At 38.0% G+C, this 144,179-nt stretch overlaps 4 protein-coding genes across 6 annotated transcripts; 3 read left to right on the top strand and 1 right to left on the bottom strand.

Annotated features, from left to right (window-relative positions):
* The first annotated feature begins 25,587 nt into the window (after window positions 1–25,587).
* gucy1a1 (guanylate cyclase 1 soluble subunit alpha 1) lies at window positions 25,588–41,037 on the top strand. Its single transcript, XM_066658692.1, has 8 exons — window positions 25,588–26,087; window positions 26,264–26,322; window positions 27,490–27,578; window positions 28,486–29,207; window positions 32,954–33,439; window positions 37,904–38,047; window positions 39,266–39,420; window positions 40,158–41,037. Exons 1-8 carry the CDS (start codon window positions 25,854–25,856, stop codon window positions 40,312–40,314), a joined length of 2,046 nt encoding a protein of 681 aa, XP_066514789.1. The 5' UTR covers window positions 25,588–25,853; the 3' UTR covers window positions 40,315–41,037.
* A 3,012-nt stretch (window positions 41,038–44,049) lies between these two features.
* gucy1b1 (guanylate cyclase 1 soluble subunit beta 1) lies at window positions 44,050–79,376 on the top strand. Its single transcript, XM_066658698.1, has 13 exons — window positions 44,050–44,151; window positions 45,576–45,649; window positions 51,551–51,651; window positions 52,857–52,975; window positions 53,357–53,554; window positions 56,012–56,242; window positions 56,721–56,837; window positions 57,417–57,550; window positions 59,012–59,209; window positions 68,309–68,546; window positions 70,299–70,439; window positions 76,581–76,735; window positions 77,142–79,376. Exons 1-13 carry the CDS (start codon window positions 44,149–44,151, stop codon window positions 77,260–77,262), a joined length of 1,830 nt encoding a protein of 609 aa, XP_066514795.1. The 5' UTR covers window positions 44,050–44,148; the 3' UTR covers window positions 77,263–79,376.
* A 10,475-nt stretch (window positions 79,377–89,851) lies between these two features.
* Window positions 89,852–93,877, top strand: fabp2 (fatty acid binding protein 2, intestinal). Its single transcript, XM_066658963.1, has 4 exons — window positions 89,852–90,155; window positions 91,186–91,358; window positions 93,325–93,432; window positions 93,600–93,877. Exons 1-4 carry the CDS (start codon window positions 90,089–90,091, stop codon window positions 93,648–93,650), a joined length of 399 nt encoding a protein of 132 aa, XP_066515060.1. The 5' UTR covers window positions 89,852–90,088; the 3' UTR covers window positions 93,651–93,877.
* A 1,512-nt stretch (window positions 93,878–95,389) lies between these two features.
* Window positions 95,390–140,967, bottom strand: usp53b (ubiquitin specific peptidase 53b). 3 transcript variants are annotated; one of them, XM_066661515.1, is made up of 19 exons: window positions 140,603–140,967; window positions 128,798–129,508; window positions 127,525–127,617; window positions 126,740–126,874; window positions 125,205–125,318; window positions 124,324–124,406; window positions 122,722–122,827; window positions 118,701–118,847; window positions 116,426–116,575; window positions 115,791–115,959; window positions 106,527–106,640; window positions 105,885–106,001; window positions 103,307–103,634; window positions 102,715–103,038; window positions 101,847–101,911; window positions 99,466–99,532; window positions 98,126–98,874; window positions 96,712–96,791; window positions 95,390–95,902 (listed from the first exon to the last, which is right to left on the bottom strand). In XM_066661515.1, the coding sequence occupies exons 2-18, from the start codon at window positions 128,972–128,974 to the stop codon at window positions 96,715–96,717; spliced, it is 3,015 nt and encodes a 1,004-aa protein (XP_066517612.1). In that variant the 5' UTR covers window positions 128,975–129,508; window positions 140,603–140,967; the 3' UTR covers window positions 95,390–95,902; window positions 96,712–96,714. The 3 variants fall into 3 exon arrangements, with proteins under 3 accessions (XP_066517612.1, XP_066517611.1, XP_066517613.1); XM_066661514.1 differs by lacking the exon at window positions 140,603–140,967 and adding an exon at window positions 137,853–138,217; XM_066661516.1 differs by lacking the exon at window positions 140,603–140,967 and adding an exon at window positions 137,853–138,217 and having other exon boundaries at window positions 106,527–106,637.
* Between the last annotated feature and the right edge of the window lie 3,212 nt (window positions 140,968–144,179).

Raw genomic sequence — 144,179 nt, 5'->3', positions numbered from 1 at the left:
ACCATAGGGACAAAAGAGATCAGAGCAGTGTGTGTAAAAGATTTTGTTTTAACTGAAACCTGATGTGATATTGCAGCTCAAATAAAAAGTATGAACATCAGTTTATCTGTTTTAAACATTGTCTCACATTACATTGGGTGGTAGGAGCCTTTGGATGGATATTTACCAGTTTAAAGACATTCTGAAGATGTAGCGTGAAGGTAGGAGGAAATGAATTATATTACTGGGAACTGTATGGTATAAATACATGTATAATTATTACAGAGAATCTGTATAAGGTTAAATTAAAATTTAGTTTGAATTCCCTTTTAAAACCAGTACAGTCCACTTATAATGCACTATGTTGATGTGATCAGAATATGAAAAATTAAGGGTCTCATAATCATTCTATAAATGTAAATGTGATTAAGGGTACAGGAGAAATTACGCTGGACCACCCACCCTAACTAATGCGTGACCCAAATGCAGTGGTTGATATTATAGTAGTAAGCATTGTATGGCAACAAATCAACCACCCACTGATGCTTAAGCTGAGAAGCTCCAGCAGCAACATTATTCAGTGCATGAGGTGGAAACTCAATCAAATTTAAAACTGCATCAAAAAAATAAAAAAAAGCTTGGTATTTTCTGATCTCTTATATGGTCTTTCCTGGAATCCAGTGTCAAAATTAGGCACTTGTATGCATTAAAAATAAAATGTATGACATTTTGGCAAATGCTTTATCCAGAGGGTTTTAGCGTATTTTAATCATGTTACAGAAGCAAGCTTATGCTCTTGAGCAGTGGAGCTGACTAAAGCATTGTCCCTATCACCAGGAGACTGGTACCAGATAATATCTTAGCCATCAGAGTCTGGGAGTCGTAGAGAGCACAATTAACCTTGCTCTCTGGGTGGGTGGGCTGGATTTCCAGTTATTTCAGCTTATTTTTGGGTAACATAGGCTCCTACCCTCTTCCTGCCTGCTTTGCAAACAGCAGAGTGGCTTGTAGAAGATGTGATAACATATTATCACTTAGAAATCAACAAATCAAAAAATACATAAAACTAACAGTAGGTTTAAGCAGTTATCTTGTGTAGCCTTATAAATTCTACCATTCAGTAATGTGTTACTAACAGTTACAGGAACACTTATTAATAATTTTACACCAGTCCTAGAGTTAGTAATAGCTGATATCCCTCAAGAAATAACAACATCCATTGCTGCCTTTATGTAAAGTACAGTCTAGACTAGCAGCCATTTTACATGGAGGGAACAGCATTTATCTGGGCAAACAGTGAGAAATTTCAAAGGCTTTTTAGTCTGAATTGGATTCATGTCTGAAGGAGGTGAAGGCCTGTCGGCGGCTCTAAAAGAAGCACGCCTGTGAGTGTGACTGAAAAGTTTTACAGAGTCTGTACATAGCTGATAACTTTGAGAGCATGAGTGTTCCAACTGCACCTTTAAGTAACATGCACGCACTCACCATCACGGCAGGAAGAGGCTTTTTAATGCTTGAGCTTTCCTTTGAGTTATGAGTTGTAAGGTTGACTCCTTAGGTCACTGGTTTGTATCAAGCAGGGATTGTGAGGAGGGGTAGGAAAGAATGGGGAGCGGGGATTGTTGGCAGTTGCTTTCTGACAGCAGCAATGCCTGAATGGTCTTTGTCAGTGAAACATAATACTACTAATAATTATTGTCCTGTAAAAAGAAGTGACCGGACAAGAATAGCAGGTTAATACAGACTAATAGAGCAGGTGGTAGCAATTTCAGGGGACCAGGCATATTCCATAAAACTACATAGACCAAAAAAGAGCATCTTACTTCTGTACAGCAAAGATATATTAAGGGTTTATTTGCTTTAAAGAATTACCAATATTATTTGAGGCTATCGTCTAAGGCCTAGTTTAACTTCGGTTAGTAAATACTTCATTATGTTAAATCAGGTGTGCTATTGACTGTCTGTGAGGAGTTTGCTGTGTTTTCCCTGTGTCTGTGTGTGTTTCCTTCAGGTGCTCTGGTTTCCCCCACAGTGCAAAAACACATGTTGGTAGGTGGATTGGCGACTCAAAAGTGTCCATAGGTGTGAGTGTGTGAGTGAATGTGTATGTGTTTCCCTGATTTATCAAATCTATAAGATCAAGAATGTCTGGAAACAAACTTTGTTCTTCACATCGACTCACAGCACACCTAATTTTCAGGGGGAAAATCATTTTACTGCATTTATGTTTTTGAATTTATTGTAATTATAATTTTATACAAGCACCACACTTTTTCAGAGGCACACTTCAAACAAAGGGCTATGAATGCCCTGTGAAATCAGTGGCGAGATGGCTACACAAGGAGACCACACATATCACTATTAGTTTCATCAGTATTCGTTTCAAGAAAAAAAAAACATTACTAATAATTAGCTGATTTCCAGTTCCACCAAAATAGAAACAATTACATTCTAGTAACTGTGGCTACTGCAAATTTAAGGTGGAACTGGGAGTTTTGAACTAAAAGACACAGAATAAACAGCCAAATTCAGCTTAATAATATATTATTGTGGAACGCTTTTGATGTTGAATCTCTGAAATCATTGCAGACCAACAGCAAAGCAACACTGAAATGCTGCTTTATTTGTGTTCTGATGATGTATCAGGCCCTTGAAGGGTTGTCCCATTATGTCCCTACATAAATTTAAAAAAACTTTAAACACAACATCTTATAAGTCAGATTCAAGGGGCAAGATAACACTCAAAAACATATGGTAAAATTTAGAAATGGTATTCACACTTAGACTACAAATATAAACAGCAGCCACAGCAGATTTCAGGTGAATTTTAGAAATATGTGGAGAAAACAATCCCAAGGATTTTTACCAAAGGAGTCACTGTAAAAATGAAGCATGTAACATGGTCAAATATATCATTACATCTTCACACTGTGTGAAAATTTTATGATGAAGGGACCAAAAAAAGCGCCACAATTCCTTGGAATAAAATCTTTTTACCTTGACTTCCACGGAAAGTTAGGAAGGTTTTCCTTCTCCTGTAAAATTGCTATTTTGTAAATACATGTTTTTCATGGGCGGCACGGTGGCGCAGCAGGTAGTGGTAACATCCTGGAGGAACGTTGTTTTGTTTCACTGTGTAATGGTATATAGCTGAAATCAAAACAAAGCCTCATAAACTTGAACAGTGATATAGTTTGTGGGTGGCATAGTAGTGTCGCAGTAACACAGCTCCAGGGACCTGGAGGTTATGGGTTCAAGTCCCACTCTGGGTGACTGTTTGTGAGGAGTTTGGTGTGTTGTGAGTGAGTGTGTGTCACCCTGTAAAGGACTGGTGCCCCCTCCAGGGTGTGTTCCTGCCCTGTGCACAAGTGGTTGCAGACAATGAATGAATGAATGTATTATATGACATGTTAGTTGCTATAACATACCTTGACCATGAGTCTTTCTGTTAGCCACATATTCTGCAAAAATTCATAGGTATGTGCCAAATGTGTTTGGTATAGAAATATAGAAGTATGAAAAGCAATCCAAAAACTCTAGTACTCTGTTTATTTAGCATACTAACTTGCATAATTATTAGAGATGCCATGCACTTCCTGCTCCAGATTTAGTAATGGAAAAAACCATAAATGGGCTAACGGGTCCACAACAGCACAGAACCGCAAAGAACAGTACGGAACCGCCTTAAGAACCAATTGGCCCTAAAGTGAAAAAGAGGCCTATGGCTCTTATATAGTCTGTGTGCTGATAAATGATATAAGCAATCTTCATAGTAAAGGGACACAAATTGCACAAGGAAAATAGAGCATATGGGCCCTTGAACCTCATTCCTTCTCTAGAACTGTGTATTAGTAACAGTGGAACACTGTTTACATGTATAGACCCCGCATTCATCACAAGCCCGTCTCGCCACATTAAAGCTGCCCTGCACGTGTTTATGCTACAGAGGAACAGCCTGGCGTCTGAAAGGTAAACCAGAAACAACTTTCCCATGGTGTTCAGCCTTTTAAAGTCTCAAGCAATGAAGCTGTGTTTACATGGACATTTAGGCTGGCACATTCAGGATGGATGCTCTAAACCCAAATAGCAACCTGAGACTGCAACAGAGGCCAAGAGCGGGAAGATTTGATGCGTCAGAGTGTAGATACAGCAGTCCAGAGATGAGCAAACATTTGCTGATCCCTTCAGGAGATCCATACAGTCATGAGTGACACCTGGGAGAAGAAAGGTGGACCTTTTTTGTTAGCCCCTTTGTTTAATTTATGGCACAAACCTGACTTTACTGGGTGCTGAAAGTAAAAGAATTTAAGTCTAAACAGTCAAAGGCTTTTATCGTTACTGTTAGCTTTTCCTGGGAAAGGCTGGCTGCCAAGTTCATGGCATTGTCTCTGCCCATCACTACAAGTGAAATTCATCTAGAAAGCAGACTATTAATCAAAGGGTTGCTACATTTTTGCTTTCACAGTCCACTTGAGTCCAAGGATGAATTCCATTTCTTATTTATACCACTACCACAGTTGTCTTGCGCCTAAGAAATAAGTTACAAGATGTAGTGGTTAAAATCTTCTTGCAGTGGCTTAAAATCCACTATGACACGGGATTGACCTACAGTGCTTTATTTCTAGACTATTACTGCTACGTTATAGGCAGCTCTGCCATTCTGCAGTGATATCAGAGTGATGCAGGACTAGTTAAATTTAGGGAATTGTTAGGAAAGTGTTCCAAAATCATATATTATCACTCATTCCTAGCTTTTCTGTGATATGAAGCTGAATTAAGTTTTCTTTCCATCCTTCCATTTCCACATTAATTATTGCAGTAGTATCAGGCACCAGAATTTAGTTGCATGTAAAGGCAACCTCAAAGAACTTGTGTGGCACTGCTGTTGTCGTTGGTTGGTTTACTTTCAGAAGCTCATTCATTATCTGTAACCGCTTATCCAATCCAGGGTCACGGGGGTCCAGAGCCTACCTGGAATCATTGGGCGCAAGGCAAGAATACACCCTGGAGGGGACGCCAGTCCTTCACAGGGCAACACAGACCCACACACATTCACTCACACCTATGGACACTTTTGAGTTGCCAATCCACCTACCAACGCGTGTTTTTGGACTGTGGGAGGAAACCGGAGCACCCGGAGGAAACCCACACGGACATGGGGAGAACACACCAACTCCTCACAGACAGTCACCCGGAGCGGGAACCGAACCCACAACCTCCAGGTCCCTGGAGCTATGGCCGCCAGGTTTACTTTCAGAAGCTCAGCATTTTTTAATGTTGAATGTTATGTCTGGGGACAGACGGAGGGATTGTTGTTTATACATGGCAAAATTTTACTTGCCTGTAGGTTTTACTCACTGTCTGAATTACCACAGAATCTCAAGTTATTTAGTTTTATAGCACTTTCAGTATGTGTTTACCTTCACCTACCTTAGTGTCTCCTGAATTTAGAGCAAAAATAAGTCAATATTACCCACCTATGGGGCAGGAATAGAGCAGCATCCTCAACTCTTTAATGATTTTTACATTTTGGAGGTCTCTCTGCCATCTAAAGTACTCCAGATGCCATTTCTCTGCCGTAAGCTTATAGGACAGAGACCCAATTTTTTACTCATTTACTCACACTAGGGCATGCTTCCAGTGTGCAAACAGACTGGAGAACTTATAACTTATTTATAAAAAGATGTTTTTCTTTTATAAATTTTATTAAATATATATTATTTTTTGATAAAAAATTGTGAACATTGCCTTTAAGGTGAATCTTAAAGCTAACTACTTAGACATCAGCATACTACTAGTGATGTGTTATGCTTATTATGATATAAAGGGTCACAATACATTAAAACTACATTGGTACACTAGTATAATACATTATCAATAATACATACACCTAGTGTGTAAAGAATAAAATACTATTGATTATTAAATGTTTGTGGGAGTTTTTGTTGCTTGTGCTGCCATCTTGTGCTTGTGGAATATGCCTCTGAAAAATCTCAGTTTCAAGGCTATAAAACTCTAACCCTTGGCCCCACACATCTTTTCCAAGAAGAACTGAGACATCCAAAATCCCCTAGGTGAAACGGAGGGATAGGGCTAAGTGGTAAGGGGCGAAATTGGATTCATTTTAACTGAATAGCAAATAAGTCTAAGTTCACAATGCCAAGTGCCAAGCGTCAGCTAGAGAGGTATAAAACATAATAACACTGGGCTGTGGAGCAGTATAACTCTTTTATCTGGAGTAATGGTGCCATTCAAAATATCTGAGACAAACCAGAGGAGATTTTGTGATCTAGAACCAATCATCTGACATCAGTACTTGTCCCCACTAATGTTTTTGTGGCTATAGCCTCCCTACAATAAGGAGAATAACTTAGATGAAATGCCAAGACAGCTAATGAAATGGTTAAGCTCATCTTCATTGAGGGCGTAAACATTTGAACGGTTCCTCATATCCCACAGCTGTATGTTCATAACCATCTCTCAGGAAAACAGCCTGGGGGCATTTATGGCATCTGGCTCTGGGAGAGATGAGATATGTCAGCTTCAGTGGCCATTGGGTATCCAGCTCTCAATCCATGCACCTGTGAAGAGAGAGAGACCCTCAGTTAAAGGACTGGAGCAGTGATGGGCCAATCAATAGGGATTGTTTTGCAGCGGCAGGCCACATTGTCACTGACATCTGCACAGCATTAAGTGGGATATTGGTATTCTAGCCAGTGCTTTGCTATCTGGCTCCCATCTGCTTGGCTTGGAGCACTGCCCTGACCATCTCTCCACCTCTGTATTTCTCCCTCTCTCTCTCTCTCTCGCGCGCGCTCTCTCTCTCTGTCTGTCCCTCTCTAAATTATCCTGTGTAAATAGCAGCACTAATGAAAGCAGGCTTCAGCTGATGCATTTAGTCGTCTTTGAGAAGAAAGGCTGAGTGGGTATTTGCCTTTTATGCTCATTTTGAATCCATTCACTGGGATAACATGAATACTGTATGTTTGTTACTGTACATGTCAAGATATGTTGTGAACCATCTGAAATAAATTACATTTTTTAAGCGCATACACAAATGATAAATAAATTTGGATAGTTACAACTGTTGTTATGAGAGTTGAGTTATAAATACAGGCAAGAGTAAGGTGTGCTATCATGGGCTTTCCTACAGTGTGTTAGTGATAAACTAGCAATGCTGCACATGAACAGTGAAGCTTTTAAAATACATTAACATATCGTCGCTGTCCAATGAAAAACATTCAATCATTATCTGTAAACCCTTATCCAGTTCAGGCTCGCGGTGGGTACGGAGCCTACCTGGAATCAGAAACACACCCTGGACCGGGTGCCAGTCCTTCACAAGGGGCTCACATAATACACATTTTAAAAAATATATAGACAGATTTTACTTTATACTTAACTGGAAAAACATTGCCTTCCAGAATAACAATGTATGAGCAGCAAATGTATTAAAGAGCCAATAGGAAGATCACTATGTCGTTTAAACCCTCCTAAAGAAATGTTCTGAGGCCCTCAGTATGATTAGCTAACCATGCTGAGAAAACCGGGATCAGCAAGTGTTTTGTGGTGAACTGTGTACGTGTAGAAATGCCACAGGAACAGTTCCCATCTGTGGTCAGAAACATTTGGCCCTGCAGTAGAAAAGAAGCCATGGTAAAGCAATGGGACACACTGGAAAAGGCCAATGCCAAGCACTGGAAAGATTAGTATAAAGTCCCTAGGAATTCTTCCTGGATGCCACAGTGGTGTTGCAGTTGACATTGTTAAAGAGGATCCTGGGGTCCTGGGTTCAGATATTTCGGTGTTCTCGACATTCTTTCCATGTCCTTCCATATTCCAAAACCCCATGTTGGTAGAAGATCTGGCTTTGCAAAATGGTTGCATGTGAGTGAGTGATTGGTACACTATAATATAGTTCTGCCAGTTTGTATTGTCCTAAAACATAGCAGACAATTTATAGTGCACTCAAACAATCCCACGATGCACCAGAAAAGATAGTGTACAAGCCATGTACACTAACTGACACTAGTGGATAGCAGATACTCATAATGTACTGTGTTGTTAGATAAATACCTGAATAAAGTAGTGTCTGAAATCATTCACTACCCTCCTGAATTCAATTCCCAATGATAATGCACAGTGTTATGAGTAATATAGGGATCAGTGAATAGGGTTAGGCAGGTGAGTGTGTGATGCCCTGTGATAGACTGGTGCCTTCTGCAGGGCATGAACTCCTTTCACCCAATGATACTGTGTAGGCTCCCGACCGAACTGGATGTAACCCTGAACTGGATGATTATTGAATTGATTATCTCTCAAGGTTTCCTCAAGGTTTTCCGATTTCCTCCCTCAATCCAAAAAGATTTCTATTAAAATGTGTCCATAAGTGAAGTGTTTATGTCAGTGTGTGATGCCCGGTAGTGTACTGCCCAATGATTTTGGATAGGCTACAGAGCCACAGCAACCCTGATGCATTTATAGAAAATGATCGAATGAATTGATGAATGTATGAATGAAATAATATATTTTTGCCTATACAGCTTACAGCTTAAAGCAGATCTACATCTCCTCCCTCACCTATCATCATGAGCATTGGATAATGACTAAAAGATAGAGACAGTGGATGCAAGCAGCTGAACTGCTGCTCTCTGGGGTCCTGCTGGGCACACTCTCCATGATCAGGTGAGGAGAAGTTCAATCCAATAGGAGCTCTGAGTAGAACCTCTGCTCCTTTGCACTGAGGAGTCAGTTGAGGTGCTTTGGGCATGGTAAGAAATGTCCCCTGGACGAATCCAACAAGGCCAACTGAGAGGAGGCCTTGTGGTAGACTCAGGGTTCACTGGAGTAAATATATCACCTGTTTCTGCCCTGGGAATGCTTTGTGATCCCCCAGGAGAAACTAGGGTTATTTTTGAGTATTTCTATTGGCATCATGTAATTTTCACACTTTTTTAAGTGGTTCAAATGTTGCATGGATATGTGGCTGATAAAATATTCCAGTGAGAGCCGGATGGAGCAACAAGGAATGAGTAAACACTACTGATCTCTTTGAACTAATGCACAGAACTGTGCTCTGCCTCAAAAAACAACATCAACTGGCAAATACACAATGAGTAAAAAATGTGTTCATGTTACTGATGTTGTTGTTGTGGTTCCGAAACCTGCAGTTTCTGTTAGAAGTTTTGTGACCTCACTGGCTTCATTTCATGGTGGGGGGCTTTTAATGTAGAGAAACAACAAGGTACCAAGTGAGTAGAGCTGAGCAGAGCCATGCAGATTTGAGAAGAGTACATTCTCAGAAAGAAAAAGGTATTTTATTGGTCATTAAAGTTACAGACAGTGTAAATGCACCTTTAATTATCTTACTAATCTACAATTTTTATAGATATAGATATGCACTAATTGTTGTTTACCAATGTATGGTACACTCTTAAAAATAAAGGTGTTACAAACGGTTCTTTGAGCGATGCCATAGAATAACCACATTTGGTTTCTATAAAGAACGTTTACATCAAGTGAAGTTTCTTTAAACCTTTAAAGGGTTCTTCACACTCACACATCTCTTTAACAAACATGGTTCTTTATGGAACCAAAAAAGGTTCTTATATGGCATTGCTCATAGAACTTTTGTAGCTCCTTTATTTTTAAGAGTGTACCATACATTGGTAAACAACCATTAGTGCATATCTTTAAAATAATTACAATCAGGATGATGAAATAGAAGGTTGTTTGTCCAGCATTTGCCTCCAAGTTCTTGGCTGACCTTCAAATAATACATCATGAAAAAATGCCTGCGATATGATTAAGGCCAGAAAGAGATTTGGACAAATGCTTGACAGAGTATCAGTGTGACCCCTTGGAAAAATTTGTTCCCTGTTTTTTCTCTTCTCAGATTAATGTGGGATGGCCTTCTATTTGGCACTAAAACAAATGATAATGCTGTAATGTGAATACAATATGTCTAAAAATACCTATATCATTTTTCTAAAGCTTCAGCCATGGACGGCCATGTGAAAACAAGTGAATAGGGCAGATTCCTTGAACTTTGGGTAATGGCTTTGTGGTGGTCATTTTTTGGACGCTAACAGAAGACTGAAGAGGCAAGAGAAGAGCAGCTCTGATTGGTTTTGTGGCTGGGGCTTGGGCTTTAGCTGCATCTGTTGGCAGTACACTGTGTGGAATGTTGTATTATAGTGAAGGAGGGGAGAAAAAGAGAACTCTCACCCACTTTCTGCCTTCTGCTCTATTATTTAAGCTTTCAAATGTGTTTGTTGTGTTGGAAGGAGATGATGCTCTACAGGAAGGTCTCCTGGCCTTAGCATTGCAGAGGACCCTCTCCCTAAGCCAATTAGCCTGCCATGGTGTAGAAGAGTGTTGTGTTTAGTGTTTCTCGCTTTCAGAGGCTCTGCTCATGGCCAAATTAAACCCAGTGCTATCAGGCAGCTAATTTCATTCCATCTTGTGGATGCATTCCATGAATTCCATCTTTCTGGACCCAAACTGAAGCATGAGAGCATTTTAAAGTGTTTAAATATCAGATTGAGATTAGGCCATATAAAAAATGTTATGATTTATAACTATTGTAATTCACTCTCTCAAGGAAAACATGTATTTCCAAAACAGTCATTTTACATACACACATACATCCGCAGGCTCTAGTTCATCCCAGAAATATTCTATCAGGTTAGGACTCTTTGCAGGCCAGTCAAGTGCTCATCCATGTCTTTATTAACCTTGCTTTGTGCACTGGTGCACAGTCATGTTGGGACAGGAAGGGGCCATCCCCAAACTGTTCCCACAAAGTTGGGAGCATGAAATTGTCCAAAATCTCTTGGTTGGCTAAAGAATTCATAGTTAATTTCACTGGAACTAAGGGGTCAAGCCCAACTCCTGAAAAACGACCCCGTACCATTATCCTTCTCCACCAAATTTCATACTTGGCACAAGTCAGACAAGTACCATTCTCCTGGCACATGCCAAACCAAATTTCATGGATTTCATCCATCAGATTGCCAGACGAGGAGTGTGATTTGTCACTTCAGGAAACATATATATATATATATATATATATATTCTCTCTTATATATAGTTTCCTGGAGTGATGAATCACATTTTCCATCTGGCAATCTGATGGATGATATATATACACAAACACACACACACACACACACAAACACACACACACACACACAAACACACACACACGCACTTGCGTGCACACAAAACTCATTACCAAAAATGTTTGGATGTTTTGTAAAGTTCAATAGAAAAACAGATGCTATGATGTGTCAAATCTCTTGTACAAATGAATTTTCAGCACTAATGACAAAAGTGACCATCTAAGCTATTAACGTTTGATATACTGAGGCTCCAATTTTTTGTTTTACTCCTGCACCATTGCGTTACAGGTATTGTTGTTGACACTTCAGGCCCAGGGGTTCTATTCTCACCTCAGGTCACTGTCTGGGGGATTATGGTATGTTTAATCTGTGTCTAAGTGGGATTTCTAAGTGGGATCTGATAATCTAGTTTCCTCTCACAGTCCACAATGTGTATGTGTGACACGGTGAGAGTGTGATACCCTGTGATGGACTATACATTCATGGCACCCACTGATTCTGGTTAGGCTCTGAACCCACCACAACACTGATCAGGATGAAGTGCTTATGGAAGATGAACTTCACACTTGGGTTTGACCTACAGCCTGAGTTAAAATGAGAGGGAATTGAGATCTAAATCCCCTACACAAGTATTATTAAAATGGAAAAGGCTTAAAAAGTGTTTTGGATAACACCACTGCCCTCTACCTAGGAGGCTAGCGTTTGATTCCCATCTTGGGAATACTAATCATTGGACTTCTAACACTGGATTTGTAATATGATTAAAATTGTAAGTAGTTCTGGATATGAACATTGGCCAAAATCCATAAATATAAATGAAGTATGTAGCATGTACTGCTGATGAAGCGAGGTACAAACAAAGGCCTTAAATGGGTTTGAGGCTATTACTGGAGTCTTCACAATGGCTTTTGTATGACATTAAAGTACGTCACAGCAGAATGCGCGTGAATTTTGGACCCTAAGCCTTAATATATCTGTCCCCGTAGTGGTAATCACAAAAGGATTGGACGAGACAATATTTGGGAGAGTGCCTGGATTCCGGAGCAGGAGGAGAAATTGGACTCTACAGAGCGCTGGTCCCTGTGGATGGTGTGTTGCTATGGCATTCAGCTATGACAGATTCAAGTCACACACACACACATACACGCACGCACACACACAGTGTGCTGCATGAAACCATCACTGTGTTCATAAGTGCGTGACAATATTACATAATCATAAAGGCCTTGTCCCTGGGCGCTTGAGAGACTGAGAAAGCGCTGGAGCTGGAAGTCACTTTATGAACTGTTTGGCAAATACTTCTCACTCTCTATATCTCATCCCGCAGGAGGCTTCGTGGTGCTCCAGAAAATGCCACCATAACAATAATGTAAATATTTGGTAGACATCCCTTAAAATCTGTGAAATTTAGTTTGCATAATAGTCATAGAAAATGCATGAAATTAAATCTAAATCTCTAAAAGCCCTAAAAATCACCATATACAATACCAAGTGTCAGCTGGAAGGGTAAAAAAAAAGTACTAATATACCTATGGCTTTAAATTGGTAATTGGTAAAACTTTATTATAAACGGCAGAAAATGCAAAAATATGTTACAGCAGTTTTAGGGCCATGACACTTTAAACAAAAAATATATTCAGAGAATAAAGTCAGAATAATTCTGAGATTAAGGTAGAAAATTTCAGAAAATAAAGTCAGAATATTAAGAGAAAAAATGTTTGGATTATGAGATACAGTGGAACCTCTACTTACGAACGCCTCTACTAACGAACTTTCCAAGATACGAACCGGGCCTTTGAATATTTTTTGCCTCCACCAACGAAACATGACTCTATGAACGAACCCGAGCCTCTGCCGAGCCGGCGGCTGGAAATGGCCACTGACCCCAATAGGCGAGTCTCCCAGCGCGCCCAGACTTGAGTGAGCTTTTAAGATTAGCAAATTGTAGTTTTAGCAATTTAGCATTAGTGTAAATAACAGACTTCGAAATTCATGCTAAGTTAAGCCGTATCTACGTTTCGTCTCCCCATGTTCACCCGCCTACTCTCCGTTATTCCACCCATCCCCACCTCCCGTCATACAGCCAGTGCCTGTGTTACTCCTCCAGCCAGTCGTTTTTTACTGTTACCACTGTATTTCTTTTTTATTGTTAGTAATGCTACATGTATTTTGTTTTAAAATATTTATAAATTTTTTTATATTTATATTTATAAAATAATATTACAAAACGTGTAGTTTTGTAAACATATATCAGTGCAAAAAGGGTGACTTTTGGGGTGGGCTGGAACACATTAATTGCTTTTCCATTATTTTAAATGGGGAAAATTGACTTGAGAAATTAACTTTTTTACTTACGAACCCGTTCAAGGAACGGATCAAGTAGAGGTTCCACTGTATATCTAAACATTTAGTCAGACACTAGAGTCCCAGGATGTGCCATAAATTGAGTTGTGAAAGAAACAGTCAAGTAAAGTGAGTAAAGGATTATTTATTATATGCTTCCTTCCACATGACATGTCAGTGCAGCCACTGACTGCGATGCATATGGCTTTAGTTTACTGTACAAGTCCATAAGCCATAATGTGATGCAGGCACCGCATCCCACCCCCTCTGGAAAGAAAATTTTCAGGATCAGTCTAACTGTATCCTGTGAAACTATATGCCCTTTTCTGAATAAATGGGTTCAACACTACACAACATTTCTCATTTTCACTCCAAATGGTTGTGTCTGCCCAATTCATTCATTATCTGTAACTGCTTATCCAATTCAGGGTCGCGGTGGGTCCAGAGCCTACCTGGAATCATTGGGTGCAAGGCGGGAATGCACCCTGGAGGGGGCTCGACCCAATTCATTCATTCATTATCTGTAATCGCTTATCCAGTTCAGGGTCACGGTGTGTACAGAGCCTACCTGGAACCATTGGGCGCAAGGCATCTGCCCAATTATATTCTGTCATTTTTCTGCCAACTGATGTGTAATAGATAATCTGTATTATAAAAGCAGAAAATTCAAGCAAATTACCAAGTAAGAAACTAATTAATAAAAAGGACTGAAACACAACCAGAGAGGATCTCTGTTTCATCACAGCCTGTATCTTTACAAAGGGGAAGTCATTGTAGGGGTCAGGGATTTTTCCACTCGAGTGGCCTGCTTTCTACAATACAGAGACAAAATGATTGCTTTCAGACAAAGGAGCATTGAAAATAAACAAGCATTGGTCTCTGATAGCATTACTGAGGGCAGCAAAGGTGAACATGCAAACTTCCAAGCATCAAAATCAAAACATTTCTCTATTTTAGTTATGCTGTTTAACTGTTCCAACTTTTCTGTTTTGCTGTGTGTGAATGAGTGTGTATGAGAGAGAGAGAGAGAGAGAGAGAGAGAGAGAGAGAGAGAGAGAGCGAGCCTGGAATGGCTCAAATCAGATTTCTTTGGCTTAATCTGTCACAGATCTGTTTTTTTCACACATCTGAGTGGACACATCAAGACCCAGCTTTACAAATCAGATTCAATCCAAATCAGAGTCAAGTTCATATGTACTTCTAGACTGGGTATGTATCCGATTTGTGGGCATGTGAAATGTGAATCATCTAATTGGTTTTCATGTGTCTCCTTGCCTGTATGCATGCACTTAGTGCTTTCGTCAGCTAGCACTGTCAGCGACAAGCAGGCTGTGTCTCAAATAGCTCAATGCTTCATATACACTGTACTGTGCAGGTGATGAAACTATGGCTTCTGCACCAAATGTTCAAAAAGGAGTCATGCAGGAGAAAGATGAATATAAATTGGTTTGTGTTTGACACGTTTGCAGTACTTGGGTGTAGAAGCTGTTATTTAAGGATATACATCATGCAATACACAAGGCTTAGCAACCCAAATAGAGGTCTGAAAAATCAGATCTGAGCCAACAGAATAGATTATTGAGTCACACGGCTCCAGGATCCTGGGGTTGTGGGTCTAAGTCCCACTAGGGTGACTATCTATGAGGTGTGTTCTCCCCGTGACCATGTGTGTTTCCTTCGGGGGCTCCAATTTACTCACACGGTCCAAAAATACACATTGGTAGGTGGATTGGCAACTTAAAAAGTGTCCATAGGTGTGAGTGAATGTGTGAGTGTGTGTCACCCTGTGAAGAACTGGTACCCCCCTCCAGGGTGTTTTCCTGTCTTGCACCCAGGGATTCCGTGTAGGCTCTGTACCCACTGCGACCCTGAACTGGATAAGAGGTTACAGACAATACAACATCACAATTGTGTATGAAATAAGGGGCAGGCCAGAGCAAAAGCCCACATGCTTACAATGTAGACCCTACATCAATAAGACCCCAGTATGTTGACACCAACCAATAGCATTCCAGAGACATATAGATGAGAGAGACACTGAGGTCAATGGAGTCAACAGTGGTCCCAAATGCTTGGTGGTCACGCGACTCGAGTAGGCTTCAAATAGTTCCAGAAAGCTTTAGGCGGCAAGTTTAAATGCATAGATTCAAATGCATAGGGAGAGAAACTGCACATTTGTGGTCAGTAGTCTTCAATAAATGCATTGATTTACAATATTTCTACAGCACTACAACCTGTTTATGTGGTTACATGTATGCTTTAAAAAGAAAAAAGTCATGCATTGACTTGTAGTCTGTTTCTGATGACATTGCTGACAAAATTGTTCCATTTACAGCAGATAAATAACACTGTATTAACCATGATTAATGACTATAAATAATAAATGGCATTTAATGTGCCTGAAAGCAAAATTATTTCGATATTTTAGATTTTCTTTCATCTGCAATTGTTTATAATATGTTTATGTGTAATTAGCATATGTAAACTGTTATGGAATATATGTATCGATGTAGTATTACAAAACTATAAATGAATTTATTGTACTAAATGAGTGAGGTCTACAGCTTTTAATATGAAGTAAAGTAACTGTTTCTACAGTACATTGTTACACATGAACATGTGCAACATGCAGACGAGATTTGTTTTAAGGTCAGAAGGGAAAAGTGTTTGGGCTCATGGCTGAGACACATACACAGTGTTCCTAGACAGAGGTGGTGGCGGAGGTGGTCAGCAATGGTTCATGGAGTTGTGCATCCTCTGGGCATGTGTTGGCCACATGGAAAGGTCACCAAGCAGCTACAGCCGATGGGTGCAGTGGTCATTTACACCACACACAAACACACATGCACACACACACACGCACATACACGCACATACAAGCACACACACACACACACACACACACTTTCTCTCTCTGCACTACAACACAATGAGGAAAATCTGAGCAGGTGCTGAGGAGGACTGTTTGATAAAGATGAAAAGGAGATGAAAGGAAGTGAGAAAGTACAAAGTAACAACCCAATCCAAAATAATAAAATTAATACAACCTCAGTTGGGACGTTGTGTAAAACATAAATAAAAACAGAATACAAAGATTTGCAAGTCTTTTCCAATCAATATTCAATTGAAAACACTATAAAGACAAGCTATTTAATGTCCAAAGGGATATATTTAATTGTTTTTTTAACTTCACTCAATAAGCGTTTGGGAACTGAGGACACTAATTGTTGAAGCTTTGTTGGTGGAATTCTTTTACACTTTTGCTTGATGTACAACTTAAGTTTTCAACAGTCCAGGGTCTCTGTTGTCGTAGTTTGCACTTCATCTTGCGCCACACATTTTCAATGGGAGACAGGTCTGGACTGCAGGCAGGCCAGTCTAGTACCTGCACTCTTTTACTACGAAGCCGTGCTGTAGTAACATTGTCTTGCTAAAATAAGCAGGGATGTCCCTGAAAAAGACGTTGCTTGGCAGCATATGTTGCTCCAAAACCTGTATGTACTTTTCAGCATTAATGGTGCCTTCACCATCTTCAAAAGATTTGCTTTGGTAGGTTTAGTTTTCAGTTTGCACTGGAGCTAAGGAGCTAACCTCACTAGTTATCAGCACAAGCGTTTAACACTAAATAGCATTTTGCTAACTAATGCCAAATAGACATGTGTATGAAGGATATGTTAATAGCTAGATCCTTTAGCTAGATAAATATTTAGATAGATAACATTAAGTCATATATTTGTATACCTAACATACATATGTCAGAATCTACTGAAATCACTAAATAACAGTGTATGAAATAATGCAATTTAGCAAAACTCTCTATATATTTACATGACTTTTGAATGATTGCACCCTTCATTTTAGGAAAAAAAATATGAAAATGAAACTATGATGTTTAAGACATATAGTAAAAGGAAGTGAAATATCAATAGAGAACTGCACCTCAAATTAGCCGTTATCCACCCACTTTGTATAAGGCTTTCCTACGTTCTAGTTTTTTGAAGCTGTGCAAAATCAATCCAGTCAAGTCTACTAAAGCCATGGCAGCTTTACTCTACTTGTGAAGGCAATTCCAGATTGTTGCCCTATTTTGTCGTTTCCCGTGCCTCTCCGCCTCAATGCAGTGAATCATTCACTTTGACATACAAGAGCTTTAAACCTGGCTACGTTATCCAGTCCTTGTGGCTTTGATACTCATCGACTGAAAACTGTTTCCAAAGTCTTTTTAAATTATACACAAATCAAGCAGGAGACCCCTGAGGACTTAGCAGAGATGCGGATTTTATCAATTATGCATGATCAGTGCTAGCAGGGAAATCATAATTTTATGTTCAGCATGACATGTTGATGTTACTATAATGAATTGGTTGCCCTAAGGTTCCGCCGAACAATGGACAATGGCTTGGGATAGATGCGGTTGCGGATACCTAAACATTTGAATTTAACCCCTAAAAATAGGCTTTTATTATAGTTATTAGAATATTAATATAATTTTTTCATCTAAATTATTTTAAATCTACTACTACTAAAAGTAGTATGTAATTAGTTTGTAATAATTCATTTTTATATTTTCTGTATGTAAAAAAATTCTTATTTAATGTAAATGTAATTTTTACAAATTTAAAGTAAATTCAGTTTTCACAAAGTCAACAAAAATTCATCAATTGAATATGTAAGGTTATTTTTTACCATTCATTTTCTAGCCCATAACTTATATTTAAATACAGCTGTCAAAAATACATTAACAGATATCAACCTTTTCTGGTTTCATAATTTTAGCTTCGCCAACTCATACAAAAGTTATAAAAAGGAATGGAGTGGATTTACCTAAACAACATTTTCACTTGTACTTCTAAGATATAAAGGGAGTTTGGAAAATGACACTGTAAAAATAAAACTTAAATAAATATCACACAAGATTTACTGTAGGCCCCTAAATTTCTGACTGGTGGGAAATGGTAATGTACTCATTTAGTTTGGCTGCAGCTGTGGCCACATTAGGAAATATTTGTATCCTGTGTGGTGTGGATTTCATACAACATGGCAGTTAAAATAGCATTTGATCATTCTCAATGAAACCGTGCTAAGCTACTAAATTTCCCAAATGTGAAAATTGCATTGCTAAGGAGAGGAATCCAGCCAGTTCTGCTTCATTATTGGGGCTTTTGACATAAGGCTGAATGAGACAACTGTCAAAGCTACTTGAGAAAATTTTCCTCATCAGAGCTTTACTCACTTTGAAGCTGCTATTGGCTGCGTATGGGGCATTGATCTTGCTTCCAGCTTTTATCAACCTGTACTTCGGGCCGATCAAGTGCACACCCACAGCCTGTTCGTTAGGCACATGTGCAAAAACACTTCTTAAAAATGTGACTGGTTAAAATGGATTGGGCGGAGATTTTCAAAATGACTCTGGAAGAAATAAATGTGCAATATACTGTACACTTAGATCTGTTTCATAATTTTTTGGAAGTGCTGGAAAAACCTCAGTATTTTGTTTTACTTGAATGAAGGATAATATAACTTGTAGTCTCTGAGGAGGTTGCAGAATGTTTTAATGCCCTGTTGCCCCTGAGACAAATTCTGTAGAAGTACTTCCCTGCACATTTAAGTTATGACTGCTCCCTCCGAAGGAGCTACAGAATGATTTAAAATAATTTCTTGCTGCCTCTGAGGAAGTAGTCATAAATCAAGTGTGCAAAATGTACCACTTTAGAATCTGTTTCATAGGCAGATTAATTGAACTGTATAACATTCTGCAGCTTCCTCTGAGGCAGCAGTCATAACTCAAATGTGCAGGAAAGTGCATCTTCAGAATCTGCCTCGGAAACAGCGGAGAATTAACATTTTGCAACTTCCTCAAAGGCAATTATATTACCCTCTTTTCAAGCAAAACAAAATATTGAGATATTTGCAACACTTGCAGCAAATTATGAAACAGAACTAAGGTATATGAGGAGCTCCACCAATCACATACATCTCCGCCTGCTGGCGGTTAACCAACTACATTCCTTCTGCCTTCAAGGCAGCGCTGCCTCCAGAACCTTTTTGAGTAGTACTTGTGCACACATGTGTCTGTTAGCTGAAACAGCACATCTGTTAACTGCAATTGCCACATTGAAAATAGTGATGACTGGGGGAAGCATGTATTGCTTTTGCCCTCCCACCTTGGTTGAATCATGTGCATGTAAAATAACACAAGTGAAAATAATAAATATGTCTATTCATAAATTAATAAACATAAAATAAAACCTGTAATTTATGCCTGCAATTTTGCATAAAACTGAACATTAACAGCAGGATTCAGTGACACAGAGAAGCCACATGAGAGAGCTAACTGCTCAATTAGGTAATGCCCACTAACCCATGACTGACCCATATAATCTTCAGCAGAAAATGTTTTGCTTTCACTGACTGACCAGATGTACCCGTCTCTCTGACTAAAAGCATGCTGCTGCAACACATTATTAACAACATCTCTATAGAATAAATTGATGGGTTTGTTGTCAATCTCCCAGCAACAGGATTTGAGCATGCCACTCAGTCTCAGCCTCCTGAGAGGAATCTAGCTTACAGCGCCAGCTTTCAGTGTAAAAACACTGTCTTCTCAGCTGTAACAAATCCCAGTTGTACGTAAAGACCTCATCCACCCCGCAAACAATTCAGCTCTGCGCCATTTTTTTCAGACCATTAAATAAAAAAAAAACATGCTAATCTCGGCAAGCAAAAGGACCCTACACCCACTTGCCCATTGCTCTTTCAGAAATGAAGGTTATTAATGAGTAGTTTTGCCCCTCTGTTATACAGAACAGGCCTTTACTATTCTAGGAAGACTTTTTACTGCATGCTGGAACACTGCTGACTGCTGGGAAAACTGGATTACATTCTGCCACAGAAAACATCAGTGAGATCAGGTAGTTATGTTGTCTAATTAGTTCTGAATCACATAATCCTCTCCAAATCATCCTGGACATATTGCGTAGTGCTGTCACTTCAGAGCATGCAGAATCACAGCCTAAAGCTGGTTAGCTTTATAGTGCTCTAGCTAAAGCTTAGAATTAGTCATTGTAAACATAGACTCATGTGCAACTACTCCAAAAATTAGAAATATTAGATATATACCCCCCCCCCTGTTAATTCTGTTCTGCTTTCACAATTTGGTAATGTCACTTGCAGATAGGAAAAGAAGAAAAAAAATAAATGGTTGAGCAAATTATGCTAGTGGACTTCAAACAATAGAATGTATATGTATATGTATGTGTGTGTGTGTGTGTGTGTGTGTTTATGTCCAAATGGTGACATAGGCCCTAACAGAAACTAGACAAATCTAAATGGTTGAGCAAATTTTGCTAGTGGACTTCAAACAATAGAACCTGATCCTTGAGCGACCACAGGAAGATTAAACCCTGCTCCATTCACTCCACAAGCAAACACGGGACAATGAAACCTTTATTAAAATCTTGCTTGTATTACCATACTGTGAGAATGCTTTGAAACGGTATGATTGTATGATAAAATGTGATAGTGCCCTATTCTACAATGCTTTTGCTTGCTTTTTTTTGCTCATTTGAAGAGATGATAATAGTGAGTAAATTGATATATATATATATATATATGTGTGTGTGTGTGTTTTGTTTAAGTACTTTCTATGTAATGTCCAAATGGTGACACAGGCCCTAACAGAAACTCTGTGAAAATGTCCAGAAGACAACCAAGGATGTTGTGTTCCGGTCATGAGGCCAGATTCCATCATGAGAAGAGTGAGAGAGAGATAATGACTGCCACTGCATAAAGAACACAACTCCTTCGCTACCAGAGTTGGATGGATTTAAAAGGCCTGAAATTTTAATGAAATTGCATTTTCTGTACCCTATGGTTGGTCTGGGGGATCATGGTGAAAGATTCATATGTGTGTGAATGTCAGTGTGTGTGGGTGTTTATGTGTGTCTGCAGGAGAAAGATGGACACACAATGACACTCATTAGCTAGGAAAGAATAGCACCGGTCTTAGACTGTGTAGGCAAAGCGAAGAATGACTGTCGACATGAAAGACATCAGAGGGCACAAGGACCAAATGAGGGGTTAGCACTGAGTCAAATCGGAAGAAAACAAGGCTGTGCATGTGTGTGTGTGTGTGTGTGTGTGTGAAACTGAAGGACGGTAACAATTCTGTGCTCTCTCTCTACACCAAGAAAAGGCTTGAGAATTTTCTTAATTTTTAATAAAAATCGCACAATACCACCATTCGTTTTTTTAACAAAGAGATCATTGCAAAACCCTAAAACTTTGACAAATTATTATTTTTCTGTCATTTTAATAGAAAGCAATAAAATGAGATATTTAATTTAGGATGCCCATCTAAATTGGCACTTTTTAAATTGTCATTCAAGTTTAGCATTGTTTTAACTTTAAAATTTAGCATTTTAGAGATATTCCTGTGCAAAACTAAAAAAGTTACACTGTGTTAGCAGACTACTTCTGAGGTAATAAAAATAGTATAATTTTCTCAACTCACCGAAACAAGAAGACTTGAGTCAAACGTTCTATGTGAGAAGACAAATAAATACATTTTCACCCCTTAAAGCTGTAGCTTTCCAGAGGCTGGATTTGTGTCCCTGTTGTAGACAATACTAGCTGAATAAATATAAGATGTCCTTTTTATAGAAAGCAACACTTGTCTGGCATCAGTTTATGTCTTATCACTTTATTTTTAAGCTGTATTCCTTAGCTGTTTCCACAGCAACATATTCCCAGACACTTTCAGAGTCACTTGGGTAGAAGTCATCAGCTTTGTCCGACAAAATGCAAGACAGTTGCATGGAACAAATTTAACATAATAAACAATAAACTGGGATTCTTGGTTTTCAAAAATGAGGCACAACTGTTAAAACCAAAGATATCCCAATTATTTTACCCCAAATGTAGTTGATTAGCAAAGACATCTTGACATTTACACTTATGGCTACTATTAACTTAAATCTACTTGATACATTGGTCAGTGCTAAGACACAATACAAAGCCACAACCCGTGCTAATACCTGGGAAAGAAAAAACACAATTCAGTACATTAAGAGAATTCAAGATATTTCACTGCCTTGGAAAGAGAAGCAATTCAAAAAGTTGAAAAAGCTCAAAAAACGCAAGACTAATCATCGATAAATTCTGCACAAATAGATGAGCCTTCAATATGCATTTGAAGACAATGTGGGACTCTGCAGTTTGGACCATCAGTGGAAGTTAATTCCACCATTTGTGATCCCAGACAGAGAAGAGTCTTGATGCTTGTCTCTCATGCCTTCTTAAGTGTCCGAAATTGGCTTTGCACTAGAGCTATGAGGCTAATGTAGCTAACTGGGAACAGAAATTTGTTTGATAAATTATTTAAGTTAATTTGGTCCTGGTGTTTCAGTATGCCAACTGTCCAATTAATTATATAAAAGTGTTACCTAAGAAGCAAGTGGTGAAGACTTCAATGCATGTAATGAAGTTTATGCTACCATTACTTGTTAGCTTTAGCTTCAATGTTATATATAAAAACCTTCATACTTCAAACTTGGCAAAGCAACAGCATTTTGAGTAAGGGCTAGGCTGTAAACTTTTTCTATTAAAATTGGTCCAATTCCCTCCACCAGCGAGGAAGTACTATGAGCAGCACATAACTGACCACAGTGAGTAGTTGGGTTTTAGCAGCTTAACTGAGAACAGGCAGCAAAATGAAATAATTTACTGGTGAGCTCCCTCTGCTTTCTCATCGACCTGTATATAAGCCTTTGATCTGTTTTCACCCACCCACATGGAGTAGTGTCTGCTGGGAGCCCCCACCACATCCAGTCTTTTCATAAACTGAGAGTGAGCAGCGAGACATCCCTTTCCCTTGCTGCAAATCACTATCGGGCAATAGACCTTACAAAAATCACTCACACTCTGCGGCTTCCTTTGTGCTTTCACTCCAAGCTACAAATTGACCCGCTTAGCCAACAGTGCAGATTTATAAAAAGGAATAGAGGTCACTGGAACAATAGAAGAATTATCTCAAACACACTCAAGTATACACATGACTAATTAATAAACTGTCTAATGCATATGAGCCTGGGGCACCAGCAGTGTCTTATTCCTCCTGTGAGAGATTGCCATGCTAATGTTGTGCTGACACTTTAGCGAAGTGCTAATCAAGCTGTTGATGTTATTAGGGCAACACTCTCAAAGCAAATTTCCCAAAGGAGGACTTAGAACATGCTGCCATGTTCTGGCCAATGTGTGTGTGTTCGTTTGTTTTATGAAATAAAATACAGTGCACTAGCAAAAGTTTGTACTAAATGTATTCCCAGTGTTTCTCCTGAAATCAATTATATTAACAGGGAGTTCATTTTGCTGCAGTAAGTACCTCTACTTTTCTGGAAAAGCTTAAAGCATTGCAATCAGCCGCATAAACATAAGAAAGGCAGGTGCTGGTTTTGTATAATTAGTTCTGACCATTTGGCATGGGGATGGTATTATCCTTCTCTAGAAAACCATTCTAATGTCAATGTTTTTCTATAGATATTATACAATAAGTTTGTTCTGAGTTGAGCACCTGCGTCAGCAATGGATTCCAAATATTTCTAAAACTAACGCTTTCATAATTTCTATTGACTATCATAACTGCTTTGAGAGCCAACTGCATGAATTACATTTACAATTGTGGGAGTCTGTCCAAACCAGCCTGTTAACAAACAGTACACGATGAACTGAGGTTTTGGAATGGAATAGATGTTGAAAAAGGATCTGAAGAGCAGATATCTGCCAAATTATGTACACACTGACCTTTTCACCTTGGTCAAAATTATAAAAGTTTTGTTGAAGGATTTCTAAACCAAAAGTTTAGTAAAATGATTTTACTGATACATGACTTATATATTTATAGTTCATTTTACATAATAAGAGAGTCTTCAGAGATTATTTCAACACTTAAATATTTTCTGATGGAACAAGCTTCCGGACCATCATCCAGGGAGTTTGTTTTTGAACTTGTCAGCAGTTTCCCCTCTGTTTTTGCCATAACTAACTTACTAAAAGCTCTTATTACACATCAACAAGAAACAAAAATAAAAATGTATGGGATTTATTTATATATATTTATTTTTCTAATTTTATGTAGGATTGTTTATAAGCTAGAAGACCTACCTTGCATGAAATAAACAGGCAAAACCATGGCTGGTCATTTTTGCTTTAAAACTGCAGTGCAGTGCAGTGCTCCAAGACAACCTTATGTTGTAAACCTGATAAACAAATCCAATCTACTTGCAAAATATGGCTAGGTGGAGCTTTTGAACTGCAGATTATCAATGAAGTGGTGTGTAGAAGTACCTGAGTGTACTGAGAATTCAAAAGCTCACAGTATTTGAGCCAATATAAAAAGTCTTATGGGATTTTTCTAAGTTTTCTAACTTTTAGATATGTCATTTCAATTAAAAATATTTTTAAGGGCTTAATCGATGACCAGACGGCGGACTTGAATTGTGTACACATATCTCAATGCCAAGTTTTGTCTAAAGATAAAGCAACCCAGCATTTCACCATGGGCCAGTAGAACGTTGCTCTCTGTACAGACTAAACACTTTTCCTGTCTTTACAATGATTTTAAGTCAAGTTTGTGATTCAGAAACACCTATGCCTGACCTCACTGATGTTTATGTGGCTTAATGGCATCAAGGCAATGTTCAGATATCTAGTGTAAAATCCACCCAGAAGACTATGGCTATTACTGTGCTGTGCAGACGGGGAACACTTTATTTCGGAATAAATTGTGTGAGCATGTCCCCAAACATTTGGCCTTACCACACATCCCTACCTTGACGTCCTCCTACTGGAGAATAAAAAGAGGTTCCATTTGTAAACTGAGTTTAAAGCCATAAAATAACAAATTTAATTGAGACACACTCTCAAAATAATCAGTTGCTAACTGGCAGCATGCTAATCCAGCGTTTTGCTTTTAACGGTTCAACGCGCGCTCGTGGAATTCGCCGTGACGAGCCCCGCCCAGCTGCGCTATGATTGGCCCGTGTGAGAGCTGCTCTGATTATCTGCGCTGTGATTGGTCGGTGGATTGCGCTTGCTCCCCCAACCGTTTCTTAATGTGAATTTACGATGAAGAGTGACCGTGTACATGAGAGACCGAGAGACTGGGAGAGACGGTGAGACAGGGAGACTCGGTCAGTCTGAGTGTGTGTGTGTGTGTGTGAGAGAAAAAGCGAGGACTAAGTGCCGCCGTTCAAGACTGAAATAACTGAATTACCCGAAACCCAGCCTTCCTCTCTGTATTAATTTTAATTCAGAAATGCCCTCGAACCGAAGCGGACCCGGGACCGAGTGTAGCCGGGCCGACAGTTTGAAGCGCCAAAATTAAGAAGCTCGTTGGAGGAAACCGGGAGGATGTTCTGCGCCAAGCTGAAGGACCTGAAGATTTCGGGAGAATGTCCGTTCTCTGTGCTGGTCCGGAGCGAAGAGGCGGGAGATTTCGGGGGAGAGCGCGCCGTGCACACGCTGCCAGTGTCCGCGGAGGTGCAGGGTCTCGCGGACAGCTCCGTGCCCAAACGCAAAACAAGCCGCGGCAAAGTTAACCTGCATTCCCTTGGAGAGAGCGTCAGAAAACTGCTCTGTCCTGAGGTAATGCTCCGCTCACAGGCTTAAGGGCTTTTTATATGAGCCTTTCATTGGCTTAACGCGTCAAAGCGCTTTTATTCACGGTGCGAAACTGCGCTGTGTTTCCAACTGTCTGCGTTCGTCTTCAGAGTAAGCACTGAAAACATAACCCCGGTCTGTCTGTTTTCTTACATTTTTAGTTTGAAAAACTGCGCAGTGCCATGGTAAGAGTGATGGAGCAAAACCTAGACTCCACCTGGTAAGATTTCTATGTCATGTAAAGAATTAACTCCAGACTTTATCTTGTGGGGGGAAATCACACGTGTTTTAGCCACATTTACCCACCTTTTTAATCATTTTAATCATTTATTATTCCTGAATCCTTCATTTACAACTTGCACATGTGTAATTCCATGGTAAAACCTGCTAAATGTCAGCTATGTGTTCAGACTTTTGTTCACATTACATCATGTGTAATCACATGCAAATCATATATTATCTCACAGGGGATCATATCAAATCACATGCCATCACACACTGTTCACAACATATCACGAGATTGAATATGTTGTAATATATATTGATCATATATTGTTCACATTGGATAACGTGATCACATGTCGTTTCACATTGTTCACATATATCACATGATCACATGTATGTTTTGATATAATTTAAATTGGATAACATATAATTGCCATCACGTTATCACATGATAACACATCAGTTTTGACATTTTACCACATATAATCACATACTTTATGCCACATACTCAGGTATTATTCACATTGTATCACATGATCAAATATTAATATCACAGTTCATTTACCACATTTAATATGAAAAATATGATCACGTGAACTGTCACGTCCTGAAATGTTACATGTGATCACATGTTTGGCGGATGATCACATGACATAGTATTTATCACATATAATAAGGACCACATGTGATTTAATGTGTTTATCATCACTCTTCCCTACATTACATTGCATCCCTACATTGGGAATATTATATAGTGAATAGGGCACAGTTTCGACACAGATGTCATACGTTTCTTTCCACTCTGGATCACATGATGTCTGTTGTCATACCTTTACACTATTACATGTCATCACAAATGGTTACACTGTATCCTTACATACACACACACACACATACCGAAGTCAATGTATATCGAAGTTTACCTGAGTCTAACAATAAGTAGGATGCATTTTTAACTTTACACTGCCTAGATGTCAGTATAAGGCTGTCAGTTTAGCTATATCTCTGTTTGCAGTCTGACTGAAGTCAAAGCTGGAATGCAGACCTCTCTGTATACATGTGCTATTCAGTGGTTTATTCTCACCCAACTCCCTTGTTGTGCTTGTGTGTCCTTATTTCATCCCATTTTTAGCTCTTGCCTAACTGTACTCTGTGTCTACAGCCCTGCAGGACACAATACTGATCTCTGTCAGATGTTGGAAAAACCTGAACACCTACTAGATGTCATAAAGATTTATTCACAGAGAACAGGTACACCAAGGACAATCTGCTCCCAAGTGTTTGGAATTGTACCAGAGTGACTTTATGTGGATGCACATACTATTAGAGCACCCTAGATGATGAGGTGCAAATCAGGCCATTTTGAATTCTTAACTTGAATGAAAAAATGTATTTACACATTTCTAACCTTTTCCATCTACAAACTCTATGTATGTGCCCTGAAGGTATGAGGAGAGTTTCAGCCTGGGTTGCTTTTATGAACAAGGCAAATAGCAGTGCAGCCAATCAGAACATGTCAATGACATATACAGTGTCAGTTTTAATGTACAGTAACAAACGCCCTGTTTAATTCAGGAGAAAAGAAGAAAGAGAGATAGAAAATGGACATTAACAGTAATTTTGACTGTTTTTATTATATAAAAGCATATACATATACATAATTACAGTTAGAGGTAGGTTACAGAAAGTGTAAACTTCTGTAAATCATACAGTTCATCCAAATAGCACAATAGTTTGTATTGTTAAATATAGTAACCTACAGTGGTCGAACACTCTTATTAGGCGCCCCTACCTTGTAACAACATTCATTGTCCATCATACAGGAGCTCTTTGTAGTTCTACAATTACTGACTGTAGTTCACCTGTTTCTCTGCATACTTTCATATACCCATTTCACCTTGGTCTTCAATGGTCAGGACCACCACAGAGCAGGTTTGATGTGGGTGGTGGATCATCCTCAGCACTGCAGTGACACTGATGTGGTTGTGATGTGTTATTGTGTGTTGTGTATTGTGTGTATGAGTGGATCAGCAGTGCTGTGTTTGTAGATACAATGAGTGTAGATACAAGGTAGGTACCTAATCCAGTAATCATTCAGTGTTTTGTTAAACTGTATGCATTTTCAGCCTGCTTTCTTACATTTAACTACGCACTCCAGGCCTTCCCATGGACGTGCTAAAGATCTCTTTAGGCCTGGAAGTGTTCAGAGACTGCTATGAGGAGGACAGCCACATTCTGGGCGTGGTTGGAGGTGCCCTCCACGACTTCCTCAACAGCTTCAATGTTCTTTTAAAGCAGAGCACGCCCCCCACTCCTGAAGCTCGCCAGTATGTGAGCCAAGCCTCTGTCTTGTGCCTGGACAAAGACCCTGGACTGCTCACAGTCTATTATTTCAACCCTCACCCCACAGCAGAGCTTTTCTTCCCTGGGATCATCCAGGCGGCAGCTAGGTTCCTGTACGAGATACAGGTGGAGGTCAGGATGGACTTTGCTGGAGCCAAGGATAGCGGCGCTCTCCAGGCCAACCACCAGCCTCATCTGCTGTATTCTGTGGCGGTCAGGGATGCCAAGAGCCTGACACCAAGCCCCATGAGGACACACTCCTCTGGGGACATCCCTCTTTCTCTGCTCTATACCACCTTCCCCTTCCATATTCTCCTGGACCAGGACATGGGGCTACTGCAGATAGGAGACGGACTGAGGAAGCGTCTGGGACGCAGTAGAGATGGCCAGAGGAGGCCAATGTTTGAAGAGCATTTTGCCATCGTCCTGCCTGAGATACGAGCTAGCTTCCAGGGCATCCTAACCATGCTGAACACCCAGTTTATCCTCAGAGTGAGGCAGCAGCAGTCGTCAAGCTCGGCGGCCAGCTCCGGAAAGGTAATCATTAATATTTCACTTTCTCCGATGGTGCTTTCTCAGTGGTGAGTTTCATTCTGAGTGTCCAGGCACCCTGAGTCTAACGCAGCTTGTGAAATAGCTTACATGGATTTTTTTTACCCCTTGCAACAATAAAATGGGAAAATTGCTCAGCTTATTTGATTAAAAAAATAACACCACACTGCACTGCTGGCATGTTTTGCTCGTCATGCTCAATGTTAAACGTGGGTCAACTGTAGCATGTAAAACCACTTACCTGGATTATTTATCTCACCACTGTATTAGGCTGACTGCATTAGATTGAGATTGACTGCTTTGCCTGGTTTAGCTGTGTTGTGTAAACAGTGCAGCTTTGATACCTTTAAAGCACTGCATACGGATATTTTTTGACTGATGTTTAAATATAGTTTCAATGGCCTGTTTATATATATATATATATATATATATATATATATATATATATGTATATATATCGAGATCAGATCAAAGAGGCTGAAAAAAAAATCAAAGGATGTCCTGGATTTAGGCACAGAAAGACCTTCTGAGCAAACCACCGGGAGTCAGGACTAATCAGTGCAGAGTAATTAGAGAGAAGCCGTTCTCCTATGTGCTTTTCCACTGACCTGAGAGCCCTTTTTCTGTCATCAGAATGGCTGCGAATAGGGATTGACGTATGTGAACTGGTACCAGATCAGTACAAAGAGGTAACCTCTACCCAGGGTAATTTCTGTACTGAGGAGGAAACCCACTCCTACGCAGACGATGAGACTAACACAGAGCCAAATGTCAAGTCATGTAGAAACATCCACCTCTCAAAGCACCAAATAATGAGATTTAACCTATTTATAGCTGCTGGTTAAGAATTATGTAGGAGGCTTATTACATCAGATCTAGATACATATAAAGGTAAACAATATAATTTTCTCATGAAATACTCATGAAAATGAGAGTATTGAACGTGATCTGATTTCACATCCAGTTAACAGTAAAGGCATTTGCGCTCGCTACTGTGCAAATGTTAGGGACCAGTATTTTTGCATGCCATTGCCAGTCAAAACAGCCATTTAGTCTGAGCTGTTTTTCAGTGGGTATGAAACCAGACATATGACATAATCCACTTATAATAAAGAGGAAAGCCAAAAGCATTTAAGTAAAACCTGGGGGAAATGGAACTTCTGACAACTGTGTGAGACTTAGTAGACCACCTAATTCCACAAGTGTTTATGGATGTCCTTCCACTGTGAAGACACAACAAAATACCCTGGGTCTGAAAAGATCTGTAGGTGTCGGGATGCTGTTACTAAGAAAATTAAATAGACACTTGTAAATCAAACAAAAATTATGCTGATCTTCGCCAAATTATTGAATGACCACCACAAAGCCCAGACCATTTGGGAATATTTGGATACTTGAAAGAAGCAGAAAATGGCATCAGCTCCTAGTACTGAACCTTGTGTGAAAATAGTCCTCTGAAAACTGAAGAAAGTCTTGTGAAATTAATGGGATGGTTGTAATAAAATCTAAATGTGCCATCATAATTAGTTGTTGATGCTTAGGTGTAATTTTCTGTTTAATATATACATGTTACTTTTAATCTAATGCTCAGAAAGGAATAGTATGTAATGAATGGACATTCTGTTTGGAAATAAAGTAAATTAAGTGACACTCACAGCACTCTATATGTATATCACTTATGACATCTCATTCAGGTCACTGTAATCTCTGTATGGTTACATGTAGGAATGACATTCAAGTCCTCACCATCCGGCTATTTATCTTTCCCCTCTTGGCAATATACTTGGTTTATAGTGAGGGAGGAAGAGGAATAGAACAATGAAATCTCCCCAAAGTACACTGCTGTCTCTCAGGATTGCTGAAGCCCAATGCACTCAATAGGAGTGTGCATTAATCTTTGGAACACTTGTTAAATGTCACCTAAGTTTGCACAGTGGACCCCTTATAAGGGCGCTAATCCCTATGGCCTGTATCCATAGGGGCTTCACTATTAACAAGAAGAGTTTTAGGCTAATATAGTTAATTAGGTTGATATAATTTGGATCTTGGAGCAATAAATGTAATAAATATATATGTCTGAGCCCTGCAGCTGAATTAATCTCCACAACTATTAAGTGCTTCTAGCCTGGCCTTATACCTTATGTGCCACAGTACTTCAGGTGTTGCTCTAAAACAAAATTCAACATGATTAAAACAAAGCTGAATTTGAGGCTGCTTTGAAAACTCCCACAGGCTGTGATTGTGACAGTAATTAAGAGTCAGACACCTGGTATTCACTCTGTGAGACTCATTTCCATTCTGCTTTTTAAGAGCTGTTAAATTTTAGATGATATTAAGCATCCGTCAGTGGGGCAGAGTATGGAAAAAATATGGTTTTGTTGTAGGTATATACATATTTTGCATTTGTGATGTTCTTTGCAATATATATTTAAACACGAGTGTGAACTCTTGATTTGACATAAAAATAAAATCAGTCAACATTATTTGAACCTAAGGTCGTTATACCCTGTGCCCAGCACTGGCTAGATATAAAGCCACTCTCTTGCTTGAAATGGGGTGCCGTGGAATTGCATTTTCTCAAGTGTTTGTGTGTTATTCATCTCTTTTGGGATAAGCTAGTGTTGATTATGGTCCAGGACAAATCATTCAACATCATTATAAAAAAAAACAAGTTGCTTCTCTTTAGTACCAAAGGTCATTTTTACATAGAGGGAAGAAAAAACAAAAACAAGTCAGAAGATGAGTGAGGAAGGACTGAGAGAAGGGATAGATATGTAGCTGAGTGTTAAAAGAAGAAAATAAAAAGCAGAGGCAAATAATTTTTATAGTTGCATAGCTTGCATTCCTATACGCCAGCAGTAACTAACCTAACCTTAGGCACATACACAAGGCCTTAATCAGAAGACATAGGAGATCATGCAGGATATTAGTTGTGTAGAAGTTAGACATAAACTGGCAGCAGATCATGTAGAGATTTGTACATCAGCAGTATCAATCCTCATGCAGGTTTTAGAGGTTGAATGCCAACAAATCTGTGCAGAAATGTTTTAATTTGTAGTCCCAGTAGACTAGAAGATGAAACTGCAGCAAATAATTGGGGAACAAAAACATCATTTTATGTTTTAGACTTAGTATGTGTTGTATATGCTTGTATTTTTTATTTATATAATATGTAATTTGGTACATAGAACAATATCATTGCCAAGCAAACATTATTTTTACTCCGTATTTACAATGAGTTAGGACTCGTCCACATGTACACTGTAATTTTTTAAAAATTGCCTTTTGTGTCACGTAAAACTGATGTTTTCAAAACCTCTGTCCAGGGTGAAGAAATTTAGAAACTCAATTTTCAGTGTCGGTGTGTAGACAGGAAAAAGTTTTGGGTTTGTAGCATCAAGAGTGTGCTCTGTTATCTCCTTTGTTTACATGAGGTGATTGTGTGCATGTTGGACAATATAGCCATATAAATAAAATACCTCTGGTTTTATAAGGCTTCTGATTGGCCATGGGGTGATGGTTAACTTCTATTGTCGCCTTCTGGTTAAGCCTTCACTTGACAGGACTTAACAGCATGTTGTAACGTTTTCATGTGAACAGGCCTATTTTAAAAACAATGCATGTGTCAATGGAATGATTTTATTAGGAAATAAAATCAACAATAAACAGTGTATGTGTAGAATGCATATCTCTAGCATTAGCTCATGCTAAAACCCACTTTGTCATTGCAGCACATGGACCTGAAGGGCCAAATGATCTTCATGTCTGAGATGAACGCCATCCTGTTCCTCGGCTCTCCGTGTGTGGACAAGCTGGAGGAGCTGACGGGTCGAGGCCTCTACTTGTCTGATATCCCCATCCACAATGCTCTAAGGGATGTTGTGCTGGTGGGAGAGCAAGCCAAGGCCCAGGATGGCCTGAAGAAACGTCTAGGTAAGGCCAAAGCTGCCCTGGAGCAGGCCCATCAGGCCCTGGAGGAAGAGAAGCGAAGAACAGTGGAGCTTCTCTTCACCATCTTCCCTGGGAATGTGGCCCAGCGCCTGTGGCAAGGTCTTCCCGTTCAGGCCAAGAAATTTGACAGAGTGACGGTGCTGTTTTCAGACATCGTGGGCTTCACAGCTATCTGCTCACGCTGTACTCCCATGCAGGTGGTCAACATGCTCAGCGAGCTGTACACCCGCTTCGATCGCCACTGCGGAGAGCTGGATGTGTACAAGGTAAGCTAATGTGAAATCCACGTTTAGAACCATGGACAAAGACTTTTGGTGCTTTTCCACTGCATGGTACCTACTCTACATCAATCTACTCGACTCTACTTGCTTTTTGGTGCCTGGCTTGTTTTTCTAATGCAATGGCTGAATTTTAAGGCAATATTGTAAAACTTACAAATATTTTATTAAAATATTGTTTTTTTTTTTAAATAAAATAATATATTAAGTCTAATATAGTTGGGCTTTGAATGCAACAAAAAACTGCTCTACAGCCCACCTTTCACAGAGGATTTGCCTATTATCATAATATATGTTCCCTGCTGTTGATTTGTTGAACTTGGAAAGGCGAAGGCCGCTTAGCATTGTTTTCTGCTTGATAGGTTTTGTTCATTAATTTAACCGGTCTCTAATTCATCGTAACTGCACCAGTGTCAAAGCAGCAGCAACTGAATTAATGTCTCACAAATAAATGACAAAGCCTTGTTGATATTTGTTGATAATTCCACATCATGTGGAAGTTAGTGTTGAAGCTGAAATGTGTCCATAAGATGAAAGTTTTTGGTAAACAGTGAAATCTGCCTTCCACTCAAGATTTCATTATAAGCAAAGAGGTGAAAGAACTTTTGGCAACTTCTGTCAAAGTTGAAAACCTAGTCGGTCCTTTCCCCCTTTATCTCAGCCAAAGTGCTTTAGCGAGGACAATCGTTCATCAGCCAATCTTTCAGCCAACTCCTTGTAATCTGCCGGGAGGTTGGCTAATGTAATCAGTGTCTGCAAAAGTAAAACATCTCAACCTTACTGGAGATGGATCTCTTGTAAAAGACGACAGAGGAAGAGTTTAGCTTGGGACGCTGCTTTGCTTACATTCTTACAGAACGGCTCTCTCCTAAAATAGATCGCTTTCTCCTTCTCTTAACCTGGCAGCTTCATCTGCCAACTGCTCTTCTTTGTGGGGAACCAAAAGCTGTGTAATTCTGAGCTGCAATTATGAGCCAAAACCTGTTGCTTGTGCTCTGAAGATAAGGAAAAGCTTAAATTAAGCTACACATGAATTACAGTTTCATTCTGAATGTTAATCTGTTCAAAATGAACTTGTAATACATGTGTAGTTTCCTCAGTTCTGTTCTGTAACAAAAAATCTGAGCTGCAAAGTCTGATATTCTGCCTTAGTAATGTAATTAGAGTAGGTGAAAAGGTTAGTGATAATCCACAGGTTGCGATATAATTCATTTTTTGGCTTAGGATTTAGGAAATCTTTAGTGCCAAATTAAAATCTTTGGGGTGGTTTCCCAGACAGGGATTAAGCTTAGTCCTGGACTTGGAAAAAATCACGATTCAAAATGTTGTGTAGTCCAGGACTACACTTAATCCCTGTCTGGGAAACCGCCCCAAAGAGATTAAATTCAAATGGGTTGTTTGTGCCAAGTTAATGAGGTATGAGCACACTGGCAATGACAGTAAAACTCTAGCTGATAAAAATACATGACATGGCCAAGCTTTTGGACCATCTTTGGGACTTGAATGTATTAATAGGTAGCTCATCACTCTTTGCTGCAGTAACTGTTTCTGCTCATCGATTAAGACTGTACACTTGATGGATTTGATTGCATTCAGCCTCAAGGACATTGTGATGTCAGGTACTGATGTTGGATAACTTTTTCTTTGCCACAAATATCGCTTCAGCTCAAAGACATTGAATGGCAGTTCCACTGCCCCACAGCCCAATGGCACCTAGTTGATGCTTGGTGTTGACCATAGACCATGCAGCTACTCTAGAGTATTTCATGCCATGTGTTCACAATTGGTGGCAACTCTACAATAGACTTTGAGCAGAATAAGTTTGACAATTAAAGTATAAAACACGGAACAGTAATATCACTGATTAATATCACTGTTAACCCTGTAAAATTTAAAAGACCCATATATTGGTCCACGTGTGCATTCCTCAATCTAATGATATAATAACATATGTAACTGTGAGCCAATAATACAATGTGAATAGTAACTGAATATCAAGCCTAGAGTTTAACCCCTTAAATGGCCAGTGTTCTTAGATTTTTATAGGTACACTATGTGGACAAATGTATAGGGATACCCACACATTACACCCATAGGAGCTATTATATCCCATTCTAAATCCACAAGAATTAATATGCAGTTAGTTCCATCTTTGCAGCTATAACAGTAAATTTGGGACTCTTGACAACCCCACTGTGCAGGAAAGATATTTCACAAACTGAATTGTTGAAATAGTGCCATCCTACTACAGCACCATGCTCGAATTCAGTGAACAACCAATTCTTTCATGATAAAGGGATGCCAAGTGCTTGATTTTATACCCTTGTGCCATTGAGACCGAATTAAACATATGTAATCAGTGAGTAGCTGGTCTGTCCCAATAGTTTTGCCCATATTGTGTATGTAAGCAGCAATACATGGTTCATTGTTCAAGGTAAGCAAGAAAATGTGTAAACAAGAAAAAGACAAGCAATAATATTGATTTCCTGAAAACCAAGTCCAAGATAATGTGTAGTATATGGCAGCCCCCAGCCATGTTGTTTTTGCAGGCTCTTTAAATTTGTAGCTGCACTTTAACTGGTGATGTCATGCTACCTGACTGGTCACTCAGGGAATAGCCACCAATGAGAGAGAAGCTGTAGCACAAACACACAGCAAAATAGCACACAAATGCACACATTTCTAAGCATAAGAATAATGGCCTGCTTGTATTATAGTCAATGTAGTTACTGAAAAATAGCCGTAGGATGTAATAAAAAATAGTCTATAGGCAACAAAATAATTTTTGATTAATAAATCAGCTGATTAATCAGGCTAATTATTAGCATTCTGAGATAATTGGCCTTGTCTGATGCTAACACTACTTGGCTGCTATGCAAAGGATGTTTTTGGCTTGGCAGAGTTGCTAAGCTTTTCAATGCAGTGCTAGGTAACTTTTTAGGAGTAGGTTTAAAGTATGGAGCAGAGGAAAGCAGTTGCTGTAACAAAACATGATTACTTGATTTAAGTATCTGTATTGAATGAGTGGTTAGTCCAGCAGCAGCAAAAAACTTTGCAAAGTTGTCATGTTTTTGCAGCACAAAGGCAAAGAAGAAATCCTAAAACTCTCAAATGCTCCTAAAGTTACTAACCTGTGCGCAAGGAAAGACATTTATCCCAGCTCAATTTCAGTTAATCATGAATTAATTGAATAGATGTGTTCAAGTGAATAGTTCTTGAGTGTTAAAAAAAATTTAGACCAAAGCTGAAGGGATGTGGCTGGGTGCACGTGCATTGTATATGTATTTATTATTTATTAATTTATGTAAGTTTACAAAAATTAATTCTCCCTCACAAATAATGACATTCTGCTATCTGCTGATAAATGCTGTTAAGGTATTATTTAGTTTTACAAAGTTTATTGTTTGATTAATAATTTAATGCACTGCAGCCAAAGAGCAGATCTACAAATAAAAAATGCAGAAAATAATAGATATATTTTTATTTTTAGTCTATGTTTTATTATAAATAAATTGATGTTATCTATGTCCGTTCTTTCACCTCCACTTACCATACAGGAACACTTTGTAGTTCTACAATTACAACTGTAGTTCATCTGTTGCTCTACATACTCTGCCTCCTTTCAACCTGTTCTTCAAATGGTCAGGACCCTCACAGGACAACTACAGGGTAGGTATTATTTGGCTGTTGGATCACTCTCAGCACTGCAGTGATACTGACGTAGTAGTGTGTTATTGCGTGTTGTGCTGGTGTGAGTGGATCAGACAGAACAGTCCTGTTGGAGTTTTCAAACCCCTCAGTGTCACTGCTGGACTGAGAATAGTCCACTAAACAAAAAATATCTGACTAACAGCATCCTGTGCCCTTTGATGAAAAACTAGAGGACAAGCAACACAAACTGTGCAACAGCAAATGAGCTACTCTCTCTGACTTTACATCTACAAGGTGGACCAACGAGGTAGGTGTGTATAACAGAGTGGACAGTGAATACCACTGCTGTGTCTGGTCAACTCGTACCAGCACAACACACTAACACACCACCATACCTGCTCCTGGGTGGTCCTGTGGGGGTCCTGACCATTGAAGAACAGGGTGAAAGGAGGCAGAGTATGTAGAGCAAAAGATAGACTACAATCTACAAAATGCTCCTATATGGTCATTGGAGCAGGTGGTCATAATGTTATGGTTAACCATGTGTATTGGCTGCCCTGCTCTCTAAATACTGCCGCTGACATCTGCATTTGCCAATGAATTATCCATAATTAGTCAAAAGTACAAAATGTTTTTCAGAAATGCATCTCGCTCTCACACTGATTTGGACACAATACGCAAACTCTAAAAATGACCTCACTGTGTACCTGAATGGGCAGCCATTTTAGGCAACATTGAGGTTTATACTTGTTTTCGTCTATTCCTTTAAGGGTTAAAATGTTCTTGTTTTCTCCGTTCTAGGTGGAAACCATTGGAGATGCTTATTGTGTCGCTGGAGGCTTGCACAAAGAGAGTCCATCCCACGCTGTACAAATCGCTCTCATGGCCCTAAAGATGATGGAACTGTCTGATGAGGTCACAACGCCCATGGGGGAGGTCATCAGGGTCAGTGTCACATCACATATACGAACCTGTGTCAGTTATCAGAGCAGTGCAGACTGAAAAAAAAAATTATGCATTTAATTTACCTGATCCAGTTGTGTCCATCATTTTCACATGAATATTATAAACTGAGTTTACAGTAGAATTCATATTTGTCTTTTGACCTATGTATGTCTTCCCACCTTTCACACATTTCCTGTTCTTCATACTTCGGTTTGTGTGATCGAGTAATGAGACAACCATTTGCCGAAGCTAATTTCAGGCATCTTAAATCCCATTGCAACAAGATTATTTTCTACAGGGCCTTTTCTCCCAAATGCCTTACTGTTCTCACAGTAGGCAACATCTAAATACAGCATGTTGGGTTTATTCGTAGCAATGTAACTGACATTTATTTATTTATTTATATGTGTATTTCTTCATAAGAAAGCAGGCTCTTTGGTTTTTGGCACTAAAAAGGAACTGTGAGAGGAACAGCCTGCCGAGGCTGATAACTGTCTTGGCCGTTTGACTACAGTGAAGAGAGCATTTTATGAGGGCGAGTTATGAGTTTCATCCTACTTAATGACATTCTTATGATTCATTTATTAAACACTATCAGATAAGTAAAATGTCCAGAAAGACTTACTGGGATACAATTTATCAGCGAAATGTAGATATTACATTATCCTGGACAGACTATTTAAACTCAGCATGACAAACGAGATATTGGACTAGCAGGTAAAACCAGCTTCATGATTTACGGAATTAACATGCGTTAACCGTCTCACTGCTTTTGAATTTTACACAGATTCTTTCATCATATATATATATATATAACCTTCACACTATGTTTTGGATCTTTTTGTGATTTGACTTTTTCGACTTTTGTTTTCGAGTAATTGTGAACAAAATACAAAAATACAATTCTGCTGCAACATATTGCAGTTGCTATTTGTCTTTAGCTACATTGAAATCCATCTTCTGAACCCTTCATATACATAAAAATTATTTTACTTTGTTATGGTCAACGCATTATATGTGTTATATTCAGTTGTCTTGTTCTAATCACTGCCACTGTGAACAGATCTGACTTTAGAAAAGAGGACTTCATATGAGACCACTCTAAATGATTTGGTTAACACCTTAATAATCTATTTATACAGAAATGTTGAAAAATACTGAAAAATGACTGAATTTCAGTGTTTCTGATGTATTCATTATTAAGCCTTTTTTTCTCAGATGCGAATTGGTATCCATTCTGGCTCGGTTCTGGCTGGAGTGGTTGGTGTTAAAATGCCTCGATACTGTCTGTTTGGCAACAACGTCACTTTAGCCAACAAGTTTGAGTCCTGTAGTCTACCAAGGAAGATTAACATCAGCCCCACCACCTACAGGTACAGGTGTCTTTTAAGAACAATATTTGTTTACATCACTGTTTGAGTAAAACCCAACTTCATTTTGTCACAGTAATTTGCTGTTAACAGTAATTTACAGTCATTTTACCCCTATTGTAAACAGTGTATTAAAGGCTATTGATTGCATTCCAATAAGTACTGCTTACAGGGACGTCACATTAACCAGGACCATTACTAATATAGTTATAACCACAAGCATGCTCACATCCACAACAACTCACTGATTCACTGACTCCTCCTATACACCATCAGAAACATAGTAGTCTAATAAATATTATTTTAATGAGGTCTTGCACATTTTTTGTTAATATTGTGGAACTTTATAACTCTATTTTCCCATTTTACTGCTGTAGAGAATGCAGTGTATTATTAAATACATATTACAGATAATTATTCTAAGTGATAAGTAACGTTAGCTTCCAGCTAAGGAGGAATATCCTTAATGTAGTAGGTAATTCCAATATAAAAAAACAAATGAGTAATTGTGGAAAGGGCTCTACTATTTATGAATACTGCTTTGTATTTTGCTTCACTCTTTCATACGTTAGTGTTCTTTACATGTGGTTTATATTTGTTTTGTTGAATTGGAACATTTCTTTAAAACAAAAAGATATGGTCGATCAACTTTACACTTATGAAAGGGGTGCCAACTAGTACATATCCTTCAGCACTCTCCTCCTCACTGCGCATTGCTTTTTCTGCCCTGTTGGTTCCAGGCTGTTAAAAGACCGTCCTGAGTTCACATTCATCCCGCGATCGAGGGAAGAACTTCCACCCAACTTCCCCTCCGACATCCCTGGCATTTGTTACTTCCTGGAGGAGTCTGATCGAGCGACAAACGATGCTCGCCGAGAGTCTGCGACAGCGACGTAAATAACTGCCCTCTTGAGAAGGAACACTCGGCACAGAGGGCTGATTACTGCCTGGTGCGGTGCACAGTATATATCTCTTGAGCAGAGCCAGAGGTAGCAAGTTACTCAGCAATAGAAAGTTGCCAAAAACTGTCCAAAAGTATAAAAACAGCTTATTTAAAAGGGTGGACTGAGCACTGTTTATGCTTTGTAGGATTCTTTCTTGGAGCCACGTCAGACTTTGGGTCACAGGTGTTATACAGAATGTCCGAAAGACTTTACGAATAGCCTCTTTCAATTGGATTTGTCCACGGAAACCATCCAAAGCCCTACATTGGAAAAAAAAACTAAAATAAGCTCAAGTACTTAAAAAAACCCTCTCTGTAATACCCTTAATGATCTTTTTTAGATTTGCACACACAGTGAAATCCCTAGTGTATCAAGAACTCATACAAAGTTAAACCCACAGGAGTTCATTGGACACTGGTCAATTTTACTTGTATTAAAGAGTGGAGGTATTTAAAGGCATCAAAATAAAGTTAATACAGCACATTCGACTTTATGTCTGAATCACATTAATGTAGTATTTCGCTCACAGTGGATAAAAACTCACCAACTCACAGTAGGCCTAACTATAATCACAGCATAGCTTGACCACGATGAATGTTCCGTTGTCCTGAAAATACCAACATTTATAATGTTTCATTGTGACTTTTTTGTATTGTGATATAGCTATAATAAACATTGTGACTACTCAAAATGTGTCTTTTGATATACACTTGGGGTTAATGATTTTCATTTTTCAGTATTTGTCCCCCAATTTGTCACGCAATTTTATGGATCTGGGAAGGTGAAGGATAAGGCACATGTTTCCTCAGAGGACTGCCACTAACAAACATCAATGGACATGAACACGCTTGGAGGAGAACACCAATTACCCATTTCTATTATTTTAGCCAAAAGACTAAAAGGGTTAGCATCCCATAGATTGATGGAAAGACAAATAGCCATTAATTAGATCGATGTGAAATGGTTCAATATAGAATATCATCATATTTTCAATGCAAAACTCATCAGAGAATCTACACATCTGAATTATAAATTATTATTATTATTATTATTATTATTATTATTATTATTATGGCACGGTGGCGCAGCAGGTAGTGTCGCAGTCACACAGCTCCTGGGACCTGGAGGTTGTGGGTTTGATTCCTGCTCCGGGTGGCTGTCTGTGAGAAGTTGGTGTGTTCTCCCCGTGTCCGCGTGGGTTTCCTCCGGGTGCTCCGGTTTCCTCCCACAGTCCAAAAACACACGTTGGTAGGTGGATTGGCGACTCAAAAGTGCCCGTAGGCATGAGTGTGTAAGTGAATGTGTGTGTGTCTGTGTTGCCTTGTGAAGGACTGGCGCCCCCTCCATGGTGTATTCCCGCCTTGCGCCCAATGATGCCAGGTAGGCTCTGGACCCACCGCGACCCTGAACTGGATAATCGGTTACAGATAATGAATGAATTATTATTATTATTAATACACTGTAAAAAGAAAATTGCTTCAATTGATAACAAGTAATTCAATTAAGTTTATCCAACTTAATATTTTAAGTTTTTTAAGGTTAAACTTAAAAAATTAAGTTGGATAAACTTAATTTAATTACTTTTTATCAATTGAAGCAATTCTTTTTAGAGTGTAAATCATTTATTATTTTATTGCCATTTGTTCAACAAACAATTAAACATTTACTCCACATTTAACCCATCCATGTCAGAAAAGACACATACACACCCTACTGCACTACAGGCAGTGAGCATCCTCAGCTGTTCTTCACTCCCCTGCCCACAATTTCTTGCCAGTTGTGAGGGTTGAACCCATAATTTTACAGTCCAAAGCCTGCTTCCAGCCTCCACAGTAGTATCTACATTTGTAAAAGCTTTTTTGAGGTCTAGAATGAGGCACTTTTGGTGCTTTAGAATGTACATTTTTTGCCTATATTGTGAAAAAGATAAACATTCATTATCTGTAACCACTTATCCAGTTCAGGGTCGCGGTGGGTCCAGAGCCTACCTGGAATCATTGGGCGCAAGGCGGGAATACACCCTGGAGGGGGCGCCGGTCCTTCACAGGGCAACACAGACACACACACACATTCACTCACACACTCACCTACGTACCATATCCATCCTACGTACCATACCATATAACTTATAATTTTTGCTCTTTGGCATTTGTTCAAGGCAGCACGACTTGATTTATTGTGTAAATAATTACCTATGAAATTCAGAGTACCCTAAGAATGACAAATTTGATGAAACAAAACTAATATTAAACTATTAAACTTTGGCTTTAATTATTATTATTATTTTATATATTTATTTACAGTTATTGCCCTCCAAGTGATAATTTTATGCCTGCTATTTCAGTTATTTCAATTGCATAAGTAAATTATTTTTTTTTTTGCTAATTCAGTATATATATATATATATATATATATATATATGTGTATGTGTGTGTGTGTGTGTGTGTGTGTGTGTGTGTATTTATTTCCCACAGTGATGGAAAATAACTTTTAAATGGACATTTCCTAATTATGTTATCTGAGGAGAGAACAGAACATTCCAGCATGAAACCTAGTATAACCTTTTGTTCCTGTCACAGCATTAAACACAGTAATCCAGTTGGAACTGCTGCAGTAGAAGGGAAGGAACCAGAGGAAATCCACAAAGCACTCTTAAAGACAATAGAAAAAGATATGCTTCTTAATATTTTGCTATTGAAAAAGCCGGGAGGTTATGGGTTTGAGTCCTGCTCTGGGTTGACTGTCTGTGAGGTTTTGATGTGTTCTCCCCGTGTCTGCGCGGGTTTCCTCTGGGTGCTCTGGTTTTCTCACAGTCCAAAAACACGTCGGTAGGTGGACTGGCAACTCAAAATTGTCCATAGGTGTGAGTGAATGTGTGTGTGTTGTCCTATGAAGGACTGGCACCCCCCTCAAGGGTGTGTTCCCACTTTGCGCCCAATGATTCCAGGTAGGCTCTGGAACCACCGTGACCCTGAACTGGATAAGTGGTTACATATAATAAATAAACTCTTGTCCACATTTTGAATAATGAACAGACCATTAGAAATGCTCTTGAAGTTTTCTTTTTACACTGACTTCCGTTTTATGTTAAGAATGTTTGTCTTTTTACCAGTTAGGAAGCAAAACAATTTGTCCAGGCCAAAATAAAGGTTAAGTGATTTATGGTCATATAACAAATTTCAGCCCATTAGATCCAAATATTTACATTGAAATTAAAAGAATAATTTTCGTCTGTACTCCCAAAAGTCACAAGAGAATATCACACAGGAGAATTTTCAGTGCATGCAAACAATCCCACAATGCACTGCAAAAAGTAGTGTACAACCCATATCAGACTGCGTTGTTTGGTGAAAACCCGCATGAGACAGTGTTCAGAATTATTCACTGCCCTCATAAATTCAGTTCACTATAATAATGCACTATATAGTGAATAATATAGGGAGTAGGGAATTGGGAGCCACAGGGTCTGCACGACTACATCTATGTGTAAAGTGCGCATGCTCAGCAGCATTCTAAAGCCTGCTCAGAATAAGTTAATTAAATAAATGAATAAAGCCGCCTCGATGAAGCGTGTGCACTTGAAGTTGAACGTGATTGGCTGTCTGCAGCAACGCACCCGCCTCCCGCCGACGTATCCTCGCACGCTCATTGGATGCAGCGTGCGTCAATCAAAGCCGGGACCAGCCAGTCTCAGGAATGGTGGGTTCCCACGTTAACGGCCGTCAGCGCTGCTCGAGCCGCCGTCCGGAGCCTTCATTTATTTGAACGAAAAATCACAGCAGTAAACATGGTAGGTGAAGCTACAGTATTCCCAGTATTGTATTTATTTGTCTTATAGTTGAATAAATGTGCCAAAGGCGGAGACGCCAGTGTTTTTTTTGCGCCACAGGAGACGGTAGCATTGCTCTTAGGTAGAAATACCAATAAAAAATAATAATTTTACAACAGGCTCGCCTGCTACATTAACACTGCCGTATTAACCCAATTTACCTCTGATTGATCACTTTATCTGGGTTTAAACAAAGTAAGTAAGCGTTTAGAATAACACATACTGGGACTGTGGTAACGTTACATGTCTCCCAGTGATGTTAAACATCACATATGGTCGAGAAAGGCTTTTTAAAGGTGGGGGTCCATTTCCGTCTCACAGATATCACATTGACATATGTGTACATTGATTAAAGAATTAAAGTAAAGAACATAACAAATGTGCAATCGTATGGAGAGCCCTGGTCCAATGCCACGTTTTGATTGTCCATGTATAAAATGTTAACCCACTTTCTAAAGAGGGAAAAGTTAATGTTTCCTACTGACTTTACCTACAGCACAGTGTCCACTAACACAGTGAAGGACGATAGAACTTCTCTCACTACTTTTGCATAGGCCACATTTTGTGTCCTATCATTTTTTTTTCCAGACCCACAATGTTAAATCCAGGAAATGAATAATAATTGTGTATTAAAATGTGCAAATGTCTGTAGAAGACGTGTGCTTACGCCATTTCACCAGGGGTGCCCACATTATTGAATATGACCATAACCACTTACTAAGGTTTGATAAGGCTGCTTTTATATTATTATTATTTAATCCCTGTACTACATATGCTATGTAAATAGTATAATATATGTGTAGTATAAACTCCACGGTGTTACTACGTACACTTAGTGTGATGTTCCTATATACACCAAGGGACACTTTTGAGCCACCAATCCACGTGTTTTTGGACAGTGGGAGGAAACCCACACGAACACAGGGAGAATGCACCAAACTCCTCACAGTCACCTGGAGCAGGACTTGAACCCACAACCTTCAGGTCCCTGGAGCTGTGTGACTGTGACACTACCTGCTGCACCACCATGCCATCCTTTATATAATAACTGCAATTTATCACAATTGCAGTACTGGTCCAAAAAATTGCAGTTAGATACACTCTCCGGATTGTTCAGCCCTGCAACAACTATATGTATGTTCCATATGAATAACATGAATAAAAGTGTGTGTCTCTCTGTCTCTCTCTCTCACCTTATAATATATATCAAAATCACAGTAGCATATAAATATATATATACTACTGTGATTTTGATAGGGATTGAACATATTCTTTGAACAGTTAAAAGCCTGTCCTCTCACACTGAGGACTTGTCATTGCTACAATTTAATGTTCTCCCATAATTCTGTGTCTTAATAGTAATGTGTGTTTTTCTGTTTTTGCAGTATGGTTTTGTCAACCACGCTCTGGAACTCCTGGTGTTAAGAAATTATGGTCCAGATGTGTGGGAAGATATCAAGTGAGTATATAAAAATAATCCATCTTTGAAAAAAAGAAAAATCCAAAACATTTTCAGGATATTGATATAAATGTGAATTCAGTTTATTTTAGTACTGCTTTCTATAGTGAATAATGTCGGTAGTAGTAAGCAGGGAGCCATTTCTGACACTGCTAAAGTGTAAAAGTTGTAATCATGTCAGATGTCAAAGAAATGAAGCATTAGTAATCATCCCTAAGGATATTCATTGGTATAATATGGTGTTCCTGCCCAAGCTGGGAATCAAATTGTAGTCTATTTTGGCAAGGACAGCAGTGTTACACTACTGTGACCATCCAAATTATTATATGACACAATATGAATGCCTCCAGTGTTCTGCTACTTGCACTTACTCTCAACACTAAAACCTTATCCAGATGGGATTAATTTTCCATTGGTTCCTGGATTAATTCTCTCTTTTAAGGGGGTCCTCTGTAGTTTGATTTCCGTCAGAATCAAACATGTCTGTGTATTTTACCCCAAAATCTTCAGAGAATATTACAGGCTAAATTACTTTCTGTTTTTCACTGAACGTAGAGGTCGCCTGATAATTTTAATCCTGTTCAGATGCAAATCTCTGTGTTTTAACAGACAGATCTCACCTCACATTGGATAGAATAGGAGTTAGGGCACTCCTGCACACCGTATTTAGCCTCTGAGTGCACGTTTCCATAGATACTCCCAGAAAATATTTTGAGAGCAATGAAACTTGTGAAAATGGAATTGTTACTGAGCCAGTTATTTGGTGTAGGTGTTGAAGCTTCTCCAGACTGGGAAAGGGTTATCAGAAGAAGGGAAAAAAAAACCAAAGTCCATAAACACATTCTAAGTGAGTTGACTGTGGAACTGTGTTCTCTGGTGTCATGGGGCACCAGTCAATACCACTGAGATGAGCTGGAGTGGCATTTCAGATTCAAACAAATCTTCCAACCTCACTAATGCTCTTGAATGCAACAAAATCGTCACTGCAATGTTCAAACATCTAGTGTAAAATCTTTCCAGAATAGTAGAAGCTGTTTATGCACCAAAGGGGGATAAACTGCCTGTTAATTGATTTACAGAAGAAGATACAAGTCTAGAAACATTTGGACATAGTGTTCCTATTTTACACAGTTTCAGACCAACTTGAGTCTCAGGTTTTACAGCAAACTAAAAGCACAGAAAATAAATATACCACTCTATATTCACAATTTGTAACTGGAGACATTAATCTTGTCTTTCAGTGAAAAGCATTTTCCCAGAAAAGTCAGACTCTTCGTGCAGTCGCCAGATGTTCAGTGTCATGAAGTGAGCACCTAAAATAGTCTTAAGATGCAGCATTATCCCAAGTTCATCCCCCCAACTGCTAACATACACATGCTTACATTTCTATCTTTGTGGGGTATTTCCATTGACATTGGTATGGCTTGTTTTCATGTTTGAAAACGTATGATTGGTTCTAAATGTTGCTATGCTTAACCGAACGCACCTCTAATTCTGATCTCTGAAGCCTTAAGCTAATGTTCGTTCCCTTAATGTTTTTCTACGATACACAGTTGAAATTCGACACATAACACTTTAGCTAATTCTAGCCAGCAAATTTTGAAAGGTAACAACTGAGCTCTTTTTTTAAGCTCAAACATTATGATAGAAGTAGCCATGCTAAGCTCAAACACCAAAAATAAATATTTGTGTACTTTGTCTATTCAACAGAAATCTGTAAAATCGTAAATGCAGCTCTAACCTCAGAAATTCAAAGCTAACTTTACTGTTACATCTTTCCACCAAATCATACCTATATGTCATATCTAAAGGTTGCTAAAACAAGCTAATTTCTAATGGCTGTGATTGTTGTCTGAATTAATTACAAGGATATATTGCGTTTGTTGTGTAACAGACCTCAGAATACAAAACTTCCAAATCAAACCTGCAATTCTTCTTGAGATTTTCCCTCACATTATCCTGTTATCCCGGGTCCCCATACAGATCTAAATACACACAGAGGTCATCAAAACAATGCACATACACAGCTGAAGTTTATTTGACTTCCTGGGGTTCCCCCTGTGTTAAAATGTCAGACTTATTCAGGTCCCATCTGTTCCACTGTAAACATTGCATGGCAGATATATATTGTTGCTGTCGAATCAAATCCTTGCAACTCCTGTTTTTTTTTTTTTTTTTTAATGCCAGCTGCCTTTTACATTGTTTGAATGTCCATGACAAGGGATTGACAAATATGAGCAATAAAATTACAGCAAACTGCTCATTAATACTTATAGTCCTATACAATAGAGACAATAAGAAAGTAAGGGTATTTGATTGGATGTTTTTGTGCAGTAACACTCTACTGTTTTCTGTGAGTATTTGATAGCGTTGAGCCCTAACAGTTTTAGTGAGGTCAGGTACTGATTCTGGATTACAAAAGGTACTGGATGGAGCTCCATCTCAGCAGTTATACCCCACTAATTGATGTCTGGCATTGAGCGTTTTGATCATAGGCTCATTTAATGTTTTTCTATGAGGATTATATTAGATGCGTGTACAGCTGGTTGTCTGTAACCTCAGAGGATGTGCATACGGTGAGATACAGTGTATCACTGCTAATTTCAGAAATGTAATATTCAGTTACAACATTGCTAATATATTTCTCTTGCTAGAGCTTATGTATTTTGTCAGCTCCACTGCAATCGTGTCTCTCAAAACTTGCAAGGCTTAACATCTAGCGCAGATTTGGCTTATCTTCGAGTACCGTCTGCTACGGACCTGATTAATGATATGATCTCCATTCTATTTTTGGCCTGTGTAAGACAGATTTTTTTTCTCATGCTGTTTTAACCTTGCTTTATGTGTTTAGCTAAGCTGCTCATTCATCATTTCTGTTCAGCGCCACAAATCAATGTTGTTTTTTTCTGCTTGGTTGTGGTAATAAGGTCAAAAACACCTCATTTAATACCTGAATTAAAAACATATTTGTTTGCAAAGCAGATATTTTTTGTTTTTCAGTTATGTACAGATTCTCATGGGAATGTACTTTTTTTTTTAAGTTCAAAGGCCTGGGGAGGTGCTTTTGAAATTGCTGCATGCAGCAGATGCACTTACGACTTATGCACAGTCTGGAAAGTCAGCATTTTACAAATAAAATGTAGGATATATGGCTGTAGTGTAGCGTTTAATAGTTTGGAATAATTTTCATATTTACTTCTTTTTTTACCCTGTTTACAATAATATACAGAACCTTGTAGAGTAGTGTATACATGGTGCATTTATGAATTACAGGCTATTCAGCAAGAGTTATTCTAGATGCTTTATTCAGTATTTCAAAACTTCGCAGTCACACAGCTCTAAGGACTTGGAGGTTGTGGGTTCAAGTGCTGCTCCGGGTGACTGTCTGTGAAGAGTTTGGTGTGTTCTCCCCGTGTCCGTGTGGGTTTCCTCCAGGTGCTCTGCCGTGGGGAAGGGGCCACGCTGACCCTTATATCTGTGAGCAAAAAGTTGAGTAAATTTAGTTTATTGCAGTGCGAATGTGCACACTGACACACGTGTAGATAAAAACCCATTTTTGAGAGACCAAATATCAGTGACTGGTGCTGGAGGAACGGAGAAGTTAGAAAATAAGCAAAATAAGATGGTGTGCACTGCTTAGAAGCATAGCTGGCGGGCATATGTGGTTTAGGACACCACAGCAAATTTTTCAGCGAACTGAGGCTCAAAACACACATATTTAGAGGATAAAGCCACATACCTGTGAGCACAAAGTCGGGTGAAGGATTTTCTGACTATTTTGTCTGTTTACAACCTTCTTCCTCTCTTTTAACCCAAACTCAGAGCTAAATTTACAACTGTAGTTCGCTACTGGGCTTGTGTACATCAACAGTCATTGAGCTCCCACAGCGCCCCCTCCCTGTGGCTCTCTTAAATGTACAAGAATATTTCAGTTGCGTTCTTAAAGACTTAGAACATAAATTTGACACACACACACACACACACACACACACACACACACACACCACCAAACCCTAATTTGAGTAAAGTTGGACCTTACGTGAGAGTAGCTCACCATTGTTGATAAAATGAAATTTCAGAATTTATTTTAAGAAATTCATGGTCATGCATTCATAATTATGTTATTCCTTGTTTCATCACTGAGGAAAAATTTAGTTTTTGTTTTTAAACCTATGAAATTGCACAGCACTGGTATTTTGGCATAATGTTTTTACATTTGTCAGCAAACTGCATCAATATTATTGAAAACCTTGATTACAAACAAGTTGGGGAATTTGGTAAAATGCAGTAAAAAAACAGAATCTGGGATGTGTTCATTCTTTTGAAGCTTTTACTGAGGGAAAAATCCCCTGAAAAATTGAATTGTTTTAAATATAAACAAATGTATTTTTGATTAGAGGCAAAATAAAAGTGAAAAGTTTATAGAATATTCAAGATACATTTGAATATTTAAACATTTCATAATAAGTAAGGAGCACAGTGGTGCAGCAGGTAGTTGCAGTCAGTTGCAGTGAGTGAATGTATGAGTGTGTGTTACCCGGTGAAGGACTGGCGCCCCCTCCAGGGTGTGTTCCCGCCTTGCACTCAGTGATTCCGGGTAGGCCCCGGACCCACCGTGACCCTGAATTGGATAAGCGGTTACAGATAATTAATGAATGATTGAACAATAAGTAAGTAAACTTACTGAAGTTTGGTAAACTTGGTGAATGTAGAAGATTCTGAGCCTGCCCTGAATAACAGGACACACATGGCCTGGGACACTCCCTGGATGGGCCACCAGTTTATCACAGGGAATCAGACACTCACACATTCAGTCACACACACACACACATATAGACACTTTAGGGTTAGACAGTACACCTACAAAAATATTTTTGGACTGTAGGAGGAATCCCATGCAGACACAGTGAGAACACACAACCCCAGGACACTGGAGCTGTATGAGGGAAGACGGTTGAGGAAACACGTATATCTTCAATATTTAATTCACCAAATATTGACTTACAAATAGCGACATTTTTTTAAAGGGCTGGTTCTTATCTATCACATAATGAGGGAATCAAAAAGAAAATAATGAAAAAAGCTAATGAAAGAGTGGCAACAGGAAAATATTATCTCCACATGTCAGCACATCTGCATAAACACACCGCACAGCACATAAAAGCTTCCCTGAGACAACTTTCTTCAAATAAGCGCAAGGAAATATGAATTTTAAAAGAGATGAATAATTGTAAGGTGGGAGAGACATAGATACAGAGAGATAGAAATTAGAAGTAAATACTGTAGTTTCCTTAATACTAACTCAGACAAAGCAGTTATACCCTCATATATATATATATATATATATATATATAGATATAGTAAGTAAGGGGCCTACTATATATATATATATATATATAGTAATTGCATTAGTAGGGTCAGAGACTAATGTTAGCTGATAAGTTCTGGATCATAAATGACACTCCAACCCATCCCAGAGGTACTGAATAGAGCTCCATCACTCCAGAGAATGCAGTTCAGCTGATCCACATGCTGGGTTTATACCTTTCTAGCCCACACTTGGCCATGGGTATGGTGACACTTCTTAGAGTTTAATTCTATTGGCGAAGGCTTCCATTTGAAATAATAGAAACTGTGGATGCAACTTCACAGGGGACTGCAGCAATGTTCAGGGATTTTATTCCATGTAATTTTGCAGCATTTCTATTTGTCCATTTGTAATAAAACGTTCACATTATGTACCGTGTTCAGATGATATATATATTTATTTATTTGGATTATTTCTCAGATAATTTTTTTTCACTTTGTCTGTCCACTACTAAAGACAATATAAAGATGTGTAACCTTTCTAAAGAGTTCAGTTTTTTCCACTGTGTTGATCACGTTCAAATCTTCTCACAGACGCGAGGCCCAGGTCGATGTTGAAGGACAGTTCCTAGTCAGAATCATCTATGAGGATGCGAAAACCTACGAGCTTGTGGCTGCTGCAAGCAAGGTGTTAAGTAAGTAGTTGAAGATGTTTTTGTTAGTCATTAATTATTTAGTTATTCTCAAATTCTAAAAACCCCTGCACTTACTCATCACTATTGTTCATTCATCATTGTTCAGTTTCTGATAATGGGCTGCAGTTGTGTACATATTATTTAGGTGATGGATCATTCTCAGCACAGCAGTGATATTGACATGGTAATGAATATGATGTTGTGTGCGTTTTTTTTTTTTTTTTAATACACATATTACTCATAGTTGGATTGAGTGACAGCCACCCAATATATCCAACAAGAGCTTCCTTGTGGACATATACTGACCATTGACAAATGATTGCAGCATGATTAGCACAAACTGTGGATCAGAAAATAATAGCAGGTCCACATATCATGGTTTTAGCCCTGATTTTCTGAAGTATTTTTAATTTTCTAATTTTCGTTAAATATTTTTGGAGATCGCAGACAGAACCCTCAAGTCAGAGGTAAATCAGCGAGTGCTCAGTTCTCGCTCAGTCGTTATGTGTGAACAGCTGAAAGATGAGTTCAGAGAGCTGAAAAACGCCTGAGAAATATCTAGCAGGATTGATATCTGGACCTGTCAGTGACTCTAACTCTGCTAGTGTGCAAGGTGTTGTGACTGGCGGTGAGTTCATAGACCAGCTACAGCCAATGAGAGCACAAGACACAGGCTGAGCTACACAGTCTGTGCTATCTAAGGCTCTTGTTCTGTATATAATTTCTTCATAATTTACATAAATTACTGCACTGTATTTTTTGCATTTGTGTTCTGTGTTCAGTGATTCCAGGTAGGCTCCGGACCCACCTGGATAAGCAGTTACAGACAATTAATGAATTAATTAATGTAGTTTGTACCAGAATACATGCGCATACACACAGGCTTTTCAGTAATATGAGAAGGCAGCTGTGTTTTCATTGCAAAATATTTATTTACTTCCAACTCTCTCTGCATAACAGACAATCCCTGCAATCATGTACCATGGAAGGCAAAAACACTGAAAGACTCCAGATTATGAGGAACCAAGTTGTTTCATGTGAAATGTACAGCGATCTGATGCCTTTGAAAGTCATGTAGTGTGTACATGGCATAAGCTACAATTACAAACTCTGCCTATAATTAGTTGAAGCTACAAATGAGGTGTTTTGTTAAGAAGTATATGTATATATTTTGGATTCATGTTTGTTTGCTTTACTTCAAATAGAAATGAATGCTGGTGATATTCTGCAAATGTTTGGGAAGATGTTCTTCGAATTCTGTCAGGAATCTGGCTATGACACCATCCTACGAGTCCTTGGCTCCAACGTTCGGGAATTTTTGCAGGTAAAGAGCAAATGATCAAACTATTGTGCCAAGACTGCTCAGTGCAGTCAACGTCTCCCTAAGATGCTTCATGCAATGAATGCCACTGGAGCTTAATTTGCAGAAAATGGCAGTGTTTTATCTAATCATCTTTTCTAAATATTCTTAGTCCAGATTCAGGTTTGGGATGGCAATACAAATCTGTTCAGAAAAACTAGAATTAGACATTTCCTACAAATGATTCAGCCCTAGTAAACTTTTTTCTTTCAACCAGCATCCCTCAACATTTTGTTGTAATTCAGGCTGAACATATCCATCACTTCTAAAGCCTTCATGCATTTTTAATCCTAGAAGATCTGAAGGTTTGAGTGGCATAGCAAGAAAAGGCCATTTGTGTTTCAGAATCTGGATGCTCTGCATGACCACCTGGGCACCATCTACCCTGGGATGCGTGCCCCCTCGTTCCGCTGCACAGATGCTGAGAAAGGAAACAACCTCATCCTTCACTACTACTCAGAGAGGGAGGGGCTTCAGGACATTGTCATCGGCATCATCAAAACTGTCGCTCAGCAGATCCATGGAACTGAGATCGAAATGAAGGTCTGCCTTTTTTTCTCCTTTCCTGCTATTCCTCTGTTCTATATTTTGTCCTCTAAACACACCTTTAAAGTCTCTTCTCTGAAGGTAACATTCCCACCACAATATAGCGCTATTTTATAACAAAATCATAATATATACGTGCAGTATATATAAGTGCAGTATTTAAAATTCATTAAAATTTGAATCTTTTAACATAGTCAAAACAACGATGTTGGCATTATACACAATGAATTACTGACATTAAATTATGTGACCATGATTTAATTATTGTAACAGACTGTTGCCCCATCTTTGGTCACTGAAACATCTTTATGATTTCTGTCATCTTCACTAAAGGCAAAACACTTCCAAATGTCAGTATTTTTCTTTGGTACAAGCTGTTTAAGTTGCTCGGTTGGCCTCAGTGTTTAGGTTCTCCTATGTGTTGCTTCCATGTGTCAGAGTGAATAAGGCAGAATTATGTGACTACATGTTTGGTAATTTGTTTTTAAGGAGCTGGTACACAGAGACAAAGTGGAGGAATTTTAAACAGTATTAAAAAAAAACAAGGATGAACAGAATTATAAGAAAATTTGACATAATCAATGTAAATATCTGAATGGGGATTTCGATTAAATTTCTATTAATTGTCAGCCATAGAGTGCATTGCATCTACAAGGTCTGAAATGTAATCTTGAAGTTGAAGTAAATTGAACATTAAAGTAATTATGTAATGAAATGAAAATTATGTAATCACATAGTTAAGAACAGTAATTAGTCTAATTTTCTGAGGGCTAAACCTGAACTTGTACTACAATAAATGGAACAATAACATAGGCAACACACGAGGCAGAGAAGATGAGGATGTATGTGCTACATGCTCTCAGTGAGGGAGATCAACAACAAAAGTTGCTTTCTTATTCTTCAGAGAAACCACAAGCCTAAAGATTCCACATTGTTCTTTATGTCTGTCTGTCTGTCTCTCTCTCTCTCTCTCTCTCTCTCTCTCTCTTTCTCTCTGGTGTGAAACGAGCAAGCTGAATTGACAGACCCTCCAAATGTAACACCTGATTTCTCGATAAAATGCCGGCTGCCGTTGTCATGACAACAGTAGGGCAAAGAGACAGAGGCTTGACGTCAGCAGAACGAGCTCAGTTACACGCAGGAAAAATCTCAGCAAAGCTGCTGCACCCTTCCATGTGTGCTGCCTCACAGTCTTTTCACGCTTTAGGATTTTAGCATTTGAGAGAGATAAATAAATAAGAGAAAACTATGCTGTAGTACTACTAGAACAAGATTTGTTTTACACAAGAAGATGGGGGAAAAGTAAATATTACCAGTGTTTATCAATGACCACAACCCCACCATTATCTGCAGCTTTAGCTTTTACATAAAGGTGGCTTTCATCTCAGTAAAGATTTTTTATGTAATAAATACTATATGGCCATTTCTATTTGCATGTGGAGGTGGTAGATGTGTTTTCATATTTTATCAAAGAAAATGTAATACAAGGTATAAAGGAAATGGGACTCCTAACCATCATACAACACTTGATCGAACACCAATAGTCCTCTCCGTCAGCAAACCTTCCTTAAAACCTTTGGGGTGGTTTCCCAGACAGGGATTAATCCTAGTCCTGGGCTACGCAGAATTTGAATTATAATTTTCAATGGAAAAGAGGACATAGTCCAGGACTAGGATTAATCTCTATTTGGGTCACCACCCCTTTATTTCTAAGACAAAACCATTGTTCACTTCTGTTTTAGATTTTAAAAAATCCAAAATACTCTGTCCATTCTTTTAATTTGAGAAGACAACTCAACTCTGTGGGTCTGAAAGTTCGTGGAGCTGTTAAGAAGCAATTGGTGAGGAAAGGAAATAGACAAAAAGAAAAAAGTTGCAAATGAACAAGAACAAACAAGCAGCTGGTGTTATCAGAACAATTAACTAGAAAGTTCAGTGTAAACCTCAGTATCATTGAAAATGTTTGGATTACTTGGATCAATCATTACGTTACAGATGTGCAATACAGTACTGTGCAAAGTCTTAAGCATCTCAGATAATTTTTTAACATTGTAGATGTATTTTGAATGAGCAGGAAGAGGTTTATTTCAATGTGTTTTTTTCCTTGATTGTATAGTACTAAGTAATTGTATAATTATACAGTGAAATAATTGTATAACACTGGACTGACTTGAGAAGACATTTGGAAAGGGTTTGGTGTGTGCGGCGGAAGAATACACGGTTACGCAGTTATATGTTTTTTGATAATTACTGTGTTAGGATAGGTGTTAAGATAGGATAAGTGCTTACAGTATGTTATTTACGTACAGTATGTACGTATGTTCCGACTTACACCGAAAATCAGTTTACGACGCAGGAACAGATCAACGTCATAAGTCGAGGACCCCCTGTATTTGTAAAAATGATCACAGAAAAAGTCTCTGTATCCAGTTCTGTTTACCTCCCTATTACCAGGTCATTCAGCAGAAGAGTGAGGAATGCGACCATATTAAGTTCCTGATTGAGGAGAAGGACTCTGAGGAGGAGGCATTTTATGAAGACCTGGACGGCTTTGAGGAGAATGGCACTCAGGAGACTCGCATTAGCCCCTACACTTTCTGCAAGGCCTTCCCTTTCCACCTCATGTTTGACAAAGACCTCATGCTCACCCAGTGTGGAAATGCTATCTTCAGAGTCTTGCCACAGGTTAGAATGGCTAGGGACAAGGCTTTCATTTATGAACTTAATTAAACATCAGAACCACTCAGTGTACTGACCTTCACACACTATTGACCTTCACAGTACTAAATATTTCAACATGCAAACCAGCATCAGTCACTGAAGTATCTGACCATTTTTCTTTGAATGAGGCTAGAATCATAGCTGTATTAGCAGATATTTGATAATAAAGTTGATGAATTTTACATTTTATCCACATTTAGCCATTACTAAGCCTAGTTATTAGGACTTATTTTTATTAAGCATCTATTGTTCTCACTTGAACTGAAAAAACTTAGGTGGCCGTCATAAATAGTTCACAACTGTCTAGGAAGAATCTTGTTTAATGTTGGAATATAGTAGGAACACAGACTATGGCTGCAATTGTAAGAAAGTACACATACGATGAAGCCGAAAAGTACTGCCTGCTGATTCTCTCTCTCCCTCTCTGCATGTGATTTCACAGCTCCAGCCTGGTGTGTGTAATCTGTCCTCTGTGTTCTCCTTGGTGCGGCCTCACATTGACTTCAGTTTCCATGGCATCCTGTCCCACATCAACACAGTGTTTGTGCTCCGGAGTAAGGTTAGCATGTCCAGCCATGTACCAGTCCAAGCCTGAGGAAACTGATCACCAACTTACTGTCCTTCTTCTTTTAGTGTTCTTTGGTCTTTAATGTTCTAGAGCATCAGTAATGATGTTTTAAAGTGGATTTCATCAAGATTATCTGATATTTCTGATAAATAGAGATGATCAGATCTGAAGAGGGATAACTGGGCAGGAAAAAAACATAAGTAGTCAGTAGTCAACATAAGTAGACTATTTAAGTATTGATCTATGCAGTTTAAAAAGAAGGACTGGAATGGCCTCGGCTGTCTCTGAGGAAAAACATGCTCACCACCACCCTCCTGATGTTTGAGGAGCTGTGATTGGTCGAGATTAACAATAGTCCAATAACTGGGTAGATAGTTTTCAAGTTGCACTGTATTATTTATAGAAATTACGGAATAAAATAACCATAATTAAAGTGACGAGTGATTCCGAGAGTTTTGGAGAATGATATTGCACATACCTTCCTCCACCTACTCTCATAGAAGCCAGGGATTGAAGCATTAAAGATATTCATAGGGTATGTGAATAAGGTGTGTATCTGTATGCCTGTAGGAAGGCTTGCTGAACGTGGAGACTGCAGAGTGTGAGGATGAGCTGACGGGAACGGAGATTAGTTGCCTCAGGCTGAAAGGCCAGATGATTTCCCTCCCTGAGACTGAAAACATCCTCTTCCTCTGCTCACCCAGGTACCTCGCTCAATTTTTTTACTGAAATCTGTCAGAAATGCAGCTACGCTTCCAGGTGCAAAAGAATATATGGCTCAACGAATATGAAAATGTCACCAATACGAATCTTCCAGAGCTAAGAAAAATCAGATTTATATTTTTGGCCAATATAATTTTAGCTTTTTCCGCTTCCTGGTGTTAAAAACTACTTTACTGTTTGTCATTGTCAAGTTATGTCAAATTGTCCAATATGAAATGTTTTGCCTAATGTAAGCAGCAATTTAAAAAAATGGTGAGGTTTTGATATGACAGAAATTTTTTTTATAAGTTTCAGTGAGTAATAAGCTGTTCACTTTTCAATTATTCTTTATAGCTCCTTCAAACAGAATACTTCATTTTTTCCTGCATCAGACTTTTTCTTTTGAAGTATAGGACATATTTTGTCAAGAAATCTGAAACAGCCCACATTCAGCAAATGAGTGAGCAAAGCCATGAGCATGTCCTGGAGATGATTTGAGAGTTTTTAGTGTGTAGTGTAGAATATTTAATATAATAATGTACTTGTATACAGCTACTGGGCTTAATGAAGCAGACAACCTTGAGCTGCTAAGAAGTTCATACGTAGTCACAAAAATATCTAACCAATGGTCTTATAAGACGTCTACACTATTGTTTTGACAAGTGCTTGTCTGTGTGCTTAAATTCATTTCAAAACCACAGTTAATATTAGAATTGGTACATGTTGAATAGGGGCAGACACTTTAAGTGAAACCATTTCAGTAATTGTTTGCTGTGCCTGTGGTCTACTGTACATTACCATGGAGAGTTATTTCACAGTTTTCATGTATCCACAGTGATCAGGCAGGATCTCTTCATGGTTATTGATTTACCACAGATTCTTCCATCTGAAAAAAATAGATCAAAAGGGTTCTATGTATTATTGAAAAGGGGATTTGATTCTAGTATTTAACAATAGTAGAATCCCTGTATAGAAATGTCCTTTAGAAAACATTTAGGAAAATGAAAAGGAAAAAAAGAAAAATATGTGTTTGCATTGTTATAAATATAATTACATGAATAATTTATTCTGCTAACTTTATTGGCCCTAAAGAAAATATCTATTGCCCTATTAAAGATGCTGTATATGAATTCTGGTCTGTTTTTGGTGTTCGTACTCAGGATATAATTTGAATGTGTTACAAATTGTTGGAATATGCTATATTTCTTTTGGTTCGTATGCCCAGTGTGGTTAAATTGGCAATGCACATGCATGAATTTGAGGAGGTTGGCACTTCTAAAGGAGCACAGAAGGGAGGAGTGTGTTTATTTTGTTGTTGAGTTCAAATATCAACAGTCCTTCTCCAGATATGTATAGAGCACCTTTAACCATGAGTAAGTTAATTTGACAGTGTTGTGTTTACTATGCAGAAGTCTAGTAGAGATTACTGAGCTTTAGCTTTCTTTTGTACATCCACTTTTCAGTGTAATGAACCTGGACGACTTGACACGAAGAGGTCTGTACCTGAGTGACATCCCACTTCATGATGCTACGCGTGACCTGGTGCTGCTGGGAGAGCAGTTCAGAGAGGAATACAAACTCACACAGGAGTTGGAGATCCTTACCGATCGCCTGCAGCACACACTTCGAGCCCTGGAGGACGAAAAGAAGAAGACTGACAGGTCAGACCCAAATCCCCCAGTCCTCTCTGTCACATAATGTGGTGTGATGTGATCATAAGCTGGCTCCTGAATGAAGCTCAGTCAGACCGTTTCAAAGAGTGTCTCTAAACAAATGATTATAAATGATGAATTATATAATATTATATAAATTATAAATGTGTCAGGCTAAAATAACACTGACAGATTAAATTTTTTTTCCTTTCTTGCATCCACGTGTGTAAAGATGGAAATGTGAAAGAAAACAAGGGAACAACAGAAGTTCATAAAGTGACTGAAAGATATAGAGAAAACATAAGCCCTGGTAGATGACTAAACAAAAAAAAATAAAAATAAAAACCCACAGTGAGAAAACAAAACTGCATAGTTTTAAAAGAATGTGAGACTGTCAAGTAGTTGTTAATGATGAAAGGAAATTTACAGATACACTTAAAAACTGTTGGTGTTTTCAGAAAATCGCCCTGCCCACAGATTGCAGATCTGAATATATTGGTATTAGTTGGAGTGATCGTGAGATACAGAGAATGCAAACAACTTCTAAGACGTAACACTGAAAAAAATGGAGAAACACTTCTCATTGGGTTTTTTTGTACAACTGAAAATAAGAATTGATGTTGGAATAAAGGTAATTATGTAAAATACACCAAATACTTAGAAAAACTGTATTCAATTTAATAATTGTTTAAATGCAAAATAGCTGGTTCAGGGCTAAGAAACAGCATTTGTAAATTACCCTACTCTTTTGATAAACCTTTTACAAACCTATCAAAATGATTTCGATACAATGAAAATGTGCAAACTGTAGCTAATCTCAGTGTGTGCCAGTTGTATCTGTTTTAATGCTACATTCTAGCAGTTGATTACCCAGCTGTCATGATGAACCTTTTAAAAATCAAACACAAGGATGTTATTATTCACGTTTCAACTCATGTTCCTGTCCAGGTTCGAAACAACTGCAGACACCTCTGACACTTAGCCTGAGTAGCTAGATAGCAAATGTGTCAAACACAGAACCTCCATGAACTTCCTGACAAGAAATATTTACAAGAACTGTCTGCAGATAAAGGTACTCCAGAGAAAGGTTGAGTAGGCATAAAAATAGACAGAATCCCAACTTTCTTCTGTTCATTTAGCTTTGTAACAGAAAGGAAGGAAAAAATCTGAGAGAGGATCTTCACTCTTTCATTCAGACTTCTTAAATTTAGGCTTAAATAAATCACTGCAGTCTTTTAAATACGTTCTTATCATTATACAAGTATATTGCTTACACCATGAGCAGAATAATGGGTGAAGACTCTGTGTCAAAACATAATCTGTAAAGAATGTCGGCCAAATGTGAATGTTTCATTACAGAGGTCAATTGCAACAGAATGTGAATCTAGACATACAGTGTTTAAAATAGCTTTCCAAAGTGTGATAAATGTACATAAACCAGAGTATTTGCATTGGTCATTAGTACATACACATATCTAACATGTGGCTTAGCATGGATGCTGTTTATAAAAAATTCTGCTAATGTACGCTCAGAGCCATGTACCTTTCCTCCTTATTTGGACAAAAGTGGTCATGCAATGATGCAAGCCTGCTATTCGTCTAATGAGTTTGTAAAATGATTGGTGCCTTGATTAAGCCAAATCTTACATCATTTGCCAGATATTTAACCCAGAAATTAGCCCAAGAGCTTCTATAGTAATTAATGGAAACTTATTACATGTGGATTTGCAACATGCAGTGTCTGTTCATTGTTGTTATATTTGAATTATATTAAGAAATATTATTTTTATGTTTAACTCTTAGAAATCATAATTGATATGGGCCAGTAGCCTCATTATGCAATGGTTTTTTAAGCATATAAAATAACCATTAAAGAAACTATAGGTTTTATGTTTACCATAAAATTACAGCTTTGAAGTCATTGTGATGCTTCACTGTCCTGTAATAGAGAGAATCTACTTGTTAAGTGTGATGCCACACATGATGTTTTGCCATTTCTGGGTCCAATTGTGCCTTTGGTCCCATGTCATACATTCATAAGGCATCTGTTTACCATTTGAATAAAGTTGAATATCTTAATCAATTATGGTATAATGGTAGAGGGGTCCATTAAAAGGAATAAATTAAACATAAAAAGAAGCAAAAGTGTCTTTGGCAGCACTTTTTGCACAATTGTAGCTGATCTTTGTGACCTGCCATGTGGACTGACTGTGCTGCTCCATTTCTGGGAGCAGAGGGGTTGCGGGGAGAGAGAGCTGCTGCTGCTCTGTCTCTGGGAGCAGAGACTGCGTAGAGAGAGCTATGTCTCCCGCAGCTCCGTCTATGGGAGCCGAGGAACCGCAGAGAAAGAGCTGTGCCTCCTGCGGCTCTGTCTCAGGGAGCCGCGGAGAGAAACCTGTGTCTGCTGTTGCTCCTTCTCTGGAAGCAGAGGGGCCACGGAGAGAAATGTGTCTTCCACTCATGGTCAGTCCTCGTGTCCTAACGAGTTGTCTAATATAAAGTAACTAAGGTTTGTGCAGAAAGTAGCTAGATTTGGTACTAGTAATTTTTTTTTCTTCTTAATAACTCGCTAGGAGGTCTAAAAAGTCACTAGATCTAGCGGCAAAATTACTAAGTTGGCCATACTGAACAGAGGTTTGGACCCAGACGTGAAGTTTCACAAGGTCGATATGTCACAACTTAACAATTAGATAGAGCCTCTGTCAGAAACTGCACTATAACTTTTGGGTTGAAAACTACACCACTTCCCCCTTGATTTCAGGACAGTGAATTTCAGTAAAAAGTGAATTTGCCTACACTTTGTAACTGTAGGGGGAGCCCAGGAGCAAAAAATGCCAAATCTTGCATAGTGTTCCTTTAAAGGCTCAAAAGCTTCTTCAAATAATGTAGTAGCTTTTTTCCTATGTAAAGGCTCAAAAGAACACTTCAGTTGGTAAATGATCTCCAAAATATGTATTACAGGACAATTTCACACTAACATTTTTGTTCAGATTTGTTTCCTAAGGTTTGGCTACTCAAAAGTGTCCATAGGTGTGAGTGTGTGTGTGTTGCCCTGCGAAGGACTGGTGCGCACTCCAGGGGGTGCTCCTGCCTTGCGCACAGTAATTCCGGGTAGGCTCCAGACCCTCCACCACCCTCAACTGGATAATCGGTTACAAACAATGAAGGAATGAATGAATGTTTCCTAAGGGAACCAAGTCTGATCCTTCTATTTCTTCTATGTTCAGAGAACTCCTAAAAGCTAAATATAATTCATTATGTACTTATAGTTGTAAAATGAACTTTATGAATATGGAGCTTATTACTGTTATTATAATTTAGTTCATTTCAAAAGTCATCTTATATAGAAACCATCAGAAATGTTCCCCAATTCTTCAGTAATCATTTACATTTCTGAGAAGCTGACAGATCCAAAAAGACCTCCATATCATCAACATACGCTGATGTTTTTGTTTTCTTTCCAAGATGGCCGATTTTCTTTTTGCAGCTCAGAAAATAAGCCTCTGCAGGGAAGCCACTGCTCAGCGTGTGTGTGTTTGGGTTTGTAGGTCTTTGTGTTTGTTAAATCTGATGGAAAACTCAGTATTTCACACCGTGGCCAAGACAGCAAACACTGACAGCTGTTCAGAGCTTTGAGCGCTGCATCACTGCTCAGTGGAAAAAGTTGAGTCCACAGAAACCCTGCGGTGAATTTAGCGGTGTGACTGCAGCCAGCGCTGTCAGCTCAAATCCGCCCAGGACTCTGGAAGAGCCACAGAGGAACAAAAAAGGCAAGCGTGATGTTTATGCTGTCACACGGACCATCAGTTTACTGATTTCATTGATTCAAGCGATTCCTTTATTGTCGTTATTTTGCTTTGTAGACTACTGATTGATTGCTTTATAAACCTATTCAATCTCACTCTAAGTTCAAGTATTATACTAAAAATATAATTAACAATACGTTTACCTGCAGTGTTCCATAGGCGTTTAATGACAACAACCTAGTCCTGGGCGCAAATCAATATATGATTAATTGATTATGATTAATGAACTGTTGTTTGCCCTCACAGTGCACTGCTTGTATTGTAAATATGCTCAAGTATTAAAGCTGGGATATGTTTTTCTAGTGTTCCTGAGAGCTTGTTCATATTTAGGGCAGCACGTTGGCGCAGCAAATAGTCTCACAGTCACACAGCTCCTGGGACTTGTGGGATTGAGTCTGTCTGTGAGGAGTTTGGTGTGTCCTCCCCATGTCCATGTGGGTTTCCTCCGGGTGCTCTGGTCTCCTCCCACAGTCCAAAAACACACGCTGGTAGGTGGATTGGCGACTCAAAAGTGTCCATGTGTGTGTCAACCTGTGAAGAACTGGCACCCCCTCCAGGGTGTTTTCCTGCCTCGTGCCCAGTGATTCTGGGTAGACTCCGGACCCACTGTGACCCTGAACTGAGACAAGCGGTTATAGACAATGAATGAATGTTCATATTTAATGATGTGATTGTGCTTCAGGTGTTGAAACAGACTGGTGGTATTAAATTTGGTCTCAGAAACCGTTTTTTGTCAGTGTTTACATTTGATGCCTTCAGGTCAAAACAAATCCAAATGACAGATTTTTTTTCTTTGGTACAAGCTGCTCGACTGGCCTTGTTGTTAGGTTCTCCTTCATTTTGCTTCCATGTGGCAGAATCATGTGACAACAAGCACAGTAGTATGGTTTGAAGGGGACAGTACATACTCTATATAGCCTAGGCAATATTACAATGATAAGAAATTCTAGATGTTGATTTTGATTAGTTTTCAATTAATTGCCCTGCCATACAGAAACCTTTATACAGCTTTATGCCATCAAGTGTCAGTTGCCTGCATGTGAGCAACGACAAAATATAAAAGCAACAAAATGATACCAAGGTGGGATAGTGGTGGTTAGCACTTGCTTCCTCCTATACATGTGAAAAACAGGCACATCTTTTCAAACTGCTACTAACCCTGCTCTGAACCCTGGAGAACAAAAACCGGCCATTTCTATATGTCAACAAATAAAGACATTTTTAGTAAAACCAATATTGGCAAAATCTTCATGCCGAAATGATTAAAAAACTATCCATAAAATTAGGCAGCAAGTTGATGGAGCTTTAAAACTCATGAAATTGTTAATGTCTGGTTCCTGTCACAGTACTGTGACCTCTTTTGACCCTGTAGACTGGGGTATCAAATCAATGATTGGTGTTTATGACTCAATTTTAATGACTGAAACATGTTTGTATGCATCTTAACCAGTAGTATCTGAAGAATGTGTTTAATACCCCTTTTAAGCATCTGCCATGAATGCTACAGCTGTTGCTAGTCAAAGCAGGATAAGATGAAGTAGAGTGGTTATTAAATATTTATGTAGCCTTAATTTGGCATGTCTCACATCAGGTTAAATTTATCATCCTGGAGCCACTAAGTATAGCTACTGTCATTAACAGACGGAGTGAATCACCATACATCTGAATCAACTCCTGCTATATGTGCAGGTTAATTTATGTGTAACCCTTCAAATCAACTGTCGCTATAACTTCTGCGAATATGTTTATACATGTGTGTGAAAGTCAACTAGACACTGTAATTACTTCTGATGACACAGGGAAAATAGAAACATCCTCATGTTCTCTGAATCTGACCGTATGCCTTTTGCTCTGAATCCTTCCCCTTAGGAGATTTATTTTTTATAACCTGCCTCGTCTGCAGTTTGTATTTGCAGAGCATCATGCACTTTGTTGTTTCCCAAAGCCCTGGACGCATGCTAACCTGTGATAACAGCAGAACAAAACTGCTACATGCCCACCTCGGCTAAACAGCCCAGCTTATCTTTGCCAGCAGCTTCTCTGGACTGTGTGCGTTTTCCCTGCACTCCTGCAAATTCCACAACCCAAATATGACATACAGCAACAGAAAGCTAGTCATTTCCTTCTGAATGTATACTGGGAGTGTTGGTATGCATACTTAGACAGGTGGAGAAGCCTGAACTGACGTGTGTTTTATCCCCTTCACTCCAAGAATGTAGAGGATCACACTGCTAATTAAATGTAAATGTTATGCAATGTGTAAAATATATACACAGGTCAAAAATGTCATGGTTTTCAACAGTTTAAACAAACTTTAATCTACTATATTGTATATAAGAATATATAGGATATTGCAGTTTTGGAATTTATGTAAATAACATTCCACACTTTATTTTTTTTTCTAATTTCTAATAAGTTGCAGTGTGTTGGGGTGGAACTGCAATCACTATACACTCTCAGAAAAAAAAGGCATAATTGGTCACTAAAGGTACAAACTGTGTAAATGTACCTTTAAAGGTACCTTTAACAGTGGTTTTAGAGTCCAGTTGTGTTCCCAAAAGGTACATTACATTCTCCAGAAGGAAGGTGAATATTTGTAATCTTTAATTATAGATCAGTGTAAAATAGGAGAACACAATATGAGTCCTGGAGATAAAATGGGGTGTATGAAATATGTACGAATATGGACCCCTGATGGTACCACCACAGTGACAATTTTACGTACAGTATATCCTCCAATTGCCTTCATGCCGTTTCTATCCTTGTTAATGCATTTCAGTGATCAGTTTAATGTCTGTTCAGTATTTAATTTGTCTGCACCTTGCATTTGGCGGCTTGTTTATTTATTTCAGATTTGCAAAATATTTGCAAGGATATTGTCACACCTCCAAAGTTCAGTGTAATTTTTTGCTTCTCTCAATCCAAATAATCCCATATTGAGTAAATGCTGAGGTCAGGGATGTAGGACATTATTGGGTCAGCAGCTTCTTATTTTGATTTGCCAATTTTTTATTTTTGCCTTTTTGGTCAATTTTCTTGCCCTTCATAATGGGATTCTTTAACTCAGCTTTCTTTCAGATCCACTTTACAGATTCAAGTTCTCACATTGCAGATATAGGCAGACATTATAAATATATATATATTGAGGTCTTGCATGGCTGTTAGAAGTTCCATTTCTACTTTATGTTTTTAATTCTAAAATTATGCGAATTATACGAAATGAAGTGTTTTATGGCACATTTGCACTGTACTCTATATGTGTTTTTCTCCAGTGTAATCAAATGTAATGCAACATTGAATTAAATTATTTTTAACGTATGCCATTTTAATCCTTATTTCTTTTTGACATTGAAATGTTTAGTTAGAAAATGAACAGAACATGCAAAAACATTTGTATGAGACTATATTTCAGTGGTAGTTATGGATTTAAATTCAAACCAATATAGCCACCATCATCCATCAAGGAGTCAGGTAGAATTAGCCTGGAGTCATTGTTTGAGCCACATGTGAGAACATGTGGCTGTACTTGTAGAATATTTATCATTTAGTGAGATTGAGCCGTAAGCCTAACTCTCCTGCAGAGCATCGTGATTTACATGCTGAAAGCATCCGCCACAAAACTAGATCATTGTAATGTGCCCTGTCTGCAGTGTGCCCAGTAATATGAATTCATTATTTAATGCATTTTGGAGTTTTGGAAGGGAGTAATAAGCCTACCTAAGGCGGTTTCCATAGCAACTCTCCCTGTTCTCCGGAGACCTGCTTCAATATGATGTGACTATAATCTAACCATGAGGGAAGATCCACGTCCTCGTAATGTTTGCAAACACTCGTTTGTCACAAAATAAATAAATAAATAAACCCCACCAGGCTCATTTCAAGCATGATGACTTCAAGCATTACCTCAACATGACACAATGGAATTCTACAAAAGCAGTCTCATTATTTTTGAACACCATTTTCATGTTCATGTCAGCACAGTGGGTGCATGAGGCAGATGTAGAGAAATGCCTGAATGTGAACAAACAACAATGGTCAAGGGGGTAATTAGGATAATTAGCTGTAGTCCTCAAGGATAATTAAGAGCCTTTGTTTTGCTTGTGCAAGGCTGAGCTACTTCAGATGGGTTCATTTATTTTGGGTCCAAATCAGGAAATACAGAGCAGAGGTGAACTCACAGTTGTAAATCTAAATCAGTTTTTTTCCATATTAGAAACACTGCTACAGTGATAGAGGTCTGGCATTAGTTCTGTCCCCTCTATATTAAGGCCTGGCTGATATATTATTTGGCAGATACTTTTGGCTGATATTGACCATCTGTATTTTTATTGATATCGGAAAAAATGAACCTAATCTTTAAAGGTTTGTTGATACGCCTTATGATTAGTGAATTCAACTTCTTTAGGGGACACCTATAATCTCCCCCTTTAAAAAGCTGCACACTTGCCTAAAGGTCACCATGCTTAATGTCAAGTGTGTGCAAGAGAGGTACCCCCCCCCCCCCTTCTCCAGTATTTTCAGTGATGAGCTATAGTGCTTTTATTTATAGTGTTTTTTATAGATTTTTTTTCCACTTCATGGTATCTACGCTACTTGACACTGCTCCTTTGCTTTTCCATCCATCAAACTGAGAACCTTAAACCGATTGCTTATTTAGTCACTGCTCACTCCTTGTTCCAAATCGAGCAGAGAAGGAACTAATCGTGATATGTAAACCTTGTAGAGCACTGGCCAGAGACACTTGGGAATCATGATGAAATGCAGACAACCTTCACAAACTATTCTTTGAATGTCCAAACTAGAATATAGATCACATTTGGTTTTATCCTTCTCGCAATGGCAGCTCATAAAAGTATGCCATGTTTTTTGAAGAAGTTCAAATACTCCCTTGATTGGTGGTCGACGCAAGAATTCAATGAGTGTGGATTGAAAAAAACTACATTGATGTGTCTGAACTGATGTGTGATGCTGTTTTCAGTCCCAAAAAATTAAAACAACATGAGAATACACAATGAGTTAACAAAACCTAACATTGATGTTGTTGTTTTCAAAGCCCATGGTTCCCATAAGAGACTAGGTACAAAGCAACTACAGCAGAGTAGAGATGCAGTGGAACGACCATGAATGTCACTATAATTAATGCCAAGCATCACAACAGAGTTATGACCCACCCTCCTCCATTCCATACATTTGGTGAAGAGTTAGAGTGTTTTTCATTCTCCAGAACATGCTCTGATTATAATTAAAAATATTATGTTCTATTTAAATGCTTTTTTTAAACATTTACCTTTCTGTGATTTAGGTTGCTGTATTCAGTGTTACCACCATCTGTGGCAAATGAACTGAGACACAAGCGTCCAGTGCCAGCCAAGCGTTATGACAATGTGACCATCCTCTTCAGTGGCATTGTGGGATTCAATGCATTCTGCAGCAAACACGCATCAGCAGAGGGAGCCATAAAGATTGTCAACCTTCTCAATGACATCTACACCAAGTTTGACATCCTTACAGACTCCCGGAAGAACCCTTACGTGTACAAGGTGAGACACAGGCAAAGCCAAGGTAGCAGTAAGTTTTAGCACTGTCACCAGCACTGTCACAAAAAAAAAACCTGTTTGTAACATCCACACTAATACATCTCAGCTGCCTCTTGTGTGACAGTTTCATATTACTATGAAATATGGAGCATGAAAAGAAATGGACATTCTGGAGTGGAGACATTTCACATTCTAAGGTCACAATGCTCAATGCCAAGGTTAGAGGGGCACAACACCCTAGGCATTCTGCTGTACAGCAGTTGAACTTCATGCTCTGGACTGATTGAACTCCATTCAGTTTCTTATGAAACTACATGAAATGGAGTGGCTTTTGTGATCCAGAGCTAATCATCCTGCCTCAACCATTGAGGGCAGCCTTGGCCTGATGGTTAGAGGACCAGTCTTAGTATTGGAAGGAACATCCAAACCCTTTCCAAGTGCCGGGGACTGCTGCCTGCTGCTCTGGGTGTTCACAGCCCTTAGTGCACTAGTGTGTGTGTGTGTTCACTGCCACAGATGGGTTAAATGCAGAAGACAAATTTTGTTGTTCATTGTACAATGACAAATAATTGCACGTTATCATTATCAGTACCTGACCTCACATATAGTCCTAAAAATGTCCTAGCATCTTAGGTACAGTCTTCTCAGAAGAATAGAATTTGTTATTGGAGCCAAAGGAGGAAAAACTCCCTACAGATTTCAGAAGAAGAAATATTGAGTTAGCAGCTGTCCACAAGCTTTTATTCATAGTGTATTATACAATTAAGGCACACAAACAGATATATTGTAATCTGTTTATGTGGTTGATTGATACGTATCACACTGCAACAACTGCTGTAGATACCATGTACTTTCCAGAAAACAAGGGTTGGCCTCAGTGATTTACACGCTAGGCTTTCAGACAGGAATGCACTTTAAGAAGCTGAGCTAACGGACCTAAATGGCAGGCTTGGATTTCAAGGCTGGCTCTCCAAAAAAAGCAATATTTACTTTTGGACCATCTGTGTCTAGGTGGTCCTGAGATTTTTACTGTCTCTCGAGGGAATGGGCTCTCAAAGATGTGTGTTTAAGCATATGTCTGTGGGTTATTTGGTTGTATTGCGCAAAAGAGGACACACAGGGGTTGACTGTTAAAGCTTACATCGAGAACGTAATGTGTGGGCAATTGGGCAGTTGTTAATATACTTGTACTTGTTTCAGTAACTTTCATCCAGTTTTATTATACTTCAGTCCATGAAATGGATTTGTTTTGACATTGCAATATCAAGGCAGCAGTTTTAGGGAAAAATCTAATGTACACAAATGCAAAGACGAAACATATATAAACAGAATCCAGAAACACTACCTCCTTCTCTTGGCCCAAAAAAATGGACTGAGGCGAAGTACAAACATGTCCTGTGGTCAGATGATTCAACATTTGAAATTCTTTTGTGAAATCAATGATGCAGATTCTTTTGTCCATATTTTGCACTGATTACACCAGTGTTGTCCTCTAGAAAAGGTGCTAAACTAGTTCAGGCCCATTGAAAACATTTGCCGCTACTAGAGGTTGAATAGCTGACATCCTATATCAAGCAAAAACTGGAAAACATTTCCCTTTCAGAACTACAGCAATTAGTCGCCTAAGTTTCCACAATGTGTTGTTAAAAGAAAAGGTGATGCGGCACAAAGATCAAAGATCTGGATCAAAATCATTGCTATAAAAGGTGTAATATATCAAATGCTTTGCTGAACTTTAAAATTGTTTCTTGACAGGTGGAGACTGTTGGTGACAAGTACATGACAGTGAGTGGCCTTCCAGAACCATGTACACACCACGCCAAGTCTATCTGTCACCTAGCCCTGGACATGATGGAGATCGCTGGGCAAGTGAAAGTGGATGAGGAACCTGTACAGGTAACAGCTTCAGAGACACATCCACTGTAATAAATCAGAACTGGAGGTATGCTTTCTGTGATATACACATACATTAAAACTTGTAAGTCACAGTTATATCTGTACAGATACTTTTCATTAATTTTCCAAAACCAACAAAACCTCTCACTGGCACTCAAACAACACCAAAGGGGCCTCAATAAATGCTATTTGGTTAGTTGAGCCATATCTCAGTTATTATATCTTATTTATTCTGCAATGGTTTAATAAAAAACATACATTTTGTAATGTTCTTTTTAATATTCCATAAGAAATACTTTTTTCACTTTTAAACTTCATTAATTAATTCATTTATTTAGGCATTTAAAAATTTTGTAATGAACTAGAGTACATATCATTAAAGTCAACATGCCCACTGCCAGGGATCAGCTAGCAGGGTATATAAAGCCCCAGCAATGGACTGTACAGCTAGCATGTTTGCAGTAGAGTAGGGCTGATGAGAAACAATGATTTTGTCACACAAAGTAGATAGAATAGTTCACAAATTATGTACTTGACCATAACTACTATGAATGTCCACAATAATCAGATGGCGGTCCAAACACTACAATTGTTTCTTAAAATGTGATTCATTGTGTCTCATTCTGAGATGCTTGGTACCAGGGGTCTATAGTGTTTAAAATATCTTTGATGCAGTACTTCATGACTTTAGCTAATAAAGTATTTATAGTTTATCTGGACATGGGCTTGAACTACAGTAAAGCATAACCGGAAGGAAAAGAAACATCCCTGTACCATTTAGAATTAATATTTCATATCCTTAAAACTTTGGGCAGTGTTTTTTTTTTTTTTTAGGAATTTGTTTGTGGAATGTATGCATTTAAAAGTAAATTTGGCACAAACTTACTGTCTTATAGGATTCTACAGTAATCAAATAAAATAGCCTTTAGAATATCAAAATATTGTGCAAAATATAATAACTTTGTTATTCTTACATTTACATTTACATTTATGCATTTGGCAGACACTTTTATCCAAAGCGACTTACAAAAGAGGATCTAACATTCGAACTACAGCACAAATTATACAAAATACCTTACATTAAGTGCAATATGCCAGGAAGTAATAAGTGCATTAAAGAAAGACATTCAGTGCAAAAGATACTCTCGGAAGAGCTGGGTCTTCAAGGATTTCTTGAATGCGGAGAGGGTTCCTGTTCCTCTGATAGCGCTTGGAAGCTCGTTCCACCAGCGTGGTACCAGAGATGAGAATAGCCTCCACTGACCTGTACGGGGGGGTTGGCCGTGTTAGTTGGCGCTCCTTTGAGGAACGGAGAGGGCGGGTGCTAACATATGGTTTTAAGAGTCTATTGAGGTAGATGGGAGCAAAACCAGTGAATACTCTGAAGGCCATCATCAGTGATTTAAATTTGATGCGAGCAGCTAAGGGTAGCCAATGCAGCTCAACTAATAGAGGTGTGACATGTGCTCTTTTAGGCTGGTTGAAAATCAAGCGTGCTGCAGCATTCTGGATCATCTGTAGCGGTCTCACAGCACAGGCCGGAAGACCTGTCAGGAGGGCGTTGCAATAATCTAGACGGGAGATTAATAACGTCTGAACAAGGAGCTGTGTTGCATGTTGAGTTAGGTATGGCCTAATCTTCCTTATGTTGAATAGGGAGAAGCGGCACGATCGATCTTACAAGTAACCTGGTATATATATTTTTTAGAATACATTATGAAACATGATCAGTTTCGTTTTTTTCTATCTCTTAGGTGGGTGAGTTGTAAAAAATAAGCAATGATTTTCCTTGAATTTTGTTTAGGGTTGTGCTAACTTCTGAAGTTGTGATCATTTTCATTTGCATTAACAACCCTAATAAGAAAAGGCTGTTCTGAAAGGCTGCTCCATACTTTGTGTCATTCAGAAAGCTATATGTGTTAAAATTAGTATTTAGTGTTTAGTGTTGTCACAAGTGTCAAAAATGAGTGTACTACAATATACAATATGGTAACAATGGACACTATTTTCCTTGTCATGTGTGGAAAATATTGGCTCTGTCCCAAATGGTACCTTGCTCCCTACATATTGCACTTCACAGATAATACACCCAGAGAGTACACTAAATGATAGAGGGATATGAAGCTTTTATTGAACATAAATGATTTTATTATCTGTTATAAAACGCAAAAAGCAGGAATGCTTATTTTCTGAAATAAAGTGTGCACTATGGAACGTGGAGGGAGATAGAATCAAAAAGACAAACAGTGTTGCGGATGCATTTTAGTATGGTGTGTGTTGTCATAGCAACAGTTCATCACATCCTGTTAGTAAATAACAGTGTAGTATGTTAATACTTTATTTACTAGCCTGCCAAACTCACACTTTTAGGATTAGTATATAGTATATAGAGTATAAGTATGTAGTAAACAATTGGGACACAGTTCTAATACGTTAAAGATGAGTGGGTGGGGCTAACCTGCTTAATTTTTTTGTCGTAGCTGTCCAATAAAAAAAACGTATCTCCAACAGTAATTTTACAGGAGAAAGTAAAAAAAACTTCTTAATTTAAGTGGATTCAGTGTAAAAAGAATTTTACTCCATGTATTGGAGCATTTCTATTTCTCCGTTCATCATGAAATTTTCAGTGTGAAAGATCAAATGATGTAGTAAACCAAAAATCAACAAAATGGAGGTGCATGTTTTTCTATGGACAGAAACAATATAGCAGTTGCAGGCTTTGCAATTTTCCATTATGAAGATCCTTTAACACAACTACAATATAATTTAAGTGTATTCCTCAGGATCTATCAAGAAAAACTTAGCTGCACTCTTACACAGCAGTGCCTTATAAAACAACCCAGGGGCTTATATAAACCTCTTTATGGGTTGCCAGTACTGGTCAGTGTGACGAGCTGTTGCTATGTCACAGGGTTGAGGACCATTGGATGTTGATGACACACCGATTAGTTGGATAATTGGGTGGCACCGCAGAGAACAGGCAAGTTATTTATCCAATCTGTCGTGCGTCTGTCTCTTTTTTCCCTCTTCCCTCACAGTCCCTCTCTCTGTGCCCCACTCTCTCTCTCACTGAGGAAATGTCGCACATCCCCAGCTGGTTGAGAATGACATGCAGAGCTGTTGGAGATGCCCTGCCAACAACTACTCTGCTTATGTCACATTCTGTAGACCTACATAGTAAAATATCAGGCAAATTTAGGTCAAATGTGAGCAGATTTATAAAGTCAAATGCAATAAGCTGAACATTCTAGTAGAGTAATAACATAATAGCTTTGATCAGACTCGTATTAAACTGATATTTCAATGTGAAATCAATTTCATATAGTTTTCATCTTTTTCCAAACATAGTCAGTCAGTGAAGATATATCCCTCTTAGTTTTGAGGCCAATGTAACAAACAAATATTGGAAGTTTATACTGATCAGGTAGCGTTTTCACACATCTACACTGCACAATGTATGGATTAGTAACACCGACCTTGCATCTGCACTCATTGTCCATTTTACAAGCTCCCCTGACCACAAATGAGCACTTTGTATTTCTAAAAATAAAGACTGTAGTCCACTTATTTCTCTGCATACTTTCCCCATTTCACTCTGCTCTTCAATGTACAGAACCCAAAGAAGACCACCCCAGAGCAGGTATGGTTTTAGTGGTGGACCATTCTCAACTCTGCCGTTACACTGATGTATTTGTGTGTTGCCTTGGTACAGGTGGATAAGACACACAAGTGCTGCTGGAGTTTTTAAAACAGTGTGTCCACTCTGTTAGACACTCCTACTTTGTTGGTCTACCTTGTAGATGGAAAGTCAGAGACAGTAGCTCATAGTTTGCGTTGGCTGGCTGGATATTTTTGGTTTGTGGACTATTCAGTCCTGCAGTGTCACTGAGGGCATTAAAAACTCCAGCAGCTCTGCTTTGTCTGATCCACTCGTACCTGCACAACACACACTAACACATCACCACTATGTCAGTGTCACTGCAGCGCTGACATTGACTTACTACCCAAATCATACCTGCTCTGTGGTTGTGCTGTGGGGGTCAGGGTGAAATGGGGATAAGTAATTATGTAGGGAAACAGGTGGACAATTATATATGTAATTGTAGAACTGCAAAGTTCTCCTTTATGGTCAGTGGAGATGATAAAATTACAGTGAGTGTAGATAGGTGTTCCTAATCCAGTGATCATTGAGTGTAGATGTTTATTTAATTTGAGACTGTGAGACATATGTGTCAGTTAAAAAAGTTCAGACTTCTGGCTCAATATTAATTTTGTATGTACAAATAGACTAAAGCACAGCTATACCATGTGTTATCAAAAATAACATGGGTGCTGTGATCCCTCACTTATTTTCACTTAAAAGTGAAAATCCACAATCTAGGGACGCTATATTTATTTTAATATTTATACATTATTTTAGTAGTTGTACACTACTTTAAGAGCGGAGAGGTGTAGCTGAGCGTGAACGACTGGGATACAGAGCAGCAGCAGCATTCTCTGGTTGGTCGCTTTCCATCAGTCCAATCATGTGTTGTTTACAATTTCACGTCGGCAAGTAGCGCTTCAAGCGACCGTATATTAATTATATATTAATTAAATACATTAATTACATTACATTAATATTTATTGAAAACCCGCGAAACAGCGAAAAGCGAACCGTGAAGCAGCGAGGGACCACTGTATTTCATAAGTTCAAATCCGGTACTTTACCTAACGTGCCGGGCAGCCTAAAAATATCTGCTGGGCACTTTTCAGAAGTGGCTTGAGTGAACGGCTATAAATGTGAGCCTCCACAGCGCATCTCTTTGTTTAAAGCACCGTCTTTGGTTTGTTATTATATCCGTGACTCTTGCAGGGGTGGTGTTGGAAAACAGCAAGCCCTATTTATTGGGGTCCAGTTGGCACAAACAGATAGGCACGTACATAAACACACTGTGTCTTTCTTGCACTGAAACACATGCATACGCACACCCCCAGGCACATGCGAACAGACTGGCTAAAACAAAGCCTCCCTGAAAAATCATCAGTACATTCAGTGTTTAAAAATAAACCCACTTTAACTGTGGACCGAATGTTTAATGCTGTGCCTATTTCAGAGCTCAGACCTTGTGATAAAATCGAAGAGAAAGAAACCACGTTGTACAGTAATTGTGTTTATTTTCCACATATTTAACGCAAGTGTATTATCGAAGCATACTATGTGATATTAGGATCTCAAGGGCAATTAACTGTCTAAAGCCCTATTCGGATTAGATTAGTTTCATGTGGAGAGCTGGGTTAATTCAATTTTTCCAACGGATGTCAGTGACATTTATGATTGGTTTGCACTGAATAAGGAATCTTGGTGAAAATAAGAGATGGGAGTGGCTACTTGATTCACACAGTGTGCATCAGACACAACAATGCTACAGAGTTTTTTGACTTTTACTACTGTTCTGAGGACAGCCTACTCACCAAAAATATCCATCCCTCAATGACAGTATCATCTACTTCTTCATAACAGATCATCAGTGAGAAGACGGCAAAAACTTTACCTTCACAGTTATTATTACTGATATTATAAACCGTTTAATGGTAACTTAATGAGGAGGACACACGTTCTTAACATATCTATAGGCTGCTATTGTGCAGCTACCAGAAATGTCTCTCCAATGTGTGATCATTTAGGTTGTTTTGTGGATTTGACCTTGGTGCATCCTTCATCAGTTAAAATTAAAACTAAAATCCTCCTCCAGCTCCCCCCTAACCTGGGGTTACTTTTACTGCTCATTCTAAACATCCAACATCCAGCGATTTTTGCAACAGGTGTTTTCAAAAAGCAGCTTTACAGAATCTTAAGGTCCTAACCCCAAGTGACTAAGTTGAGGTGACAGCGGCCAAAGTAAAACTCCCTCAGAGCCTCAGGAAGAAACCTCGAGAAGAAACAAAACTCACAAGTGGAAATTGTTCTCCTCTGGTCGACACCGGAGCATAACAGTTAAAATTTGACCTCACTATTTTTTATTTTTTATGGCTTCAAAATCCTCACGGAGTAGAAGCTATTGCTGTAACAGACTGTATGTAAATGGCTTGAAATGTATTAGAAAGTAGTGATAGCTATTAATCATTGTTTTGACACTGCTCGCTTATTATTTTTATTAGATCACCATTGGGATCCACACTGGAGAGGTCGTGACAGGAGTCATAGGTCAGAGAATGCCCCGCTATTGTCTTTTCGGCAACACGGTGAACCTGACGAGCCGCACAGAGACAACAGGAGAGAAAGGAAAGATAAATGTGTCTGAATATACCTACAGGTGAGCAACTTTGTGTCTGTCAACTACTGTAGTGTTCACTTTCTTATTTCAGCATTTATTTGGTCATATTTCAGCTGGAAATTCAACAAAATCTATGAAAACAAGCCAGACATGATTATGGACACAAACAGGTCTACAGACAGATAGGACAATCTATGTTTGTGTAGATATTCATGTTTGTAGGTCTGTGTGTGTACACTCTCTATTTAGTAAAAACACCTGCAAATACAACATACTTCTCAGTTCAGTAGGACAGATTTCTAATTTGTTTATAATATATACCACAAGATTTTAGTCTCTATTACAAGGTATTGTTGTGGGAGTGTGTTTGACCTTCCCTCCTCTTTCCTAGTAGAATTAGCAGGCTTGTATGTTGATTAAATACCATTATTTGTGTTGGTCTCAGGTGTTTGCAGTCGGCAGAGAACGCCGATCCTCAGTTTCGCCTGGAGTACAGAGGGCCTGTGACCATGAAGGGCAAAAAGGAGCCAATGAAAGTGTGGTTCCTCTCTCGAAAAACTCCATAAATCAGCCTGGGTTCCACAAGGAGGCGCCATTTTATTCCATTCCTTTTGTCCCCGTTATGTCTATTTAAGCTGTTGGTTACAGTATTTAATTTACATCTAATAATTACACTGAAACATGAGCATTCCTTATTTTAGCAGGAAACATAATGCTCTTCTCTGTACCTCTTTTTACAGTATTGTTATTTATAGCAGCTACCAGTTTTATAATGCTGTGTTTTTATTTGAAAACAACTAATCACATGTCCTAACCATTATTATTATTATTTATTATTATTATTATTATTATTATCCAATCCAAGGGGCCAAAACCAACAATATGTCAGCAATGTCCTTATGTACTTATATGAATTTTTGGTTCGCAAGATACAGCACTGTGCAAAGTTCTGAGACCACCTTTAAATCATTCAATTTCCAGTCAAAGCAGCCATTAAATCATTTACCTTTCATATCATTTGGCACCAATTCCATTCTTCTGAGAACACCAGCAGCTCTTTATTTTGGACATTATCTTCTTTTGTGTCCATTTCCTTTTCTCAATAAGTGTCATGTCCTTTCAGACCCATAGCATTGTCTTCATAAAGCGGAAGGATGGACAAAAACATCTGTTTTTTTTTATTCCGAATTGAATTTGATTCTCTTCTGCCTCTAAATACAAAAGCTTTCAGTGCTGTTTCTCTGGTGGGGACAGATTTGGTTGTTCTTGCATGGTTGATAGGATTTACATAGGATTTTTTCTTTAATTTCACATCTTTTCCCTAGCCCCTCTTTATCCAAATGTAATCTCTTATAGCTAATCCCTTCAGAAATATCTCCTAAAAAATTACTACTACTTAATTGCTATTTTGACTGGAAACTGAGTAAACAGAGGGTGTTCTCGGCTTTTGATCTGCACAGCATCTAATGTAGGGTAGTGTATTTTGACATTTGAAACATTTAAAGCGTAGATCGGTACTTGAAGGTGAGACTAAGATAAATATAAAAATGAAGAACTAATGAAAAAGTATTTCAGTGTGTATGTGGCTCTATTTCTAAGACAGAAAACTAATCCAGAAGGAAGCACTAGTTTGTACAAGTAAGAACCCAGCAGTATTTTTGTCTGTTTAAGAAGAGATTTATCAGAGGAAATAGGGCATGAGATGCTGTGTTACTAGCTTTCATGGGCTTTTGAGAGTCCAAGACAAGCGCTTTTTCGCAGAACAACCTTCAACCTCATTTAACTCCTGTATTCTTTAACACATATTTAAGCAGATATTTTTTAATAATAATCACTAATTAAAATGAGCACTGTTGTATATGTATGGAGTAGTGGTTTTCGGTCCTGAAAAAGTACATATTTATAGTATTTTACTGAATCTGCACATTACAGGAAGAAATCTACACTCACTTTTTTCTTCCTTCTGTATTTAAGCATTGGAGATATACACTTTATATAGCCACAAGTTGTAAACATCTAAAACATGAATGGTAATGGATAGTTTGTCTCTCTTGGCTGCAGTTACACCCTCTACACTTACAGTAGTTACAGACTACACTATTGGAGGTCAGCTGCGAGGACTCAATGTCACCCAGCTACATAAACATCAGTGAGGTCAGATAGTGATGTTGGATGACTAGATGTGTATCACAAACGAGACTCCATCTCATACTGAAAGTACTGCATTGAGCTCCAGCACTTCAAGGAATGTACTAACACGGCTCCAGAGCTCAGTGCTGGGGTGTGTTTATACCCCTCTTGCCCATGTTTGGCACTGGGCATGGTCGTCTCAGGCTCATGTGGATGTTCCAGAGTGTTCTATTCTACTGGTTGTGCATTTCTGGAGATTATATGAGCCACGCGGGTGCACAAGTGAAACCCTTTTTTAGAAGAGGTGGCCACAAACCATTGGACATATAGAGTATGATGTAGGTTCTGAAAGTAAAGCTATTGCTGCTCACATTTATAAAAATTGTATAAGACACATCAGTAAAGACAGAGTGCATACTACAGCAGTGTCACTGTAATTCTGTGCTGTGATCTAACTGAGGAAATCTTTTCTATTACCCAGTGTGCTGTTTGTAGAGTAGGGTTAGGTTGGCACCCTGACATGTTTGCACATTTTATACTGTTTATTTGCACCATGTGTTACAAGTTATGTTTAAAATAAATATTTTCAAAAAGTACATTGTGTCAATTTTGTTTCTGATTTATTTGGAGGTCAAATGTGTCCAATAGGAAAAGAGCTTCCTACTGGACAGGCCTCACCTCTGGGCTTTAGTGAACTACAGGTGTATCTCAGTAAATTAGAATGTCATCAAAAAGTCAATTTATTTCAGTCATTTTTGTTAATGTGAATCATATATAGATTCATTAGAGTGATCTATTCCAAGCGTTTATTTTAATGTCGATGATTATGGCTTACAGCCAATGAAAACCCAAAAGTCATGATCTCTGAAAATTACAATATTATGTAAGACCAATTTTAAAAATGATGTTTAATAGAGAAATGTTGGCCTCTTTTGGGTAAATACCTGCATCAATGCAGTGTGGCATGGAGGCAATCAGCCTGTGGCACTGCTGAGGTGTTATGGAAGCCCAGGTTGCTTTGATTGTTTTGTGGGTCTGGTGTCTCTCATCTTCCTCTTGACAATACCCCATAGATTCTCTATAGGGATTAGGTCAGGTGAGTTTGCTGGCCAGTCAAGCACGGTGATACTGTGGTTATTAAACCAGGTATTTGTTCTTTTGGCAGTGTGGACAGGTCCTGCTGGAAAATGAAATCCGCATCTCCATAAAGCTTGTCAGCAGAGGAATCCTGTGGAAGCAAGTGCTCTAAATTTCCTGGTAGATGGCTGCGCTGACTTTGGACTTGATATAACACAGTGGACCAACACCAGAAGATGACACGGCTCCCCAAACCATCACTGATTGTGGAAATTTCACACTAGACTCAAGCAACTTGAACTGTGTGCCTCTCCAGATTCTGGGATGTTGATTTCCAAATTACATTAAAAATTTACTCTTATCTGAAAACAAGACTTTGGACCAATCCAAACAGTCTTTTTCTCCTTAGCCCAGGTAACACGCTTCTGGCGCTGTCTCTGGGACATGAGAGTTTTAACACAAAGAGTGCAACAGTTGTAGCCCATGTCTCTGTGTGTGTGCAGCAATCCACTCTGTGAATCTCCACCAGTTTTTGAATGGCCTTTTTCTTGACAGTCCTATCAAAGCTGTGGTTATCTTTGTTGCTTGTGCACGTTTTTCTACCTCACTTTTTCCTTCCGCTCAACATACCATTAATATGCTTGGATACAGCAGGTGTAGCCTACTCAACCAGACTAACCACGAACCATTTTAAAGGCTTAGGAAAACTTTGCAGGTGTTTTGTGTTGATTGTTCAAATTTTCTGAGATAATGTCTTTTGGGCTTTCATCGGCTGTAAACCATAATCATCAACATTAAAAGAAACAAACACTTGAAATAGATCACTCTGTTTGTAATCAATGCATCAATACAATGTAAATTTAACTTTCTGAATTGAATTACTGAAATAATTTAAATTTATTGAGATGCACCTGTAACTCGTGAACTCTGTGGAACAACAAGCATTTGGGAACCCTGTGGAATGGGGAGCATTTGGGAGTTCAGTGCCTTGCTCAAGGGCACTTCAGCCATGGATTTTCCCGCCGGTCCTGGGGATCGAACCGGCAAACTTCCGGTACAAACGCCTGGTCCTCTAAACCTTAAGCTGCCCCCAGTTTTTGTATTAGGTTTCAGCAGAGCCTCGGTTTTTAGACCGAAATCTTGGGGGGAAATCATATTTAAATTACATTAAATTAATTTTGATCACCCATAATCTCGTATCATTTACAACACCTGCATATTTCAGATAAATAGCTTTAAAATCTTTCCATATTTATAAATATTTGACTGCCCTTATCTGCTACACTTTCCAATGAAATACAATTTTTTTTTTATTTAAAAAATCCTTTTATTACAGTAACATGAATAGCATTTTCGTCAGATATTGTAGAGATTTGTGCTTGACTTATTTATTATTAAATGTATGTATTTCTTGGTGAGTTAATATATTTCAGATAAAATTTAAGTAAAACTCTCAACCGTGTTTGTCTTTTTTTGTGAAGGCTGCCATCTTGTGGTGAAAGGAGGTTAGTACACCATGAACATTAAATCGGTAAGTACTGTGCAGTGCATTTAGGTTTCACCCCTTTAATTTGCTCAGACATTCAGTAATGCGTTTCTCAAAATGTCACGTTTGTCACGATTATTGCATTCATTTTGTTGCTTTTTGCTGAACATAAAAATGTCACCGTTTGAGACATTAAATTCCCTTATTCGCTCCATATGTAAAATCAAGATTATGATGATATAGATATCCAAACACCCAAAGGACCAAAGTTATTCATACAAATGACAAACCCCATTCCCATAAATGTGGGAACAGTTTGTAAAATGAAATATATTAACAAGTGTGTTTTGTTAATTGTCTTAAAGTTTTGTTTAATGTGTAAAAGCACAAAGAAAAGACTGCCAATGTTTCTATCTTTTTCAAATATAAAAATTTAGCATAGAGTTTGGTACCTGCAACACACTCAGAAAAGTTGGGACATTTACCGTTGCGTTACATCACCTTTCCTTTTAATTGTGCTATTTAATAAAAAAATGATAAATTGATAAAATTGATAAAAAATTGTTAAAGTTTTCAAATGGAATTTTTGCCCATTCTGCTCAAACGTTGAAAGGTTGTTGTAGCATGTACAGAATGAGGCCTGTCTTGCTGAAACACTGATGGATTTCCCAGGAAAAGCCATCTTCCTGATAGCGCTGTATATCTCACTAAACCCCCAATGTTCATTTTCACAGTAGTGGAATCTTCTCAAATATAAGCCATCCATGCACCTCCCATACCATGAAAACACTCTGTATGCTTCCTTTTATCATTAGCATGGAAACCCGAAAACAAGCTGAAATGTGGACTCCTGTTAAAAGCACATGTTTCTACTATATTTTAAACAATCTGAGAAGAGCTTGGGCTCAGAGTACTCTTTATCTGCATAGAACAGATTTATGGCTTTTTCTTTGCATAATTGATTCCCAAGCCGGTGCGTCTATATTCATCAGGGTAGCATGACAATTTCTTATGCAGTGCCATCTGAGGCTATGAATGTCATGTCCATTCAGCACTTGTGACTTGCCTTACTCTGCATGGATTAGTGTTTCTCCAGATTTCCTCAATACTTTCACAGTATTTGCTGGCACAGACCACGCCCGTAAAGGCTGAGACTAAGATATATATTTGGGAAGGAATTCAGGGAGTACCCATATTTATACACATATTCTTTGGTATGTGTATAAAGCTTAACCCCCACACCCCCACTCCTATTGGATAGGTGAATACAAGAAAAAGTGTGGAGGTAGGAGCTAGTTTGTCCGACACAGAAATGGCATGAGTTCACCGAGTATAGGGATGAGTTCGGGTGTGATCCTACTCCCAAAACTTTATTACATAATGTCAATTTACTACACCAGATGTTAAAGGGCCTACATTCTTTGCAATCTTGTACTAAAAATGTTCAGTTTGAACTATCAGACATTTCTATTTGAACTATTTAACAATTCAAACAATTTGAAAATATTTGGATTTACAGAACACAACATAATTAGTGAAAACTTACAGTTCAGGAATTGACAAATCACAGATAGTTGTTTTATTGCATGTACAAATATGTCCCAACATTTCTGGAAATGGGGTTTGTACAACTAAATTAAATGGGATCATTTTAAACCAATCAGAATTAGGTTTGTAACTGCCTTCTCTGCCAAACTAAATTTAGATGTTGAATATAAAAATATATAGGTTAGATTTTGCCCACGATTAGATAAGTTCATTAAGTATAAGTTGTATATAAGAGACAGTAGACAGCCCTTATTCACATTATGCCACATCCTATATGTTTTGTTTTTGTTGGTGTTAATGATTCTCCCTAAAGTTAATCTTTGCATGCCCTTGTCTTTTTTTTTTTTTTTTGAGATTTCGTCAGCAAGGTAAGAGAAGAAAGGTCTTTTTATGGTCAATTTGATCAAACCATGGAAGCACATTTGATGAACTGATAAACTCCAGGTGAAAGTCCTGATCTGTGCAGGGGTTACGTCATTAAAGTTCAGGGTGGAGTATACTTCCAGTGCCACAGTATGAAATGAAAACATGAATGCTAACACTAGTTTACAGGTGTCAAGAAAAGCATTTCCACATGAAAAATAATCTTTGTATCTCCAACATAGTAACTTTATTGGAGAAGATAAAATCCTTATTGTCTTTCAGTGTAATTTATAGGAAAAAAGTTGCATTTAAAGTCACTTTGTAACTTTATTATGTAACTTAAGAGGTAGAGGCTTAGCTACATCTCTCAGCATTTTTGGCTCACATCATATAACCACAGATTCTCTAAGCAACCTGCTCCAATACAACAGGCTGCTAAAGTGGACAAACAGGCTCCTACACTTTAAACAGCAGAAAAGCTACCTACAAACACTATCCATTTTATTAGCAATACCAGCGACCTCTTTATTAGAAACACCAACTTTGAATTTCCTCACATTGAATTCTTTATTAGAAACACCCAGTTTAATAGAAACTCCAACCTTGTTCTTCTAATTTGTCACATTATTAGAAACACCTACCTTGTAAGCAGACTATAAAATAGCATTGTTCAAGCTTCATGCCTAAATAATCACACGCTTACCTCAGACCCCAGGAAGAAATAATTTTGTGGTTAAGTGTGGTTTCACTTTTATCCAAAAAAGGGGCCAAAATTCAATACATTTATGTATGCAGAAACCAAAAAATAAGCAAGTCTGTTTGAAATAATTTCTAAATTTAACTTACCTTCACATGCAGTTCACATGGTGCTGATTCATTCCACTTGTGCAGATGTATTCTCTGAACAAAATGACAGAGCAATTTGGTAAGCAACACTGCATAAGAGTCTACTAAGTGCAGTAAAAGTAAATGTAAATGGTGTATATCTCAGTACTTTGCAGCTACATTACCCTCATAGTTCTTATGCACATTTTGGACACCAAGCAAGGCTGGTGAAGTATTTTTAGGCAAGTTATGAATGCTTGATATCATGAGTCCAAAAATAACTGTATTTGGAATATACTGCAATTATGCTGCTCCTCTTTGTATTTCTTTTATGTAATCCCAAAGAGATAAATATTGTTTCTCAGGTACAAAGTTTTTTTCCTTTTTCTTTAAGAGACCATGGTTCATTAACTAGTGGAAAAGATTGTTATCAGAGATAGTGATGTTCAGGGTGGTCACTAGGTCCAAGGCCATGAATGTGTACACACGAGGGCAGATTAGCCTTATCTTGTCATCTTTTTTGGCCTATAATGTCTGACTACAGATTAGAGCTACTTTCACCACTATATATGTTACATTACTAATGCAGTAGCATTGTTACTGAAGTTAAACACAGAGCTGTAATAGTATATTGAAGAGTTTGAGCATGTCTTTATAATGGTGAAAGCTGAAAGCAATATACATGTGTATTTTACAACAGGTTGAGATCATATTGAGATTTATCAAAAGAGAAAAAAATTTATAAGGGCTTCCATCTGAGAAAAGAACTTTTATTTTTGTAGAATCTTTTAAACAATAATTCAAGCTGCACTGTCAGTGTGAGATACCATTTTTAAAACAATTTGGACGTACATTGCTGTCTCTAGGTTGCAACGTAAAAATAGTACCATAAAATCATGTAAATATATATATGCAAAAGCATATAACATTTTTTTTTTTTAAGAAATCCACACTAAATATGGTATATATCTCCACCACCTGCCATTCAATAATACCAAAGAAATCATTTTATTTATTTTGTCAGTTACATGCCGGTTACTTTAAAACTATTTTAATTGCAAGATTTTTCAATGTTTTAGCTGATGTTACAGAGGTTTTAAATATTTTAGTTAAATAAACATGCCAGTTGTCTGCAGTGTTGTAATGAACACATTTATGTTGTAAGTTTATAATGTAGCTGTAAATTTAACTGGTAATCCACAACTGATGAGTTGATATCACTGTTATAATACATTTAACATGACACACCCTTTGGGTTTGTGATAACAGAAGATTTGTAAATTATATGAATCTAATCCAAAAGGGGCAGAAGTCTTTGTTGATAAGTGAACACATAATTACAGCATGCTACAATTATAAGGGTTTGTATTCCAATAAACTGACTACCATAAATATAGACTGTACTACATAATATAGATAAAGGTATAAAGAAAGATGGCCCCTTTTTTCCAACAGATAATAATAGAGTAGAGAAAAATAACATATTCCAAACTCATACCATGGAAGGAAGCTTATCTTCACTTTACTCGACATTGTCCAAATCATTTTCCAGCACATATGATTTAGCACTAAATGATACAGAGCAAGCTATGGGACCAAAGGCTGAATTGGTGAAGGCTATTAATAACATTGATAGATCATGTTTGCCAAGGGAGTTGAAATTGTGGTGTATGCAGTTTGGCTTACTGTCTCATATTAGATTGCTGTTGACAGTTTATGATATTTCAATCACAGAAGTAGAGAGGATGAAAAGGGTTATGAACAAGGCTATAAGGAAGTGGCTAGGGGTGCCACAGTGTTTAAGTAGTGGGGTACTGGAGAGGTACTGGATCTACCACCCAAGTTTAGATCAGGAATTTGAATGTGCGAAGTGAGTTGCAAGATGATTTTGTCAGGATCAAAGAATGTAGTGGTAAAAGTAGCAGTCTAAATCCAGTCACAAAAGCAGGAATGAAGTGGAATCTGCAAATGGCAGTGCAGGTGTTCAGGAACTCAATAGGGCTGTGATTGGCAAGTGCAATGTGGAAAAGCATGCCTTGGGTCAGGTGACTCATGAAATGTTTTTAGTAAGCCCACATAAGCACAGAAAAGGCAAATGATGACTAGATTTATTTGCAGGCAGAAAATGGAGTCATGGTGCACAACAGCAGCATCACAGGCAAAACACGGCCAGTGGCTTTGCTAGGAAAATCTAGAGAAGTTGAAGATCACTTTGCAAGTCATATTAAGATTTGGCTGGGAGCAATTTATGACGTCCTTCCAACACAGCAAAATCTTGGAAAGTGGGTAGGTGAAGACCCTAGTTTTAGGTTATGTACAGGATTTGGCACGCTGAATCATAGAGGTGCTGGTCATAAAAATAGAATATAATGAAAAAGTTGATTTATTTCAGTAATTCCATTCAAAAAGTATTATACTCATTCGTTACACAGAGACCGATATTTTTCAAGTGTTTATAATTTGATGATTATAACTGACAACTAATGAAAACCCCAAATTCAGTATCTCAGAAAATTAGAATATTGTGAAAAGGTTCAATATTGAAGACACCTGGTGCCACACTCTAATCAGCTAATTAACTCAAAACACCTGCAAAGGCCTTTAAGTGGTCTCTCAGTCAAGTTCTGTAGGCTACAAAATCATGGGGAAGACTGCTGACTTGACAGTTGTCCAAAAGATGATAACTGACACCTTACACAAACAGGGCAAGACACAAAAGGTCATTGCTAAAGAGGCTGGCTTTTCACAGAGCTCTGTGTCCAAGCACGTTAATAGAGTGAAGTGAATGGAAGAAAAAGATGTGGTAGAAAAAATGTACAAGAAATAACCGCACCCTGGAGAGGATTGTGAAACAAAACCCATTTATAAATGTGGGGGAGATTCACAAAAACTGGACTGCAGCTGGAGTCAGTGCTTCAAGAACCACCACACACAAACATGGGTTTCAGCTGTCACATTCCTTATGTCAAGCCACTTTTGAATAAGAGACAGCATCAGAAGCGTCTTGATTCCAAGAAGGACTGGACTGCTGCTGAGTGGTCCAAAGTTATGTTCTCTGATGAAAGTAAATTTTGCATTTCCTTTGGAAATCAAGGTCCCAGAGTCTGGAGGAAGAGAGGAGAGGCACAGAATCCCTGTTGCTTGAGGTCTGTCAGTAATGGTTTGGGGTGCCATGTAATCAGCTGGTGTTGGTCCACTGTGTTTTCTGAGGTCCAACGTCAATGCAGCTGTCTACCAGGAAGTTTTAGAGTACTTCATGCTTCCTGCTGCTGACCAACTTTATGGAGATGAAGATTTCATTTTCCAACAGGACTTGGCACATGCACACTGTGCCAAATCTACCAGTACATGAATTAAGGACCATAGTATTCCTGTTCTTAATTGGCCAGCAAACTCGCCTGACCTTAACCCCATAGAAAATATATGGGGTATTGTAAAGAGGAAGATGCAATATGCCAGATCCAACAATGCAGAAGAGCTGAAGGCCAATATCAGAGCAACCTGGGCTCTCATAACACTTGGGCAGTGCCATAGACTGATCAACTCCGTGCCACGCCGCATTGCTACAGTAATTCAGGTAAAAAAGCAGCCCCGACTACTGAGTATTGAGTGCTGTATATGCTCACACTTTTCATGTTCATACTTTTCAGTTGGCCAGCATTTCTAAAAATCCCTTTTTGTATTGGTCTTAATTAATATTCTAATTTTCTGAGCTACTTAATTTGAGGTTTTCATTAGTTGTCAGTTTAAATGAAAAGAAAATAAACACTTGAAATATATCAGTCTGTGTGTGATGAATGAGTATAATATACAAGTTTTACTTTTTGAATGGAATTACTGAAATAAATCAACTTTTTCATGATATTTTATTTTTATGACCAGCACCTGTATTATATCAGCTTGTAACTTTAGTTTGTCCCAGGGTACATGGAGACATAATCAGTTGCTAAGGGTTTTAGCATGTTTGTTGTCAAGTAAACAAATTTATCTCATAGTTGACCGTTCCATTTGAGGATGCAATAGATGAAGCATTCAAATGAAAGAGTTTTCAGAAACAGCTGAAAGATCTAGTCAGTGGTTGTGGATAAGGAAAGCACAGACTTCATGGGGAAATAAATGCATTGTAGAGGTGCTGTTGTGGTGGTTGGTGATGTAACACATAAAGATCATATGGTGGTACTGAGCATGCTTTAATGGTGGAAGAGAATGAGGTGGGCCCTATGTGAAGTTGTAATGGATTGGCATAGGATATTTCACATATTACCGTTCTTATTATTGTTCTGCTGGATCCGAGATTTGGTTCTAAAGGATTTCATACAAGAAGGCTGAAATAGCTTCATGCAAATTATGTGTCAGAGCCCTAAGATGATGGTAGGAGTGTTTACTCAGTTCTCTGTTTACTATCTACTCATTTCTTGAGCTCACTGGCAGTTTATCTTTTTAAACACATTGATATTGCTGTGTACACTGTGCTTGAATATAGATGAGCATAAGAAAATATGAAATGTACACATAAAAAGACTTGAAAACCTTTCTCAACATATATCTGTTGCATATGTATTGAAGAAAGAAATACTGTAATGTGAGAGTTGCTCTGTTCACACAATATCCAGACTTTGTACAAGAGGGAGCTGTGTGATGTTTGGTCCAAAGGATTCTGACATTTGTGTTCACATAATGAGCTTCTCCAGGTAATGTCTGGAAAAAAGTTCTGGGTTATTGTGCTGAATGAGGCTTAACCCAATTTCAATCTTAAGAGGATAAGAGGACATAACTAACAGACAAGGAGAAGGCAGAGAAGAAGGTAGTGAAGGAGGAAGGCAGAATTCATTTAACAACTGGAACACAGCCCAAAACACTGTGTGGAATGTCTCTCTTTCTCATATATGGCAATAAGTCACAGTAACATGTGCATAATAATAATAATAATAATAATAAACAATGTTCATAAACAATCAAACAAACAAACTCTGTATCATGAAAAGGGCTAGAATTTGAAATTAAGGTGATTAGATAGTTTGTCCACATTTTGCACAGTTTCTTCTAGCAGTTTTAGATGGCTTTAGACTAGATCTTGGAACATTGCTGTCAGGATGTAATTGAATACAGCCACATAAATATTAGTGAGGCCAGGTACTGATATTGGATGATATAGTTCTGGATCATAAGTTAAAACTCATCCCAGATTCACAGATCCACTGCTTCACAGCACAATGCTGGAGGGCTGTATACCCTTCTAGCTGACATCTGGCATTGGGCATTCTACTTTCTATAGGCCTGTGCTTTTCTATGGAGATCACCATAAAATGAGTGCAGCTGACCACCTTTGTGCACATTAATGAAGCTAAATTCACTCATTAAAGAGAGCATCCACAAAGTTTTGGACATATTGGAGTACTAAAAAAGCACCTCTGAAATTCATTACCTCAGTGCTCATGTACCTTGCAACAGGGCACGCCCTAAATGTTCACTCCTGTTCACCATGCGCACACACTTTGAAGTAGTGTAGCAATGAACAAGGTTCTCATGAGACACACCCTCACAGTATAAACACACAGCTTCAAGGCCTCGTCCAATCACACAGTGTGTGTCAGCCTGAACAACGAGCCTGCAAATCAAACACGGAGTATTTGCTCGTCCCACACAAGCAGCCACTTGTTCTCAGTGACTCAAGCCCTCTTTTCTTCTCTTTCTCCTCCTCCTCCTCCTCCTTCTCCCCATTCCAGAGCTTAGCACTGCATGCTGGGATGCCTCGAGGGGGCCTCAAGTTCCTATGAGTGAGCTTTACTCCGCCACATCAGCGTAAAGATAATACACAGAGATAAAGGGCTGTCCTCTTGTACCTGTTGGAGTACATAAGGACCGTTGTGAGGAAACATTTGGCCACTCCAGTGCTCTCTTACACCCACAAACCATCTCCACACTCCACTCCAGGACCACCACCACCTCCTTCCACCATCATCATGGCATTCAACGGCACATGGAGCGTGGACCGCGGCGAGAACTATGAGAAATTCATGGAACAAATGGGTAAGTTTGAATTTTTATTTTATTCAAGTTATCACTTAAAACTGGATGAGATATGTCCATTTCATTAAAATCTAATGCATCAACAAAATGAAAATAAATACAACTTTGCTAATAAATAATACAATATATGATAATTAGCATTAAGTGGTTAGCTTTGCTCATACACCATTTCATTTTATATCAAGAATATTAATAGGATGGTTGCAGCTCCACAAAGAGAGGGTGGATACCATCTTAAAAGGGGATTACTTATATCCATTATTTCCGCTTTAAGTTCATTAATCCTAGTATTTTTTTTATTATTTTTGGATGTTTTTCAATGTTTTCAACCTTTATTTATGCCATATTAAATTAAGCAAAATTTCTGTGACTGTGCCTTTAAGAGTGATGTATGTAAATATGCTCTTTTCTGATTGTTTGCCCTGGGTCAAAGCAAGGGTCAGCCATCTTATCTGCAGGCCCGCCAACTGATAAAATAAGTGGTTGAACAATAGTACTTCTGACTGATTACAAAGACAACCTGTAGCCTCACCCTTTGCAGATAAAATTGGTTCATATAGTTTTAGTCCAATAAGGACTATATGTACAAAGGTTTGTAGACAGCCTCTCAGCATAAACCTATGGGGCAACTGGATTCTAATGAGAGATGGAGCACCATCCAATACATTTTATAAGATTTGGAGTGGTTGTTTTTTTCCAAAGCTATGACATGCATGTCCTCACTAATACTGTAGCTCAGTGGTTCCCAAAGTTCTGCTGTGCCCCCACTTTTGTGATAAGATTATTTTTAGACACAGTACTAGCAGGACTCAAACATGTTTCATTTGATTTGCTGCTCTCCCCCTGCAATGCCCCCGTCTTGAAAACCACTGCATTAGTGAATTAATGCATTTAAGCCTCTTCAAGATGATCTAAAGTTTGAGCTAACAGCACATGTATGTCATATATATACTGTATCCACATAGACGATAATTATGTAATTGTTCTTGGATAGATGTATTGAGTCACAGTGAGGGCTGTGTTTAATCAGGAATCAACTTGGTGAAGAGAAAACTGGCTTCTCATGATAACCTGAAGATCACTCTGGAGCAGGACGGTCAAAAGTTCCATGTGAAGGAGGCCAGCACTTTCCGGAAGCTGGAGCTGGACTTCACTCTGGGGGTCAACTTCGATTATACCCTGGCCGACGGCACTGAAGTCTGTGTAAGGGAATGTTTACAATCGCCTACACACTCAATTTCCACCTTGCACTTCCATTCACCGATGAGTTTATGAGGCTGAGGGGCTTCCAATAAAATGCCAGAGACTGGTGTTAGCTTTTAAAGTGAAAGCTCAAACTTGTCAAACCTTGTGTTCCTGCTTCCACTGCCGAAAATACCTTCCAATATATAAGCACACAAACGTCAAGAATGGTTAAAGTACCTGGATGTTGTTCTCATTACCCCCAAAATAAGCATCAGCTCATGACTTGCCAAAGAGAAGGACCTGAGAATCCCATCATTCACTGTGACAACACAAGTTTGCTCTTGGGTGGTGACTTCTCAAAATTGTTGTTTTCAAGAACGTTCTTAAAAACACAAGCCCATTATTTGTATTATTGGTATTGAGAAACAGGCACTGTTTTCCTGCTTACCCAAAATATAGTCAGTCATCTGAGATATGTTTGATAATTTTGCTTCTTTACTTTTTAGTGGAAGTACAAACCTAATGGAACAGATGATGGAAGAGTCCTGTTAGTTCTGTGGAAACCACACACTTAAAAACACGTTCACACTAAACCTGACAAAACTATTCACTTCAATGATAAAGGTTATAGAAATAAGAGAGGGGTTAGTAAGGTGTGGTAATGAGATGTGTGGGAAGTCATTCTCCGCCCTAATTCTGATTTTGCTAACTTTGGGGGAAAAAAAGAGAGTCATTAGAAAACCATAGAGAAAGCTGTGGAAACTTCTGGAGGAACTGCTCTGTATTTTAAATAAACAAACTACTTCATTAGCTAGAATTAGCTGTGTTCTATTCAAAACCACATTACATCAGGACTGGCCCATGTTTGCCTGACTTTTGTTCTGCACCTAACAAAGAAAATATTAAGACAATATTGAGATTACAGCCCTGTGTGACCACATCTTAAATAATCATACACTTGCCTCAGGCTCTGTCAAAGTGCTCAGCTAACTTTTAAGAATGTGGTTCCTGGTATTGGCAAACTGCTTCCTAACTGTGTACAGACAACACTCAGCCCTCTATTGTTTAGCTAATTTTGTTCATATCTTAGATAACAAAGTATGGAAGCATTTTAGCATACGGTTAGCTACATTAGCATCATAACACCAAACATGTCATGGCTAATCAAATTCAAATAATTAAGTAAATTAAAAAAAAATTGATGAAGCTGTCACTTTACAGATAAAAAATCTACACATTTAATATCTATCTGCCTATCTATAAAAATATATATATATATATATATATATATATATATACACATTTAATGTCTGTCTGTCTGTCTATCGTGTAACTTTCTTATCAACACACTTGATCTCCCATATGGAAAATTAATGCTATTAACTTTGAAGTGGTTTGTGCATTCATTACAAGAAGTTCAAATTATTTAAAGGGCTGATTTTGTCCTTCTCAGTTATGTCAAAAAATCAAACGTGACAAAAGCCAAGATACAGACTGGTTTTGTCCTGTCAACAATTGTATTTAAATCGAAATCTTATAAAACAATTTATGGGGAAATGTGTGTAAAGAGAGATTTTCAGAAGATATGCGTGGCATGTGGAAAGTGCTTGTAGCTTGTAGACAAAAGGTAAATACAATTTGCTTGTTTGTCAAGTTCCCAATTTAAAACGTCATGGGGTATTCCACAAAGGATGATGGATATTTCAGTTTAGCCAGATAACTTAAGCCTCAAGACTCAAAATGCAGCACTGACCTCAATCCTCAAAATGTGTCCAGTATTATAAGTGCTGAGGGACATTGCTATTGGCCATTCTTCAACACTGGGCTTAAAGTTATCTGGCTAACTCATAATCCTTGCTTTATGGACCAACCCCCAGGACAGAATGTAAATTCTCAGAACAAATTAGAACACTGTATGTTACTTCTATGGTAATTGTTGTCGGTGAGCTCTAGCCTGACCTCCTGGCCTCTGGTTTGTGAACAGGGCTGCTGGGTCCTGGAGGGGGAGACACTGAAGGGATCTTTCACACGTAAAGACAATGGGAAAGTCCTGAACACCACCAGGGAGATCATCAACGGTGAACTGGTACAGGTAAGTGGGAGCACATTTTAGATAAAAGAAGATAACATTAATTTAACAACTTTACCTTTTTTATGTGAAACATTTCAAAGAAAATCGTTTTAATAAAAAAGCTGAATTTAGTATTTTGGAAAAGTGAAGTAATTTATTTTAAGTAATCGTTTTCATGTTTTCTATAGAGCTACAGCTATGACGGTGTTGATGCTAAAAGGATTTTCAAGAAGGCATAAGTCGAGCTTATCGAGAATCTGCACAAGCTGATCTCAACAGAATTGAGAAGGCTTTTAAACATCACCTTCGGTTTCTCAGTTACCAGCCTGAAACACTGGAAACATCTAGGTGTTTTGAACTCTTTTCATCAGCTCAACAGGCTCTGTTCTATATGGCATGTCAGTTCTTATTTTGCACTGTGAATTTTGATATTTAAAGAAATAAAATAAATTGACATATGTATTACATTTCTTAACTAATTGTGTCTTCTGTTAAAGCAAAAGGTTTATGGAGAACAGAAACTGAAGGGAGAGGAGATGAGCAGGCTTTTCAAACAGAAATCCCAGAAGTCCTGGATTTTAAGAACAGGGTGCATTTCACTCAAAAGAATGTCAGAAAGTAGGTCCTACTGTCCAAACAAGTGATGAGTTTGGAGTCAGGATTTATTTGAAATTTTCAAAGTCTCTCAGTATATCATCTGTTTGTTCACACATGATTCAGCAAGTCACTTTTTGTAGATTAGGTTGGTGCAGATAATCTTGTCAAATACATAGATGCATTTTCTTTAAATCATTAAGGTAATTTTAGGGTTTATTTATGGCTTACTACTAAGGCTTTACTTGCAATACTCCTACTACTATGTCAGTTAATACAGTTACAATTATACCATTACAGCTACTACTACTACTTCTATTTCTAGTACATATACTATTGGTAGAAGTAAATAGATCACACATTGTATAGTGTGCATAAATACCTCTCCATGACACACAGTGAATGTTCAAGGTTTTTTCATCAGTCATCTATGCTAAGAATCAAAACTCAGCCATGAGGACATGTTTAAGCACAAACTCTGAGCTGGGTTCCAACAAAACCTGCCCGGGCATCAGCCCTTTATACACTGTTTGAGTGTTTAAATGTGTGCAAAAAAGCACTCAAGCCTCTGCTTGTTCCAAAGTGCTTCAGTTTCTTGGGAAATTCTCATGGTCTTGTATCTATGAATCATGAATGTAGCATGTGTGTGCCTGATAAAGGTGAAATCTGTCATTTATTTGCCAGATAGGGAATAGCTGTAGGGATTTAAAGTGCTGAACAAAAGTTACCTCTGTTGGACACTCACTCAAAATCAGGAGGTAACACTTTATAATAAGTTTACAATAATTAACAGTACTTAAGACAGTTTTAAGGACAAAGTAAAAAAGTAAAATGCCTTAATAAATGGTTAGGTGATGTCACAATTAATCATTAAGTAATGACAGATACAAAACAAACTTTAAGATTATATAAAATCCTAAGGAAATCCTAATCCTAAAACGATTATATAAAATCCTCAATAATTAACTGTGACATTATCTTACCATTTAATAAGGCTTATTATTGTCTTAAGTATCATGAATTATTTTACTTGATACTACATTCCTGTTATAAGTTTTATTGTGAACTGTATTTGATGAAAACGTTAATGTTGCATGTGCAGCCTGTGTTTGTATAAGTAATTGCTAACATTTAAATTAGCTAATGACACATGAAACTATAAAATACAAATGTTCATGTGTGTCATACGTGTGTCCCCTCTTTCATAAAACACATTGTAATAGCTCCCCCTTTGGGAAAATCTTCAGACAGTGGAGATTTATTTTACTTTTTATTCAAAACACTGAAAATTGTTAACCTTGTGCTGTTAAGTTGTTTATTTTAGTGACATTTTAATTTTTACTCGTTAAAATGAAAACCACCAAAACAATACATAAGCGTTCAAATAAAATTTATTAAACAAAGAATAAAAATTAATGCATAGACATCTCCAAAAATAGATAGAGGACATCATTGTACAATATACGTTATCGTATCAATCGTCATGCCAGTTTTCTGCATGACAAATGGCAAGAAGGCACTCCATAAGCAACCTGTGAAGACATATAGTTTCGCTCTGGGGTAGAATCACGGTCAAAGAAAATCTAAGCCATTCTGGCTCAGTCACCTTGAAAATGCTTCTATCCATATTTTCCTCCTGTTGAAATTTGTTTAAAAGCATAGAAATGGCCAGCCACAGTTTGCATGTGAACACTGTTATGAGTCAAAGTGCATACTGCCCTCCTTTTTAAGAAAACCACAAACCTGCGCTCGGGCCAGACCTCCGAATCTCCTCTGCAACATGTGCATTTGCAAAACACACCTTTCCTTTTGGCATCAAGGGTCCAAGAGTGAAATATTTAACAATCCATTCTTTTCTTTGGCCTCAGCTTTGAACTGCATATTTTCCAACCTGGACCTTTAGAAGAGATAAGCACTTCATTAATTGCTATAACATGATCGATCAGTCGATCAGTAACACCATAAACATTACATTTCACTTGGTATTTGTGATATGGGGGGTTGGGGCTGCCTGGCCCCACATAGGAATTGAACCTAGGCCGATATTAAGGTTTCTACAAGGTAAGCCACCAAAAGGGAATTCTGTTAAAGGGAGCAAAGGAGGTTATATAAAATGAAAGATTATATGTCAAACGGAACAAGCCACAGTATTTACCTTCAATGCATAACTAAAGCCTGCCATGAACTGGATTGTAAACATTGGTCTGGGTGTTGGTCAGGGTGTCAAACACAGCGCAATAGTACATGTATGGGCAGGGAATATGCTTGAGAGCAATGTAGGGTTAAAAACAGACAAAGACAAACTAAGGAACATTGATGGAAGGGTCGATTTGCTTGACCAAAGAAAATAATTCCAAAAATTGGGATACTGAATCAGAGGAATGAATTAAGAGTTCCAGAGGAGTCCCAAGGATGCAGGCTCCAAGGGACATGATCTGAAGTATCACTAATTTACCAGCTCTACTTGTGTTAGCATTCTGAAAAATTTAAGTATAACGGACAGTACAGAGCTCTGCTTAAGCAGAGGCAGGCACAGATCCTACTGGTTGTCTAACTATTAAAACTGTACTCTATGCCCCCTCTGGTGGGCGATGGTGGCTTTGCAGGTGGTCTCTATATGAGCCGGACCTCTCCAGCAATATTACTTAACAACCATAACCAAACGACTCCCATTAAACAAGTAAACTTCTTGTACACAAAAGTTACCTTTTACAAATATCCATGCTCATCAAGTCCCTTTGGAGTTACTGGGTGCCACTTTGCCATCGACTTACTGTTGCCAGAGCCTGAAAAATAAAGAGAAAACAGTTAACAGCAAGCACATCAACATGCCCTACAAGACTACAATGCTTCAAGAAGGTATCCAAAAAAATAACATAACCCCTTCTCCAAAATAAGTCAGAACAGAGAACAGATTATTGGTAAACCGTTCTCATTCATAACTCATTTTCAAAGTAAGAATTAAGTAACTCCCTTAATCGATTAATCTTGACTACTCCTGTACGTATTCAATAATTACTTTGAGGCTTACTATTACGTCTATTTTATGGGAATAAAAAAACTAAAACAAAATTGAACATGTCAAGTCTTGAAAATGAATGTTTGTAAAAGGGACTTCTCAGTATTGATATAATCTACCAACCCAGCAGGTAATTTTATGATTCTAGGTAGTGACACTTTCTGAGGGGATATAAAACATAGACTCGTTTCTGTCATTAAGTTTTAGGGCTGTCCTGAATACCATTTTTAGGGTTTTGGGGCACATAATTCGGCATAATATTTGAATATTCGGCGTGTGTGTGGGTGGGTGGATTTTCGTTCAGAAAATCTGTTAAAATCCTGTGTGTTAGCTCCTGTTAACTTGCTCTCTAACTCGCATATACATAGTGTGGCTAAAGGCACAGAGTACACGAGTTTTCCACAGCTTCGCGAAGGTGGTCTGGTCTAATTCAAGGTATAGGGCTGACAAAATGAACTGTAACTTCGACACGCTTCGTTGTAGGGTGTTAGGCTCTTTTAGGCTTCATTCGGGACTTTTATGTTGACGAGGCTGAATACAGGTGGAGTGCTGAGGGAGCAGAGCGTTTTTTAACCGGTGTAGGGCCTGAATACAGGGGGAGTGGAGCTTTGCCACATTTATCCAAAATTACGAATACTCGAATCTCAAAAACCGAATAAGTACCCATTGAACGGACATTTGGGGCCAGCCCTATTAGTTCTGTTAAACTAAACCATTCTGAATAACACATACGTAAGCATAAGATATGTTAAATATGAGGCTGACAAATCAAGTCTTCTGTGAGATTTAAACTCTGTACCCTAGGTCTGTAAGAATGTGTAGTTTTTTAGAGGCCATTACTGTAAAACAGAGATAGATTAAAAAAAAAAAGCACATTTTGTAAAGAGGATGTGGTTGTTCTTAGAATAATGGACTGACCACTCTAGAGCCCAGACTTCAGCAGCACAGAAGGTGTTTATCCAGACCAGGAATGTGAGAAACAAAACAGAACCAGTTTCTTGGACAGAACTTTAGAGGAAAACCTGGTTTAACTCATAATCTATCAAAAAAGATCTCACTGTTTTGGGAAATGTATTTTTGTAGGTGTTAAGAGCACTGGACCTGTCTCAGGCCTGTTCTTGCTATGTTCTGAGGTGGATGGACCATCTGAGTGGATGCAGGGAACAGCGTCACGGTGGTCTGCCCCCCTGCCCCCTCCCCTCTGCTCAGGCATGGCCAACACTAGTGGCCTCTGGTGGTGGTACTTGAGTCTGTACGTGTCCGTCATGCAGTTGTCCACATTGAAGTACGTAGTGAGGGCCACCCCAGGTCCCTGAGGGGCAGAGCCAGAGGCAGAGCTGGAAGCGGAGCCCGAGCCTGAGATGGAGGCGCGATCCGAGGCTCGAGGGTCTGGTAGTTCGCTCGCCCCGGGGTCACCTCGCTCCTGATCCGAGCCAGATTTGGAGCTGACATCAGAGGAGCCCTGTCGGGGGTCTGGTCTGCGGTGGTGCGCTGCTCGCGGGCTTGTCTGCGAAGGCTCCTGCAGGAGGCGTGGGCGAAAAGGTGGGGTCCTGCCCTGTTTTGGACGTGTGGCTGGAGGCGACTCGTCTCGAGCGGTACGTCCTGGCCTGGGCGATTCAGGGAGGGCCGTCTCGCTGGTGCTAGAACGGTACGCGCTATCCTCCTGCTCGGATGGAGGGTTGGTGGTCTCGTCTGAGCTGTTGCATTCAGAGCTGCTGAGCCTGGCCACCCTCCGTACCGCTGGACTCTCGGGTGTCCGAAACCCAGGCTCTTGCTGCTCGGGGGCTGCGGGGTCCCGCTCCGAGCCAGTTCCCTTTCGAGAGCAGCAGGAGGCGTGTCTCTGCTTCCGTCTATGATGCAGAACAATGGGAAATTCACAGGCAAATAACGTTATTATTAATCATTCATTTTTATTACTCTGTCATTTAAAGTAGTGTTTACTCCTCTCTCTCTCTTGCGCGCACACACACAAACCTCCTGTTTCATGTCTGAGCTATAAGCTGTGTTTTAGCATGAACTCTTCACTATTAAACCTTCTGTGTATGATACTAAAAGTCTCCCTGAAACTTTTACTCAGCAAATTAAGAGATTCTCATTCAAAAATCATCAAAACCACACTGAGATAATATAATAAAGTAAAAAGAGAAAGGTTTCCTCTCGCCAGTTTGTCATGCAAATCACACTACATATGTATCTCCCTCCCCAAAATACAAGGAAGTGCTAGAATTGTAACTTTATTGTTGTGATTATATATTTGAACACTATGAATACAAATATAATTCAATTTATTTTACATTGTACCTTCTTCTACTTATTAAAAAGTCTTAAGAAGGGACAATTTTATTGAGATTAATTTCAGAAAAGTGTGCAATTAATTAGTTTGAATATTTTTTATTCGATCAACAACAATAATTTAAGCTGGATAAACAGTGCATAAATACCTTGAGCTTGGGCTGCCTTTTATGAAATGATCAGAGTTCCTTCCCTGGACTTTTAACAAGTTTTTACCTGAAAGTAGATTGAAAATTCTTATTCACAGACAAACCAAACAAGTGCTGTAATCCCACAACTTGAGCACAAGGTGGCAGTAACAGAATTGTCAATGACAGTTTTAGGCACTGGAGGGGGCATGTTGCCCTGCAAGTGTCTTCACACATTTTTCAAAAATAAGTGAATAAATAATTAAAATAGCAGCTATTTTAATTGTTTTTTTTTTTTCAAGTTATTAGGGAATTCTGGGTTCATGCCCATTTTCATGCTCTTTCTACACAACCCCTCCTGCCACACACACACACACCCCTTTTTAATGAACACAAAGGACTAAAGGTCAGTGCTAATTTTAGGTAACTTACCAAGCCACTGTGCCAATGGCTCTTTAAATACTTAATGTTTGACTTTTAAGGTCAATCACTTCATAGTCACAGAGTAACACTTCCCATTTTAAAATTTCACTTTAGGCTGTATCCCAGAGGAGTAATCTGACTGGTGAAAGGTGGCCCAGAGAGTCAGAAGACAAAAGCATTTGGAAAGCAAATACAAAAGTAGGACTGCACCAATGTGGGAATTCTGATAACATACGCTGGATTAATAGTACTGATGAATGTAACATTTATTTGCATAACATTTTAGCTTTGAACCAGATATATGTAGACAATATTATGAAAGATGTCTCCTGAGAATCTTGTTAGACATATTTATTTCGGGAGATGTTCCACACAGACACTGGTCACTGATTTAAATTTAAATAAAATAGATCTACTCAAGCTAATAACAAAAATAATATATAAATGGATGTTAAATTTAAGCACAGGATTAAACACAAATAAATACTAGTGATCCTTTAGCAATGTAACTATTCAAAAATACAGTAATACAGAAATAAGGGCACTTCAGCTCTGCATTTGTACTTCTCCAAACTGTCAGAGGTTGAACAATCCGAGTCCATTTTTAAAATATATATACAACAAGTTCGTTTCCCAGGCTTCTTCCAGCATAACATAAACATTATTATTGGTTTGAAATGTCAGCAAAAATGTCTCACTATAAATAAGGACACTATACATTAAAGCAGAACACCAATTATCAAAGAAAATCCATAAAGACATGAAGGGTGAACACAAAAATGCTAATGTCATTAAGGTAAGTGAACAGTTAACTATCTCCCTACCTGTGTGTAGTATACACGGTGTGCACATCAGTCTACATTTATGTAATCAAGTTATTGATAATGATTTAAAACATAATAGTGATATAGAAAATATATGTTTGATTTTAAGGGTTGGCTCTTGTTCTTAAACTTTAAATATACCAATTCCAATACCTTGACTAACCTTCAACCTGCATGAAGACCCATAAAGTCTTTTTCCAACAAGTGCCTTTCAGGTTAAAAATAAATTTAGCAGCCTTTATAGCAACTGGCGTTTGTTGGAATAAACTTTAATAGTTGTTTATGTGAGTTACTGTGAAAGGTTTTTGTAGGTGTCATGCAGCCTTATGAACTATGGCCTAAAGTAAAGTGTTACTGAAATGTTTTAATCATAACAGTAATTAGGGGGGTCCGATAAAAGTACTGATTTGACACCTATGTAATATTTTACTATCCATGTTTCTGCTTGAATACACAGTGAGAAGCTGAAGAAAGAATCAACATAGGCTTTGGGGGAAAGAGACCCAAATTGTACTTCAAACACAGATTATGCAATGATTTGTATAACAGGCTCCGAATGCAGTTCCACAGTCATCAGCTGACTCTGTAGAGACTGTGTCATCCACGGGCATTTCCTCTGGCCCCATGTTCTACCATAATCTTTTACTCTGTAGTAAAGGGGGTGGAATGGCCTAAAACTGTAAGCAGCTTTTCTTTTTAGAGGCTTTCTCCATTTTTCTGAAACTTTTCACTGCATGGAAGGACAGGGACTTTTTTTTTTTGTGTGTGTGTGTGTGGGGGGGGGGGGGGGTTGTTTTATTTGCTGAAATGCACGTAAACTCAAAATAAAAAAATCGTAAAAACTAAATGTAGATTTTCTGACACTGCCATTTTAGAAGATGAATTTGAGCCTGAAGTATCTACAGCCTTATTAGATCTACTTCTGATATATTAGTTTATCGTTTTAATATATCCTGGCTTGGAGGCTCCTTCAATGACTTAATATTGTAAAGAAAGTACAAGTAAACTAATGTTATATAGGGTTAAAGTACTGCCTTTAAAGGAGAAGATCAGGGGTCAAGCTCTAAGTGGGGGCATTTCATAACACAAACACTCTGTTTTTCCACCTTAGCAGCTCATGTTAGCACAGGACACACATATTTAATCTGTACTTACTGTGGCATAATGGAGAGCGCACTGCTTCGGTTTTTGAATCTCCGCGGTTGTGATGAACTTGACCCCTGAAATAAGAGTAGTTAATTAACATATAAAACAAATTGTATGTACAATTACACAGTGACACTGACATAACTCTTATTTGGTAACACTTTACTGTGGTGTTCATTCTTCATAACACGATACCTTTATAATCCTTTCATGACTGGTAACTAGGGCTGGGTAATATGTCCAAAATTTATACCAAAATAAAATTTTGGTTTATATGACGATTACATTTTGGTCCTTATGATTTAATTCCGATATCAATAGGAACAATATAAAAGCCACAAAAATGCCAAAAACAAACAAGAAAATTAACGTAAAAACGTTACGTTAAAACCCAGCACTCCATTGTTTTTCTTGTGAAATTCCCAATAAGTTTGATGTGTCACATGACCCTCTTCCCATTGAAAAAAGAAAAGTTGAATCCAAAATGGCCGACTTCAAAATGGCCACTAATATTGAAAAGTTTCCCCCCTCCCATATACTAACAAACAGTAAGTTAATATCACCAACCATTCCCATTTTGTTAAGGTGTATCCATATAAATGGCCCACTCTGTATATATTTATATGGATAGTGAATTACTGTCCAGTCCTACTGGTAATTTTATCTTATAAAAATATATGGTATGTTCCATAAAATTCCAACCAGAGTCAGATGACATACACACCTTCTGTTAAAAATTAAACTTGCCTAAATTTGCCAGTTGTATTAACAAGCCATTTGAGTCCTTGTACACACTGAAAAATTCATAAACTCATCTTTCGCTAGGTTTAATTTGTGGCTGATTTGTGATTTTTGTTGTAAACTTGTGTTTTTGTACCTGAGCTGCTGTGCCTCTTGAGTCACTCTGAGCTCTTTCCCTGCAAAGTTCTCCAGTCCCGGAGAGTCAGGATTGGTAGATCCGCTACTGAGTCTATCGCTGCTCTCATAGCCTGACTCTGTCCTCTGGATCGTCCAGTTGTCACTCCTCAGCCCCACATTAACCCCGCCTTTGGGACGTGTAGTGGAGCTGGTGGGCGTGGCCCTGCGCTGAGACTCCTGGGAGCTGCGGCTCTCTGTCTCTAGTCTTGACTCGTCCTCGTAGATAGTCATCAGGCCTTTCTGCTTATGCTCTGTGAGTGCCCTCTCCTGACCGAGGCGTCGGCTAAAAGAGAAATAATAGCACTGACGTGCTTAACGATCAATAATGAACTAAATAAAGTCAAGAAACAAAAATGGGAGCTCTTAAGGAGTTTAGTAAATGTAATGGGAATATCTAAACGTAATATGAATAATATACATTCCTTTAAAAAAATGTTAGATGTAACTGAGACATTGACTTAAAAATCATGAAAACAGAGGATATCTGTGTGATTTTACAGCACCTTATATTAGGTTCTGTTAACTTTTACACTGAAAACAATAGTTCCTACCGGTTGCAGCGTGGGCTTCCATGTTGCTGCTGCTGCTGTTGCTGCTGTCTGCGCTCCAGCTCGTTCAGGACTCTATCCACATTCAGGACTTCACGTACAGGACGCCATGACGGTTTGGACCTGCCACGTTCAGATGTGTCAGCTGGCTCGTACTGACTGGAGGACAGGGAGTCGTGCCGGCGGGCTGGAGGGTCTGACTGAGACCCCCGTGGGTGCTGAGAAGAGCGATCTGAGCGGGACGTGCGAGACGGAGCAGAGCGGTGACGCTGATCAGAGTTTGAGCGCAAACCGTTCTCAGTGGGTGACGACGATCTTGGATATGCCATGTCTAAACACAAACACAGGTCAGTCAGTGATGGCAACACAATCAGCTGGAACACACACAAACCCTTTATGGTCGAAAGGTTAATGTAGTTTAACTATTAAAAGGTACACGATAGCATCGTAAGACCATAGTAGTCCTGTCTCACTACTTACTCTTGCACCTTTCACACCTTTGTGCATTTCCCTTCCTACGTACAGTGCTGTCTCTACAATGCTGATCCAGGAGTAGAAATGACAGAGGCTCTATTCTCTCAATTACAGTTCAGTGAAGCATCACAAAGATTTTGAAGCTGTAATATTAAGGGAAAAACTGTACCTATTCATCCAATTTTTCCTTTAATTATGTAACATATACAGTTAAAAGAGGTGTAAGCTAAATGTGTTCAATTTAGTTCAGAAGCTTCAAGGAACCTTTAAAAAAAAATGAAATAACTAACTTTGCATTCTACAACCAACCTATATTTGGAAAGTGTTCCTCTAAGAAACTCTTCACTAATTTGTTTCATTATTATTTTATACTCTTTCTTTACACACACTTTTCAAAATGTAGTTAAAAAATATATTTCAGAGATGGTTCTTTTCTTCTGCATGAGTATACTCTTGCTGCATCCAACCTCTAGTTAGAGAGACAGATGGTGCGCTACCCTTTGGAAGTTGACCAACACCATAAACCATTTTCCTGAGTGAAAGTGGCCCTAGGAATGCCCTTCTGTAGAGGACGGCACGGCCCTCTTTCTCCACACAAAGAACTTGTGTCATTATAAAAAATAACATGTAAGAGAGAGGTGGTATAGGCCAAGCCACTCAGAGGGAACCATTTCAGAGGGAACCACTGAGCAAATTCAAATGTAACTTTTATATGAACTGACAACAACAATCAGCTAACTGAATAATAAACGATAATTCGTTGTCTATAACCGCTTGTCCGGTTCAGAGTCGCAGTGGGACCAAAGCCTACCCGGAATCACAGAACACAAGGCAGTAATACACCCTGGAGGGGGCGGCAGTCCTTCACAGGGTGACACACACTCACCTATGGACACTTGTTTTGAGTAACCAATCCACCTATGTTTTTGGACCATGGGAGAACACCCAGAGCGGGACTTGAACCCACGACCTCCAGGTCCCTGGAGCTGTGACATTACCTGCTGCGCCACCATAATAATAAACATAATAATAGTAATAATATTAATAATAATGCCTAATCTTCTTTTTTAATGATGGCTACAGGCGACATTTCTAAGATGTCTATAATAGTTGCTTATATCATGTCATTTCTTGATTGAAAAAACTTTGAATAAAAAGCTAAACATAAAAATATATTGTAGAACCCTAAATATTCAAATCCATATTCAGAACCTTATTTTATATCTGACAAAAATAATATCCTCAATATGTTGTATTACTGTATTTGGATTTTAAAATGAGTTTAATGGCTCGACCGGGACAGTCTGACAGGAAAGAGAATGTCTGATAATACCCCAGAAGCCCAAAAATCGGCTTACTGGGCCGTCATATGGTGTTGGAAAGCTCTGCGAGCCAGAGGCCATGGTGTTACTGCTGGTTAATACTGCTTTGGACGCTGATGATTTCCCCTTGACTTTACTGATCTGAACAGTAATTTTCTGTGCACCTACAGCATTTCACATCATTACGTTCATGTACTTCAACCAGGCAGATAAACTTCTTACAGTAATGCTTCCAGGAATGATTATATATCATTATAATACTTTTTCAACAGCAACTTCTGAATATAAAGAGCTGTGTGCAAAAGTTCAAAAGCCCTGGGTCAAATTATTAATTTTGATGATTTTTATATGGAAATAAGTTAAATATTAATTATTTCTACTTCTTTTATGAACTGTTATTTATTTAACTAAGTTTAATCTAAATTGTGCCATACTTATTTTTCATAACTCACATTTTAGATTACATTTCTTTTTTTCAGTACTTCCCCCAGCAGTTTCAGTTTTTCATCCAGTTCTACAAATCAACAGTGGATTAAAATGTGTACACGTTCATTGCAGAAGATGCGAATCACCAAAAACTGTTCTAAATATTAATATTAAGTACATCAGAAAACATTGATCACAAATGTGTACAATTCTTATTAATCTTTTATGAAGTTAGTGACTGGAGAAAAAGTCTAATATTATTGTTGTTTTAACGACACAAAATCTGAAGTGGTCAGTCAATGCTGTACAGCATGAACAGGTGATATCTAAGCACGGAATAGTGTGTAGATGTGGGGAACCTTTGTGTTGAAAGGAGTCTGGTCTGCGATGAGCACGGTCACTCTCTCTCCTCTGTCTCTCTCCTCCTCCCTGTGAAGATTCTCGCAGTCTGCCAGGGCTTTCTGGAAGCACTTTCACTGGAGATAAGATGAAAAAATACAATGTCAAATTAACTCACTTCACAACAAAAATGTTTTTAAAAATATTTCAAAATAACTATTCACCTCTTTATTTCTAGACAAGTTCTAGACAAGATTAAAGCAGTTTAAACTTTAATCTCCACCATGAGTGGTGTGTTTAAAATAAGACTGTTCTCGCATGCTGCAGAAAAGCACATTCTCTCTTTCTTTAAATATAAAAAGTTTGATATAGGATGTAAACAATGTTAAAGGTCAAAAGCTGATCATTTATTGCCCATATACGCTTCATATATGGAAAATGTAACAAAGGTTGTTGGCAGAATTTGGAAATGGTCATAAAAAATTAATAATGACTGTTTTTGCTACATAAATACATATATCTTCTGGTCCACGTGTGGGTCTAGACCTCTTTTCCTCAATTAGATATCAGTTTTATGCTATTTCCTAAAAATAAAACAATATTATGATCCAAAGCTTAACAGTATTTAGGAGTATTTGACTGTGAATTTTTAATATCCTTACGCCGATTGGCTGATTGCAGTGTTTGTTTGTGAGATCCCTGATTGTTTCGCAGGGAGCCAGCAGACTCTCTCAATCCGTCAAGTTTCTTTGACCCTGAGAGCGGAACGTCAGCTACTGTCCACAAAGACACAGAGAAGAAACAATTCCACAATCAAGGTCTAAAAGATAATAAATAAACCTCTGTGGTTTGCAGGTGAATCAAAATAACCAAAATGACCACACAATAATCTCATTAAAATAGCACATTTCTCTGGTACAGCACCAAAACAGTCACCACCATATAAACTGCACTTGTCATTTTTAAAAGACAGAAAATAAAACCAAGCTCAATAGTTAATCCAGATCTGACAAAAAGAGTTTGTGTCCATCCTTCCAGTGTGAGAAGACAACTCCACACTGTGGGTCTGAAAGGATGATTAGCTGTTACTGAGAAAAAGGAAATAGACAAAGAAAGATAAAAATTCTCAAATAGAATTATGAAACTGCCCAAATCTATTTTTGTTGACTTTTTGGTTCCCTTTTTTCTCCTTTTGCCATCATTACGTCACTGACAGAATTTCAGTCAAATAACAACAATGAACAGATATAAAGCCTTTGCACACTGTTTTCCTTTGCACTTGGTACACATCTGAATAAGAATAGAACAAGAAGCCAAGATGAAGCACCACACCGCTGATGGCCGTATAATTCTCTAATCGTCATGACATCTATAATCTCTGCTGTGTGCAGTGTGTCTATAAATGTCCACTGTGAGGACAGAGGACAGTCATATGTGTATAAAAAATGACAGACTGTGAGCTGGCCCAGATGTTGAAAGAGAAAACAAAACAAACAAAAAAAAACACATGTCCAGACCCAGCAATGGGTGACAAGCCTGGAGAGGGATTACTGTGGGGGGCAAAATTAATCTAGCTATCATTTTCCAAACAAATAAAAAGGCAAATCCCCCTCACATCTGCCTAAATGGCTCTTTTCTTCCATACCAGTTCTTTCTCCCGTTATTAATTGGAGCAAATCTCTGGCAATTTTTTAAACAAACGTAGTGTAGTGTTTTAAACAAAAATGTAAACAAGTGTAAAAGTGGTGGGCAATATGACAAAAATATCTTATCACAATCCTTGAAGAAATGTATGTACTAATATGCTTACATTTAACTTATTATACTTTGCCAACAAATTAATACACAAAATATAAAAAACTGAAAATAAAATTACATAGCAATCCATGGAAGCTGCCAATTAAGAAGCAATGATGAGACTGCTGTGAGCTTCTTATTTGAATTTATCATTCCACTTCAAACACAATTATGTTTTGAGCTGCTAAAATTCAGCTTTTTAATTAAAAACTATGATTACAATGGTTTTTGCTTAAAGTAGTACGTATTTCTTTGCTCTGAATCCAAATAAACAAATCTGAATATGCTCTGTTTGGAACATTTTCAGCTTTCTAGTGATGTTTACAAACTACTCAGAGGAGTACTGCAACATAAGATATAATTCAGGGTTGCGATGGGTCTGAAGCCCACCCGGAATCTCTGGGTGCAATCTTTGTTTTTCAGTATCCTGCCTGATACCGCTCATTTAGTCATTCGCCACTGTTGAAGATAAATGTATAACTGTGTAGCGTAGCCATGTGGTTTGCACAAGGCTAACACACTGTACACAAGCTTCCATTACTCATTAGCTACATTAGCCTCAAAGCTTCTTTGCAAAACTAAGGATGCAAACTTCAGACAGTAAACATGTCTCGGCGAATCGCTTTCAGTTAAATGTATAAATATAATTTTTAAACAAATCACTGCATTGACTGAGGGCATTTGAGGACGGAGAAATGAGGAGGAGGAGGGGAAAGGAGGCACAATTTCACATTGATAAACCGCTGGCATGTGAGCAGGCTGTAGAAGCTGCAGAGCTGCTGCCAGTGGCTCTGCTCAGCAAAAAAAAAAAGTGCAATGCCAAGCGAGTGTACTGAAGCAGCGAGCTCAGCAAAGCATGAGTAACAAAGCTGGCGCCGCATGCCCATTAAATATCCATCCCCCAAAAAACCTCAAAGGGCACGGGTCCAGGCACAGGATTTTAAGATGTTTCTGCAAACTCCAGAGGTTTAACCAAAGCACAAGCTCTCTGGAGAACAAGTGGGTTAAGATATATTTCTGTAGAGGGAATATAGGTGTGTACAATATTTCATATTACTTAATATTATTCATGTTATTGTAATTATCATACATGATCAGTTACTTCTTTTATCATGCAGTGTCATTTTTTACTAGTTGTTCAAATTTTGGCACATGTTGAAAATCTGGACAATCAGTCCAGTATTTGTAATAAAAATGGTTTTGTATTAAATGCCATTAAAATCTAAGAATATTTGTTTGCCTTCTCAGTTAAAATCATCATTCAGGAGTTCAATGATTCCTTTGACTGGGTCACATGAATATCTAGAATAAGGAGTTATTGGTAGAGGCTTATTTGCATAGTGCAGCCTTAAGCTTTATCAAAAGAGCAAAGGTAACTGTACACTAGAAGACTGCATTCTAAATAAAATGTTTTAAGCATAAGTTGTTTTGAACTATTCCTATATTCCAAAACAACAACACAACATATACATACTTATAAACAAATGTATATAAAAAATAACACAAATAAAAAATGCAAGTACTGATATTGCACAACTCTAGTTTTAGGACTTTTTCCTAAATACTGCTAAAAGAATTATGGCAAGCTAATGGAAAGAATGGAAAGCTGTTACATTTAAGCCCTTACTTAGTCCAGGCCAGTCAAAGGTAAATGTGAACCTTGTAATAAACTCTAATACATCTTGTATTGACTACAGAAACTAAAAAGTTGACATATTATACTCAGAGTATTATAATGTAGGAATTTACAATACTGATCCTGTAGAGGTTATAATCCCTTTAACCAATCACAGTATTTATTTCACAGTGTGCTGTGTTACTGGATTGGTTATTGGTTATGCAATCCAACATTACTAAATTATTTAATCTTGTGAACCAGATGAACAGAGTATCCAAACAAAGAGTAGAGAGAGTACAGGAAAGAGAGAGAAAGCTGCACATCTGAACCACAACCAGAAGAGCCATGTTCCTTGTACATCCCTGCTGGCAACAGTAAAATCATTTTATGATATTCTCAAAGAACCAGAACTTTCTGTGTGATAGCATGTCTCATATCACTGTATAACAGGTGCACAATGCTTTTTTTTTATTTTTGGATATACAGTGATTATTATTCTATGCCTAAGGGTGTTGTTTTAATTTGTCTAAGTGTTGTTAAAAGTCAGTTGGTACAATGTATTTGGTTTTGTTAGCTCGTTTACATTATAAAAATCAAAATAAATAAATAAATAAATTTCAGTATCTCACTTTAGTGCATTTTGGTATAGATTTATCTTATTATATTATTACTGAATTTGAAAAATATCATAGTATTTATCACAATAGTATTTACTTTATTTATTCAAAATTATGCAGCCCTAGAACAATTATTTTCCAGGGGTTTGCAAATAGGTCCTGAATTATAAGTTTTTAGATTAATATCTCTGCAAAAAGGTACGAGTTATACTTACAGAGATTCATAGAGAAATAGCGATGGCCTCCAATGGCCAAAGAGGACTGGGTGTATGCAACTCGAGGGAGAATGTCCATTTTAGCCAGCTGTTTGGTGCTCAGAGCAGAAGAAAGAAGAGACTGAGGATAAAGGGAATATTCAACACTGAGAAATAGAGAGGGAGGGAGAGAGAGAGAGAGAGAAAGAGAGAGAGAGAAAGAGAGAGAGAAAGAGAGAGAACAGTGCAAGGCCTGGGGGTAGGGATTGGGACAGAAAGAAAAAGAGTGAGAATAACAAAAAGAGAGGAAAAGGGAGAAAGAACTAAACAGAAGAGATGCTGAGTTAAAGAGAAAGGGTACGAGAATGAATGTAAGAATGTGACAGATTAGAGTGAGATAGAGAGAGAGATAATGTGTGTGGGTGATAATCTCTGTCCTCAGTGAAATTTAGAGCCATCCACAGACAAACTCCGTCCAGCGGATGACCGCTCGAGGTAAAGAGGGGAAAAAAACAGGGGATTTGAGCATAAAAAAGTCAAGAGCACCAAATGGAACATAGCCGAAGCTCCCACTTATATAACATCCTGCTGCTCTTTAAATGCTCGTCTGTCACTACCATGTCAGCGTCTTTTTAATTTGATTCACAGTCATTTTATTGGCCAAGAACACTGTCATGTACGAGGAGTTTGCCTTGGTGAAATTGGTGCTTACATAAATGGATGATAAAGAAAATTAAATATCAAAATAATACAAGTAAATTCAATATACTGGCAGAAAGGATTTCATAATATAAGAGCTTCTGAATTTGTGTGCAATTTGAGTTACAGATGAGCAAACATGAAATAAAGACAAGGATTTCTCTAATAGATGTTTTACTGTTAACTACTATTACAACCCCATTGCCAAAAATGTTGGGACATTGTGCAAAATGTAAATAAAACAAAATGCAAACCATTCATTCATTGTCTGTATCTGCTTATCCCTTTCAGGGTCGCATTGGGTCTGGAGCCTACCCAGAATCACTGCATGCAAGGCACAATCACACCCTGGACTGGGCAGCATTCAACATTGGGACACACACACACTTACACACTTTTTGAGTCACCAATCCACCTACCAACGTGTGCTTTTGGACCATGGGAGGAAAGCAGAGCATCTGGAGAAAATCCACACAGACACAGGGAGAACACACCAAACTTCTCACAGATAGTCACCCAGAGCAGGACTTGAACCCACAACCTCCAGGTCCCTGGAGGTGTGTGACAGCGACACTGCCTGTAACACCACCGTGCAGCCCATGTACAAGTCAATTCAACTTTATATTTAATTTAACATAGTACAAGACAATAGTTTAAAGGTTGAAATATAGAAGGTTTATAGTATTTTGAAAAATATTGGCAAATTTGTAATTGAATGCAAAGACGATGTTCAGCAAAGACGTTGGGACACTGTTTACCACAGTATCATGCCTCACTTTTTAACAACACTCTATACGTGGTTGGGAACTGAAGAGACAACTTGCTGTAGCCTTGAAAGTGAACTGATTTCTGATTTATGCTTGTTATAAGATTTTAGCTACTCAATAGTTCAGGGTCTCTGAACTTTTGTTTCATAACTTTCAAAACTTTTTTGTTTCATAATGCACCAGATTTTCTTTTCAAATATATGGAGGTTGAAAAGAAATTTGTTTTTACCTGATTGTTGTACAAAGATAAGTAACAAGAGGCATGTCTCTGTCTGAGACTCAGATGGCCAGACCCTTGATGGCCCACCAATTCATATTCATGTTATAAAAGCATGCTAATCCGGCTGCTCTTATTGGAGGATTACGTCATTTTAGTCATAAACAATTGCACATGGCTGTGTTTTCAAACCGAGCATGGAGTTCCATGATGGCACAGTCATGTATTTCAGCTGACGTATTTCAGCTGGCTTTTCTGGTTAGTTTCGATGCTACACTAGTCCATTATGCTATATATTCCAGCAACAGATTTCGTGAAACTGACAATAAATATTTGTAAATGCACAGAGTTCAGCTGCAAACGGCTTGTAATGCTCTCTGCTGCTTTTAAAACAGTCCTCTGAAGCTCATATGTATGGCTTTGTTGGTCCAAATCAGTTTTTTTTTGTTGCTAAATAACTAAAATGTCAGCACCTTTGAAAATAGATTTTTGGGAAGTACCTGTTTAGAGTTACATTAAACAAAAAACAGTTGAATGACATACATCTCTCACATTATTGTTGCTGGGTTTGTGCTGAATATTAGCATGTGTAGCTTTTTGGGAGCAAACTTTTTTAGGTATGTGAAATTTGTTAAAATGTCAAGGCATGTCAGATCACCTCAGACATGGCAGAAAGGCCTCAGACTCCAGGGGGATTAACAAGGAGGACACAGCAAAGGATTTTATGAAAGCATCTATGATTTCCTGTTTACTTACAGCTGCTTCTTTGCATTTGTGAGTTGTAACTTCCGTTGTGGATACAGCAATGAACTGTGTTCACAGACAGTGATTTTTTCATGTTTTCCAGTGATTTCCACTACAGAAAACTGTCTGTTTTTAATTCAGTGCCAAAGACCACATCCAACTAGTATTTTGTTCCCCATCCCAAGTTTTGGAACATGGCATCAAATTCAAGATGGGAAAATATTTTTCAAAATAAAAATAATTAATTATTTTTTTAAAAATTACATGCAGTGTTTAAACTATTTGCACACCATTGCATTCTGCATGTATTCTGAGGATTTATATGCTTCTGTCAGCAATGTTTGATGTAATGCTTAATATTTGTTTAAACCCATCCTAAACCAGCTGAAAAAAAGCTGTCTTGAGCACAATCTCTGAAGCTTTAAAGTCATCCTAAAACAAAGGTACTAAATATATCTTGTTTGTTTCTGCATCGATCATGACATTATGAGACAGATTAAAAAGAACAGGAGATGCTGCTACATCACTTGATCTGCTATAAAGTGGAAGCAATTGGCTGCATGCGTACCTCAGGGAAACAAATTCAGATGCATCATTCATAATTCATTTTCATCATAATTTAAAAGTATAAATGATTTAAAAATTCTTAAATAAATCAAAAAAGCCTCATTGACCTACACTGATTCTGCAGTTGTACAGTGCCCATGAAAAATATAAGTTTTGTTTTTTTGTTTTATTCCAGCAGAGCACCTGCTTATGCACTGTAATATCTGACACAAACTAAGTCTCCAACAAAACCTTGTTAGTGTATGACACTGTTTGTAAAGATCCCAACAAATGAATAGTAATTACAGCCACATCAAAAATCTCATCATTTTCAGCTTGGCTAATGGACATTTAAAGAGAGTGGTCTGGCACCAGAAAGGCATGAAGAACTAGAAACCAGAATAATAAAATAGCAATGCTTACACAAAAACACTACAATGTGTACAATTCGTTCATTTATTGACTATAACCGCTTATCCAGTTCCAGGGTCATGGTGGTTTCGGAGCCAACCTGGAAATACTGGGCACAAGGTGGGAACACAACCTGGAGGGGGCACTAGTCCCCTCACGCACTCACACATTCACACACTCACATGTTGATACTTGCTATGGACACTTTTCTGTAGCCAATCAACTTACCAACATGTGTTTTTCGACTGTGGGAGGAAACCAGAGCAGCCAGACATGTTGAAATATATATATATATATATATATATATATATATATATATATATATAAAGATGAATATGCAATTGGAAATGTTGCTGAAATCGGTTAGGGAACATGATTGGTTGCAACCATATGCAGTGCTTTCTGAGATATGTAGTTCATTGTTGTCTTTTACCTTTGCCTTTTGTTCATTTTTTGCCTTGGATTTCATTTTTATAATATCATGATTTTTCTGCTGGCTGATTGGCCCAGTCGAGTGCTTAAAACATTTTATATCAATGTCTTTGAAGAAAATGCTTACTTCCGGAAACAGAGACCCTTAAAGTGTGTCTATAGTAAACAATACTTTTTTCTTTTTCTTAAACCAATAGTGATCATTGAAAATTTCTGTTATCATTTGATGGAATTCAGACAAAAAACATATCGTAACGTAAGATGCTAGTGCTGGATGATTAGTTTTGGGTCCCAAAACCACTCTAACTCATCACAAAGGCTCTCAGGGGTGGCAATGGTTGTGATGACAGCTAAGGTTACTTGTTTAATAGGTAAATTAAAACCTAGCCATCTAGACAACTGCAGTGTACAAATTAATCAAGAAAATTGTTTTTTTTCTGGTAAACTCATGTATCAATACCACCAGATAACACAAAATGGCTTTCACTACCCTCATGGATTGAGTTCCTTATAATAGTGCACTATATAGTAAGTAATGTAGGGAAGAGAGAGTAGAGAACTATTTTCAAACACACTTCAGTTTGCGTTCTGGCTAGCCCTCCTGGAACCCTCAGAGACTGAACTGCAGGATCTACAGTTTGAACAAAGGGGTAATTATAAGATTAAACAATACTGAAATCCCCAAAAGAGGCACTATTTTGGACATCGCTTTTCTAAACAACATATATTTGGTGAAAAAACAGTATATATGCCACTGTATTGTAAAAACAGTACTCAGCCTTCAATCTATTCTGCTGCTTAATCCATGTCTGGGTCAACAGATATTCAATATGTGCTTTTTTCAATAGCTTTTACATATCAAAATATACCCAGATTATTAGCAAACAGCTTCATGCTTACAAATCTTCATATACACATACATATAGGTGAACTCTAAACTACTGATGTTTGATCCAGTACAAAACTGAAAAAGGACAAAGTTTCAAAGAATCATTAAATAAACGAGACTTAACATGGTATAGATAATATATTCTGCATCAACTTAATAAGATCAAACAAACACACAAGCTTTTTATGTTCATGTTGGAAATACCAGAAAGAAAGACAGCAGCATTTGCAATCCAACTTTAAATTGCATCGCCACTCTATTTCTGACAGTTTTGTAATATGATCATACAAGCTCTCTTTCCAGTAAGTAAACCAATGGTAGTACAATAATTGCAGAAAGCCTACCTCAGCTCAGATTTTTTGTTTCGGTCGAGTATCCATGGTAAAACTCAGTTCCAATCAGGATTAGATGCTGGCTCAGAAGTCCTAACTTTCCAGTCTGGATCAGGTGCTGATCAAAAGATCCAACCTTTAAATCCTTCTTGATATCTTCTGGCTCCAAGTTTGTCATTTCTCAGAACAAATGATTTGTTCTGTAGTACTCAGGGTTATTTTTGGCAACAGCAATGTTCACAATCTTTCAGCAGTGTGTAAAAAAACCCAGCCTTATCTTCCTGCACATCGCAAAATATTGACTGACTTTTGTTCCATATTCCATATCAATTCCATAGAAAACATGGATCCTTACTGAAGACGCTTCACTAAGTGAATTGCAGTAGGTGAGGGGGTGTGGTTATGTTTGTGCAATGACAATACAGACACAACCCACCCACCAACCCCACCAACCCATCCCACCAACTAAAACACACTGCAGAAAATTCTTTAGAGGTCAAGGAATCAAGCTTTTCCAGATATATCTGTAATAATATGATTCAGTATCTCTACAACTATGCAGTAACATATCACGCCCATTACTACTTTAACATAAAAGCAAACGTGACTCAGTAAGGTGTCCCCAAATCTTTACCTTGAAATATAACAGATGGGTACACTGACCTGTGCCCTCCCCATTGAGAGGAGACTTGTATTGGGACCACATGGTGGTCTGTCGGGGCGCATCCTCATTGGATACTGCAGTACCATCCGGGTTGGCATAGAACAGAAGCAGCGGCTGGAAATGTCCCCGGATACATTTTGACGCCACGTCTTTCCATTTGGAACCAATCTAGACAGAGCAAAGTGGAGCAAATTGTAAAAGGACACAATATATATTGATATGCTTTGTTATAAAATCTTATAGCAGTTGCCAAAATGAATAAATATCCAAAGTGAAATGATTAGTTAATTCTTCAAGCATTCAAATATGTATGCTAATATTCCTTTTGGCTATGTGGTCCGCATCAAATTAGAGACGGTTAAGCTATAGCTTAGCAACTGTAACTAGATCACACTATTAAAAAAACATCTGAAAAATTTGCCAGACAAGAACATTTTCCTAGGTACATGGCTGAGAGAAGACTCAATTTTCATGTATTTACAGAGATAATTTGATATAGATATATTTTATACAACATTATTTGGTGCATTTACTCTTAGTTATATTAATCTCAATGCTGAATTGCAAACCTTGGATGATCCACTACAAATTAATACTGAGTTCCTAGATAGTGCGATATGATTTTAGTAATGACCTCTTTTACTGTGGCATCATCAAAGAAGACCCATTTGGAAGACTTGCTGTGATAGGCGAAGGCTAGGTAATGGCGGCTGGAGTAGCAGATCATGCCCACCAGGTGAAGGTCTCTTTTTTTGGCATTTTCATCAGTGACTCTATAGAAGAGCTGGAGGAGCAGAGAAAAGAAGATGGTCTGAGGGAAGATGCGGATATGAGGCCCTAATATGAGACTTTCATTTTATCAACCTAAAAAAAAAAAGTTTTTTTTTTGAAAGGACTGGACATTCTAATGGGAACATTGTGTCTTGAGTAGTCTTGAGTATCATGGCATTATTATATGTTACACAGGGAAGACTACCTGCTTTTAGCCTCATATAATTTTTCAGTGTTTCAGTGGGACATCTGTAGATAAAATTTTACATGCAAGATAGAACTCTTGCATCTGGACAGCAATGAAAAACTAGAGGTCATGGGAGTTTCTAGACCCCAAATTTCTGCCATTGTCTTGTCCTTTTATCAGCTTGCATGATCTCCTTTTCTTCATTTAACTTTTTGTTCTTTCTTCTGAAATCGCACTCCTAGGTGAGGTACAAAGAACTTTTAACACCTACAACAAGTAACCAATGCAGTAACTCTTCCATTTTTGTATTATTTTACATCTCTAAAAATATGTTCTGGGTTTATCTAAGGAAATGTGTGCTCAGAGGCTAAATACGTTCCAAATTCATACTTCGTCGAACATGAGACAAGATCTGCCTGTCAAAATGCAGTGATAGGATTATAACGATCAAATGACTGTAGAGTTATTTTAAGTAGGTATATAGTTAAGCCTGTAATTTTCTTCAAGGGCACTGAAGAAAAACACAGACATGGAAGATTCAGGCGAAAATAAAACTACAGAGGACCCCCAAAAAATAGACAATTACCCCAGGACCCAATAGAAATATAATCCCATCTGGAAAGGGCTTTTGAGAGAACAAAAAATTTTAGTGAACGTGAACATGGCTATGCGTACCTTAGTCAGAATTTAAAAAAAATTAAAAAACATTGAAAAATCTTTAAGAAAATAACACGAAAGACAAACGTTATCCTCACTAGCAACTTATGTGTTATGCAGTGTGCAACACTGGTTAGACAAGTGCCACATTAACATAAATCTAGCTGCTTAAGTGGCATGCTAGTATAACGCTAACTGCTTAAACATTTCCGTAACACAAGATGTCACATTATGCCTTGAAACTGCATGGCTAAATCTTGTAAACAACCTTAAAATAGTCATTTACACACATGATGTGCAGAAAGGCTGAAATAAAATATATCCATGTTATAAAAGATATCCATGCAGGCATCCTACAGGAACTCTCCTCCTACAAGTCTAAGGCTAAGCTGCCTCGAGCTCAAACATTACAGTGTGTCAAGCACAGAATAAGAACTGCCTTTAGCAGGGAGGAAATGTCATGTTGTGCAAGGCTGTGTCATGAATGTGCCAAGGTCTATTATCTGACCAGAGGACATATAGTATGAGCTGTTTTGATGTGGTGACCTGAAAAAATATATATATGCTAGCTTGGCTACAGGCTGTTGACTACAGCACAGAGGTCAATTAGGTGAGTGTGTCAAAATGATTTTATAATTTTTATAAAGTCGACTTGCAAGGCTATATATCACATTCGGATAACTGATCTGCTATGTAAGGTTTTGTACTTATCCAACTCCAGCCAGTGCTAACAATGGGAGAAACACTTATCTTCACTTGTCTTGGACAGACTGTTAACATTAACGTCAACACTGTCCATTAAGAAATAAATCAGTGAGTTAAAAAAAAAAACAAAACAGAACATCTAAATTTATATATAATATAAACATATTATTCCCCTTGACCCAAACATAATTAACCCTTTAAGGAATGTCTGGCCATCTACAAATCTAATGAAGATCATAAGATACTAAACGTATATGACAACTCTGCTGGAACAAATCTTTTTACTTCATAATTTGAAAACCCCAGCTGCCCATTACATTGTATCTAAATGCCATAAATGACCATTTTCCTTATTCTGATAAGTAACTCTTTTAAAGATACAGGTTTGGATCAAATAGTGCTAATAACATTTGACTTACCTTCCAGCTAAACCTTTAAAGGTGACATACTAAGAAGAAAATACATTTTTTTTAAAGCATTAGCACATTCATTTGTGGATATGGAACTCCTACCAACCCACAAATAAATGTTTTATTAAGAGAGAACTCTGGAAAAAAGGGAGGATAATATGTGCTGCTTGCAGACATACCCCTGAGAGGTTGAGGTGTGGCCCAAGTGAGCGGATGACATCTTCTGTCAGGTCAGACTGTTCTGCATCCCACACAAAACCGATGGTGACGATCTCAGGGCAGTTCATCAGAACACGGCGAATCTTAATACTCTGCCCACAGTTACTCTAAAGACCAGAAAGAAAAAGGTATGATCAGATATCCAATTTACACTGGGTGAAACTAATGAAAGAAAAGAATAGGTGTTTAATAACACCTATGACTTATTTGTGTTTTGTCAAAATCCCCAACTGGCTCTGAATGAAACATGTCACTATAAGGAGCAGGGCAGCCAAATTTGTCGCTGTACATTTTGAAAAATTGACTTTAATCTCAAAAAAATGTTTCTTGTTAACAAGCAGCTACCAGCCAAAGGTCAAATAAGGTCAGTTAAGGTCAAAAACTAATACAATTAAAAGGTGTACTCTAAATAGAAAATGAAAAACATTTATTTTTTTCAGGCCTAAGGTTCACAAAAGAAGAAGAAAAGAAAGAAACAGAAAGAAAAATTGTATGATACATTACAATTATTGTTATCTAATCAAACCAGGGAAGCTGCTGTAGTTAACTCTTATCATAGACTCATATTATATCAACATCATATTATAAAATCATGTAATATACCTGAAGTAAAATTTTATTAAACACTTCTATCTAGCTAGCAGTTATGCTACCACATTACACAACATCTACTTATATAACATTTCGCTATGACAATATAGTTTAATCATTGTGAGGTTACAAATTACTTGATAGCAAAATTTTACATGATCAAAACACTAGATCACAACACACGACACTATTGGTGTTAAGCTAGCTCAGCAGGTATAAATATAAGCGTTTATGTAGTGCTTCATCATGCCCTAAAGCTAGAAAACTAGAATTACTAGAAATATGCTGCTTTCAAGTGGTCCGTCTTATTGAGTTTCCCATTAGAAGGTACCACATGAACACCCCCTGATGTCGGACGTCAAAGATTTTGATGCGGCAAGAACGGACCAAGTTGCAACATGGTTGAAAAGTTCATCAGCAGCATGGGGTTGCGGAGAAAGCTACCACCCAACTTGCACTTGAAAGCAGTACTAGTTTCTACAAATCTCCAGTCTCTGAAAGGCAAGCCGGTTTAGCGTCCATATAGAAAAGATGCAGCAACAAGGCAGAGTCTAGTGCAGTTGCCAATGGAGACGAAAGGGCAAGAGTGTCTAAGCAAAGTACGCTATTTATAACTACTACACACCACTGGCTGCTTCTGCAGCAGGCCTTGCTTTGCCGCAGTGGACAATTTTGAGAATAACTGGACACTGAAACTGCAGAGAAAGACTAATTGACCATTAAAAGTTCACATTCCATGTTGTCTCGTTTTCTCTCCCTCTCTCTCTCAACACATGCTATACACAGTATATAGTAAATATACACAGTAATTGTACAACAGAAAGGCAGTAGTAAGTGAAACCGGTGATGCTTGAGAGAGATACAGAAACATGTGCTCGGATGTCCGAGGCATATCCTCTGAAACACGTGTCATCCCCTAGAGAGCTACAGTAAATATAGACCGTCACATGACCTGTTGTTATGTCATTGTTGGCACTGAGCTGAAGACAGGCTTGAGGCTGAATCAGCAGATATAAACCACCATTGGGTCTTAAGCACATACTACAGTCTTACAGCTTTGGTGGTTAGATGCCATTTATCTGTCTAATGAGTAAGAGGCATTAAATGATGTGAACAAAACAGAATTAATTGAGATGAGTCATTTACTTTTCTTTTGTTATTTGCATATACTGGGGCATGTCGCCACAAACAAAATACTATGTTGCTCTCCCTCCCTCTCTCTCTCTATTTTATATATATATATATATAATGATGTTTATACCTTAGTGTATTAATGTTTATATTTTATTAAACAATTAATGCTGGTGATCATATTTATGTAATGCAGGGGTACCCAATTCATCAAGATTGATTGACCAGATGGTAGTATGTTGCATTTTGTTTGATCATGTCTCTTTTTTTAGTAAAATGAATCAGACTTTTCCCACATGAGAATAATTAACTCCAAAAAAACTCCAAGTAGATCTCAAGCCAAAAAGTGTGGGCACCCCTGATCTACAACATCTGACTCTATTCAGGAACAGAACACAAATGATATTGCTGTGATTCTATATAAGGACAAATTTGCATAGTTTAATTCCACCATGTTTATTCATATATTAATTATAGGCAAATATTGATATCTAATATTTTACAAATAAATATTTATTTGTGTGAATATAGATGCTAACACACAAATTAATTGATAATGAAATGCGCATTCACCAACATCCACCAACAAATCATTAGAGACATTCGAAAATCCCTCATTTGTAATTCTTCTGTATTTGCTTCATCCTGTTCAGAATCAATGGGTGCAAGTCGGAAACACACCAAGGAACACACCCGGTATAGGGCACTAGCCCATCACACGGCACCGTACACTCACACCAATGGACACTTTGCATGGCCAATTCATCTACTAACATGTATTTTTAGATTGTGGGAGGAAACCAGCGAAGACACTGAGAGAACCCAACAAACTCCAAACTTCCAAGACATGCAAAAGTCACAGAACCTGCAGTGTCAAAATGCTGTCCCAGTACTAAAATCAAATTTAATTTTAGTACAGCCAAAAGCTCTTACATTTATCTAATGCAAATCATTTTTCTAATGGTCAAAATAATTACTGGTCAACACTAAACAGGGGTTGAAAATGGTTGAATGCATTGGATTTACCTGTTTTCTAAACCATTTCCACAAACTACAACACTGTTTAAAGGATTTTCTATAGATTTAATTAAAGAAAAAATTATTTAAAATAATTCAATTCTTATTAATAGTGTTGTTGTTGGACCACCTACTGGATAAGCCTAAAAGAGGCATTTTCGCTTACTGATTGACTAACTGACTGACTGACTAACTGACAGAGAAATATTAAAATGGCACTACTACACCGTCTGTTGTTAATTCAGCCATATTTCACATTCCAGTTCATGAACTAAATTTGGAACCGTTTGGCCACCGACATAAACTGGTTTGTAAACCAGAAAAATTAGTTCCCAGCTGGAACCAAAGGACAGTAGGTTCTTCAGCGCAAACTGTGGCAAAATTATAGGAAATAAAACAGAAACACGCTCCGAAACATGGGCCCCAGCTCAGCAGGACAGCTCAGAACTCTGCAATATTTACACACGTTATATCTCACAGAGAGAGGAAGACTGCTGCATTATTTCATGTGAGTGTGGCTTTGTCTGAAATATTGTAAAGGGAAGTGGTAGGGAGACATTTTGTGGCATTAGTGTATTTTTAAAACTACACATAGATGCGCACAGCCTCATTAAACTTCACATGCTTTAACCTGCTACATTGAATAAATAAGTCATCGTAATTCTTAAAATCAAAAAAATGTTCTTGGTCTTCTTTGTTCTTTGGTGGTAGATTGTCTAGTATTTATTTTTTAATAAAATGAACAAGAAAAACACTGATGCCAGTGTTATATATTATAAACAAAATTTTGTGCTCCTTTTTTCATTTCTGCATTTATTATTCCTGCCCTCATATTTTCAGCACAACACAATCACATAATAATCACATGTAAACAAAGACATTGATATTTATTGATGACGCGCCAAAGCTTCTCCAGACCTTCCAATGACAAGGGTATGTATTTTGGGCTTTCCTGTTTTTGAAATGCCAGAAACACCTCTGACAATGGCTATATGTCTAATGGCGTTCCGGCAAATCTAGGCTTGCCTAGTTGTTCTTTGCTCATTTTCTTGAATGTAAGAATTTCTGATAGTTGTGGAATTTTAACTTTACAAGTAGAAGGTGGACAAGCCCAACTGCTTAAAACATCTGCCCAAATCAGAAATCGTTTCAGTGGCTAGACAATGTTTAAATGTCAAGTGCAAACAGCTTTTTGTTGACAAGTAAATAATACGAGAAGCAGACTTAGAGAAGTTGATGTACCGGGCAGTTACGGAGGTCTCCAATGGTGTTTGCTGCCTGCAGCAGTTCTCCAAACATATCAGACCTCAGCCTGTCCGTCCTTTCCAGCACACGCTCCACCTGTTGACTAAAAACACATAAAAATTCCAGTAAGATAATTTGCTTCAAAGGATGTTTTCAGAAAAAGTTTTGCAAAGAATTTCCACCTGGTCCAAATGTAGCAAACATTTTTGCTTTTCAAGTTTTAGCACGATTTTAGAGGTGACTGTTGCTAACGAAAGCATATACCTAACTAATGTGCATAATCAAAAGTGTAATTAAATCTTCACTTTAGCCCTATTCGGACGGGATTAGTTTCACCCATGTGTGTGTTAATGTAATTATTACCAGAGTATATCAGTTTTTTAAATCCCACCTTTCAATCATTCTTCAGGAGCATGTGCTCCTGTTTCAGTAAAGATTTCTGAACATTTTTCCTGGTGTAAAATGAGCAGTAAAAATAAACCCAAGTTATATTAATCCCGCCCAAACTGACATGTGGGGGTAAAGGAGAATGGAGGCACTGGAGGCATTGGGTGATGTAATATACAATTCTATACGAGGATAAGCTCAATGGCTAAAATGACATGCCACACTCAAATCCACTAAATGACTAAAGGATCACACAGTGGGGAAAAAATTAGACAACTAGTATAACAATTATAGTTATAATTACTGTGTGAAGGATTAGTAACATATTTTTGCCATCTTCTCATCCACCATCTATTTTGAAGGAGTAGAATATAAGGACATTGAGGGATGAATATATTTCGTGGAAGGGCTTTCCTTAGAACATTAGTGAAAATTCCTAGAACATTTAAAACTCCAGTAGCTCTGCTGTGTCTGATCCACTGTATGACATTGTTGTGCATATATTGTGTAGTCACTCTCATCTCGATTATATTCACCAAGATTTTTATCCAGTGTGAATTCACCATAAACATTACTGACATCCTGTGGTAAAATGCCATTACCCCAGCTCCTCTTGTAAAACTAATCCTGTCCAAATAGGACTTTAAAAAAATCAAGTAATTAAATCCTATAAAGAAGAAAAAATAGAGATTTCTTATCCTCCTAGAAAACAAGGAGGAGGAGATGACTGTGAACAATATATCCTGTTAGGCTAATGCTTCTGAACAATTTCCATTAACTTTAAGTCTCTGGAGCCACCAATAAGCAACCTTTTGAGCAATATAATCTTCCTCTGGGAGCAATCAGCATCAGTTATCATAACATTTTTTAGGTTAAAAAAGCATGAAGCAGCACTCATGACCATTGAAACTTACTGGAAAAACCCTTTAGAGATGTTTATGTAGCTTCTTGTCAGTTGTCAAGAAAGACTTGTTTAGGAGTTAAAGTTTTACCAAAAACTATGTACATTTTATTTTTGGTCCAACTATGTCTTTAACGGTCCTGTTTCAGTATTAATATAGTATCGTCCTTGATGTCAAAACATGAGGGAAACGCTTCGGTAGGTTTGTTTGGATTTGGCATATTATGCTGAAGTTTCTGCAGTAAATGTCATGTTTTATGAGCATTCCAAAGAGGTTGAAATGGCGAATGTTAAGGGGGATGATAGCTCACCAGAGCGCCGTGGTGGAGACGTAGTGGACAAGCTCTGTAAAGGGGAGGGGGTCTGATGAAGCTCCGCAACTCCGGCACACAAACTGCAGAGAGACAATAAGCTCAGTGCTGAGGATCACACTGCATTTTGCAACGTTTATAAGAATTTTGTGCAGCAAAATGCTCAGTGATTTGCTATAAACTCTGTGTCACTGTTATGAGTACATCTTAAAACAACAAGGTAACAGATGTTACAGAAGTTAAGATTTATTCTTATAGAGAATTATTGTTTACTTTGATTAGAGTCAGTAATAACAATAAAACCAGCTGACTGTAACAATCAATGTGATTTGACCCTGCTGTAAACAAAGAATAAATGATGACCCTGTTATCTACAGCCCTGGAGCTAGCACTGAATTCAGCCACAGCGATGCTCAGCAACACCCCTGCTGATAATATATCCTTGATTCACATCTAAACTTGTGAAAACATGTGAAGGTTCAATGGAGAGCCCCAAGGCTCCAAAAATCAGGAATGGAACTGGTTCAAGAACCAGAGTGCTTTTGATGGAAAAGCACTAATAATATTCTTAGCATTATCTCAATATGTTAGTTAGAACCAATACATTAGTAGGATGTTCATAGCAAAAAGTGATCGCTATCTGTATGACCACTGGTAGTAGATTATTCCATGTGGAATTTTGTGGTCATAAGCACACCGCATACACACATAAAATGTTAAGGGTCAGTGCTTCTAGACACTGCCACTTATGGATTGATCAAGGGGCTCATTTGACTTTATAGTCTTCCATAAAGATCAATACTAAGATAACGATTACCAAATGACATATCATGCATATACTTATTGACCCATATATGAAAAAATATGCTACAGCACAGTACCTGTTCATAGAGAGTCATGGCAAACTTCTGGTGCGTAATGCAAGACTTTGAAGTGCAAATTTCAGCGGCTGAGTCGGACACCAAGTGCAGGTGGATCCTCTCCAGGATGTTCTCCTGTCATCCAGAAAAAAAGAAGTCCAGACAAGTGTGTTGAAGGATCTTTCTTCTAAGTATAATTACAATAGCTTTATTGTAGCTATTCTGAGCAGCATGATTACTGCTTTATCGTTGTTGGTATTATTAGCTTACCTATCTTGTCATTATATAAAGAGGTCAGAACAAAAAAAAAATACCACTTTAAACCAAAATCTATTTAAAGCTACAAGATAGAGAGAGTTCGTGGCTAAGGCTGACTACTTACATCAAAAAAGAAAGGCTATATTTATTTAATATGCTGTTAAATCTAATAATATGCTGTGCATGTTCTACACAAATCCCATCATATAAATCTGCAACAAAGTAAGTGTACAAGGATGTGGAATTTGAGATTGTGCTTCCACTGACTTTTAAATATGATGGTAAAGCTGTTATTGATACATCAGAGAAAGTCAATAACATATTCAAATTCATGGACTGAAGTGGTGCACTCAGCTGACTCAATTCAATGCACACATTATTTCCACTTAAAGACAAAATACTACTTTAGCAGAGTTTTGTTACTTTGGTAATATTTGTAATGTACCATATTCAGACATAACTTTCTTTCCAGTCAAAATGGTCAAAATGCATTATAAATTCAGCTCTCAGGATATGAAAATACATATTGATATACACGTGTGTCCCCTTTTTCCAAACAATTCCAAACACATGGAAATGAAATAAATTAAATGTAGTTTTGCCTTACTGTATATAATGTATTTTGTTGATAGGGAATTGATATTCATCAAAAATTACTTTGAAGTGTAGGAAAAAGACAATTATTGTTTGAGACAAGTGAAGTGTATACAATATACTCAAGCTCTTAAAGTTTAGTTCTAGTTTAAAATCTCCATGTAGTGATAACATGAGGTGATGACAAGAGGTGAATAAAAAACTGCTTTTTCACTAAATGAAGCCATTGTTTTCCCAAGTGCTCTCAGGACTGCAGTTAATTTTTTAATGGCCATGGATTATTCATAGTAATATGACCTAACCTGCGCATTATTATTCTGTTATTAAACTACCCAAATGTGAACAAACTGAATTTACTTGATATCATGTCTAAGTTTCTTGAATAATATGTTTTGTTGTGTTTCTGTTTACATAATTTTGGCATGGACTGCGTTTATGAAGCAGAATAGTAGAAATTATGTGCATGTTTGAATTCTTATTTAAACAATCTACAACTGCACAATAAGAAATAAACAGCTATCTGTGGGTATAAGCTATTTCAGGATAGATTTGGTACAAGATCAGATTCTGTTATCTCCAGTTAACTGATCCAGCATTTTTTTTGCTAGTATTGGATCTGTGCCATGTCTAATCACATAATATTTCAAAAAAGTACAGCATTTCTCTCTTTAGCCTGTAAACTTAGACAAATAAAAAAGACATACAAAGCATTCAGCGGCGTCGTCCATGAGGCCCAGCTGGAAACGCTGCTCATCCTTAAAGGTCTCGGCCAGCGCATGCCGCAGGGTGTCCGATGGCAACGCCCGCTCACGACTCTGCTGGAACTGACTGAAGATACTCTGCAGTGACACAGAGAGAAAAAGAAAGAGGCAGTGAAGAAGAAAAATCTTTCATATCAAATTCGGTCCAAACTAAATATATAAATACTGAAATGCTGAAATAGTTACAGTTTACAACCAGTTACTGTGCATTCAGTCTAAACTGGATATAAAAATATACATTATTTAAAAAAATATACATTGTTTTATAAAAGTATGTTCCGTTAACAGCAAGTGAGGAAGACATTTGCTGAAATTTACAAAGGAACTAATGGTATGGGGCCAAAACAATGAGTAGCACAGAAAATTAGCAGACTATGCTTGAAAATATAGTTTATTGTTCAGACATAGAAGAGGAACATAGGTAGATTTTTGTGAAGAATTAAAGGACATAATGAAGGAAATAACACTACAGGCTTCCATTGCAATGTTATCTACATTAGCCTTGTTGTTGCAAAACTAAAGAAGCAAATTTAATACACCAAACAGTCATAGGAAGAAGGAAACTGGGTGCAGATTTCTCTAAACTATCATGTTAAAATAAAGTATTTTTTCAAAAGATTTAGCTTTAATTAGCAAAAAACGCACCATCTTTATTATGCGCATAGCATTTAAAGCTACCATGAGACCATATCAGTGACAGGTCATTAGCTGTTGGTGTACATACTGACCTTTAAAGCACAGAAGATGCAGGCATCTCCGAGGCAGAAGTGGGCAGACAGCTGCCTCAGACTCCTCCTGAAGATGTCCAGTTGCCAAAGAACCTGTGACAATTGAACAGTAAGGTAGAACTACGCATTACCCACATAATCCTGTAGCAGGATTTAATAAGTAAGCTCTTTGGAAGTCAATGCTAATTCATCTCTCATGATCAGAAAAAATGCTCAGAAAAAGGCAGTAACTCAGCTTTCAGTATGTATTATATTCAGTTGTGTTAATCAATGGAAAAATCATTAACGTATTTTTTTTAGTTGGTACTGGAGGATTGTGCTTAGTGATCTGACATTTTTCATTCATGTAGCATTCAAGTGTCTTACAAAATCCTCTCTGATTACACAGAGTTAAGTGTAAATCAGTATTTTCTGGTCTTAGGCATAAGATCAAAGAGTTGTTGTGGAGATAACTCAAATGAGAACATCATGCAAAGTATATTTAATTAACTAGCAGATGAAATCTTAAAATCACTGCAGATTTTTAACCCTGCACAAATTCTTCCTTGGACAATGGACATAAATTCACTGAGCATTATCATTCCTGGATTTGACAAAAATTGTAGGTTGGAGTTACCAATCTACAAACACCTTGCACAAAACACAGACACAACATTGCCAATGTTATGTTTTTTGGACGTTGTTTAAATAAAAACTCCTGCATTTTGCAAAACTAGCATGGTGCTGCCTGTCGATGCTAATCCATCCTGTGGATGTAGAGAAGGCTGACACAGAGCATGAAGCCCAGAACCCTTGCTGGAAGTTCTAAGCTTACATTCTACCATGAAGGTAGACTATGGAATGCATTGTAGTTAATATACCTTGCAATTTATGGGGGTTAATTAGTGACTGACATGAAATGTGGCAGTTTTTCATAAAAAAAAATCTGTGATTTTATGAAAAATTTGGTTTGTGAAATGAAGCAAATTTTCCAGTTAATTTAGTATAGCCCAATGTATGAACCTAAATGGCTTAATGCCTTCAAAAAAATGTAAATTCAACTAGTTAACTAGTTATTATATGTTTCTAATTTTTTGTTCTGGCGAATGGAACTACAAGTCATTGCTTGTTTTAACACATTTGGCTTGTTGCAAACATGTAGAGCTATATTTTTAGTTAGTCTGTTAGCAAAGACAAGCACAGCCCAAAGTAATGTTAATACAAAAAAATAAAATATTTGGTGCATAGTAATTACCTGTTAAACTTTCTTAATTGGCCTTTACCCAGCACTCACCTGCACCGCGCTGTTGAGGAAGCAGCTGTTCTGGCCAGGCTCATTGAGCAGGCCTTTTGTGAGGGCCAAAGAGAGCATGCTGCCTGGTTGGTAAGACTTCCCAAGTCCGGGCCCACCAGGTGCCCCTGTGCCTGCACCACCAGGTCCTGGTTTCCTGAACAGCTTGACCCATGCCATGGGGCACGTGTCTGCCCCTCTCCAGAGGTCAGGAGGAGTCACTTATTTCAGAATTGTGGCCTTGTATGTTTTGGGCAACATCTGTACCCGGCAGTCCCTGTGCCTGACAGAGATAGCAATCCCACGATGCTCTGGGGGCAGTCCCAATTTGGCAAAACAGCTACAGCAAGGAACAGTTTTTGGAGGAAAAATTATAATTTGACCGCACACCATTGGGATGGAAAAAAGCACCTCAAAATGCAAGTGTCCTAGCCCGATGTAGATTTAAAATAGCACATTGTGTCTAGCCACACGTCGTGACATATTGCAGCTTTGCAAATCCAGCAGATTGAGTGATGGGTGTACTGCGTAGTCTTTGTCTGGGGGAAAACCCTGGCATCGACATGCAATTGGAAAAGCAGAAGGAAGATGAAGATCGGGACAAATCCATTTCTCTCTACGGCTTTCCTGATAGGGTCAGCATAGGTCAATCAGCAACTCATCCATAGGGACGTTTCAGAGCGGCAAGACGGGACATTGGCTGCAAAGAATGACCTATCATGATTGACAGAGACAGGGAGGGGGTGAAGGAAAAGAAAATCAATGGTTGTTAAATGGAAAGCCACTTCAGACTAGAGCAACTCTTTAGCTAAATGAAGTGAGACGCTAACCCAGATACAGTTACAGTACAGAGCAACTGCTGATAGCTTTTTACACCTGTAGACACTAAATGCAGACATGTTCTAAATAAAATTGATGTCCTTTATGTTTCCTTTGTCCTGTTATGTTAAATCATTTTAGATACTTTGCAGCTTTCCTTATCTTTGCTCAGACCCCTGGGATCAATAGGCCATAAAACATTTGCTGAGCGGCCAGACGTTTTTTGCTGCTTCAGCTCTTTAATGAAAGTGAGGCTAAGTCTACTGCACCACACACCCCTTTAACTCTGAGTTCACTTTCAATGTTAAGAAGGATTAGGGACACAGCCAAGATATAATATCATGCCAGCCCCTCCAAAGGCTGAAGCACCAATCCTGCTAACACCCTCCTCCGCCTCACCAAAGTATGCTCCTTTGACTCCTGCTGTTTGGGATTTAAATTATGAAATGCTTTTCACTCATTATACATTTTACAGAAACAGAAAAATTACATGGCACAGAGATCCTAAATAAAACGAGTGTATCAATAAAGAGTAGTGCTGGGCAGTTAATTCCAAAATGAATCAAAATCAACATTCAGATCTTCTAATCTGTGTATTCTTGCCTGTATCATTTAAATCTATTTGTCTTTGTTTTTGTTTATTTTTTATTCTGTTACAATGTCTATGTCTTTAAGTACCATCCAAATTAAAAACCAAATTAAAACCAAATTCCCATGGCATGTATTCACGTGATTCTGCCCCATCCAATCTGCCGCATGGAAGCAAGATGGAAGAGAACCTAAACACCATCGTTTGTACATGTTTTGACTTTAGTGAAGATGAAACTGAACATAACGTAGTCGAGTGTAAACACAAACTATTTTTAGCAATCAAAGTTAATAAAATTAGTCTGTTTCAATACTTGAAGCACAGTCACATCACCAAATATGAACAGTGCATGGATCATACAGGCTCCCAGCAACATTAGAAAAAAAACAACAACCCAGCTTTAATTCTTGAGTATATTTACAGTACAAGCCTTATCCATGAATTATGAGGTGAAACAACAAAAACAAAATAATATTTAATTCACAATTGAGTTAAAATGTTCAATTAATCATGATATAGATTTGCAGTTATATCACCCAGCACTAATGCATCTGTTCTTCTTTGCAGCAGTGATCTACATTTCTATTCTTGATTTTGTAACACTACTTTGATAATTAAACCATGAAAAAATTACAGAGGTCCTGTACTAAAGCTGTGTGACTAGAGCTCAGTCACAAACACTACTACAGCTCTTCTCAAAGGAAGTGAATGGAGCTTAATATAATGATATTACTCGCAATAATAATATCATATTGCAGTATTGCCAAGTGTTGAGACAGGTGTCTTACTTAAGCAGTAACCAGACTGTCACTGGTAAAATGGGATGGAAGCTAGTGGCATAATATGAAAGATGTAAGAGTCATATTCTATTTTGTATAACGTGAAGTGGCTCTTGGTAGCAACAGTAGCTATATTAGTAAACAAATAAAGTATTTAGTGGTATAAACCCACTGTGCGCTCTCTCAATCCTTTTCAAGTATATAAAAATGTATGTAAGTCTTAAAAATATGCCAAATTATATTCAATATATATTGAATAATTTCAGGACAAACTCCTTGTTTCTAAAGTCAATGTCCCTTTTCTCAGCTCCACTAGTTCTCCAATTACAGATTGCAGTCCACCTGTTGCTCTGCATACATTTTCTGCCTACTTTCACCCTGTACTTCAATGGCTCTTCAGGTTCTGTGGCAGCACTGATATCACATAAGCCAAAGCTTGGAATATTCGATTTCCTACCTTAAATGGTTTCAGCTGTTTGCGGTCATTTAAAAACAGTGGTTGGCTGGTTTGTGTATATGCAAAAACCCTTTGAAAACTCTGATTAAAGAAGGTTTGAGGTTATTGATTGATTGATATTGAAAAAGTGGATGTAGGATATAACAGTGCACTGTTAATATATCGATAAAAATACAGAGCAGCTTCATTTTACAATAAAATATCTTTCTGTGTTTACTGACGTTATATAAAAATAGTACATAACATGCAAAATAAAATAAAAAGTAAAAAAATTAAACACAAGAGCTTCTTGTTCTACAGGTGGGATCAGAAAATCTTTTGAGAAAGAAAGGATACTTTTGAGAAACCCTTACTTTCTATAGGTGAATTAAGAATTCCAACTTGTTTCTTTTCAGAACATTGCATTTACCGATGTAGCAATAAGACAAAAGAGCAGTAACTGAAGAACTGAAAAATCCTGAATTTGAGCAACTCCCAATTCCTTTGAATCTTTGTCCAAAGCTTGTTACCATTTAGCCAAGTTTCTGTTGCCTAACTCTTGCTATCTTTTATTCAGCTGCAGCTAGAGTAGTAGTTTATGTAAAATGTTTGTAGAGCGCCACTAGAGAAACTAAACTTTGCCCAAGGCCACCAGAGTAATAGTAGATGTTGAATCCCAGTGTAGAATCTAAAGCCCCTAGCGACTGTTGCTAATTTTACAAACCTTATCAAACTGTATCAAATTTTGTGAATATTTGCTAAGGGCTGAAGAACTCATGGTGTTTTTTTCTTCTGTGGTACATGGTATGACGGTGTGGGAAAGATTTGTGAGTGTGAGCTTGTTACCAGGCTATTATTAGTCATAGCCTATATAGGATGTATAGGATGAAGTATTTCCATAGTTCAGGTAGGTCACAAAGCTACCTACCAAATCCACTGTTGAATCCAACATCCCGAGCCCAAGATCCTTGACATGTGTTTTGCTTTCAAATAAGTAAAAAAAAAAAAAAAAAAAGAAGCATGTACACTTTTTGGAATATTTACAGTGTGCACATTTGTGCAGTTACTATCTGAGAGAGCATCTGCAAACCAACGACAGGCATTTCTGTACTGTAGCCTTGGCAGGATCATTGGGTCCACTTACTGTCCACACTACTCATCAAAGTAAGAACACGTAATGTTATACTTCGAAAGCATTATTTAGGGGAAGATGTTAATCTGTGTTTGAAGACACTCCATCCTAAAGTAGATTGTAGGTTAATCCTAGAGTGTTACTCTTGGCAACTGGCTTGATCATTAAGCTGTGCTATAGACTCCATTCTTGGAAAGAAAGAAGAGGAGAAGCATCTGGGTTATTAGGCCCCACCATCGCAGCTAATCTTGTCAAAACTATTTTAATGGGTTCCACCATATGACTATTGTACATCTGTCATTTTGTGAATGTGATCTAGATTACGGAGTCAAACACCTGTTTCTGGACACCTGTTCCTCCAAAATGTCTTTTGAAATCAAGTGTGTCACTAGGGAGTTTGTTCGCACTTTGATGCATTAACAGCTTCAATGTGTCTGGGAAGAAATTTTGGAACACTTCTCTGAGGATCTGATTGCTTTCAGCCACATAAATAGTAGGTCTCTCCAGAGATAATAGTCCTTCTGCTCCACCACCCAATGTTGAGCACTTAAACTCCTCTAGATCATGTGCAGCCGCTACAGCATGTCCGGTAGAGGGTTTTACATTTTGGGTTTTGTGAATTTTGAAAATGTAAATGGAAAAAGCCAACCAAATATGGTAAAAACACCCAAATATGGCATAAAGAATTTTATGCCTGTATGAGATGGAAGAATTGTAATATCAAAATGTGAAAAAGAGAGATGGAAAAGGGTTTTTCAAATAAACAATGACATTTTGGCTGGTCAAACCTACAGCACTTCTTCTCGCTTGTTTGAATCATGAGAGGCTACCTCATCTGAAGTTTATTCGCAAAAGTGTAGTGGAGGGAAACAACTAAATTTCTTTTTTCCTGCCAGAATATCTGTATTGTGCAGAACTTTTGCATAATTTGTGCATGTAATTTTTGTGAAAGCAATAGGAGCAAAAGTCACTAATTACAAGGAATCTGCTCAAGCTACTCAAATAATTAGTACGAAAAGCCTTAAGATCTCTCTGAGTGTTTGAAAAATTTTGTGGGTGGAGTAAAAGTACGTGTATGGACAGGATGGGAACTGTGACACAGGGACTTGGAGGCAAGACACTTGATATTAGCCATCATGCTTATAAGCTTTATGCTAAACATAGACAGCTGAGTGAGGCCCAGGGAACCAAGCTGAGAAAGTACAGCACATCGTATGCCCCACTTCTTGCTCCTTCTCTACCACCGCTTCAGATCTTTCTCCCACTCCTAGTGGGCGTCTACCATTGTACCATTGAGGAAAACACCACCCACTTTGATGAAATACTAGGTAAAAAACTTGGTATGTCATCATGAATTTGGGCATGGTATTACTTAATAATGGTGGGGGGGCACATTGGTACAAATAGTACCAAACCATCACGGATGAGTCTGAATATAACTCAAATTATATAATTTAGGGTCTACATACTCATACTCTTTAACCAAAAAAAAATTGCTACTATTAAGCCAATTACTTACGTTATTACTGTGGAATCTATATAAAGCAGTCACTTTAATGACTTGCACATCTGCCACAAGATCACATCTGTTTAATATGAATTTCTCAGTGGCATCAGCTTGGAAAACTGCAGGAGGTTCTTGTCTGGAACATCACAGTTTACAAGTACTGTTTATACTTGACTACTGCATGAAATGCTTCAGAGTTTGATTTGTTAATCTTCTGGCTGAGATTAGAGGACAAATAGCATCGCTTCCACTACAGAAACGTTAGGACTGTTGGTCATGTATTTTTTGCGTTGCCCTAGGAGATTTCAGGGTAATTAACTCAGGTTTAATCCATGGCAGGTAGGAGAGGCACTTGATTGTAAAAAAAGGCAAAAAACAGCTACTCTTTTTTCCAACTAATAAGATAGCAGTAACATTTTGGACAATATGGTGATTTTTTATTAGATACTAGACAATTAATTTTATATAGACAATTAATATTGTTGAAATACTGTGGCAAACAATAAAGATTAACTCATTCGTTCACTCATCTTCTAAAACTGCTTCATCCTGATCAAGGCTGCAGTGTATCCAGAGCTCATCTGGAATCATTAGGCGCATGGTGAACAGGGCACTAGAGCATCACAGGTCATCACACACACTCACAACTATGGGTAATATCAAATAGCAAATACATCAAAGCATCTGTGGAAATCCAAAGACGCAAAGAGAACACAACAAACGCTTCATGGACAATGACTGAGGCAAAGGTCAAACCCAGGACCCCATGACCCTGGAAGTGTTCAGTAGTAGCTCTAATTGTAGTGCCATGCTGCCACCTCCAAACAATATAATCTTAATCCAAATCCAAAATCTATGTTACAAAGCTTTAGCATACACTTTGAACTGCCTGCAAGTTTTAAGGATTTTACAAATGCAATAAACCAAATAATATGGTACATTAGAGTCATTTGAATAATATCACTAAATTAACTGTCAGCTGTTGTAAGCAAACTTTGAAGGACTTCACCTACACAAGAACTGAGAGACCATGTGGACCAATCTCAGTGATGTCTTAAGTCCTTTTTTTTTTTGCACAAAAAATGTATGCCATTTTTAACATAATGGAACAGAGAGTCCGAAGATGATTGTCTCAACATTCTGAAGTCGTGGGAAGATGCTGTATGAAGAAGAAAAATTGATTTATTGAGTAGGAGTGATAACTAATTTACCATTTTACTTTAAACACTGGAACTAAACAACACACACTGAATTCCCCCAGTCTACAGAACAACACAGGGAGTTCAGTAGTGTTCCTGAAGGTCAATGCTTCTGCTTGTTGCTCCTCTCATTAAAAGGATTATATTTTCTTTAACTGATGCATTTTAATAGTCAGAATGTTGATGTTGACTTTTGTGTTACTAAAATCTGCTATGAATAGGACAAGCTGTTCAGCTGCCATATTCCTGCTCATTTGTTTAGTCTGCAACCCTGAGAACTGTGCTCTGTTTGGTCAGTCTGATTTTAACACATCTATAAAACACAGAATATAGAGCAGGTTCAAATTTCAAAATATGACACAGTGTTGCAGTCTGTCAGTTTCAATGTGAAAGACCCTGTTAATATAAGTGTGTTTGTATCCAAATCTTGACATGCGTTATTTTCGTCTGTAAAAATGTGACTCGTCCTGAAAATGCCTTTAGACTGTGGTCTGATATTTACTCCAAATTTAAAAGTTGAGTTTAGCATCTTGATGTAACCGATATATGCCATCATTTCGTCTCAGTGCGGTAAAAATAAATGAAACTCTACAACTGCAGGGGGAGGCCAGGAGCAAAAATACCAAATTTTACCTGGTGTTAGGCCACATCTGCAGTGCTATTTCCCCCCAAATTACAGCTTAAGTATTCATTTAAAGTTGTAATTCTGAATTAAACTTTTGCGACTGTCAAAAACATATATAAAAAAATAATAATAATTTAAAGGTTGTATTGTCATTTCTCTTGAGAATCAAACGAAACTCTCAGTACTGATTAATTGAACACTTTATGTATCTCCATAATTATGTAATTAAATGAATTTATTATGCACTTGATTGAAATGTGTACACAGGTAAATTACAGCAAAAATTCACTCATCTATTTTGGTAATATTTTAATATTGATATTTTTTATGTGGAAATGATGAAGCAATTGCAGGGCATAAGTGATAAAGCAAATCAAGACTAAAAGCTGATGAAAGATCAGGCAACATCAGGCTTATTCTGGGCCTGAAAAAACTCACTCCACAGAGGGTCAGAGAACTGCATAAAGCTATTAGCTCCAGCCATGCACCACAGCATCTGATTTCACTAATTAGGCATCCAGCTTTGTTAAGGCAGAGGATTTATTGGTGAGGCGAGCTGGTGTGGCGCAGAGTTGGAATGGATACAGCAGCCGTAAACACTGCGGGCTTGGGGTCAGAGCCAGTGTAAAACTTGTTGCCGCAGTGTCGCAGTATATTACTGTTAAAATCACACTCTGGAACATCGCCATGGCTACAGCACCAGGAAGTGTGGGCTGCAGATCTGCAGGCTGCTACAGCAAGTGCTGCTTTTTAACCTTTATTAAAACACTAGCACACTTTCTTTAGCTTAACATGAGCTGAATTACTGGAGGACAATATTTTTTCTTTTTTACCCACCTGAGTTTAAAATTGTAACACACTCGTTTGTTATTGTATATTCCGAAACTATACTATCATATTAAACTTTAACAATCTAGCAAGTGAAACTCATACTGATATTGAGAATTTGGGTTGGCTTTATGACACAAGAGCAGTCGTAATTCATTTTAATACAAACATTTCCAAGTTTTAAACAGTTTTTGTTCCTGCATCTGACTCTCTGCACTGGGTTTTTTGATGTCACAAATAAAAAGATTTTGTTCTTATTTTTCACACATCATACCTCAACCCATGGCGTCTGTATGAGGTATGATGTGTGAAAACTAATAACAATATTACATACTTCATCAAACACTTAATATAAATCAGGGACATTTGTATGGACCCATTCATATAAATGTGTTCCATATATATCTCAGTGTCAAATGACATTTCAGTTAGCATTAATCAAGTAAATGAACCCATGTTTCCTGAGTGCTGCTACTCTATTATAGACGCTTTAGGATTACAAAAGTGTTGACAGTGTTGTTTTGACTGGACAGTTTTGTCCTGTTTTCTTCTCCAAAAATGACAAAATATATTTTGGTCCATAAAGGTAGTATGCATCCCTTGCTAAAATTTCAAAATGTACTATGTATTTTTGTTCCAGGCCATATACCCCAAATTGCAAAAAAGAAAAAAAATGTGTATTTTTTTTAATTATTTTTTTTACGTCAAACATCTGCCTACTCCTCCTACAGCAGTGGCCCATTCCTAGGGAAGCTATAAGGACTGTTTTATAAGAAGTGTATCTGTATAGTGTAAAAAATGTTAGATTTCCATTTTGAATGTCTTAAACTCGAGAAAGTGCTATATTTAAAATTCTTTCACGTACAAATCCTGTTACCTTATATTTACATAGATAAGGCGTTTGACCAGGATGTCCCAATTGTGCATATAATAGTATTTGCATGGAATGTAGTCTAAAGCCAGGTTAATACAGAGGTAATACAAAGGTAAAGGTGGACACCACGAAGGTTCGATTCAGCTGCAGCGGTGAATCGGTTCGCAACGATTTATAAAACAGAATCGGTTCAAATGAAAGATTCGTCGCGAGCCGAGCTCGGACTCAGTGAAAATTAGAAGTTTTCAGCAGCAAACGTCTATAACTCACCTCGAAGGTCCAAAACGGAGATAGGTATTCCCAAAAACCGTCCCCTTTAAAATGTCGGAAGAGAAAAGTACGTCAATACACCGTTTACCTCCTTTCTCAGAGTGAGTTCGGGTCGCTCTATAACAACGAAAAGAATTCTGAATCAGAAACGATTACACATCGTGACCGCATTGACTCCGTCAGCCTCAAAACACACCACAATAACATAAAACATCCGCGGAGGGTTAGCTGTCTGTAGAAAATGACGTTAACGTTTTCTGGCGTGACAGCGACCCGTTAAACGCCGTCGTTCGTGGCCTGTTTTACTATGAGAAGCGCTTTAAAGCAATGAATGATTCCGACAGCACTCGAAAGTCTGCATAGGATTAACGGCATCAAGGCATTGGGAGTTCTAACGTTCATTTCTTAACCCACCCGTTAACAGACAAGCCCCGCCCTCCAGCGCCAGGACTGGCCAGTACAGCCCAGAGCCATGTACACTACTCCTCCGCTGGTCAAAAAGACATTGTCCTGTGGATTTTTCTAAATGGAATTTAAAGAGACCTCATTCTCTACATGAAACATTCATCACATATTAATGCACAGCTGCTGTTTATTGGCTGACATCAGTATACTGGGAAAAACAACAAGTAAAGGGGCTTTATTGTCATTTCAACCGTATACAGTGTACACAGTGAAACACAACAACCTTCCTCAAAATAAAAAATAAAAATAAACTATAAAAAAAATATATAAATAAATTTAATATCTGTAAACATAAAATACAATACAATAAATACCAGTGAGGGCAGAGGTCAAATCACAACAAGCAAAAAGTAAAATAAAATAAAGCAATTGTCCATTGCTGAGGTTCCCTTAAGCAAGGCACTGAACCCACAGCTGCTCCCCAGGCACCAGGCACGGCTGCCTGTCAATCTACACAGGCAAAACCAAACTTTTGTTTGATGGTGATGTCAGGTTTCTTTCAGTTCTTGGCAGTTTTTCTGTGGCTTATTTATTTATTTTAACATTAATTTCACCAGGCAAGTCATTAAGCCAAACCTCTTTTTTTTGTTCATATCAATATTGGAATTACAGGGGTTTGACAATGAAAGTGAAACACCTGGTTTTAGACCACAGTAATTTATTAGTATGGTGTAGGGCCTCCTTTTGCAGCCAATACAGCGTCAGTTCGTCTTGGGAATGACATACACAAGTCCTGCACAGTGGTCAGAGGGATTTTAAGCCATTCTTCTTGCAGGATAGTGGCCAGGTCACTACGTGATGCTGGTGGAGGAAAACGTTTCCTGACTCGCTCGTCCAAAACACCCCAAAGTGGCTCAATAATATTTAGATCTGGTGACTGTACAGGCCATGGGAGATGTTCAACTTCACTTTCATGTTCATCAAACCAATCTTTCACCAGTCTTGCTGTGTGTATTGGTGCATTGTCGTCCTGATACACGGCACCGCCTTCAAGATACAATCTTTGAACCATTGGATGCACATGCTCTTACTGGTGCAATGTGCAATTAATTAATATTGGCCACCAAGCTGGTCCAATTTAGCCATGAAACCTCCCACACTACAATGACAGGTGTTTCAGTTTCATTGTCTAACCCCTGTATATCGTATTGACCGAAATAAAATACATATATTGTAATTTAAATTTTGTCTATATCATCCAGCTCTAGATGGGTTAAATGTGGAGGACACATTTTGTTGTACATTGTACAATGACAAAATTATCACACCATGCACATTTTCCCCCAGTATGTTAAACTAAATATATACACCGAAATGTGTGAATGTGGCATCTTCAACAAACAAAATACTACAGAGGCTAAACATAACAAACACAATCATTATTAATGTGTATTATTGTCTAGGGCCATCATTAGAAATGAATGATTAGGGGGCTAAGCTTTTAACTAATGTGGTAACTGCAGCAAGTTTCTTTGATAAGGTACAGATTAAGCAAAGCCACAAGTAGCTGCTGCCTTTACAAGATTAAACATTCTGAATATTCATCTACAGGTAGAAAAATAAAACTGATCTGTGAACCACTATTAATTCATTGTATACAAGTATCTAAAATACACAGCCATAATGTCAGGAAAGAACATTAACATTAATTCAGTCTGCCCTAATAATGCAGCGTTTAATGCATGAACATTTTAATTGGCTTTTTCAGCAGGCTTACTTTACATTCATCAATAATCAGGTTTCCTCTGTTAGCATAATGCTATTTCAACTAGTGCATCAGTGGCTTTTAAATCTGATTAATTAAAGATGGTAACAGGCATTCAATTAATGTTTTTTCCTATATTTTTGTCTTGAAATGACGTTCACTGTCAGGGAACGCACTACACCTTCTTGCCTGCATAGGGTTGCCAACTTTCTGAAATCAGAATAAGGAACACAGAGGCCAGGGTACTAGTATGGACTTGTAAATCCTTTTCGACTGTAGTCAATCAGATAAAACATTTTGTTGTCAGACATTTATTAAGCCAACTGCCATCAGGACTGTCAGTGCCTGTCAGTAGCTTTTTTTGAACAATGGCAAAGCAGAATCTGCCCATGTATTTTGCAAATACTGTATTACCAGTTTAACTGTATTATTTTAAATTGATCATTAACTACAATAAGATCTGAAGTGAAAGAATCTATAATGTGCTGAGGGAGCACGAAATGTAGTTTCTCCAGGACAACGTGCTACCATTATTTCTATCTAAAAGCAGAGCTGTAGTTCCCAGTGTTTTAGCACTTACCCACTGCTCTCAGCGCAGCTGTAAAACAACCCCTGTAGGCGTAACTGGGACTTCATTGGCTGCAGAAATGAATGATGGACAGATAACTCGGGCTGCTCATTAGTTAAATAAAGGTCAAAACCATTGAAAAGCCCGTTCTCTATTTAGGAGCCGTGGAGAATCTGCTCCTCGCTCCAGCTGAGAGAGAGAGCTACGTGTATACGTCAGTCGCCTTAACAGTGGCCTCAAAATTACTGAACAAAACGCGTTCAAAACGGAACGCACCCTTTAGTTTCAAAATTCGGGACGATTCTTTATATTACGGGACGGTTGGTAACACTACGGGTGCGTATTCTGCCAAAAAAAAGCAATACCGACAGACAGCCAACGGCTATCTAGAGATAAAGATATAATTGGGAGACCTGAAGAACGTTTAGGGGGCTACAGCCCCATAAAACAGGTCTAACGACGTCCATGTTAATGGCTCAATTAGTATTATCATGTGCTACGTTATATTCACCCTCAAACTGACGCACAGACCGCTGACACTACCAGCCAATCGGAGAGCAGTTTGACGGACGACAACAGCCAATAAGAATGCAGAAGAGGAGGGCTTTACCACAATGCGGGTGGGGAAAAAACGGTTAACAGGGTCAAACCCCGCCCCTGGTTTACTCTCTCCACTGCAATCCCACAAGAATTAAAGTGCACGGTGTGCTGAGATGTTTATTCCGCTGTAGTTCTTTGTCTGAGATATTTTTCTGACTCACAAGAGAAAATAATTTGCGTTAAATAAAAATAATAGCGTTTTCATTATCATTTAAGACACAAAAGCTCATAGGGTTTAATCACTTGTTAAAACAGATGTATGTTTTTGTGTGTGGGTGGGGGGCAACCCTCCTACTGTTTATGACATTTTTTGTTTATTTTTGGATGTTCCTCTTATTATTATTTTTTTTAACAGAGTTTCTAAATATTTGCTGAATAAAGAATATTAGGAAAAATGCATAAAATATCAAATGTGCCATTCCATTAGCATTTTTATCCTTTTTATTCCCTAGTGACCACTGTGATCACTGTGATTAGTGACCAATAACTCTGGACAGATGGCAAATTTAAATGTGTTCCTCATGGACTGCATGTGCCTTTACTAAGATTCTGTACTAAATCTATATTAATTATGGCTACCTCAGTGTGGTGGATCAGTTCTATGTTCTAGAAAGCATAACCTGTTCATTCGGGCACTGCATTGAATCATTTCAGATGAGTTGCACTTCATGGAAGATTTAAAACCATTCACCAAATATTCACTTTCATCATTAAAAAGTATATATATATATATAAATGACTTATTGCAGCTGGCATTGAAAAGTCTCAGTGCTTTTATGGCATGAATTGTGGGAAGAGTGGACAGAAGGCGTGAGAACAGCGACCTCTTTTTTTCCCCTCCGTTCTGATGTCACGAGAGGCCTGCAGTGCTCTAGGCCTACTTTTAAAAAGCACAGCACATTCCCTCCCTCTACTTATGTCCTATCTAAAAGCTTTGGACAAAAGAAGTTTGTTCTCATATACACAGCTTGTATAGTGGGGATAATAATATGCCCAGGCTTTTATGTGAATGTGTCTGATGGATTGCACCTTAACTGAAACTTAGTAAAATTGTAGTGAGGTTATTTCTGACTAAACCAAATAGAGATATCCAAAGGTTTGTTGATACTTATGATTTTAAGGTGTCCTTACTGCACACACCAAACTTCTATTGTAATATATGAAACCCAAAATCTACAGAGAAATCCATGCATGAAATGTAAATGGATGCTCTGAAGATGTCGTACATGAGCTTCAGGTCAACTTGCTCCACGCTAATTGTTGGCTAGAGGGTTGATACACTCTCACCCCACAGCATTGTTTTGTGGAGCAGGTTTAGGATGAGCTAGAGTGAGTTTTGTGATCCAGAACTCATCACCCAACATTCGTACCTGACCTCACTAACTGCCCTCATGACCAAAAGCCATAAAGAGTAATAAAGATTTGTACAAATTTCAGTTTTTGTGCAGATAAACGCTTGATGCATTAAGACATTCCACTGAAGTTCAAAAAGTTACTCAGTAAACAAGTGCCTTTTAACCATGTTAAATACTTAATCTTAAGTACGGATACAAGCTACTCCACACAAGTCTTCTAAATTATCAGAAGCATCAATATCAAGTATCAGTATCAAGTATCAGAAAGCCAGAAAATTCCTTTTTTATAATGAAGGTGATCTCAGGCATCTTTGCCCTTATAAACAATCGCTAATCTGTCAAATCCTGCCTATAGGTGATTAAAGGGTGCATGGACACTAAAGTCCTGGGCCTGAATGGTGAATGTAGCTTTGTTTGACTCAGTGTTCTGCCTCAGTGAGCCCTTATGAGTCTGTACGATCCATAATTTGCACACTATAATTAGCGTTTGTCATTCATTGTTGTGTGAGTAACGAGGGTACACAGGCTCCAGGCACAAACTGCTCCTACTTCTGATTCCAGAACAGATTAAACACAGGAAAAATAGATAAATACACTAAGTACCAAAAATGGCATGGATCAATTAATCAACATAATTAATATAAATTAGTGTGTTTGATTGTGCAGTTGTTTTCCAGGTGTAATTTGAACTCTGAACCTAATTGTTATGTAAAAATCAGAGGTCATATGACCTCTGCTTGATAATTTCATTGATGGATTGAAAACTGTTTTGCATACTATTTATCAACTAAGTAATATACATTGGTGGGTTGTAATAATTTAAGCTTAGGTCGTCAAACGTTTTAACATTAAATTTTTACTTAATGGTACACTAGATGCATACAGTCAGTGTTTAAATATATTTATTTATTTTTGGTTAAAAAAAATTAATTGCTCTCTTACTTATGTGTGACAAAATGAATCTATATTAGAATATATAGTAATAAAACAAGGGTAGGTATTTGGTGAGGAGAAATGGAAGTAATCAAAAAGCAGTTGTTTATAGTCTGGAAGCTCACGAGTGTCTGTTTATTGTAACTCTAGTGCGTTAAGTGCCAGATTCAAGGCTACTTATGTCTCCCTTAAATATAGCTGCTGTTAGGACAGAGATGCAGCTGTCTCACAGGGTTGAAGCTGAAACTAGAGCTGGCTGAAGATGGACTAACATGACTGGAAACCACACAAAAACAGTGAAGTCTGATCATGAGTAGTTCATACCTTTTGACTCTCAAAACATGTACTGGATGAGGTTATTTTGTTTCAAGGATGACTATTTGATTTAAGTGGACAAGTTTATTTTCCTTTAAATTTCTTTAAAGGCAAATATAAATATTTATTTATTATTATAGTTTGTAATATATTTTATTATTATTATTAATACCATTTTCTCTTATAATTTTTTTAAATATTTATTTTGTCTTCACATATTCAGCCCTGGACGGTGCAGCAGGTAGTGGCAGTCACACAGCACCAAGCACCTGGAGGTTGTGGGTTCAAGTCCTGCTGTGGGTGACTGTGAGGAGTTTGGGGTGTTCTCCAGGTGCTCCGGTTTCCACCAACGGTTCAAAACCACATAATGGTAGGTGGATTGGCGA

Source organism: Hoplias malabaricus, chromosome 2 (assembly GCF_029633855.1).
Source record: "Hoplias malabaricus isolate fHopMal1 chromosome 2, fHopMal1.hap1, whole genome shotgun sequence".
In the NCBI taxonomy this organism is placed as follows: Eukaryota; Metazoa; Chordata; class Actinopteri; order Characiformes; family Erythrinidae; genus Hoplias; species Hoplias malabaricus.
This window is presented reverse-complemented; position numbering and strand designations above follow the sequence as displayed.

Bases quoted from the DNA above. Each gene is read 5' to 3' on its own strand.
- usp53b (XM_066661515.1), bottom strand. From the start codon at position 128,974: ATGGCATGGGTCAAGCTGTTCAGGAAACCAGGACCTGGTGGTGCAGGC. The intron at 124,407-125,204 runs GTACTGTGCTGT...GTCTCTCTGCAG, and splicing joins CCATGACTCTCTATGAACAG to TTTGTGTGCCGGAGTTGCGG. The intron at 101,912-102,714 runs GTACAAAAACAC...CTCTTATTTCAG, and splicing joins CAAGAGGCACAGCAGCTCAG to GGGTCAAGTTCATCACAACC.
- gucy1b1 (XM_066658698.1), top strand. The intron at 51,652-52,856 runs GTAAGTAGTTGA...TACTTCAAATAG, and splicing joins TGCTGCAAGCAAGGTGTTAA to AAATGAATGCTGGTGATATT. The intron at 59,210-68,308 runs GTCAGACCCAAA...TCTGTGATTTAG, and splicing joins GAAAAGAAGAAGACTGACAG to GTTGCTGTATTCAGTGTTAC.
- gucy1a1 (XM_066658692.1), top strand. From the start codon at position 25,854: ATGTTCTGCGCCAAGCTGAAGGACCTGAAGATTTCGGGAGAATGTCCG. The intron at 26,323-27,489 runs GTAAGATTTCTA...CTGTGTCTACAG, and splicing joins CAAAACCTAGACTCCACCTG to CCCTGCAGGACACAATACTG. The intron at 39,421-40,157 runs GTACAGGTGTCT...TGTTGGTTCCAG, and splicing joins ATCAGCCCCACCACCTACAG to GCTGTTAAAAGACCGTCCTG.
- fabp2 (XM_066658963.1), top strand. From the start codon at position 90,089: ATGGCATTCAACGGCACATGGAGCGTGGACCGCGGCGAGAACTATGAG. The intron at 91,359-93,324 runs GTAAGGGAATGT...GTTTGTGAACAG, and splicing joins CCGACGGCACTGAAGTCTGT to GGCTGCTGGGTCCTGGAGGG. The intron at 93,433-93,599 runs GTAAGTGGGAGC...TGTTTTCTATAG, and splicing joins TCAACGGTGAACTGGTACAG to AGCTACAGCTATGACGGTGT.